Source organism: Nothobranchius furzeri, chromosome 1, assembly GCF_043380555.1.
Source record: "Nothobranchius furzeri strain GRZ-AD chromosome 1, NfurGRZ-RIMD1, whole genome shotgun sequence".
Lineage (NCBI taxonomy): Eukaryota > Metazoa > Chordata > Actinopteri > Cyprinodontiformes > Nothobranchiidae > Nothobranchius > Nothobranchius furzeri.
This window is the reverse complement of record NC_091741.1, coordinates 28,340,339-28,484,517: the sequence shown is the minus strand read 5'-3', so window position 1 is coordinate 28,484,517 and position 144,179 is coordinate 28,340,339. Positions and strand designations below refer to the sequence as shown.

Here is a 144,179-nt window from a genome sequence, read left to right as displayed (position 1 = left end):
TTGTTCAGTGTTATTACCAGACACCTAAATAAAGCTAATTTAGAGTATTTGTTATGCAGATGTTGTTAGGGGACGTAAAAATACATTTAAATTCTGCGACAGCACTGGGCTGCCGAAAGACGCGCCAGACTTTAGATCGGCTTTACTAAGGACAAAAATCGGCCGACACCAATATGTAAAAACAATAAATATTGGACTACCCCTAGTCAGAATTGCAAATAAATAAACAAAAACACAGGCTCTGCTTGGAAAAACAAATTACACACCATCTTTATTTAGCTGAGAATATGTTCCATTCAATTCTTCATCAAGGAATGACTAACCCATCGGAAAAACGACTTCAACTAACAAAAGAAGCATAAAGATGTACTAAATCATACGACGTTTATAAGGAGCAGTATGTAATAATGAAGTAAGAATGGCATTCTGTGGTCAGATTGGATTAGCCCACCCCATTTTTCAAAGGAAGACTGATGATGTCACTGCCGTTCTCTGAGTATTATCGCCATGGTCTGACCATTTATGAATGACCTTAGCTTCCCTACGCCAAAATGGCGGTACCGTTTTCTAAAGGAGGCTTTCTCTGGCAGTTGCCAGTTACACATCAGCACCAGAAGGCTCTAGATGACAAGCAAAGACCAGTCATACACAGTAAGCTAATAAGTAGATAAATACACTGTCACCTCTGATGCTAGAAATCTTTGGTGCTTTACGGTAGGGAGCACTTCCTACACTTAATACGGTAATATGCCTCCAGCACTGAGAGTAAGCTTGGTTGTTTACCATATTGCTGTTACTGTTCTGAATGAATCAATAAAGTAAAATGGCTCATTATTCACTTCACATACATTTCGCTGTAATATCGAGAGTTGTTGGTAGGGAGCCGACTATTTGCTTGATTTGCTAGCTGAACGTTAGCCTCTAGCCTGCTTCGCCAGAAGCTGTGGCGTCTTAGAGGTACAAGAAATAACCTCTGGGTCGCTCCCGTTTACTGCCTTCAACAACTCTGGAGTTTTTTTAGCCGACTGGTGTTGAATTACAAATGCCGGTGCTGCTGCATTAGACTGGCGCAGATTTGGTAACCTCACATATTGTAAACAGCAACTACATCCCTCTTTAGGCTTTTTTAGGAGAAAAACTGACAACCGCCCAGCTGGCTGAGACTGAAATCAGTTGTAGCGTAACCTTCCGTCCGATATGATTATTTATTTGTGGGATTCTTACATATTGCTTGTTTAAATAAACAGAAAGGCCGTAATGAAATGAGGTAGTTATGGTGAAAAATCAGAACCACGAATAACAATCCGCCCATGAACTCTGCTGTGTTCAGCCGTCGTCTTCCATCTTAAACTTGAAACTGTGTATCTGGTCATTATTTTGCAGCTGGTACTGATTGTGTCCTGTTAGAGGCGGTGCTTGTGGGATTGTGTATGTGTGTAGAGGGGGTGGATGTGTTTTGGGCATATGTACAGAGGGTGGAACGGGGTATGTAGGGGGTGGCGGGTATGACATAGATGGCTGTGCATCCATGGCATCCTTCTCCTGTGCTTCATATAAATCATTCATTATTTTTCTCTTTACTCTCGTCTTTATTAAATGGTTTTTGATTAACCTCAGCTCCTCGGCTACCTGTGCTCCAAAGTTGCTGTCACTAAAAGCACCTGATCTGCTTTTACCAGCCCCGAAAGCAGCCGCCATCTGCTGTAAAATTTTCAGTTTCTCCATTTCAATGTCATCAGCAGATTGGCTTTTCTTTTGCCTCTTTGCTGGCCGTGATGGAGAGGCAGGAGGGGAAAAGTCGTCGTCATTATGCAGACTGGACTGCTCCTCCACAGATGTTTCTTCAGACATCTGTGAGACGTCATCATCTGGATCCCCGATGGGGTCCCTCTCTGCGGCCAGGGCGTCTTTAGCGGACTGCGGCAGCTAGATGAGTTAATAAAATTATTATTTTTACATTAAACACCATTGAATAAGCAGTCAGTGATCTACGTACGGTGCTTTCAGTTGCACGTTGCGTGACGACGTGGTTCCGCAGAAACGTCAGTGACCTAAAGATCCATTTTTGCTTGGTGGTCAGAGGCTTTCCCCCAGCCTTCAGGAGCTTCCCGTACTGGCTTCTCAGGGCTGTGACCCGCGTCTTCACTTCTTCCACTGAAATCAACAAAACGCATCTCTATCGTGCTCATGCGCGAGACGTTTCCATGAGTTAGCTAAAACCTTACCAGGCATATCAAGAGCCGTAGCTAACTCTGCCCAGCTCCTCTCCCGGTCGTTCCGGTTATGGTAGGCTTTACAGGAAACGTTGTACAAACACTCGCGCTGCTGCCACATACCGACCAGCCGCTCCTCCATCTCTGAGCTCCACCGGCCTCTCTGCTGCGCCATGACGGCTGTTATGATTTGGATTCCCCTCGCCGCGTGCTGCGTGCTGACGTCACCTAGCTTTCCTTTTTCTTCTTCTTTTCCTTTTTATGGCAGTTTGCAAGCAACGTGGTGGTGCATTACCGCCACCCACTGGAAGGTTTTGTAGCCGGGGTTACAATACACCACAAACAAACAAACAAACAAACAAACAAACAAACAAACAAACACGATTTGTCAATAATGATGCTGAGTTTAACGTAAACAGTGAGGCTCCCCTTATAAACAGCTAATAAATGGTCAAAAGATACGCTAATAATTCATCTGTAACGTTTTATTAATAATCAATGGGCATCTATTAGGTATATTTATCATGCATTAATTTAGAAAATAAAGTTGTACCATATAATTTTGATTAATGTTAAAAGGCTAATAACAGGTTGTGCTGTTTATAGTAAGGACGATGTTTATTGATCATAAATAAATAGTCACGTGTTTCACGCTTTATTATAAAACTCCCTTTTGGCTTTTATAAATATTTACCAGGCATAAGACAGCTCACTGTTTGGAAAGAGACCAGTCAATTTATCTTTTTGCTCACCTTTATTGCATATAAATGCTTATAAAGTGTTACAGATTATATCTCTCTATTAACACAATATGTTACATATTTTATGCATGAATTATTTACTGGATCTGATATTATATACATAATTGTCTATATCTATTAACAAATCGATTTATTAACACATCTTTTATTAGACATTTACCAGACGAGCCTCTTAGGTAGTACCCAGTATCTAAATCAGTTCCATGTGTGGCCAGCAGAGGTCAGCATCAGCACAGTACAGAGATCTGGGATCTTCATCTCTGACGACACTAAATAGTGACTGGGCTAAAAAGGTCACTGAGTGTTTCCATCACTGATGGATCCCACCTCATCATTCTGCTGTTTCTTTGTCTTTCAGTGCCCAGCTCATTCTCTATCTGATGATTAAATCTCCATTAGATCTAAATATTTTCAGCAGCAAGGCACCAAAGGATTTGGCCTGAGAAAACAGAACTTATCACATGATAGAACATGTCTTTGGATAATAGTTTTTTTCTTTTCCACAAGAGAAACTTTCTCTGTGTGAGTGCCATCAGTTCTGAGGTGGCCATTGTTCTTTGTCAGAGAAATAAGAGGGTTGGCACATCACAGGGATCCTGATTCTCCACGCCGAGTCTCTGTGGCGTGTTTTCATCATTCTACTTTGGCCCATGAAAGCAGAGAAGGCTGTTCGCATAGAGAAGGAGGATGTTTTCCACGGTTTGGCACATAATTAATAGGGAAAGAAACGATGACTTGGAGTGAGTGACCTGACAGGGGTTTGAAAATTCCCTGGCATTTTCTCAGAAGGAGCTGATCAGAGCTGATCCTGTTACCCCTCTTTAATCACTGTTTTTTGTTTTGCTAGCGTGCATTCCTGATTTAAAGGTGTAGGGTTGTGGAGATGTCAGGGGTTTGTCATGGCCCACTGAGAGCCTGTGAGTTCCTGCATGTTGGTGCATTTCAAAAATCCAGATGCAGAGACACGACCGGTGTCAACCGCTCTCATCCCACATGTGTACACTTGCAGAGCTGGGAAGCATATACAGTAAACAGCATGCATTACGCAGCACATGTGGTGCTTTCTGTAACCATTTTATCTAAAAACTTGTCAAATCTTTCAGGGGGTTGAAAAATTCAGCTGTGAGACTTCAAGAGGAAAAGTTGGAAGTGTGAGTGTAAAATAATAAGGAGCACAACAAACAACTTTTATTGTTATTCAGCCATTTTCTTTACATTTCTGTCAGATTTGGTTTGTTGCTGTTCTCACAGAGATAAAACCATCTAAACACAAAATCTGGTGTGAAGTGCTAACAAAATTCTCAACATCCTGCAAACAGTTTCTACAGGCTTAAGCAGATTTACCGGCTAAAATATTATTTTTTACATAAAACAGGTCACAAAAAGAGGTGAACTAAATGATCTTCACAGGCTGCAGGAATCTAGGCTTTCTTTGGAGTGTCTGGGTTTAATCTTCTGATCACCCGCAACCATTTCTTTCTTTTTCATGATCCTTTATGGAGGGAATTAGAAAAAACAAACATAACTTGTGCAATCAACCACACAGAAAGAGTGAACCATCATCTTGGCTAAATCTTCCACCAAACATTCAAAGCAACCAAATTAAAGGCAAAATATGTTGTTTCTTTCCACACTGTCCGGGGAGGAATGCGAGAAACGTAAAAATTGTAGTCACGTAAAACTCACCTATAGGGAGCTTAAGTCACGCCCATCTACTTTCGGACCACGGGTCCCCGGAAGAACGAAAAAATGAACGCCAGTAAAGGGGAGTAAATAGTTATTTTCTAATCCTGTTGGCCATGCGCCGCGGATTTCACATATGATGTCCGTGAATTTTAAAGATGCATTTTGATACCAAGAAAGCACTTTTTTTTTAAGCGGGGGCAAAAGTTCTTTTAGGTTATGTGTGCATCAATAAATTAGAAATGGAGGAAAGTAGAGGAAAAATGGCTGTAGGGAACTTCACTTCCTTCCTTCAAGAGGAAAGAACCACCATAAATCTGGTCATGTGGTAAGTAGCAGCTACGCTGGGGGAGAGGAGATTATGTGGTGACGTCACATATGCGACGCACCAATGTCTGGTGTGTAGTCATCAGGGGTTGCATGACTTAATTTTTTTTAAAGTCGACAGTCAAGTAATGAAAATCGAGTCGACTTTGACTAGTCGTTGATGACATCATATACCTGAAGCGGGGGTGGGGGGTTGGGGGGGGTCGGTTGGTTCGCTGGAGTTTTTGACAATTAAAATTGCGCCCACATTTTCAAAGTTAAACACATTTCTTTTAACAACAGTACTTTCTGCTTCAGCCCTCTCCCCCCTCCCCCTGCTTCAGCCCTCTCCCCCCCTCCCCCTGCGCAGCGGCCGCAAACTCACTGATGCACCTGCAGCCTCTCGGAGTTCCTGCTGCTCTAAACATTAAAATAATTATTTCATTTTCTGTTCCTCACTTCTGATTACCTTCAATGGTGTCTGTTTGTTGCAACCACCAGGTACAAAAACTAACTTGTTTTTATTTGACTATTTTTCTGTCCTGCCTGTTTTATTATCTTCCTGCATCTCCTCTCAGTCCTAAAGAAAAACTGCTACCTGGCTTCATATATATTCACCTTATGAGTTACCTTTGAACAGCAGTTCTAAAAGATCTACCGACCGCAAAAACAGCGGAGTGCGCGCTGCTCAGGTGCGTCACCGAGGACAAAACAGGTGATGCGCCCCGATCCACAGCAGCGAAACGCATCAGGCACAAATAAAAAAATAAAAGACAGAAAACATTAAAGGAAATGAGCCGACATGAACGATCGCGTGTTAAATTAGTTGTTGAGGTGGCGACACCTGATTTGATAATGTTACTGTGGCCGTGCTCAGGACGCAGATGTCTGGAGCGCGTCAACAATCAGAGCTTTGCATGCGCAAGCTGGTTAAGGTTAGGATGGGGGTGAGGGGAAGGTTAAATTGCAAGAGGGTAAACGTCACAATTTGGTTAAATGTCTGTTTTACGGCGGGTGTCAGTACCGACGCTCTGGCACAGCACGTTGCCTCCCGACGCGCAGGAGCTTGTCACCTGCTGACAGCAGGCTGCTGTCTTTTCCGTGAACTGCATCTTGCCGGTCATTATCACGTGACAGCGACTAGTCGATGACAGGCATAAAAAGCAGTGAGGTCGACTAGTCAACTAGTTCATACAGCCCCTAGTAGTCATGCTAATTATGAACTTTTACAAGCTGATAAATCTCAAAGTACATGACTGGTCGTGGTCGAAACATCCATCATTAGTTTTCATTTAAATTGCAGCACAACATGTGTATGATCCAGGGCGTAAGGCAAAGCGGATTAGAAAATAGCCTTTTTTGCCCCGTTGACTTGCATTCGTTTTTTTGTTCTTCCGCGGACCCATGAGCCGACCGGAAAGAGAGGAGACTTATTCACCCTATGTTCACCTGTGACCTCCAGGATTTGGGCTCCCTGCAGCCACAGCTCTTTTCCCAGATCATATGTGCTCTGTTTTGTTAGTCAGCTGGATCTTTGGGACCAGTTCCTCTGACCGTTACACATTTATAACTTTGGGTCACAAACAACAAAGTTTATTTAACAAATCTGTCAGCAAAATTTAATTCAAGTTTATTTATATAGCGCCAAATCATGACAAGAGTCGTCTCAAGGCACTTCACATAATAAACATTCCAATTCAGGTCAGTTCATTAAGCCAATCAGAAAAAAAGTTTCCTATATAAGGAACCCAGCAGGTTGCAATCCTCATATTAAGCAAGCATTTAGGGACGGTCGAGAGGAAAACTCCCTTTTAACAGGAAGAAACCTCCAGAGAATCCTGGCTCAGTATAAGCAGCCATCCTCCACGACTCACTGGGGATGGAGAAGACAGAGCAGACACACACACACACACACACACACACACACACACACACACACACACACACACACACACACACACACACACACACACACACTAGTGTTTCTATGGTTACATTGTGACTCCGTTGTATATATTCTATTTGGTGAGAGATAAACTTTATTGTATTTACTGTCGTGCTCGACGGTGAGGTGAGCAGAGGTGAGGATCCATTCGCAGGGGAAAGCAGGTAGGCAGGCACACAGGAACGATTAAAGGTTTTTATGGAGAACACGCTGACATAGAAACAAGGAAGCGACAAGACACACAGAACTGAGAGGGTTTAAATGCATGAGGGCTGGGAGCTTGGGTGATTGGAAAACGAGAGGCAGGTGGGAGCAATTAACAGTGACAACGGACTGCACAGAGTGGGGAGACATGACAGGGTATGACATTTATCCTAGTGGATCTATAATTAAACAGGTAAACTAGTAGTAGCACATCCAACGTCAGGGAAAGCAAAAAGTTATTATCAGGAGAGGGAGAATGTATTAGTGGTTAGCAGCAGTGTGCTAGTCGATGGCCCCCTCCATGAGGCCACCACAGCTCAGCAGAACATCGTTGTAGCTTCTTCTGGGGAGAAAAACACTTAGAGAGAAAATAAAGTTAACAGCTGAAATAGCAGGAAATAATACAGTTAAAGAGCAGATTGTAGAAGAAAGCAGTAGAGTGTGAAAAGTGGTCAGTGTGTCCTCCAGCAGTCTAAGCCTATAGCAGCATAACTACAGAGATAACTCTGGACTTTTAGATGGAGGCATGTTGGAGGCAGGGCAAGGGAGAGCCGTCTTTACCGACTGTACACTCCACCTCCCTCTACTCCCCCACTTGTCCTGATCTCGCGCAGATCTTTCATTACCCTTCTATTCATTTAACCTCTGGGACTTGGGGACTCTGTACATTTTAAAAAGTTTAGAGAAATCAGACCGAAACATCCCGCTGATTCAAAATTCAGTTTTAACTGATTCCTTTTTTGACGAGTTTTCTGAATTAATTAATCTTATTTTAAATAAAACTACTAATAATGAGTATTGAATTTCATTTTGTCTGTGAATTTAAATTCTAGTTGTTTGAAGAAAGACTCACGCAGGAATTACATCACACCATTCTGACAGCGTCTGACCTGGAAATATTCCACTTAGTACCAAAGTCACTTCAACCTAAACGTTTTACAGATTCAAATGTTTTGATGCAAAAGGATTTTTTTTCTTCAGATGAAATTAGAAAACAACTTTTCTTGTTTTATTCTAAAGTCTAACAATAGAAAATGAGCTTGGATACATTTGAGCACATTTTCACTCAGAAATCAGCTTCCAATCCAATCCAATCCAGTTTATTTATAAAGCACTTTACAAGACCCAGCACAGGAACAAAGTGCTGTACAGAAAGTACATTAAAACAATTGACTAGAAAGAAAACAGCAAAGATAAATAAAACACATGATACATAAAATTAAACTAGCCCTATATTAAAAATAAAAACTTGATAAAACTTGATAAAACCGCCCTCCAGAACACCTGAGCTGATCCATGCTGCTGCTAAATATCTCTCTCACACACACACACACACACACACACACACACACACACACACACACACACACACACACACACACACACACACAGACACATGCACGCACAGACACATGCACGCACGCACGCACGCACGCACGCACACACACACACACACAGTCTTCCCATCCATGGACGTAATTTTCACTTTAGAAGTGGGGGGGACACGGGGGAGGGAGGAGGGGGAGGGGTATCTTTACGGTATGCTCTAATGGGAAACAGACTTCAACACAAATGGTTGTTTTCCGCTTGGTCCTAGAGCTCATCCAGTGTTAATTTAATATAGCGTAATATTGTTTTGGATGGTAAAAAGTGCAGGGGTCAAAACTTGACTTTGGAAAATGTGGGGGGGACATGTCCCCCCTGTCCCCCCTCAAAATTACGTCCATGTTCCCATCTGAATACGTTACCAAAGGGAATACAACCCTATTCGGAGGCGTTTTATGGTGGATTGCGGTTCCTTGAACTCCATCAGGTCTGTTTGTGTAGGAGTGACTGAGCATTCTTTTGGAGTTGAGTCAATTTGTTTGACTTCTGGAAGCGAGCCCATGGACTCACTGCTCTTTATCAGTAATATTTAAGGACGGCTGTAGGCTCCGTCAGCATCCCGAGTGGAGGAGGTCTCCTCACCCAGATCACATGTCAATACTCAAGAATGTAGATCTGTCACTACCCACAACTAAATATCATTTTTCCTGCCTTTCATTTCTCCCCCTTCCCTATCTTTGTGAGGCTCTTTGAAGTAAACAGTGAAAGGATCCCAGACTGTAGCAAATTACCTGTGCACTGAAACATTTTTGACATAAGTCCTGAGAGACGAGGGCGAGCCACTTTTCCTGGCGGCCCCTTTGGCGTTTTTAATCTGAGGCTGAGGCAGACAGTGGCGTTGACAGAATGATGGGACAGCTGGACATGCTTCCAGGACAGCAGCACTGAGGCAAAAGAAAACCCAGGAGCAGGGCCACTGCAGACGTTTCAGCACGACGTCGATGACCCAGGACAGACAGCCAGAGCAGGACAAGCCAGGACACGTGTTCAGTCTCCATCCTGGCTTGTGCTGGCATCTGGAATGATCATTGTGTAATTACTGGTCTGTTTAGAGTCAGATGTTTTCTAATGAAAAAGGCTTTTTAAAAATCGTTTGACTTAAGTTTCGCTGTCAGATCTCTTTAAAAGTCCTCACCCAAACCAAAATGAATAAAAACATTTTCGTGTTAACTTCAACATGATCTAAATTCTTCATCCTCACAGTGGAGCTGGTGTCCACCTCCAGCAGTCATCAGGGCACGTCTCCAGTCCATCACAGGGACAGTCACAAACTCCCATCTAGGAAACAACTCTGAGTCTCTAAGTAAAGAAGCATGTTTTTGGTCTGCGGGAGGAAAGTGGCGTTCCTGCACGAGGACAACATGCCAACTCTGCACACAAATGCAGCAGACGGGATTCAAACCTGCAACTTTCATGATGCAATGCAACAGTGCTACTAACTGCACCTCCACGCAGACCGCGTTTTAAAACTTTCACCTCGGCCAACACTCAGAGTTCAAACAAAATAGTATTTTTTTCACAAATCTTCATGATCACTCTCATTTAGAGGCAGCAGTAGCTCAGGAGGCAGAGCGGGTTGTCCAGCAATCAGGAGGTTGCAGGTTCAACCCCAGCTCCAGACAGAGAATTCTGCTGTTGTGTCCTTGGGCAGGACACTTAACCCAATTTGCCTGCTGGTGCTGGTCAGAGGGACCGGCGGTGCCTGTGCTCTGCAGCCTCTCCTCTGTCAGTGCGCCCCAGGGAAGCTGTGGCTAGCTCATCATCATCATCATCTGTGTGTGAATAATGGTGTAAAGCACTTCGGAGTCCTCTGAAAGATGCTATAGGTCATTTGTCATTATAGTTTATATGTAATCCAGTCTTTTGACCGTTCACAAAACTGCTATCATCATCTAAGCGCACTGGTTTAGAGAATCTGTTGTGGATGGTGAAGAAAAGGTCATTTAAAATGGGCTGACATGGTCTGTCTTCAGTCTTTTGCTGTGTCCAGATTCAGGGGCTGCGTCCTCCAAAGGACCGGTCCAACCCGTCCACGTAGGCCGGGTCCTTTGAACGCAAAGACCAGAATTGAGGGGCTGTGAAATTGGATGGTCTAGCCTTTACGTTCATGTCAGTTCAGACATTTGAAGAGCTTTGTTGTTACTTATCTTGTCCTTAAAGGTGTGGTTGACAAAAAAATAAAATTTTAATGATTATTTCCGATTATAATCGGTCACTTTGAGTTTTTCATGCAGGCTTAACATGAAAACAGTCTTCTACTCCTATCTACTGTGTTAGCTTCTGATAGAAAAAAAAGGTGAAATGCTAGGATTTCAAAATCCTCACACTGTGATGTCACACTGTGAATTTGATATCCTGGCCTTGCCCATCTTGGCTCACGGCCGCCCACAGGAAGGCTTGTTAAAAAATATTTTGCAGCAAGAAAAGTGGAGATTGTCTTGGTGATAGTGACTTTGCAACATGGCTGAACATGTTCTGTTAACCAATCAGAAGCGAGGTGTGTGCATAGCATTAATAATAATTAGCAATTCTGCCGTTCAATTCAATTCAATTCAATTCAAAAAAACTTTAATCATCCCCGAGGGGCAATTGCTTCAGTACAGAAGAATTGGTAGTGTGGTCATTCGCAACAAGAGTCGTGCTACCGTTAATTAGATGAAAAGGGGATCACATGAGGATAAATTGGGGGAGGGAAAAAAAAGGCATACCAGAGTTACTCCCGGCAGGGCGTAGCTTTACTATGCAAAAAAAAACAAAACAAAAAAAACCCGCCTCAAACATATAAGCACGAACATCAACAAATCACAACATGAGACACCGAGAGGAAGGGGGGGGGGGGGGGGGCGCTGGGATCCTGTTTCCCCAGCGAGAGCAGCCCTGTATGGCGCTCAGCCACTGTAGCCACAGGTGGGAGGGAGATCTTGGGAGGAGCGCAGAGCACATTGACACCTGCAGGTTGATGACCTCGCCAGGCTGAAGTCCACCAATGGGTGGGGGGGTGGGGGGGGGGGGGGGGGGGTTAGGTCGGGTTTTCACAGCATCTGTCTGCATTCCTTCGTGGGGGGTTGTTGTTGGCATTCACAAGGCTGCCATGGCGTCAGATTCGGATAACAAGACTTTGTTTGGGTCAGGCAGAGATAATTTTCTCTCTGCCTTGAAGTCTGTAACCGATCATTCAAGTCCTCCAGTGAAGCCAATTCAGGTTTTAAACATCTCCACACCGTCCGGTGACCCTCTCCGAGATGACATCCATTTTGTGCACTAATACCGGTATCGCAGCTAGAACATTAACCAGCTTACGATTCACCTCGAGTAACGTCCCAGTCTGTGAGGTCTCCACACGGACGGTGCTCTCCGTGGGTGCGGGTCGCCCTCCAATCGCTCCCGTCTTCCCAAATTTCCAGAAAACCAGATATCCTCCCACTCCAATCAGAAGACATCCAGTGATCATCAGGCTGAATATCCACACGTCTTCGACATCCTCAATGGACAACTGAGAGAGGCATATGATCTTCCACTCCCTCCAGGAATCCGGCACATGTCTCGCTGCATGTGTCCCTTGCGGGCATGTGGGAGCCCCCTCCTCCGTTCTCATCGTAGAAAAAAATCTTGTCAATCGCGTTGAATGACCAATTAATTAAATCCATTCTAAAAAATAGGGTTTTTCAGAAGAAATGTAGAGAAGCGCTCTGTGGGCAGACAGGACAAAGAGCCTTTTTTCAGCCCACCTCTGCACCAGCAAACTTCTGCATCTCAGAACAGGAGCATCATGGCTTTTTTTATTGACTCAAAAGGCACCGATCGACTGCAAGTGTATTGAATAAACGAGTAAACCACACCTTTAAGGAGGCACAGCTGCTTTAAATTACATTCAAAACAACTGATAGATAATAATATACTCACGTTTAAAACTTTAACCCTCTCCTACTTTGCTCAACATTGTTACAAGAGCAAAAATCTCAGATGTGGCCCACAATGAATCTTGGAATGTCAGTAGGACACATCCGACCATCCTTCAAGTCAGGGGTGGGCAATTACTTTTTCCATGGGGCCACATGAGAAACAGAAAATATTGTGGAGGGCCAGGCCAAAAGGCTGAAGTCAATTATGCATAATATTAATGGTATTTGTTTATAAAAAGCAGTAAATACCATTGTTTTTTCAAGGTGGTAAGAGTAGACTATATGTTATAAATGAGCAAAAAGGAAAAAGTGAGGCTGGCTTACAAAAATGTGATTTATTCAAATTTCCCAAGGCAATGGTAAACAAAGCGTGCGTATTTGGTTTTTGTTAAACATTTGTGACTTATATTAGTTAACAGTTTCAGTCACATTCACTCCAAAACACATTTTGAGTTTCAAATATTGGAAAGAGGTTCTTAGCATTCTACAGACACACAGTATTGTCTGTAAAATAAAATCACTGAACTGTGATCTTGAGAAAGAAGTTTAAAAAAAAGTGTCCCAGTTCACTGCTAGTTGCCTACATTTGTGGTCCAAACACCTTATTTTGTGTTTTTAAGTGATTTTTTTCTTATTCAGTGAGAGAAATCTAGTCTCTGCTGGGCTTTAACGAGTGCATCAGAGTCAGGTTGAATGTCTGAGGTGGAGATGCGAAGCACAGCTGACAAATGATCATCAGTGAGAGAGGATCTATACCTGGATTTTGTAAACTTAATAATTGAAAATGCTTGTTCACAAATGTAGGTAGAGCCGAAGAGAACCACCATCTTCTGAGCATGTCTCCTCAGGTTTGGAAAGTTCTCCTCCTTAAGAGAAGAGTAGAAATCCAGCAGAGATCCTGACTTAAAGTGCTCTGCCAGTACTGCATCAGACTGCAGGTCAGTGAGTTCCAGCTGCACATCACTGGGTGCGTTATCCACACTGCAGGTAAAGGGAGAGGAAATCATGTGCATTTCATCCTCAATTGTTCTGAGATCTTCAAAACGCCTTGAAAACTCACCATGTAATGCTCCTAACATGGATGAGTACCTGCTGAGGTGATCAGCTGATGGTGTGACTTCGTTCAGGGTTTGCATGTGAGTGAGAGTGTTGCTCTCCAGTTGACTTGAAAGAAACGGCAGCTTTCTCATGAAGGCCTTCACGAGGCTGTGCATTTCATGAACAAAAAGGCCCTTGCCTTGCAGTCTGGTGTTCAGTTCATTCATCAGTGCAGTCACATCAACAGCAAATGCTAAATCTGCCATCTAATCCTCATCTGAGAGCTCTGGAATGTCTTTGCCTTTCCTCTCGCAAAACTCTCGAATCTCTGCTTTCAAGTCCCAAACCCTCTTCAGCACTTTCCCCAGGCTGAGCCATCTGACAGCTGTGTGGAGTCCTCCACAAGAGCCACAAACTGTCTGTGATTCATCGCCCGCGCCCTGATGAAGTTTATTATTTTAGTAACAACATCAGTAACATGGTTGATTTTTAGCACTGACTTGCACAACACATGTTGGTGTATAATACAATGCAAAAACACCAATGTTTGATCTGTCGCTTTATCTTGCATGCGTTTCAAAAGTCCGACATTTTTCCCTGTAAGATTTGGACAACCGTCTGTTGTGACACCTGACAGTCTCTCCTATTTCAATCCCAGAGTGTCTGTGCACGCATTTACCTCTGTAAAAAGATCACTCCCTGTCGTTGTCCCTTTCATCGACCGCATTGCTGCCAGCTCCTCTGTGAGCTCCGTTATCCCCCGGACATCACAGCTCTCGTCTAAGGCCAATGAGAAAAAGTCAAAACTTGCCACTTCACGTTGCAGCTGAAGCTCCAGGTTCCCCACGGTTCGCCTGGACAGCGGGATTTGCTCAAATGCGCCTTTTTTCAGGGCATATTAGTGCAGCAGAGTCCACCATGCACTCTTTGACAAACTCTCCCTCCGAAAACGGCTTGCTGTTTTTAGCTATTTTGTGGGATTTCACAAAGCTGGTCCTGGTTGCTGCATCCCTGGATGTGTGAAGCTTAGTAAAACAGCCTTGCTGCTTTTGCAACTTTGCTAGCAAAGCTTCGGATGTCCGTGCCCTCTAAGCATCAGGCAAGTTCTTGTATTTTTCCGAGTGTTTCTTGTCGTAATGCCGACTCAAATTGTAGTCCTTAAACACGACAATCTCCTCCCCGCAAACCAAACACACGGCTTTGCCTCCGACTTCAGTAAAAAAAAAAATACTTAGCAGTCCAATTTTTGTTGAAAATCCTGCATTCGGCATCTTTCTTTTTTTTTTTTTTTTGTTGCATGAGCGGACATTTCTGGGGGCTACAATCACCATGTCAACTGCGGGCACTTGTTGCTATACGTGTTGCGTCATTGTGCACGTAAAAAACAACTTCAAAATAAAAGCAATGCAGCCTTAGTCCATGCATGAGGTAAAATGAGAAAATACATTAATTTTGTAATTTCCAATTAACCTTACGCGGGCCGGTCAAAGTCAACCAAAGGGCCGTATGTGGCCCGCGGACCGTAAAATGCCCAGGTTTGCTTCAAGTCTTTGAATTTGGAAAGCCTTCCTTCCAGTGCTGTGATGCAATCGGCCTTCAAATGCAGCCCTGAAAGGATGCAGCCCCTGAATTTGGAAACAGCCTTTATGTTACATTAAAGTAGGTCATGATTAGCTTAGTTTAATGCAGTGACAGTCATTGTATCTGGGCATCCAAATATAACCCAGTAATATAACAGCTCCCCCTAGTGGCAGGCTGCAGTACACATTCTGAAATGATGATTTAACCTTTAGTGAACACAAGTGAGCTTTCAGATATTTGGCTTCCTGCCCAATTCTTCCAATTTTCGGTTGTTTTCTATACCCAGAGTAATAGAGACTTGTTTTTACCTCCTTGGTGACAGGTTTCGGCTACAGCAGTCGCCTTCGCCCAAACTTTAAAAAACAAATATCAACACAAATATCTCTGTATGTATTTATTCACACAGTGCTTTCAGAAAAAAATAAAAAGGAGTGAAAGCTCTACATATTAACTGAGGACCATTAGGACTCTTATCCTAGAATCTAGACCAGTGACCTCAACTGGTAGCCAGCGGGCCACATCCAAACCACACCTTTCCGCCAGGCCCCCCAACCCTTTGGGCCCTAACATCCCTCAATTGGGGACTTTGAAGTTTAGCAGCAAAAATTCATGTTTCAAATATTCATAATTTTTTACGTTCTCCAAATGTAACTAAAACTACAATCAATAAAGTTTAGGTGGAAAACAAGGACATTTTAAATATTATTAAATTTAGATACAATAATACTTAAACTATATTTTAGAAGAGGATCTGGCCCTCACTGTGTCTGCTGGAAAAAACTCCGGCCCTTGAACAAATGAAGTTGAGGACCACTGATCTAAACCATCATTTGCCAAAGCAAAATGATTTGCTTTACATGATGGTCTAGCAAGGCTCCACCCAAACCTCCACAGTTCTGACCAGTATTGTGGCTGGCCAATCATAGCACTCTATCAGTCAGGTGGGAGAGTTTTAGTGCTACTGGGGTAACAAGATGGCGATGGCTCTGCAGCGGTCCAATCACAGCACTCTGTTGGTGGCAGTGGCGGCGCCAGGGGGGTGCTAGGGGGCGCTATAGCTACCCCTGGATTAGTCATAGCACCCCCAAGTAAATATTAGAATTATTATTATTTTTTTTACAATTTAATTTTAATTGAACGTGTGGATGTGATAATATTTAACACACAAAACAAAAATAATCAGTAAATTATCATATAGATAGTAAAAACTTAAACCAAAACAGGAAATTGATATTAACCTTTGACCTCATTTTCCACCTGTGAACGAGTGAAAGGTAGAGCTAGTGGTAAAATGGATCGGTTTTTGTTGCCCACATTTCCACGGGTTCAGTCAGAAACGAATGAATGTTTGGAAGTGATCTCAGACCCACAAAAACCTACGGATCTGGATGAAGAGAGTCAACCCTCAACCGCCGGAGCAGTCCAGGGTTTTGCCGCTGGAAATGCTAACGCTAACGTTAGCTAACCTTGCAACACTACAGATGGTTTTCTGTGTGGCTGTATGTGTTTATGATTTCATGGAAAAGTCAGCGATTGTTCATATGTTTATGATGTTTATTAATGATTGTTTCAGGTGTTGTTGAGGTGTTGTGCACGCATGTGTATCTGCTAGTGTTGAAGGTGTTTTAGAGAACTATAGGTACGCATGACCACTTCCTTCATAGCACCCTCAATAAAAGACTAGCTCCTTCATAGCACCTGCAGAAAAACATTTCTGGAGCCGCCACTGATTGGTGGGTGGGATGTTACTGAAAAATCAAAGATGGCGCTGACTCGTTGGAAACGACTTTGGCATCAACTTTGGTCTATTTAGACCTGGGCCTTTCTTTGAGCCAAGAGCAGATGAAGGTACTTAAGTTTATTTATTAAGCATCTTATATGACGGAGTATGGCAGACTGCCTTGTTGACTGGCATTGGTGAGCACGTCATGTTGTTTGTTTCCCAATAGCATGTGGACTCAGTTTGAAAGACAACCATAGATCCCGCCGATGCACCCTCCCATGGTGGTGTCATGGTGTGGAAGCTGTGTTCTTGGCACAATTTAGGCCCCTTAGTGCCAGTTGGGCATGGTTTAAATGCCACGGGCTAGCTGAGCATTGTTTCTGACCATGCCCACCATTTCCAGCAGGATAATGCACCATGTCATAAAACTCGAATCATTTCAAATTGGTGTCTTGAACATGATGATGAGTTCACGGTACTACAACGGCCCCCACAGTCACCAGATCTCAACCCGATAGAGCATCTTTGGGATGTGGTGGAACGGGAGCTTCGTGCCCTCGATGTGCGTCCCACAGATCTGCATCAACTGCAAGATGCTGTCCTATCAACATGGGCCAACATTTCTAAAGAATGCTTTCAACACCTTGATGAATCAACGCCATGTAGAATCAAGGCAGTTCTGAAGCTGAAAGGGGGTCAAACACCGTATTAGTGTGGTGTTCCTAATAATCCTTTAGGTGCGTGTATACAGGGCTTGCCAGGCCACATTTCTCCTGTTTTCTAAATGACATGTATTATGTTTTTTTCCTCTGTTATTGTCAAGCATTACAGTGGTTTATTAGCATGATAGACCTGCTGATGCTACAATGGAACGTGGCTGGACCGTCGTGCAGAGCAGAATCTTACTGCTATGGTTCGTCTAGATTTGTAGACTAGAGGTTTGTAAAACCTTCACACTTTTGCTATTAACTGTGTACGATTTTGTGCTAATTTCTTTCACAAATAATGACAATTAAGTAAAAATTTAAAAAGCCCAAATGCAGAAAATACAAACATCTCTAATCAAAGCATTTAGCTTCCAGCAGTTCTTCCTGAGAAATCATCTTTCCATTGGCTTAAAACAACCTGTATTATCATACTGACCCTTGATAACAGTGAAGTATATTTGCAGAATGATACAGTCAGTCCATAGAGATGCTTTAAGTGAAACATTAAAAAGTTAAATGAGATGTAATTCACTGCATTTGTCTCTTTGGTGGGTAAAGCCTCGACGTCTCATCACCCCATCGTGGAGCTTCTTTGTCGTGACAAACGTGCTTAAAGCAGACAGGAAGTAACTTGAGCCAAACGGGAGGGAATCAGGGCAATTATATTTGACATAAGGAGCTTTTTACTCATGCAACACTGCTCTCCACTTTCAAGAACTGCTATCACATTGGTCCAGCGGGGTTTTCCTTCTTTTTCTCAATCTGACAAAGTCGCTTAACTAGAGTTGGTGAACAATGGACGTCTCTTCAGACATTCTTCTCTTCCTGAGGGAGCTTGCTGCCGTGCCTCACCTTTTGATTCAAAGCCTGGTCACTATCAGCAGAATCGACCCTGAAACTGGGTACTGTTTGATTTCACATCACTGCAGTTTTATTTAAAAGCACCAAGAGATAAGTCTTCTGGTCAGTTCTGCTTGATGCTAGTCACAGATTCCCCCCTCCCAACCCCTCCTTGGGTGGGTTGTGACCCCACTTGCCTGCAGCCACTGCAGGTTACAAACTCTCACCCTGTAATTCCAGGGGTGTATTAACATTCAGCTTCAACTTAGCAGGTCAGAGGTCAGGCTGCCAAACAGAGAGGTGCAAACAAAAATAGCCACGGATACATTTGGACCATCTAAAAATATCAGCGCCTGTCCATTATGGGAAGACTTTGTGTTGCAGCAGCAGCTCTGGAGGAGTTGACTCAATGGTCCCAGAAACAGGAGGCTGATTTGTTAAACCCCCCCCCCCCCCCCCAAAAAAAAAAGAAAAAAAGAAAAAAAGAAGAAAAAGAAAAAGCACAGGTCAGATGGTCTGGATGTCTTTTCCTCCATATGTAACCTCATACTGCTGAGAAAATGTCAGGCTAAAGAGCGTGGACATCACCGTCTCTGGGACCTTTGGGGGCCCGTTGTACTGACTAATAGCGCAGTGTGTTCTTATCTCCTCAGCGTAAGAATTCAACCTCCTCTGCTGCACGAGACTACACCATCTCAAGCTTCTGAGCAACTAAATTCACATTAAAGAGGGTCTAAATGAAGCTCGTTTGTTTGTTCCTCTGCATGGCTGAGTTTAGGTTGCTGCTCTATATTTAATGGAACAGAGTTACCGCTAAGAGATAAATCTATAAATACAAACTGAACCAATGTTTTTTTAGAGTAGAGCCATCAGAACAGCGTTCAGACTATGGAGTTGCATTGCCAGCAGGGTGAAAATGCTTTTTTTTTTTTGTGTTGATGTCGTTAGAAGTTGTACAAGTTGACACCTGGCAGCACTGCTGCAGGTGAACCGAGTGTGCTCTTCGCTGGGGATCTGGGGATTTCCACTGCAGTCCCCCTCGTAGAAACACGTATAGGAAAGAAAACAAGGAAATTACACGCTTTAAGTGCCATATACCAGCACTTAAGGTGTGTAGTTCCTTCAACTGTACTCTTTAGTAGACCCACACTGATCTTTCTATAATGTGATTGTTCATTTGTTTGATCAAAATGAACATTTGCATCAAACCCAGCCTTTCCAGTGGACGCGTTAGCAAATGCATGAATGTAATAGACGCATTTCACCCAAAAACTCCTTTCCCACTGGGAGCGCTTCAAGTACTAAACAGCAGGAAAAGCGTTCCAAGCAGCTGGTCCGGTGAGGTGATGAAAACACTAGAAAACTGCAAGACCACACTTGATTTTGGCAGTTTACGTGATAACGAAGGAGAACGATGACAACATGCATCCAAAGAGGTTAGTGATGTGTTTTCTGTTCTGTTTACCGAGGCAACACAGGTTTGTTGAAAGTTTCTGGATGTTTCTGGATGTTTTACACTCAGGGTTTGAACTGCACAAAGGGTTCTGGGGTAGACGTGTCGGCTCAAACCTGCAGCAAGTGTGAATCTCCGGGTTTGCAGCTGTATAGTATTGTGGAATTCATGTGGTTGGGGGCGGGGTTTCTTTCAATCCAAGAGTCTTTTTTCTGGGTTGAAGGAATGGCTCACAAAGGTAACTTATATTTGATAAGAAATAACATCTCAATAGTGCCAACGGTAACATTCTTTTTTTTTATTTTTTTTTTTAATTTTATTTTTTTACCGTGTCCTGTCTGGCTGTGAAGCAAGAGAATTGATGTCTGAATGCTGGTAACAAGCCTTACAGATTTATTCTCAGGTGAAGCATCAAAGCGTCTGCTTTTAACGTCACGCCTGATACTTAAAACTTTATTGTTATTGTTGTTGAATGCATTGTAATTCCGACCAGACACGGAGACAGAGGTGAAAGAGAAAGGAAAAGAAAAGGTGGGGAGAGAGAGAGAGAGAGAGAGAGAGGGGGGGGTTCCACAAAAATAAACAATAAACAAGAGTCTGCTTCTAGACCTGCAGAAAAAGACAAAAAAAGGGACACAACAACAATACAACAAGTTAAAGTTAAAGTCCCATTAGTTGTCACACACACTGGTGTGTGTGCGATATTTGTTCTCGGCATTTGACCCATCCCCTGGGGGAGCGGTGAGCTGCAGACCAAGCCGCACTCGGGAACCATTTGGTGGTTTAACCCCCCAATCCAACCCCTTAATGCTGAGTGTCAAGCAGAGAGGCATTGGGTCCCATTTTTTCAAAGTCTTTCGTATGACCCGACCAGGAATCGAACCCTGATCGCCCAGTCTCAGGGCGGACACTCTACCACTAGGCCACTGAGCTATCTAGCTATCACTGCCTCAACGTGATGAAGAAAATATATAATCAACATTGCTTAACTGAAGAATCACGATAATAAATCACAGTGCATTAAGTGCCCACCATAGTCTTAAGACCTGTGTTTAACGTGCCCAAGCCCATACTTATGAGAGCACCATGTGAGCACCTGTGTGTGTACACGCGCTTGTTTATGTAAGGTTTCTCTATAGGAGCGTCCAACAGAGAGTGTGAGGGACCACAGATCCGCCCCCCAAAGATGCGCAGGAGACGGGGGGAGCTCCAAGTCCCAGAGATCCAGGCGCTGCCCCGGAACGCAGGAACCCCAAGGAGACTGCAACCAGGAAGGCCCCCGCCCCCCTCGAGAGGCACAGAGGATCGCCCCGGGGGGCCACAACCAGCAGCCGGCAGAGTCCCAGGAGATATCAGTGGCAAGCCCGCAGGCCCGCCCGCAGCCTCCCACCCCCTAGCCGGCCGAGCCCGGGACCCAGCGACCCGGGACCCAGGGGCGACCACCCCCGCCGGGGACCCAGCAGAGCCCAGGGACCCAGACCCCACCAGGCAGCCACCGGGATCTATCAGGCAGATGGCTGAATCTTAAACCCCCAGACCCAGTTGCCACGAACACTCAGGCAGACCAAGGCACAAGCCCCCACACCAGGTGTGGCAGGGGGAGGGGGGACAAAGATCTATATCATCAAGAGAGGTTCCAGGAGAAGGGAGGAGTCAAAGGCCCCACCTGACATATACAGTCATACACAAACACAGTCACACACTCCCTCCCTCATGATCACACATGCACATACAACCCAAGACTTACAAAAATGCACGCCGGACACCCACTCATGCTCCCCATACACACCCTATTCACTCTGGTCCCGGTACTGCTGCACATTGGGTACAACCATCACATGTAACCAGAGTTTGACCCTTTCTGCTGGGGTGCTGATGAGCAGGCTCCCCCACCCAACGCCGAGCACAGCAACCCACCACCCCAGACCCCAACCAGACGGCCAGATCTCCCTCCTAGCCTCCAGCCCCAGGAAGCCTAGCAACAACAGAGGTGGCTAAGACCCCTAGTCTCCCTCCGCCTGCTTCAATATAGTGTTGTGTGATCATGAGGCTGTGGTGAGTGGGCAATGCGGGCATCACCCAGCATATGCCAGCTGATGCCACCGCACCACCCCACTTACACCCTCAGCCATCAGTGTCTAAGTGCGGTTTAAAATTGGAAGTGGGCACCGGCACCCGGTAGGAGGCTGAAATATCCCCCTGCCAAATGCCGTTGAATGTGCTCACTCCCAAGGCCCTAAGTGTGTGTTTGTGTGGAATGTCGTCAGTGGAAGTGTTTAAGGTGCAAATAAAATTGGGGGGCAGGTTGCCGCAGGAATGCGGAAATGGGATCCATACCCTCACTCCCTGACTTGCCCACCCCCCAAGATCCTGTTTGTGTGATGATGTGAGGGAGCAGGAGGAGAGAAATATGCGGGGATGGGGAGGAATGGCTGGCTGGGCTTAGCCCTCCAGGGAGCCAGCTCCCCTACTGGCCCGAATAGACACCTCTGTTGTCAAACCGCCACCCAGGGCATGGAGACCCCAGCCCATCCTGCCAGGGTCCAAAGCAGCAGCATTACAGAGCCCCACGGAGTCCGAGGGCACCAACCCAGCCCCACCCCAGCAGAATATCTATGCCCACCCCTGCATTTGCACAACTTCCAGAATATATAAGACATGGGACATCCAGGTAAGGTTGGGTCCTCCCCCTCCTGAACCTCCCCCCTCCCCTGTGATGGAACGGCAGAGGAGCCAAGGTCTACCTGAGGCCCCCGAACCCGGGCCAGGCACTGCTGCGTGTTCCTGCCTTCTTCGGTAACATTCTATCATATACTGTATCCACTGTTGCCCTTCAAGGTGTTTGATGCAGGCCCTTTAAATCTCTGTGCCTGGAACCATTTTTGTTTTCAACAACAAAAAGCTAATAAATGTCTCGGAGTCTATTCCTGACTGAATGAAAAAAAAGAGATTCCATGGTTCAATTAAACAGATAAGGATTACACTCCAAACTCACCCACATGTAAAATTACAACATAAATATGTTAAATTAACAATAATTGAACAAATAAAGTGGACTTATTATGCAAACTTACTTTTTGGGTCCTATTGTGCCGACATGTGGGTCTCTACCTCTATAAACATTCTGAACATGAATGGAACCGGTCTAAATATTTTCTGTGCTTGGTTTCAGAAATCAGATGCTTCTAAGGGCCTTTTGAAAAGTCGTTTATTGTGATGTCACAATAAGGAAAATTAGCATGGGACCTACCCTCAGCTGTTGACGCCGGTAGAGCAGCAGCTCAACTCATAGACCCTCCCAGATTTCAGAGCTCCTTATATCACAGAAGCCAATCAGGGCATGGATGGGTGTGTCTAGCGGCAGCTTGTTTGCTAAAGGGAATGAGTGCTGAAGCAACTCATTCTGGAAGGTACTGAAACTGTCAAGAATAAAACAGTTGAGTTGCCTTCATGTGAGAGGGATTTTATGCTAAGAACTTCACGAACATGTTTGGTAAAGACCATAGAAATGTTATTACTTGTATATAAAGAGGAAAAATATGTTCCTTTTAATAACATCAGTTCCACAAATAAATATCTAATTCAAATAGAGACCATTAATCCAGTGGTCACCAACTCTAGTCCTTTAGGGATACCAACCTAACACTTTACCAAATGTCCTGCTCAAGCACACCTGAATCCATTTTTTTGATCACCTCCGTAATCACAGTGAGTTTTACAGGATGTCCCTTTAATTACCCAGGCCATTTGTTAAAATTGGAGCAATAAAACGGCTAAAAGTTGCAGGAGCCAGCACACATAGGTGAGCCCCATATGGAAGATATATGAGCAAGCCGTATGGGTCCCACAAGGGTTTGTCCGCAGCTTTCAAAGTGGCCCCACATGGGTTTGCCCACAAAGACTCTAAACCCTCAGAAAACCCATAGGGCCCATTAAAATCTATATGGGCGAAGATTTATCTGTGCAAAGCCCTGTGGGGCCATGGACAACCCCTGGTGGGAGCCATACTGTTAGCCCATATGTATTCCATATAGGACCCACCACCGAGAGGAGCCAGTTGAGGTGGCTCGGGCATTTGGTCAGGATGCCTCCCTGGTGAGGTTTTCCGGGCACGTCCAACTGGGAGGAGACCTAAAGGTAGACCCAGGACACGTTGAAGGGACTATGTCTCTCACCTGGCCAGGGAATGTCTTGGGATTTCCCTGGAGGAGCTGGCCAAAGTGACTGGGGAGAGGGAAGTCTGGGCCTCTCAACTTACCACTGCCCCCGCGATCCGACTCCGGATAAGCGGATGAAAATGGATGGATGGATGGATGGGGCCCACCTATGTGTGTTGGCTGGAATGAAAGCCCTGGAGGATTGGAGTTGGTTACTAATACGTTCAACCAGGTTATAGTGGGTCATCTCAAAAGCGGTAATCAGAAACTGTTTAATTCTGACTTTATATACAAGCTAAAAGCTAGTCTGAGTGATCAAACATCCGCTAATATCTCACTAACATTAGCATTTCTTTATAAAGTCTAAAAAATACTAAACTACTCGACACTCCTCTAACTGCCTTTCTGATTGTGGTCATAATCACAGCACGCCATACAAGTGAATCAGCACTAAACACTGGAAAGTTAGCATTAGCATGATTCCTGCGGTGTGTATTTTTGACGGTGACGTTCTCCAACTCGAGGCCCTCTATGAATGTTTCCGAGACACTCCTGTTATCGGACTCTGAGAAGTGTTGCGTGAGCCGATGTGTGGAGTTTATCTGAGCTTTTCTTTTTCTCTTTTCATCCAGTTTTCATTTCAAAGGTTTTCATAATAGATGCCTCCTCTTGAAGGAGACAACACTTATCTTTCCGGCTCCCCCAGCTCTTTTCACTGTGGTCTGAGTGTGCGTGGACCACCAACCTCTCCTCTCTGCTGAGGAGTAAAAACAGAGAGATATGATGAAACAGATGAAATTCTGCTCAGAGCTACGGGACCTGATGGTACTTTGTCTAGCTCATCAAGATGACTCTGATAGGACATCGTGATAAGTAACATGAAAGTACTCTGTCATCAGCTTTCTTCTTCTTCTCATTTGTACAGCATAACAGCAAGGTGGACAGGCTAAACTTGTGTGCTTTTTGAAGGTGTATTTTGGTGCATTTAAATCAGCTGTGCAGATGTGTTTTTGCTGAATAATCTGTTGCATGCATGCCAAGTTTAAATGACCTAATTTTCCAAGTAATATCTCAAAGAATGAGACAATAACAATAATATTAACCGCTGATTTCAGGAGGTCATGAGTTCCAGTGCCAGGCTGGCGGTGCTCTCTGATGTGAGAGAGAGAATCGTAGGGCCAGGCATACTTTCTCTCCTCCTTGTTAACCTAAAAAAACTATTCTTCAAAGCATCCTATCTCACCTTATCTTTTACAGCTATGATGGCTACCTGTCAGGCTGTTTCATGTTATAGTTAACAATCGTTCTGCCTTTCAGGATCTGTTTTCCTTTCAATAAACCAGCTTTTGGACTTAGAAGCCACAAGTCCTCTTGTTTTCTATATGGAAGAAATACGGTCTCACCAGAGTATGACCGTGGACATTGAATTCACAGCATTTAATGTTTATTCTGTTAAATAATATGTTTTTTAACCTAAAATACATCAGCATGTTGGCGAGCATAACGGGCGTTAGCTCGGGTGATGGAAGCTCATGCTATGATCCAGGCGTTCTTGCAGCGCCTCACTAGGGATTGCGCGGCAGGTACAGCAACTTCGGGCTCCTGGTGGGCGAAGACCGGGGGCTGGTAGCCATAGCAGACCTCGAAAGGGGACATATGAGTGGTTGAAGAGGTGTGAAGATTGTGGGACAGCTCTGCCCAGAGGAGGTATTTAGGCCATGGCGAGGGTTGGGCCGAGACAAAGCACCGGAGGCACTGACCGAGCTGTTGGTTAGCCCGCTCCATCTGACCATTGGTCTGCGGGTGATAGCCTGAGGATAGGCTGACCGATGCTCCCATTAGGTGGCAAAAGGCTTTCCAGAATCGGGCCGTAAACTGGGGACCCTGGTCGGAGACCACATCAACAGGGAAGCCGTGGAGATGCACCACGTTCTCCAGGAATAGTTCCGCCGTGCGTCGGGCCGGAGGGAGACCCGGAAGGGCGATGAAGTGGACAGCTTTAGAAAACTGGTCAGTGACCGTGAGGACCGTGTTGAGGTTGTTCGGGGGGAGTCCTGTGACGAAATCCAGACCCACGTGGGACCACGGACAGCTGGGTACCGGAAGAGGTCTGAGGACACCAACAGGGGTCTGGCTGGGTGTCTTGGAGCGGGCGCAGATGTCACAGGTGCTAGTGTATTCCTTAACATCCCTCGCCATGCAAGGCCACCAGAGTGCTCGTTGGAGGAACTTCAGAGTTTGAGAGAACCCCACGTGGCCAGACAGGCGTGACGAGTGGGCCCAAGAGAGCGCCTCGCTGCGACAGGATGTAGGGACATAGAGATGACCCGCGGGGGTCTCTGGAGGTGCGGGGTCATCCCGGAGGGCGTTCTGGATAGCCTCCTCCAACGGCCACCTTAGGTGGGCCAGGAAACGGTGCTCTGGGAGAATTGGTACAGGCTCGGACGTGGGCGTGGAGTGTGTGAACTGGCGGGAGAGGGCATCAGCCTTCTGGTTCTTAGTTCCAGGGCTGTAGGCGAGATGGAACTCATAGGGCTCGAAGAAGCGGGCCTGGCGAGGATTGAGCTGCTTGGCGGATCGGATGTGAGTCAGGTTCTGGTGGTCCGTCCAGATAGTGAAAGGCTGGGTGGTGCCTAGAAGCCACTGTCTCCACTCCTCCAGCGCCCATTTTATAGCCAGCAGTTCACGATCACCCACGCCATACTTCTGCTGGGTGGCGGAAAACTTCCTAGAGAAGTAGGCGCAGGGATGGAGTCTGTCGTCGGGCCCGCCTTGGGACAGGATGGCACCGACGTCCGAGGCATCGACTTCGACCACAAAGGGCTACGTAGTCTCTGGATGGCAGAGGATAGGGGCCGACATGAACCGGGTGACCAGGTGGCGGAAGGCCCGAATGGCGTCTGGAGTTAGACGGAACGGTTGGCCGGGTGGGCTTGGTCGGGTGAGGGAGGTGAGCGGTGCCACAATGGTGCTGAAGTTCTTAATAAAACGGTGGTAGAAGTTGCAGAAGCCCAGAAAACTCTGTAGCTGTTTTAGGCTCATAGGAAAGGGCCAGTCAGTGACCGCCTGGACCTTCTGAGGGTCCATGGTTATGCCCTGATCCGAAATCATGAAGCCCAGGAATGAGAATGTCCGCTGGTGGAAAGAGCATTTCTCGGGCTTGCAGTATAGGTTAGTGTTCAGGAGCCGGGTCAGGACGGCACGAACATGGTGGAGGTGTTCGGCCTTGGACTTGGTGTAAATTAGGATGTCATCCAGGTAGGCAAACACCCACTGGCCCAGCATGTCGTGGAGGACATCGTTAATGAGGCGTTGAAATACGGCGGGGCTATTGCACAACCCGAAAGGCATGACCTGGTACTCCCAATGACCGGTGGGTGTGATGAATGCGGTCTTCCACTCATCTCCAGCTTTGATGCGGACCAGACTGTAGGCGCTCCGGTGGTCCAGTTTTGTGAAGATCCGCGTCTGGGAGATGGAGTCCAGAGCAGTCGTGAGGAGTGGCAGGGGATGGCGGTCCCTGATAGTGATCTTGTAGACTGGAGAGGTCTGCCATCCACCAAAGTCACCGGAACAACTCGTTCTAGGGGAGTCAGGGTGATCCGTAGGCGTTTAGCCAGATCCCCGTCCATGAAGTTGTCGGCGGCCCCCGAGTCCACCAGAGCATGTACCTGATGTGAGGTCTCGTCGTGAAAGACTGTGACAGGAAGAAGGAGTCGGTGGGAAGAGATAGGGGCAGAGGGTGACCCGGGCTGAGCTACCCCAATACTCAGTGGGTTCCTCCGTTTCCCGGCCGTAATGGGCAGTCCAGGCGCCGGTGGTCGGGAGAGCCACAATAGGCACAGAGACCCTCGCGCCACCGTCGCTGTCTCTCCTCCGGGGGAAGGTGGCCTAGCTGCATAGGCTCCTCAGTAGAAGTGGGTCCGGAAGTTGGCGTTGGTGAACGAGGAAGAGGTCCGGGAGCTCTGAGTGGGCAAGTGGAGGACCTGGGTTGAATCAGAACCCGCTGGTCGATGCGCAGCGCCAGGTCGGCAACCTCATCCAGGGTCTGGGGCAGTTCTTTTCCCGCCATCTCTTCTCGGATGTAGGGCGCCAACCCCTCCAAGAAGACAGCTTGAAGGGCAGAGTCATCCCATTGTAGTTTGGCCACAATGGTGTGAAACTCTGATGCATAGGCGCACACCGAGCGTTCCCGTTGGCGGAGCTTTAAGAGACGTGCTTCAGCCCCCACTTCGCTACTGGGTGAAACGAAGGTCTTCCTGAGGGCGGCCACAAAAGCAGCATAGTCATTGCAGGCAGGGGATTTAGAATTATAAAGAGCAGCGGCCCACTCCTGAGCGCGTCCAGAAAGCAGGGAGGTGAGGTGTGCAACCCGAGAGTGGGCAGTGGGGAAGCGTCCTTGTTGGCACTCGAATTGCATATCGAGGGAGGCGAGCAGACCATCTGGGCTCCCAACCTCTCCATTCCACCTCTCCGGTAGGCTGATTTGCGGCTCCTCCTTAGGTGGAGCGAGGGCTTGCTGCTGGAGAGCATTGAGGGATGTGTTCAATTGAAGGGTGAGGTTGGTCAGGGAGTTCACCTTGGTGTTAAGCCGATCGACCAAGGCGTGGACCTGAACAATCTCATTCTTCATTTGCTCAAACTCCGCTGGGTTAACGGACTCAGTCATCCTGTCAGACTGGTCGGCTGAATACGGGAGTTGAGCTTGTAGAGAGCGTGGTCTCACAGATGCGGAAGTGATAGCGTCGGTGAAACGCCGGCTCACAGTTTAATCTAGGAATCCCCGAGCGTTCGAGCGTCAATGAAGTGACACTGAAATGCTGGGTTTTCCAGAAGTAAGAACACTTACTGTGAGCTGAGAGTTCGTACGATGGATCGGTTGCTTGGAAACTCTGATCATAGATCCGAAGAAACGGTGACTGAGTGGTGAGCTGGGGAGGCGACTTCCGTATATAGTGGCAGTTCGTGATGTAGGTGTGACGTGGAGGGAATCCCCGCAAGGGGCATGCTGGGAGTTGTGGTCCATGGTGGAGGTCGGCTAGCTGGGAGAGGCTGGTTTGTGGACTTGGGTTCTGACACACATCCTTGTTTTCTACCTCGGCCTGGTTCAGCCTGGTCCTTCCCTCTTGTTGAATAATAATTCCTCTTTTTCTGAAAACCATTCAGTTTATCTTGTCGCGCTGTTTTGGTAAAATTACCCTGAAGTTCTTACAGTGGAAACACAACAAACCTGTCATGATCTGCCCCGGCCTCCCTGACTGTGTAGCTCCTGCCTTAATTAGTCCCATTGTTCTCACCTGCCCCTCGTTAACATGCCCATGTTTTCCTAATTCTCCCTGTGTATTTATACCTCCCGTCTTGTACCTGTCTTGGTTGGATCATTGAATGTGCATGTCCTCGTTTTGTCCTGTCGCTCCCGGTTACTATTAAATCCATTTTTATTTCATCTGTGCCTGCTCTCCTGCCTCCTGGACCATCCACCACACATGGTCTGCCATCTCCACCCTCACCTCATGACAAAACCTATTCAAAGACACGTGTGTGTGTGTGGGGGGGGGAGGGGAGGGGGAGGTGTTCAGGTAGTTTCCAACATGATTAAACAAAATGAAGCTGGGGCAAAAAAACCCTAAGTTTGAAGACGATTCCAGTCTGGTTAAATCTCAGCAACCCACCGTTGCCTCTGCTTATTCGCTGATGTTGGGACAACCAAAAGAAAACAAAAAATCTTTCCAGTTCACAGAATGACATGTTGGTTTTCAGGCACAGCAGAGGTTAAATGAATGTGTAACGGCTGCTGCTCTAAGGACATTTAAACATCCTCCCCTTCACTGATGTTGTTATACAGGCGGCATCTTTCCAGGTCAGACCAAAAGAATGAGGCAGTCCTTGTGAAAATAAACATTAACTACAAGATGTATTACACCTGATTGTAAAATATCCACCAATGACAACATAAACCCTCACCGATCTTCCTCCGGGGCCTGAGATTGGAGGTGCTATTGTGATTGGTCACCACAGGCGAGGCTTGTTAGAGAAAACAACATGCCTTGCTTCTTACAGAAAACTTCCTTTGTTTGCCTCTGACATGGGGAATGTGTGGCTCAGCAGCAATGTGCCACTCTCAGGGCTTGAGATGAGTCTCCTGTAGTTTCCTAATGTGCAAAGTTAAGCACTTTGATCCTTCCAGGCCGGTGGGTGTCAGCTACCTGGGAGACGAAGCGAAATCTGGCATGGCTCATTTCTCTTTACGCTGAATTCAGTGAACAGAACTGGACATCGGATACTGTTTGTTGTTCTACATGTAAATTCTATTTAACAGGCTCAAGAATAAACTTCACCTTGACAGAATGTTGACCTTTTTTTCTCAAACAAATGTTTTTGGCCTCAGAACAGAGAGGCTAACCTGCCTTGTTGGCAACAAGTTCCTGATCACCTCACGGATAAGCTTGAATTTCATAAAGGTCTGTCAAGGGGAAGAGATAGCGCCAAGCACTATGAGCGAGACTGATCTACTAATGCTAAACCTAAGTTACAATGTACATAGACTCAAGAGAATGAACGGGTTTTTCTTAAACACTGGCTTTGATGTATTCTTTCATTGCCTCAGTTGTTGCAAGGAATATACTCTTGACAGGTGAAGCAGTAGCAGACCTGAATATAATATTTCCTGTGCATACAGCTTCTCTCTTGCAGACCAGATCAGTATGATGATTAGTTACTGGGACGTGAAGAGGTATGCACGCCTTATGAGCAGGAGGAAAGAGAGGAAAGAGGCCAGAGCCTCATCAAAACCCCTCTGTGTCCAACAACTGCTAATCTGTGTGTTCTTGTTAAACCAGTCGCTGAACTGTGACAGGATCTCAGCAACAAATCTGTCCCATATAGGTTTCACCGTGGCACGTCAACGCTTTCACAATGAGTGAAGACTTTGCTGTTACAGCGTTGGATTCACATATTCATGTGTTTATTTACTCTGGTCAACAAAAACATCATGAACATATTTAGTGGGCACAAACATCTCTAACCAGTAAGGAATGAGACACATGGTTGGCTGGCTCTTTCAATCACTGGATCACTGGTTTGATGCCATTCCAATCAGATGCTGAATGTGTTATAAAAATAAGACTAACTACTTCTGTATATTCCCGAGGAAGCAAGGATCCCGACCAGGGGCGCCTCCAGAAAATTTTGATATGGGGGGCCAAAGAAATATTTGGGGTGGCACACCAAATTGGTCTAATTCTGGGAGAGTTTAGCCTGTGGTGATGTTTTGCATTGATCCTTTACTCGTTTTCATTAAAAAACAAACAAACAACAACAACATAAAAAAAAGGCATAAAAAACAAATAACTTACATTTTACAAACACAAACATTTCAGAAATATACATTTCAGTTATTTAAATTGTTATTTCAAATTTTATTTTAAAATGTATTTTTTAGTTTAAGTCACCTGTTGCTGTGTTAAAAAAAACTATGGAGATAAAAACTTTTTTAAAAGGGTGAGCAGCAGAAACATATGTATTTTTTAAAATTCTGATTCTTTCTTTACTAATTAATTGTTTTATTTTTATTTTGTTTTACAATAATGCCTTGAATATACAAGATCAAATTATGGTGAAAGTGGGGGTGAAAGTTTTTTTAACTCCTTCATTAGGTGCAATAAAACAATTTGAATTATTAATAATTAGATTTGATTTACAGGTAGCATAAGCATCAGGGCCACCTCAGAGATGGAGCTAGCGGCTAGCTCCGAGGAAGGCCTCAGGCTAATAGATGTTCGGCCACATCTCTGAACTTTAGTTGTGTCCTCTGTGTGTTTGTCTTTGGATATTAATCATGGAATTACCATGTCGTCTGGCTGCCATGTGAGGCTGTAGTTGTGCTGGTCACCTGTGGAGCCCTCTGAGGGAGTCCACAGACACACCACACCTCTTTGAGTTGATGCTGCTTCACTTTGGAGTCACTCAATAGGGAGCCTAAGTCACTTCTGCACCATGGGTCCCCTGAAGAACAAAAAAATGAACGCAAGTCAACGGGGCTAAAAACGCTATTTTCTAATCCGCTTTGCCTTACGCCCTGGATCTCACATATGTTGTACTGCAATTTAAATGAAAAGTAATGATGGGTGTTTCGACCACGCCAGTCACGTACTTTGAGATTTATCAGCTTGTAAAATTCGTAATTAGCATGACTACACCAGAAATCGGCACGTTGCATAGCTGACGTCACCACATAATCTCCTCTCCCCTAGAGTAGCTGCTACTTACCACATGACCAGATTTATGGTGGTTCTTTCCTCCTCTGGGAAGTTCGCTGAACTTACAGCCATTTTTCCCTCAGTTTTCTCCGTGTCTGGTTCGATGACGTCACTTTCGTGAAGCGCATTTGTAGTCCTGGACTTATTTTCACAAAAAAAACTAAAATAACGTTTCCCCCCATTCAAAAATAAGCGCGTTCTTGGTATCAAAATGTGTCTTTAAAATTCATAGACATCATATGTGAAACCCATGGAACAAAACCAGCGGGATTAGAAAATTGCGTTTTTAGCCCCGCTGACTTGCATTCATCTTTTCGTTCTTCCCGTGATGCGGAAGTGACTTAGGCTCCCTGTGGGGTTTTTTCTTGCTAAAGTGTAAATCTTGCTATCTTGCTACACACCACACACTGTGAGACCAAAACTGTTATGACCATATTTTTTAATCGCCACTTTTGGGGTTTCTCATGTTTTGAAAATCGTCCGACAATTTAAAAAACCTGCCGTGTGAACCAGGCCTAATATCCGAGCTGATTGACCTTTGGGTGGTTCTTATTCACAGGTTGGTATTGAGGATCTTCTCTAGCCCCCTGATATAAATGAAGTGATGGAGACAGTTGTTGATAAATGACAGGAGATAAAACAATTTTGCAAAATCATTCCTACATATTTCACGTTCTCTTTTGGAAAACATTCAGTGGACAGAGGAAACTGGTGGAGTTTCTTCATGATTTGGTTTGTTCCCAGATAAAGACAAGCAGCCAACAATGTCCAAAGCACCCGACCTGCATGAAAAACATAGTAGAAAAAGATATACGTTAGAGTCAAATAAGCATTAAGAAACAGCACTGAGCAGAACAACGGAATAAAAAGTAAAAAGAAAAAATGTAGTAAAAAAATAAATCATGTTAGAAACAGTAGTGATGCGTGGGCTAACACATGTAGCAGCACAACTACAAGCATAAAAGGTAAAATACAGTTTTTCAAACAGGCAGCAATGAGCCTAGACTATAATCACAGTTTATGCATTTGTAGAAACTTGACATTTTCTCAAAGGCCCTTTGCAGATTAAAAAACTTGGTGCAAAACCGGATAGATATTTTTAAATTATTCGGATTAGATGTAATTCCTGGGGATTGTTTTATTTAATTACAACACAAAAGTGCCTATAACTTTAATTTGGACATTTCAGACGTTCATATTGGTTTCAAGTAAACACATAATCATGACTCAGCAAAAACACTAACAACAACAACAACAGCAATAATAATAATAATAATAATAATAATAATAATGAGGCCAAAGCACCACACAGCTTGATATTTGATTAGGGTCAGAGTGTTACCTTGAAAACACTTTAAGTTACTACTGATTTTGTACATTTTGTGTTCATGCAGGTGGTTGGTCATGGTTCAGTGGAGTTTAGTTTAACCACCATTCTTGTTGCCTCTGTGGAGTGATGTGTCTCTCGTAGCCAGGGGATTTCCTTCTTCCAGAAGCACTAAATGTTATTACTGTGGAGGAGGATCTTAGCTCTGCTGTAATGTCCGTTTGAAGTTCTCCTCGACACGTTGCCCAGCTAACACTCCCAGAGATCACAGAGAGAGCAAAAGGGAGCTCGCACAACAAAAGGAAAGAAAATCTAAACGTTAACCTGACCTGAAGATACAACCATCCCAACAACATCTATTACATCCAAAGGGATGTAAAAAGGAACGACTAGGGAACCTAGTTTCATAATTTATATTAAATCATTTGATATCTAAGCCTCTATTTCTATAAAAGCAACTTTCCTGACATGCCAGGACTTGTTCAAGTGTAACCCTGAGGTTTATATAATGTAAACAGCTTTCTGTTTCATTCGTATCATTCTCTAGTGGAACAGAAAAGATCATTAATCTGGCCAATTAAATTTGAGGAGAATTTGAGGTGAGATTTGCTAAAACTTTACTTTAGGCAGGTTTACTTCTGCAATGTTTTTGTCATTTTACAAAAAGAAAAATGATTTCACTTGATTTGTGATTTTAATAAACCGTTATCTGATGAGGTAGGGGCCATCATTTACACTACAAGGTAATGTTAGCAGAAGTATCAGGAATTCCCTTCCCGGTTAGATCCTTGGATGAAATAGGTGTTTCTGGGAACATTTATGCATGTAAATAACCAGATAATCCAGCGAAAACATTTTTATAATGTAAAATTATTGGTGATGTTGTAAGAGTAGTAAATTGTATGGCTTTAAAAGCTTAATATATTACCTTTACTTATGACCAATGAGCAGTGATATTCTATATAAATATAGAATATCAGCCTGCTTGGTCTTTGGATGTTTAATCAGAAGATTCTAGGATTCTTTGTTTATTCAGGAATTGCAGGACACTTCGTCTTGATTCAAGAAAAGAGTCAGGTTTATAAAAAGTAAGAATTTATTTTCCAAACAATTAAAAACATGACAAGTTACCTAATATTACTGTGAGTGGATGGAATGTCATGTATGGTGCCTATGTGTGAATATGATGTTATCAGAACTTTCGTATCTAGGAGAACTGAGTTCTGGGTGAAAAAGGGAAGAATTTGGTTTGCATTAATCTATGGAGTTGATTATTATCAAAAAGGCATCAGACGCCATCTGTGTGTCTACCTCACCCTTTGGAAGACCCTCTTCGTGGATCCGAAAGTCAGAGAGGTCGGATGACCTCTGGCACCGAGGTTGTAGAATAACCGCAGCACCGACTCTCCAGTCCAGAGATGTTTCCGGGTCACAACAGATGGATGGAACCGTTTCGTCTAGAAGGACTCTTAGGGAGTCGGAACAGCGTCAGCTTTGTTTTGCAGGAACCATTTGCTGTGTCAGCAGTAGGCAGCTTTTGGCAGGGTTTTGGCAGCTTGCCAAAATTGCTCAGGGTTATAGAGTTTTCCCTCCGGACGGCCGTTCCGTAGCATTCTCTAGAACTGAATGCTGAATGATGGGAAGCTGGAATACGACTACTGAATTACCAGAATGATTCTGTTTTAATATTCTCATGTTATGAATTCTTGGCCAATTGGAACGTGCCATGTTAAGGGATTTTACCAAGAAAACCTCAGACATCAAGCCTTCTCGAGATACCGGATGCTCTGAACTGGGGTAAAGAAATGTCTATGTGTCATGAGTTTAACTCAACTATAATTTGTCCTTGTGTCTGAGTGTGAGTGACGATTGCCTTGTCATATCAAACATTACTGATTACCATATATGTGTAAATATATATATATATATATATATATATATATATATGCCTTGTCATATCAAACATTACTGATTACCACATAGATACATATATATATATATATGTATATATATATATATGTATATATATATATATATATATATATATATATATATATATATATATATATATATATATGTATCTATGTGGTAATCAGTAATGTTTGATATGACAAGGCATATATATATATATATATATATATATATATATATATATATATATGCCTTGTCATATCAAACATTACTGATTACCATATATGTGTAAATATATATATATATATATATGCCTTGTCATATCAAACATTACTGATTACCACATAGATACATATATATATGTATATGTATATATATATATATATATATATATATATATATATATATATATATATATATATATATATATATATATATATATATATATATACATATATATAAACTCATTCAATGTAATAATTCATTTCATACTTTCAGTAATTCAAGCGCAGATTAATCAACACATTATTATTATCCAGATAGCATTTGTTAATTTCATTTTATGAAAACGTTCACTTTATTCACAGAGTGGGCACTCCTGCGGTGTCATCAGAGAAGGCCTTGGTTGGGAACACAGGCTGACAACGTGTTCCTCCTGAAATGTCAACAAGGTTGCAGTATCCTTCTGGGCTTTAGGAAGATAGAGTGTAAAATCCACCTTGGAGAATAGAATCAGGTCTGCAGATTACCAGTGGCATATAGGTCAATCTGTAGGTGAAAATGGTCCATTTCTGGACATTACAATGTAAAGGTTTATAAAGTTGAGCATTATAGCTGTTTAATACAGCACAGTGTCACAACGTGCCGGTGGGTGAAGAGGATGCAAGGATCCACATGCAGGTGCAAAGGCAGGCAGGCAGACAAGCAGGAACGGTTTACAAAAAGGTTTTAACAAAAGAACACGCTGGAGTACTGAAACAATGAACCGACAAGAGACACAGAACTGAAGGGGTTTAAATGCATGAGGGCTGGGAGCTTGGGTGATTGGAAAACGAGAGGCAGGTGGGAGCAATTAACAGAGACACATGACTGAACAGAATGGGGAGACAAGACAGGGTGTGACAGTACCCCCCCCCCCCCCCCCAAAAAGGGGCGGATCCCAGACGCCCACAGGAACTCAGAGCAGGGCGGCAGGAGGGGGGCCAGAAAGGAGGGCCAAGAGGAACCGAGGGACCAGTGGAGAGGAGTCAGGGACCAGTAGAGTCCGGGCACCTGCGTCTGGGGCAGAGGAGGAGAAGACGACAGGTTCTTGGGGGCCTGCGTCTGGGGCAGAGGAGGAGAAGACGACAGGTTCTTGGGGGCCTGCGTCTGGGGCAGAGGAGGAGACGACGACGGGCTCTGGGAGGCTCGCGCCTGGCGAGGGCAGGACCGGCGGTGACCGGAGGCAGAGACGCTGGAGGAGGCATCGTCGACCTCTGGACTGGAGGCGGCGTCATCGACCTCTGGACTGGAGACAGCGTCGTCGACCTCTGGACTGGAGGCGGCGTTGTCGACCTCTGGGCTGGAGACAGCGTCGTCGACCTCTGGACTGGAGACGGCGTCGACCACGTCTGGACTGGAGACGGCGTCGACCACCTCTGAACTGGAGACGACGTCGACCACTGGACTGGAGACTGCGTCGACCACTGGACTGGGGACGGCATCGACCACTGGATGGGAGGAGGAGACGTCGACCACTGGACTGGAGGAGGAGACGTCGACCACTGGACTGGAGGAAGAGACATCGACCACTGGACTGGAGGAAGAGACATCGACCACTGGACTGGAGGAAGAGACATCGACCACTGGACTGGAGGAAGAGACATCGACCACTGGACTGGAGGGGGAGATGTTGGACTGAAGGGGATGTCGACTTCTGGACTGAAGGGGACGTTGACCTCTGGACTGGAGGGGACGTCGACCTCTGGAATGGAGGGGACGTCGACCTCTGGACAGGAGGAGGGGTCAACTTCAGGGCCAGAGGGATCGACTTCAGGGCCGGAGGGGTCGACTTCAGGGCCGGAGGGGTCGACTTCAGTGCCGGAGGGGTCGACTTCAGTGCCGGAGGGGTCGACTTCAGTGCCGGAGGGGTCGACCTCAGGGCCGGAGGCGTCGACTTTAGGGCCGGAGGCGTCGACTTCTGGGCCGGAGGCATCGACTACAGGACTGGAAGAGGCGTCGACTTCTGGGCCGGAGGTGTCAACTACAGGACTGGAGGGGACGTCGACCTCTGGACAGGAGAGGACGTCGACCTTTGGACAGGAGGAGGGGTCAACTTCAGGGCCAGAGGGATCGACTTCAGGGCCGGAGGGGTCGACTTCAGGGCCGGAGGGGTCGACTTCAGGGCCGGAGGGGTCGACTTCAGTGCCGGAGGGGTCGACTTCAGTGCCGGAGGGGTCGACTTCAGGGCCGGAGGCGTCGACTTTAGGGCCGGAGGCGTCGACTTCTGGGCCGGAGGCGTCAACTACAGGACTGGAAGAGGCGTCGACTTCTGGGCCGGAGGCGTCGACTACAGGACTGGAAGAGGCGTCGACTTCTGGGCCGGAGGCGTCGACTACAGGACTGGAAGAGGCGTCGACTTCTGGGCCGGAGGCGTCAACTACAGGACTGGAAGAGGCGTCGACTTCTGGGCCGGAGGCGTCGACTACAGGACTGGAAGAGGCGTCGACTTCTGGGCCGGAGGCGTCAACTACAGGACTGGAAGAGGCGTCGAGTTCAGAACTGGAAGAGGCATCAATTTCAGGACTGGAAGAGGCGTCGACCTCCGTCGACTTCTGGTCCGGAGGCGTCGACTTCTGGTCCGTAGGCGTCGACTTCTGGTCTGTCGACTTCTGGTCCGTCGACTTCTGGTCCGTCGACTTCTGGACCGCCAACTTCTGGACTGCCGACTTCTGGAGTGGAGGAGTTGCTGCTGCAGACGGGACCGCTTCCTTGGCTGGAGCCGCCGGACTGGGCTCTGACATCTGGACAGGCCGGCCCGGGGGACGAGCCTCTTGGGTCACCTCTGGAACTGGAGCTGACTGAACTGGTGGCGCCGGTAACTGGGAGAGCAGGGAGGATAGATTGTCCAGCTGGAGCTCCTGGAGACTGAGGCTCTGATGGAGTCGGACCAGCTCAGCTCAGAGACCGGCGAGCTCGGTTGGATGGACTGCGGGCTCGGTCCTTTGGCCTGGAGATGAGGAAGCTGCTGACTGGACCGAAACCTTCTCCTGGTGATTTGGGGAGGATAGGGTGTCCAGCTGGAACTCCTGGAGGCTGACGAGTTGACGGATTCGGCCCAGCTCCTCTTGGAGGCCGGCGAGCTCCATCTGATGGGCAGTAGGCATGGTCCCTCCACCTGCAGATGACGGAGATGCTGATTGGACCCGAGATGGGACCGCTGATCTGACTGGAGGCGGGTCCAAGCTGGCGCGCTGAGCCGGGGCAGCGGCGAGCTCGCGGCTCCGTCCTGGGACAAGGGGTGACGTGGAGCCCGGCATCCTTCGTTAGAAAGGTTTTTTGAGATTTTCTGTGATAGACCAATCCAAAAAGCTAAGTGGAATCAAACTGATACATGCTTTTCAAAGTTTTAGCAAATAAAACAGTGCATTCGTATAGCCTCCTGCACTCTGACAGCTCAAAAAACATTTTATTTAAAATAATCCCTCGAGACATCCCAAAGGCAGTAATCTTTTGTTCAATGTATGGAAAAAGAACCCATGCTGCATTAGCTGTAAAATAGATTAGTGGAGCTAACTTGTTTCTAATGGTTTGTGTAAAAAACATCAAAGCTTTTAGTTCTGAATTTGGTTTTACGTAACTTATGGAGTTTTAAGAGATAATAGTGCTCGTGTTTCATTATAAAACAGATTTTAGCTAAAGCTAAGGCTAGTGCAGTGCTCATTTATAGGTTGCTTCCACATGCTAGTTGTGACATTCATGCAAAATATTTTTTAGTGCTCAAAAATGTTTAGGGTTAGAAAAAGTTAATTGCCTAGAAATTATATTAAATTTCAAAACTATGAAGAAAAAAACTTTTCAATAAACTTGTTCTAAAAATATTTGAGGGCTTTGGAGAAAAAGATCAAATGACTGATTACTTCAGGTACAAAATATGACAAAATAACAGTAAGTGACTCGGATTCATTAGCAGACCCTCTGGACTAAGGAATGGGAACCAAACCATCACATCTCCATCATAAACATCTCATCATAAAATGCCAGTGTGAACAAATAATGACATCTTTCCATTAGTACCTTCTCAGCGCTGCTCGGCTCACATTGGCATGATTTCAAGCTATTTCCTTCCGTAATGAGTACTGGCTTGCTGGCCCCCTTTCAATACCTGCTGTGATTTGGTCCTGTCAGAGACACTAATTATGTGGATTTCGACTGTGACAAGTCATGTGACATTTATTTGCTTGTAAAAAGTTCGTAATTAACCCATTAACAGCAGCCGTTTCCTGATCAGAGAAGCCCGTCGCTGCCAACATTTTTTTGAGTAATTTTATTGTTATTTGAAGAGTCACAGAACGTTGCAGGCTAGGATGATGCCAACGCCAAAACAACCAAAACAAAGAGGAGACTCACCTCTTACATCAGGAAGAATCCGCATGTTTCAAGCGTTATCCGTTCTTTCATAATCCGTTGTTGAATTGTGATCGGCAGAAGCTTTTCCGGTTCGCGCCTCACTTTTTTTTTTTACAGCAGCGGCCCAAAACAATCTAACACATGGATGTTCTGCTTACTGATCACGTGACGTATGACGTACGCGAATGAAGATCGGCTTTACCCCCAAATTCCACTACCTCCGCTCCGCTCCGACACGAACGCCGGAGCAAAATCGGTCCCGTTGTAGTCAATCAGAGCAATTCCACTACTGCGGCCGTGCTCCGGCAGTGCGGTGCCGTGCGCCGCCCTCTGTTCCGGCGTCCGGCAAAAATAGAATGGATCCTATTTTCGCCGGACGCCGGAGCACCTCCGCAGTAAATGGACAGAAATCACCACCGCCCAACAGGAAAAGGAGCAAGCACAACTTCCGTTTTTCACAATAAATCGATAAACAAAAGGCGTTTTTGTTTCATATGTACAGGTTTAACAACTTTTAACAACTATCAATGGCGGCTGAAGTTTAAATGCACAAAAGTAAGCCATAAATACAGTTTCTACTATCAAAGTAGTCACACTTTGTTGATCCAAACACTGCTGATCTCTCAACACAAGTGATGGGCAGATTAAACCGTTCATGTCGATGCTTCTCCCACACAACGGGTGTTTGGATCTAACTTCCGCGTTTATTGCTCGGACTGTATCGCAAGATCTTGAAAATCCCGCGCATGCTTGTTTGCCCCCCTCAGGTCTCCGCACCGGAGCGGAGCCGTTGTAGAGCGCGTACCAGTAAAAATTGAGTTCGGAAGTGAGCGGCTGCGGAAGGCGGGGGCGGGGGCGGACCGCAGCGGAGCGGAGCGGAGGTAGTGGAATTTGGGGGTTAGAGCTGGGATGTTTTTTCTCACGTTTCGACTCCCACACAGTAAAAAATGCAAATGACGACTTTACTTGTTAATGGCAGTGAAAAGACAACAAATCAGAAGCCGCATATCTGACGTCACAGCAGAGTCTCTAGTTCCCCCACTGACCAGAAGCAGATGGGTGTGACTTAGGCTCCCTATTAAACAACAAGGAGGAGGTGGAGCTTAAACCATATACTGCAGCCAGCCACTAGGGGGCATTTGAGGGAGGTTTGACATCAATTTCTGCGTCACATTCCTTCATCGGCCATTATATGAGTCAACAATGAGAAATGACAGGAAATCTTGCTCTGTTGGAAACCCCCAATATTTGTCAGGCGTCTGCCAAAGCCAGACCATCAGATTTTAGTTGCTTCATGAACTTAAGAGTCACATTGTGAAAGCAGTCAGTCAACCTGTGGTAAAGTTTTAAGTGTGTTAATCTCAAATCAAGGAGTTGCTGTTTTCTGTGACAGGAAAACATCCTTTTAAGCCTGTAAGAATGTTCAGAGGTCACACGCAGAAAAAATTAGTGGTTTTCTCCAGATCTGGATGGCATCCAAAAACTGGCATTTCATCTGCCACTGTGAACTAAACGTATACAGGGTTCAAATGGGCTGAAATGGCCAATAGAAGTGCAGGGTTTCACAGCGAATTCTTCCCACGTATCATTTTTCTCTGCCCTGTCTTTAAGTTGCTCCCTCTAAGCCCTCTTTTCTCTGCTCCTTCTTCTTGTTTTGTTTTTCTACCTGAAGGTGCAGGTGTGAAAGGGTGAGGCCGCGGAAAAACATTTGATTCCGAAAGCTTGTCATGAAGGAATCCATTCAGTGACCTCTGCAACTTGGCACACAATGACAAATGGGTTTGCAATTTTCCGCCTGACTGAGGGGCAACAAAGCACATTTCCACTTTCGCTCGTAGGCAGCGTGAGGGTACAGTCTCTCTTCTCAAACCAGACAGGCAGTGTTGCAGAAAGCTGGACTTTTTACTTTGCTGCATTTTTGGTTAAATAGATATAAAATACATTCAGTGTGGTGTATCAAGTCAAACATGGTTAAGTAAAAATCCTGACATCATTCAGTGAGATCATCTGTTGATGAAGAGGAGAAAACTCGGTTTTCTTGCAACAGAATTTTAGGACTGCTCATATATTTGAACTTCAGTACCACTTATTGTCATAAATTTCTGCTTTTTGTTTCATTAATAAATGCCTACATTCATGAAAAATATGACCCACCTCCATGCAGCTTCCAGCTTGGCTTCAGATGTTGGTTTTCCTCTGGGTTTTAAATAAAATGATCTAATCTTAATTAGTTTGTGTGTTCTGTTTCTGAGTCCGAGTGTGGACTACTAAAAGAAAAGTCTTAGAGGCATATTTTAGCAATTTTGAAGTGTGTTTCTGTGGAATATTTTATAATTAATTACAATCTTGAATGGCCTTTATTAGGATAAACATGAACAGAAGGAATGGAAGAAACATCCTGATAAATTTGCATGGATGCACAGGAAGATTTACATTTCGCTGCTCCTGGTGAAATCTATACTATTAAATAACCATATCACACAACATGATAGCGGGTAAAATAATAGTACAAAAACTGCAGATCGAGATCACAGTTGGTTTTCTTCATGGGAGTCTTTCTGGGGCTGAACAACTACAGTGTGGTGTGCCACAGGGTAGTACCCTGGGACACCTGTTGTTTTCTTTATTTATTAATGATATGCCGTACATAAGGAAAAGATGCAGCATTACACCCTATGCGGATGATGTGACAGTGCATTGTGCAGTAAGTACTATGTCACAAATAAGGAACACACTTGCTACAGATCTGCAGCTGCTTTGGGAATTGCATATTTGAAAACAAATCGCGACAAAAACAAAGAACACACTGGCCAAACCTGGACACTTGTGTCCGAATGATTTACTTAATGTGGTTTTAGATGGCTTGAAAACTAAACAGGTGCATTATTTCAAGTTAAAGCTGCTTTCCGGAGTTTTCCCCCTTCAGAAATGATGTATGACTTTTCTGAAATCCGTAAAAGTGATTATCTCATCATGTACTGTGATAAAATGTCAGCAATACGTCTTTTTTTTGCTAACCGCAGAGCTCCATGCAATAGGAAACTGAGCGCCGACCAGAACTAACCAATAGCGTTAGACTACTGCTTACTTGCTTGAAATTTGAGGAATACCTTGGCTGATGCAGAGTTGATGAACTTTTCACGGACAAGTAAGTCTCTAAAATATAAATATACGAGAACACAGCATGACATGAGAATAATACTCGTAAAACAACGTGTTTTAACTCTGTTTGTCGGCTACAGAAGCACATTTATAAACCGAAACGTGAAGTCGCCATCTTAAACAAACAGAGGAGTAGACTTTTTGTGTGATTTGCTTGTCAGCCACTAGATGGTGCCATCGGATAAGAGAAATACTCTGGAAAGAAGCTTTAATTGGTGTCCTAGTTGATGATAAGTTGTCTTGGGGGATTTATAAATACATTGTGAAGAAAATAGATGGAAGTATTGCATGTATAAGGAGATTTAGTTTGCTTTTAACGTCATCCTCCAGAGTCCTTGTAGTTAAATCTTTGGTGCTGTCGCACTTGGATTACTGTTCAGTGGTGTGGTCTGGTGCTGTAAAAAACCATCTGAAAGCTGCCAGACCAGCCTAGGGTCTTCCTGGTAACTCGAGGGAGGGCACGTTGGGTCTACATGAGAATCTTTCACGGCTCAGATGGAAGGACAGGCTGAAGTATAATTTAATGATTTTCTTTAGGAACATTTTAACATACGTATATCTAGATTCATATAACTTCATGATGTCATTGTGCTGCTAGTAGTAGACAGTGTTATGGGACTTATAGGATTTTTTATGGTTTGTGGTCATAACCATATTGTGTTTTTGTTTTTTTAATGAATTGATTTTTAATAGGACCCCAGGAAAATTAGTTGTCAAGTTTTTGATGACTAATGAGAATCCAAGTAATGATCAAATAAACAATCGGCCATGAAATGTTTGAAACATGCAAAGTTAAATTTTAATAACTCTTACATACAAACTCCATTCAGAACAGTTTCTAAAAAGTCAGATAAAATAAATAATTAATTTCCTACAGGTTATATTTCTATTAAACAAACACCCAAGTTACTCCTGGAGACCTGTCAGAGCTGATTACAGTGTCTGTTGAGAATGGCCGCTAGCTAGGCCGGTGTTTTCACCGCTGATTGAATTGCTTCCAAATTCTCCAAAAGAATGTTAAAAGTGGAAGCCATGGAAATGAACCAATTGACCTTTTATCTGACCCTTGAGGACTCCACCCCCTGTGGGAACTGGAACCGTCAGGCAGCACCAAAGTCAGAAAATCAAAGGAATCCACGTTGTTATTTAGTGCAGCGGCGTCCTCCTCAGACACTCCTCTGTGCCTGGATTTCACACACTCACTCCATCACATCTTTTCTAAAAGATGATTTCATTTTGGGCAAAATAGCAGCATCAGACGAGATGTTTCTGTAAAAATCCACAAGTGATAGATCTGGATTTTGATGGAATACTCTTTCTGCTAATATAGACAATACAAAGTAAGTAAATGGGGAAATAAAAATGTAAATATCTAAATAAACGTGAAAAGAACTATTTGCACTTATTTATAAAATATGTATTTATTTAGTTATTTTAAATTAGATTAATTATACATTGTTTTCAGATTATTTTCTCATATATTTATTAACTTTTTTCCCCTCATTCATTTATTTCCTTATTATCTATTTTGGCAAGAAGAGACCTCCATATGTTTGTGTGCAGGACTGTCCAGCAGAGACATTATTGTGTCCTGTAGGACCTGTCACTAGGAAGCTAATTGATGCCTGATGCTTTTCAGGGGTCAATTATCACATCCACATGTCAGGGCCTAATTTGTGACTCTGTCATGTGTATACCTGGGCCAGAGGGAAGGGTGACACGGTGGCTCCGCTGGGTCTCTAACACCAGTTTGGTCAGCAGATGTGAGCGACGAGTGGGAAAGGGTTAAAAGAAAAAAAAATCTCATCACAGATGCATTCTTACTGCCCTTCTTTTCTTTTAGACTCTATATAGCACTTCTGTTTTTCTTGTAAACATGTAAAAAAGCTATAATTTGGAAAACTTAATTAAGGCAAATCACGCTGCAGAATATCTCCTCTGAACATGGTAGTTATGACACATTCTGATATGGTAAAATTACTGTGTAGCCTCTGCCTTCAGTCACATTCTTGGCTAAAGTTCTACCTGCTCAGCACCAAACTGACACAGCTGGAGATAAAAACACCCGGAGAACACGGTTTAATGATTACTCTGCTGGATGTGGAGCATAAGCAGCAGTTTGGTGTCCCAGAAGGAGGCGGAGCTTAAATCTCAAACAAATCGTGATATCACAACAGCAAATTGTTTGCTTTAGAAGCATCTTTAAATCTAAGTGTTTACCTTATGTGTGCCTAACTTTCATGGGTAAATATCACACTTATTATTTCCTCTTTAGAAAGGTTGGAAATAATATTAGAATTTGTCTGCAATGGATAGTAATGAATGAAACTCGCAGTAAGACTTCATTAGATTTATGTCTACGAGTGTGTCCAAATCCAGGGACTGCATCATTCCAAGTCTGCAGTTTAAGGCTGATTACTTCACTGCCAAACTCAAAGGATCCTCACACGTGTACTTGGGTTTGCGCCCTCTTACCAGCAACCAGAGGTGTGGACTCGAGTCACACGGCTTTGACTCGAGTCTGACTCGAGTCATTATTTTAATGACTTCTGACTTGACTTGATAAAATCTTACGACTTGACTCGGACTTGAACGCCAATGACTTGTGACTTGAACCGACTTGCATCTGTTGACTTGATGATGGCTCGAGCATATTGGATATTTTAGCACAAAAGTGGCACGACTTGGACAAAAATCATAAATTGTTCTTGGTTCTGGGTTTGGTTTACTGCTAACTGCGGCAGCTCTTTGTTTATAATCAGTTTCAGTTTCTGCTGTTTGAGCAAATAAATGAATTTTTAAGAAGCTTTAATTCTGGAATTTATTTATTATCATTGTCATTAAATTTAAGTTGGACAGATGACTTGATTATGACTTGAAAATTCAAAGTTAAGGACTTGGACTTGATTGTCTTTGACTTGGACTTGACTCGAGACTTGACTGGAAAGACTTGTGACTTGCAAAGCAGTGACTTGGTCACACCTCTGGTAGCAACAGCTCAGGATTCATTGTGAGCTAAATGAGAAACTTTTGTCCTTGGCCTGCCTACACTGAAAAAAGAGAATGTTTAATCAACCTAACTGAATTGCTTCAATTGGTAACAAGCAATTTAATTAAGTTTATCCAACCTGAATTATTAAAATTGTACTAATAATTTAAGTTGGATAAACTTAATTAAAGTGCTTGTTACCAACTGAAGCAATTTTTTAAGTTGGATCAACTTTTTCTTTTTACAGTGTAGCCGCAGTTGTGCTGTTAGGCATTAAATGTTTGTTGTTAATTTGTCAAAGACAACAAACACGTTTTGTACGTTTTTCTTCATGCTTTGCTGCAACGTTTCGTTTTCACTTCTGTTTAGCACCATCATGGTTGCTTGGCGACAGGACATACGCCAGATTCTCAGTGGCACTTCTGGTCTTAGCGGTCGAGGAAAGACCCGACATACCTGGCCTGGACAGGACGAGTCCTTACGAGAGGGCTACCCTTGAATTTGGACGTGGTCTACCACTGACTACCTTCCAGAGTCAATCCAATTAAAGATGGCTGCCATGGCTCACCAACATTAGTAAACACAGAAATAGCTGTAATTCAGTAAGTTCCAGCAGTATTAGCTAACATTTCACAACGTGGAGAGTCATTAAAGACCAAGTTCACTCATTATTTTAAAATGATACTAAGCAGTTTTGCTTGCTTTTAGCGCCCCCTAGTGTCCGTTTGTAGAAGCAAAACTTTCTCCTCGCTGTGCGTTCATCTTTTGGACACCTTAATCTAACAGCTGAAACATCTCCCAGTGTTCCCTAAGTGTCTAGAGGAGCGATTCATAACTCAATTAAACAAATCTGCTGTGTTCATGATCTAAAACATGCAGGAAATGTGCTGGAACCAGACAGCAGCGTCAGGTAGGTCAGCTCAATTCCCTGCAGACCGGATTGGCAACCGTGATGTTACAAATGCGGCCACAGAGGGCGATAGAGGCTGGGTGGCCTTTCAATAACCCTGTTGGGTCATTTTAGCACATCCTGGCTCAAGAAAATGATTTAAAAAATATGAAAATGTTGCTAATTGTCCCTTTAATACATTTGCAGTGGTCTCTAGTATAAATGAATAGACTGAGCCGACCTCTCTGAGAGAAAATGCTCTTCCGCTCCTGTTTCAGGAAGTTTGTCGAGGAGAGGGGAACGGAAAGCCGCAGGATTTGGAGTTTTACTCATTATTATTAGATTGAGAAGTTTGGACATCTCGCCTCTGATTGGCTAACAGAAACACAGCTGTACCACTCACTCTGACTGCTCCAAAACACTGATTTTTTGTCTCCACAAATACCAGACCTGAAGGAGTTCTGCCGTGTGGCGGAGTTGCTAATTCTAACAGTTAGCTTCTAACACCTGCTTTGCTCTCTCCTGGATGCTAAGTCAACAACAGCCTTTCCTTGTCACGAGCCAACACGGGTGAGTCCATATATGCTAACTTAGAGCGTAGATCTGTGCGAATTTTTCTAACCTGAGCGTTTCCCGTCTATTCAGCTGCTAATGCAGATTAGATTATTTTCGTGTTCGTCCTGCACGTTAAAGTACAAATAACAAGTACAAAAGGGTTTCTCAGTGAACGTGCTCTATGAAATGTCAAAGTGTTACCATCGTTTCCCAACTTTAAATGACCCGAGTTGGTGCATTAGAAAGTGTTTAACGTTAAATCAGCAATGCTTCTCATAAGAACACGCTGTTGATGCTCTTCCTCTGGGTGTTCAGATCTCTCTTAGTTAAACAAAAGAGCCAGTCATTGCCCTGTCTTCTAGTTGTAGCTGTAACAACGAGGTCTGTCACTGTGCACACCTACATCACCGCTTCTGCCAAAGTCTCGATGGAGATGAAACAAAAGAGATGTTCCGCAGCAGCTGATGGCGTATGATGTGTAAAACAGGTGTGCTGGTCCAATTTCAAATAAACCCCCAAAATACAACTTTTAGCTTCCAAAGTGTGACAGATATTTTCCTACGCAATGGTGGTAAACATAAGAAACGATCGGGATGATTTTTGGGAACGTTATCACAAGATTTTTCCAGATCGCTTCTCTCTGGATTCAGATTAAAGCCCAAAAGTATCAAGTGGATGATGCTATACTTACACTTCTGCTGTAATCCCCATAAACACATGTGCAGCTAATAATTTGTGCGCACAGCAATTTACTAAGGAATAAGCAAACAACAAAGAGCCTGAAATCAATAGTTGCAGGATTGCGGTGACACAAAGCTGCAGACACCATCTCTGTGCAAACACACTCTTAGAAGTGGCCACGGCTTTAAAGCAACAGGTGAGCTTCTCGGCACCTCCCCTGCCTCCCCCAGCACAGTCTTCTAAATATAGAAATTATGCTCCCTGATAATTGGGGACAGACAACAAAGCCAGCAATATTTCCACCCTCCTCCTCCCTGTGCAGCTAAGTCACATCTCCATCTGGCAAACAGCAGGTCTGAGATCAGAGCGCGAGAGCTGAGGGAACACCTGCGCTGGCTGGCTGCACTGTGGAGATAGACGAGGAAGATCACTGACTTCCACACCTGCCGTGTCTTAAACGAATAAATCTACACACACACACACACACACACACACACACACACACTTGAATCGGTTTCCTTGAGAGGCTTGTAAGGAGGCGCTGAAAGTCAGGGAGTGTCTGATAACAGTTTGAGATGGCCCACAGGAGCCGGGTGGGAATGAGGGTTTAAATGTTTTCATTGAGAAGCTACAGATCACCTGCAGGGGGAGGAGGAGGAGAGAAGGTGGGCGAGGTCCAAAAGCATCAGTTGAACAGGTGTCAGAGCAGCGCTTCGTGGCATCAGATCAGGTCCAGTTTGTTCAGAGGGATGACCCAAACGAAGTCTTGATTTACTGTCTGATTGTAATACGGAGGCAATCTCACCATTCACACTCGTTTTTTGGAGATCGTATAACTTCTGCTGAAGCACAAAAAGAAACAAAACCCCTTTTTGGTTTCTCTTTTAAGCAGGGATACAGAAATGTTTTAAAAGGGGTGGCCAGATGGAGGCATCAGGTAAATTATGGGGTGAACACCAAACTACAAGAGAAAACTGAATTTCAGGGGTTTCCTGACCCTGCTGTAACTCATAAGTTATGTGAGAGTCAGATATTCACCTTCTGATTTACAACTTCTTTGTTTTTCTAAAATAGAAGTTTTTTTTCCTGCTGTCAGGAACAAAAACATTACATAGATCGAGGCTGCATGATGTTAGAATAAATATTCAATTGTGAAGTAATTGTTGAAAAATGCAATAAAGCTACAAAATCTGCCACCACTGTGGGATTTTATCATTTACACATTTTTCTTCTCACCTTCAAAAACATGCAGCCGCAAATGAACAGGTTCACACACTCATCCGTTCACCACGTGGGAATCTCCACCATGCATTTCTCTAAATCAAGAGCAGAAAAATACTGATATTGTTGCTTATTGCAAAACTCCCTTTTTACACCTCAAACCTCCTAACATAACCCCAAATCTACCTAAAAAATACTGTTAAAGTTCCCGTACACTGAGTGTCACCCCGAGCTGCTTACGCATGCTGAATGTGAACATAGTCCTCGTCCCCCATCCCCTGCATTAGCCTCCGAAAGGAAACAGACGGGAAAACAATCGGATCAGAAAAAGCCAGTCTCTTCTACATCACAGGGAGAGTTAGCATTCATGGCCCCGCCCACCTGCTGTGTTGATTTAGCATCCAGGAGTGAGCAGAGTGCATCTCAGCTAGCAGAAGCTAATCATTAGCATTAGCAACTGCATAATGTGGCAAAAACATTCAGGCTCGTCATATTAGTGGATAGAAAACATCAAAATTGCACAACATGTTTTAAGGTGTTCTTAGTTTTGTCAAAGAAAGCGGAAGAAGAGATGTGTTACATTTAACCAATCAGAGGCAAGATGTTTGCAAATCATGAATATTAATGAGTAAGACTCCCTAACTTGTCATTTACTGCTGATCCATTCACACACACCATATAAGTAGACGCCCCGTGGAATGGTGCTGCCCACTGGAGCTGCCGTAGTGGCCGGCCACCATCTTGGATGGGTCTCCATTTGCCTCCAGTGCATTCAGTTCTACTGAGGAAGGTGTTAGCCCAACTGACAAGCTCATTTTATTATGCTTTTTCACAAAATCAGACACATGGTTTGATAATTAAAATATAAATATAATTAAACAAAATAAATTAAAATATAAAATCCAAACAGGCAGGCTAGAATAGTCAATAATGATTCCACGTCATCGGTTTTCAATAGAACGCCAGTTGTTTCAACCGCTACACCACTACTAGCACAGTTGCTCACTCTGAGTGGACTCCAGTTGGTTTTGGAGAGTGAGAGGCTCATCCTATATGGCGACAACGCTGTTACGCTCTCCAGTGTCCAATGGGGTGTCAACGTATTCATGTCTATGGACCCACTCCTCTGACAAACTTCTACCTCCAACAGGAGCGCCAGAGCTTTTTTCCCCCATAGAAACCAAATCATAATCATTCATACTAGAGACCACAGCAAATGTATGTAAAATCTGCATCCTTTCAATGACCCTCGTATTGACCTTTTGTCTCACTTTTGCAATAATCTTCAGAACACCACGACTCTTCACTTTTCTCTGGAGTGTTTAGAAACTGCACTCAACACACGTAGCTGTTAATGAAGAAAAAGCATGTTGGTACAGCATCTCATCTTAAACCACAGATTCATTTTATTTTGTACAAATATGCAAACCTACTTAAATTCTGGATTCTTTGGAACTTTTCCATGACTGGTCCTAACCTGCAACAAAGCCACCATCTTGTCCAGGCCTTCCTTAGTGAATCAAATAAATAAAAAAAAAGTCACCGCAGCGACAACTGGGTCTTAATAGGCCTGTTTAGTCGCTGGACAGGGGATGTCCAGGTGTGTGCAGGTTATAATACACTCTGGGATGCTGTCATTAATCAACAGCAGCAGCATTGAGGTGTGCAGGTGGGAAAGTCCCAAAGATGGGAGATTTGGCAGCAAGGCTGTCTATCCATATCAACACACACACACAGAACTTTCATGCTTTAACACAGATCTGCTCTCAGCCGTGAAGAAAACCGTGCACAGACATGAGAATGTGGCTTCGATGAAATAAATGACAAATCCAGCCTCCAATCAGGCGCATTTCAAATGACGGGAGATGAAGAGAGAGCTGCTCTGTGACACACTTCAACGTGAAAAGGCAAACACGGCCTAGTTAGCATCACCATCGCTGGCTTAACCCACTGAGTCACCAACTGCCCTCGAACTGTCTGCAGAGGCTACTTGATCCTTATCGCGCTGACCTCCATCTTTTTATTCATCTGCTAAGAGTTGCAGGACCAGAGCTAAAGGTCAGATTTTATTTGGCCCTGCTGAAGTCGGTGCACGGCCCACTCGTTCACGGCGTTCTGCAGGGAGACTTTGAAGTTTTATGCGTGCACCAAGTCTACGATTTTTCTGTTGGCGTAATGGCGTCCATAAAAAAAGACAACACTGGTCTCGTAAGAGGGTTTTATATGTTTGAACTCTGAAAGGCAAAGTCAACCACTAAAGTACGGCGCTGTTTAAAGTCTGGCAAAAGGTGAAGTTGGCTTCTGATTCACCCCAAAACCCATTTTCTGACCAAATAAATGGAATTCGGATCAGGCGAACGTCAGAAGTTGTTGTGTTTACTTCAGATTGGTTTTAGGAGATGTGTAACAGCAGTCTGGCTAAAATGATAATATTAAAAAGATAAACAACGCAGACAAAAGGAATCACAGTTGCAATGTCATAATAAAAAGTGTTTGATCTGGAGATCCATTAAAAATTTGAATATTACGGGTGGTATTACAGGATATCACTGGGTAAGCTTGGTTTTTCATAAACAAAGAGCATAAAAATACAGTCTTGATATAGTTGTTACAGTTCCAAGTGGTTTTTCTATTCTGTTTTCTGATTCTACTTGTAAAAATATATCCTCAAATAAATAAATATATACCATAAATATGTGTATCTAAAAAGGAATAAATACACTTTTGTTTTTTAAAAGGTGTGAACAGGTACAAACTGAACTCCTTCAACAAAATCTCCCGCTCCGTGTGGAAATGTTCCGATTCCCACGAACTCAGCTGACGTCTCTGTTCTGCAGACAACCGAGGAGATGCTCCAAGGACCAGTCAGCTCCGTTTAGTCTCCAGGTATTGGGTCGTCCGGCCCCTGAAACAAACGAGCCCCTCATTGCCGAGGCATTCTAGCCTGTCTTGGTGGCTGCTGAGAGATGGCTTGGTGCATTCCTACAGGAGGCCCTCCCGGTGCCTTGATCCCCGCTGTTAGGGCGGCTGTCCACCAATCTGCGCTGGCCTTGTCTCTCGCCTTCGTCCCTCGTTCTCTGCTCCCTGCACCCCAGGGGCTTTAAGCAGCTACTCCTGATCCGGGCCACCGGGCCGGCTGACTCTCAGCTGTGTCCCAGGATATCCCTGTACAGCTCAGGCACCCGCTCCGGGTCCACAGGCCTGGGCAAGAAGTGCGTAAACTTCTGGTGTCTCCTGGATTTAGTCCCATCCCTTGGTGTTCCATCTTTATTTAATGCCACAAAATAACGTGTCCCTTTGTCTCCATGCTTGTACAGGTTGGATGAGTAGGTGTTGTACCAGTTCTCCTCAAACTGTTCCCTGAAGACGCATTCTGCTGAGAGTGTTTTCTAAAAAGAAAAATGGAGCACGTCAGCGGTTACTTCCAGTCGACGTTGAAGGGAATGTGGATGAACAGATGAGTTACTTACAGAGCCATACAACTCTCCTTTGTCGTTCATCCCCAGGTAGAGCCCGCTGTCCACTCCTTTAATGCTTATCAAACCAACAGCAAGGCTTATGAATTCCAAAATACCTGCAGAAGAATTGAACAGTTGTTCAGATGCGAAGAAGCTCACGCATCTGCACTCCTGACATGTTTAGATGTTACATGAGCATTATTTTAGAGAATTATCAGCCTATCTTACCAAACCGGCTGTGGTCCTTCCTCGTCCCCTGCACAGAACCATCCGGAAGTATTTCCAGATGAAACCCAGTTCTGCAGTACAGCTGTCTCCTCCTGAGAATCCCTTTCAGGTGCGGTAGATCCGCTACCTCATACCTGGGGAAAGGTAAGAGGTGCTCCCCCCGCGGGGTCGGACTGTCCCCGGGGGGTGTCAGGTAGAAGTGGGCCCCGACGTGAACCACCCCGTCGATGCCGTGCAGGACGCCTCCAACTTCCCCCAGAGTGCCAGCGACAGGAGCGGCGGCCATGGCGTCAGAGAGCCCGGCGGGTAAAGTTTAGTCTGGCACGGTCCGGTCCAGTCCCGTCCGCTCCGGTGGGAGCGCTCTTTCCTGTGGTTGGCACCTTGGATGTCTTTTACAGCATGTTTACGTCCCCGTCTCTCCGTTACTTAGCGCATACACGTCTCCCGTGGCGCAAAACACGCACGGAACACTCACCAAGAGGAAATCTCAGCTGCGGGCTGCACCGATTCCTCCTCCTCCTCTTCCTCCCCGCTGAGTCTTCATCAGATGAAGGTGGGCTGCAGTTGGGTGCTGCTCATACCTGTCCTCGGTGATGCCTGGATCGGTGGCGTTAGGAGGCGGATTCAGGTAGAAGAGGGGCTCGGCGAAGGCTGCAGCGCAGGTGAAGCGGCTCCTGGAGGTTTCAGCTCTAAGTGGTGAGGGTGGTGAGGCAGGTGCAAGCCCACAGGACGAGCAATGGGCGGGGCAGCCACAGTTCAGACGTGCCCTGGCAGGGTGCTGGTCCCCCCCCCCCCCCCTTCTCCTGAAGCTCAGAATAAAAGTCATATCCCACAGGAGACAGAGTTTAAAACAAAACTTCGTTTTTTAAAACTTCAAACAAAAACCACAGAAATAGTAGCTGACTTGACTCTAAACAGTTAGGCTAAGTTAAAAAGGGAGAGCTTCAGGTAGTTGTTGTACTTTAACTAATTGGACGTCCTCCCGTATGAACCCACGGCATTTCTCGCGAGCTCGGAGCGGCTCTGCCCAGCTGCGCTGCGTGATTTCACCGGACAGTAAACAGTCATGGCCGCGCTGCGCAGGTTCTTCCTCTCCGGCTCCAGAAGCTTCGCGGCAGGGACACCGACACCATCCTCCCGGGCCACCGGAGCGCTGAGAGCTGTCGCAGCGGGAGTGTGCGTCTCCGCCGCGGCCGGGGCCGCTTACTACTACTACCGCAGCGGCGGAGGCTCGTTCGTGGCTCGGCGGTCCGGACTGAAGAGCCACGTCGAGGCTCGGCTCGTGCACCTGGTTCTGCCGTCGGTCTCCGCCACCGATAAGGTATGATGACGTGTTGACGACGGCGTCCAGAACAGACAAAGAGTAAAACCCTTTAAACACGCTAAATGCTTCTGATGAACGACCACCGTCATTGTTAGCTACAGCTATAATTAGCCTTTATTGTAGTTTGTTGGGAGCTATCCGAGACCTTTGGTGCTGAAGTGGCAAAAAATGGCCACAGGCATATTGGGTCACGTGACAAAAGTGGTGTTCTGCTTGATTTGGTTACAGTTCAGAACCTCACGTGTAAATTCCTGTTTTCACTCAGTGTAAAAACAAAAAGAGTGAATAAGGAGACAAACACTCACTGGCCACTTTATTAGGTACACCTTACTGGTACCAGGGCAGGGCGTCATGGACCAAAACTTTTTGATATATTTTAGCTTAGTGATGCACCAATATGAAAATTTTTGGGCCGATAACGATATTTGATATTAAGATCACCGTAATGGCCAATAACCGATATTTGCCGATACCGATATACTGACATTAATGTTTCTAAAATTAGCAGATTGTGTATAAAATGAAAATGATTAAAGCTGACTTTATGTTATTATGCACACACACCACACTCATTTACGGTTCTGAGATGATTTCATTCACTGTTCACATGACTAAACCAATACACATCACCTCCCTCACCCTCTGAAACAGGCAAACATATAGAGACGAGATGGAAAAATATTGGTTGTTAATATCGGCCCGGTCGGGTTTTCACAGCATCTGTCTGCATTCCTTTGTGGGGGGTTTAGTTGCTTGCAGCTCAAGGCTACCAGGGCGTCAGATTCAGGTAACAAGAATTTATTTGGGTCAGGCTGAGATAACTTTCCTCTCTGCCTTCAGTCTTTAAACTGATCATTCCAGTCCTTCAGTGAAGCCAATATATATATATTTTTAACTTGTCCACACCGTCCGGTGACTCTCCAAGATGAAATCCATTTTGCGCACTAATGCCGGTATCGCAGCTAGAACAGTGTCCAGCTTACGATTCACCTCGAGTAACGTCCCGGTCTGTGAAGTCTCCACACGGAAGGTGCTTTCCGTGGGTGCGGGTCGCCCTCCAATCGCTCCCGTCTTCCCAAATTTCCAGAAAACCAGATATCCTCCCACTCCAATCAGGAGAAATCCAGTGATCATCAGGCCGAATATCCACACGTCTTCGATATCCTCAATGGACAGCTGGGAGAGGCATATGATCTTCCATTCCCTCCAGGAATCCAGCATATATCCCACCGGGTGTGTCCCCTGTGGACATGTGGGAGCCCCCTGCTCCGTTCTCATTGTTGAAAAAAATCGTATCAATCGTGTTGATTGACCAATTTATCAAATCCATGGTTAAAAATAGAGTTTTTCAGAAGAAATGCAGAGAAGCGCTCTGTGGGCAGACAGGACAAAGAGCCTTGGGAAAAAAAAGATAAGGGAGCGAAGAGAGAAGCGTCTGTACTCCGCGAGCTATTTTAGCTGCATTCCGATATACGATATATATCTTGATACATTTCCTGTAAAATACTTACAAGTTAACTCGCTTCAAGCTGTCTTGATAAATTGTATACATAAATGAATCAGCAGTTCTCTGTAGCTGTTTCCTGTTTACACAGGGGAGGGCTTTGGCCTGTCTCTCCACACAAGCAGGATAAACAAATCATCTCAGCAGCCATGGTGAAAAGTTTAGCAAAAACAGGAATGAACGTCCCCAAATATTTAAAAGCCACTAAGCCAAATGTAAAGATTAGGGCACAACATTGACCCAGAGGTTTCCTAATCAAGCACACACATGAGAATACATGTAATGACAGCTAGCAGATAGTGGTACTCTAAAAATACACTGGTTGTATTTTTATATCAATAAAAATGATACTGAGTCATCTCTTTCTTACTTGAAATTATATTGATATTTTAAAAATATGGATATATTGCCTATCCCTAGTACCAGGCCAGACCCCGTTTATCTTCCTTACATGCATGGATATTCCTCTTGTCACAGATTCAACAAGGTGCTTGAAACATTTCAGATGAATCAGCTGAGCATTCATACGGTAGATGTCCTTTTCTACCACATATAAAAAGCTAAATTGGATTGACTGGTGATTGTTGAAAGGGTTAAAAGATCACTGGAGTCCATTTAACTTTTGTTCATGTTCTAGAAACCAGTTAGAGATGATCTGGGATTTGTGACGTGGTGCATCATCCTGCTGGATGTAGCCATTAGAAGATGGGTCCATGTGGTCATAGAGGGACGGACATGGTCAGCAACAAAACTCAGGTAGACTGGTGTTTAAATCAGACTCAGGTGGGAAGGTGGGGCTAAGGGGTCCAAAGTGGGGCAAGAACATCTCCCCCACACCATTACACCCCTATCAACTTGCAGAAGCATTGGTACAAAGCAGGATGGACCAATGCTTTCATGTTGGTGACACCAGATTCTGACCTGACCATAAGAATGTTGCAGCTGAAATCCATACCAGTAAAGGTTTTGGGAATTGTTGCCTCAGCTTCCTGCTCTTGGCGAACAGGAGAGACACCTGGTGTGGTCTTCTGCTGCTGGAGTCCACCTGCTTCAAGGTTCTACATGTTGTGGTTCAGAGATGCTGTTCTGCTGACCTTGGTAGGAAGCTGTAGTTTTCTGAGCTGCTGCTGTCTTTCTATCATATAAACGGTCTGTAAACTATCGTTATGGCCTACAGAGAATGGCCAAAGTCTGATGAAGATATTCACTTGGTCAGCAAGGAGGAAGGTGATGCTGCTGTTGCGCGCAGTGATGGCGTCTGTGTGCTTCATGAGAGTAAACACACTTCACACACACGATCCAGAGCTTATTTCACTGTGTTCAGGACATGGTGGCTGTAGAAAGGATGGTAAAAACACAGCTAACAGTGACGGATGCAGCAGGAATGTAAAAAAAACAACAACAACAAAAAGCCGTGTAGATGTGAAACTGAAATAAGAAAAAATGCATCACATAATTGATGAGAATATTCCAACGTTTGTAATAAAACATCATTACTGAAAGTGAAAAACTTTACTTCTGAAACCAGTACGGATGTACTGTTGTTATAAAGCAAAGAGCAAGTTGTCACATGAGGGATGAAACGAAACGGGTTCACCTGACGGCCCGTTTCGGCCGTGTTCTTTTGGTGATTTTGGTGTTTTGACTGAAAACCAAAAATGCACTTTTGGTTCACGGTTCCACACCTGCTTAGACTCCATCAAAACCTGGATGGCTGGGAGCTTTCTTCAGCTGAATGAAGATAAGACTGAGATCCTCATCTGTGCTCCAGACAAGCTGGTTCCCAAAGTCAGAGACTCTCTTGGTCAGCTTGCTTCTCACACCAAACCTTCTGTCAGGAATCTTGGCGTGACCTTTGACCCAGCTCTCACCCTGGATTCTCATGTCAGTTCTCTTGTTCGCTCTTCCTTCTTCCATCTCAGGAACGTTGCTAAGCTGAGTCCCATTCTGTCCCGCTCTGAACTTGAGACAGTTCTCCACACCTTCATCTCCTCACGCTTAGACTACTGTAACTCTCTTTTCACGTGTCTGAGCAGAACCTCCCTGAACCGTCTACAGGTGGTTCAGAACGCCTGTGCTCGGCTTCTGACCAAGTCCTCCAAACACACCCACATCACCCCGCTTCTCCTCCAGCTTCACTGGCTGCCAGTCACCTTCAGGGTTCATTTCTAGATCCTGGTTCTGGTCTATAGGGCCTTACATGGACAAGCACCATCTTACATTGGTGATCTTCTTAGTCCCTACACCCCCAGCAGGTCCCTGAGGTCCAGTGATCAAAGCCTACTGGTTGTGCAGCACCAGGCTAAAGGTCAAAGGTGACAGATCATCTGCTGCTGTGGCCCCCAGACTCTGGACCTCTCTCCCCCTGAGCCTGAGATCAGTGGACTCAGTGGTCTCCTTTAAAAAGCAGCTGAAGACTCACCTGTTCAAGCTGGCCCTTTATTCTGCTCTCCCCACCTATTCCACCTTCCTCAGGATCCACTGATGTCCCTCTTTCCTGTTCACTCTCTCTCTTTCTTAACATTTTTTTAATCACAATTGTCTATTTTTTGCTCATTTTAAATATATTTTAATCATTTTCTAAATTCTTTATTATATTTTTACATGCTTTGTTTTTGTGAAGCGCCTCGTGATTTTTATCTTGAGAGGTGCTATAGAAATTATATTTTCTTCTGTATTTTCGACCGAAAACTTTCGGCGGCCGAATTTTTGGTGCATCCCTAGTTGTTTTCCTATCTCACCACACGTCTATCGATAGATGTACAATATATCCTTATTGAATGATTGTCCAGCCCCAGGTTAGATTATGTGGTATTTCAAATGGTTGCTTCATACATGATTCTGAGTGAGGTGCTATTTTAATCAGCCATGTTGCCCTGATATACAACATCAGCACTTTAGCTCAGACATGTGTTGATAATGCTTAGTGGATATAGACTTAACAAGTAAAGCATGTCTGCTGTTCACACGTAATTCCCTGTAGAAACCTGTTGGTAGGAGGGAGGGAACCTTGACACGTGTCCTCACACTAAATCTGTCCTGGGACACAAGAAATGAGATACTTTGGCTTTGCAGAGAGGCTGATATTTGAAGAGGGATGGGTGATTAGGGGAGGGGGTTCATGGTTAAGCAGAGGTGGAGGAGGGGGGCACATTCCCTGGGTGTTTGCTGTGTGCCCAGTGGACCTGGCAGTGTGCCACCTGATGGAAAGATCCACTCTGTCTTCACCAACCTGGTCTTCTGATCTGGCTGGTTGTAGGACATTATCTGCTCCACAGGGATGAAAAATAGAGCCGGCATTACATGCAACCCATTACAGACTTAAAGCAGGAGCCCTCTTTGTTGTGCCATGTGAACGAGAATTTTCGTGACAAGTTTCCACCAAAAGCATATTTAAAGAGCAAGTCACCCCCAGATCAACAGTTTTTTGCTGATAAACTATAAAAACGAGAGTCTAATCGTGCTGTAGACATGTGTAGACCATAACTTGGCACTTTAGTGCAACTTGAAATATTCTGCCTAAAACCGTCAGTGTTGTGTCCTCCACAGGTCAAAACTGCACTGCATTTGAATTTAAATCTGCCACAGCTATTGGCTATTAGGTACACAATGACGTTAGCTGGTATATTATGATGTCACAATGCTATTGTGAGACTGTTTGTGTCTATTTGTTAGCGACTCCGCCCTCTCGGTCTGCCAGGCAACAGCACTTGTAGCATTTTTCAAACATGAAGTGGGAGGAGAGTAAGGCCTAGTCCACACGTAGCCGGGTTTTTTAAAAAACGAATATCCGCCCTAGGGATGGGTACCGTATTCGGTACTTTTTAAGGTACCGACCGAATTCCACAGTACCGACCGAGCACCGATTCACGTCATTTCAAACGGTGCCTCGTTTCGGTACCCGTCCATCATAACGAGAACTTGCCAAGACAGCTGCGCATGCGCAAGAGCGTTATGTCGTCGCTTGCTGTGAACCAGTTGTAAACAGAGCAGCATGGTAGAGAGAACGCACGCTAAAGCTTGGGTCCACTTCACTAAATGTGATGGGTAACTGGGTGATGATGAAACCAGCGACAACGATCTAAGTGAGACATCCTCATCTTAATCTGCTCCGGTAGGTAAATATAATTAGCTTGATATGTTAGCTTCCGTTTCGCTAATGGTGCGTTCGCTTTCTCCTCGGAACTCCGAATTTCCGACTAGAACAACATGAACGCGCTCTAAAGTTTGGCTTCACTTTACTAAATGTGACGGGTGAAGACGAAACCAGTGACGATCTAAGTGTGAGGCATTGTTTTAATCTGCTCCAGCAGCTAAATAAACTGTTTAAGATATCGTTAGCTTGGTATGTTAGCTTCCATTGCTACCATTGTTATCAGCTAATGGTGCGTTCGCTTTCTCCTCGGAAATTCTAACTTCCCAGTAGGAAAAATCAAATGAAAAAAGATGGCAAAAGGAATGAAGATACACAGTAAATTTAGTTCACAGTAAAGATGTTTGCTTCAGTTTAATTATCAGCTTATAAAACTACAAGGACGATGTTAAAATACAAACAGTTGAATGTTATTTATCGTGATATTTATCAAATATTGTTATATATTGAGAAAAATATATATTTAATTATAAAAGAGAATTAAAATAATAAACACTCAAAAGTATCGAAAAGTGGTACCGTTAAGTACCGGTATCGATTCGTAGGTACCGGGAATTAGTACCGGATCGATTCAAATGTCAAAGGTACCCATCCCTAATCCGCCCCTCCAAAAACTTGCATCCACACCACCGCGTTTTAAAAACAAACTGTCCACATGTACCCGGATAAATACGTTGGTAAGGACATGCCAGACCTGTAGGCGGCAGTACTTCCCCCGTTCTTAACCTCGTCCTTCGTCTGTGGTCTTCCGCAAGGAGCACTAATTCCGCTTGCAAAAACAAACAAGCAGAAAGCGCTTGGACAATTGATCAATTGATGGATCGGGTAGTGACAGAGCGCAGCTCCGAGGGCATCCATGATGCCGGCTAGTGTAAACACAGGTCGCACACGCGATGTCAGCATTTTTTTGTCGCGGACCTTAAAACTCCAGTTTTGTCCGTCCACACGCAGACACCCAAAACGGAGAAAACGCAGATCTTCACTTTGGCCGGAGTTTTTAAAAAGATCCGTTTTCGTGTGAAAAAACTCCGTTTTCGTGTGGATGACAGGCCAAAACGTAGAAAAATATCTACGTTTTGGCAGATCCCCGGCTACGTGTGGACAGGGCCTTAACTTTCTTGAAGGGGGTGACTTGCTCTTTAAAGACCGTGTGACACTTGTTTGTTGTAAAATACAATCGGCAACTCTTGAGTTTCACATGCATGCTGAACGTGAGATTTCACTTCGACCCCGTGAGAAAGAGCCAGTCTTCTAAATCACAGAGAAAATTAGCATTCATGGTTCCACCCACTTCGGCCTGTTACCCTGGAAAAGGAGAGCAGAGCGTGTCTCGACCAGTAGAAGCTAACCGTTAGCAACCCCATGTTCAGGCTTGTGTTATTAGTGGAGATAAAACATCAGTGTTGCATTATGTACCCAGGAAAGAAGAGTGAACGGAGGCAGTAGAAGAGTCATGCAGCTGTTAGCCAGTCAGAGGCCAGATGTTTGTACATTATTAATGAGTAAATGATCTGAAGAAGCGGGAAGAAGAAAAGAGAATAAATTGCGAAACATTTAAAACTAATAAACAGGTTTTATATCCAGTAGCATGCATTCACATAAACCAGTAATATCGATTAGGGATGTGAATCTTAGAGCAACTCACGATTTGATTCGATTCCGATTCTTGGGGTGCCGATTCGATTCAGAATCGATTCTCAATTTAAATCGATTCACAATCAGTATTAACAAAGCGTGTCGGCTCCAGGATGAACTACTTTGTTGTACAAGTTAGTTAAAGCTATGGGACATTTTTATTAGACTTTAAACTGGTCGTGCTCCAAAAATGCAGATTTACAATGTAAACTAAAGTGATTCTAAAACTGTAAACAGAAACAATATTTTGACCAAAAGGCAACATTTATTTTTGCTTACCTTGTAAAATATAACACATCTGTAGTTACCTAACAGTAGCTTTGAAAGTAATACGGTCAAATACTTTTCAAGTATGTGTAGAAAAAGTTACATGAGTAATCCTGAGTACTCATTTATCAACCTAGAAAATAAATATGAGAATATCTAAAATTTCTGAGTATGGAAAAAAATGACATTCAAGTGCCCTCTTATCAGCAGCTTCAAACATAAATCATCTCAATTTATGGGAGCACAAAAGTAATGGGAGTACTGACTCTCCTAACAAAGATCAAAAACGTGCATCTCAAACCTGTAACGCGCCAAATATTTGAGTTCTTGGAATCGATTCTGAACCTTTGTGAATCGATTCTGAACCTTTGTGAATCGATTCTGAACCTTTATAAATAAGAATCCCGATTCAGACTTGAATCGATTTTTTTCAACACCTCTAATATTTATCATTGAGCACAAAGACTAACCGGCACTATAATTAGTCTGAAGATGTGTCAGTTATGCACGGTGCAGTTGGCATGCAACAACGCTCAATCAAACCGGATAACACCATTTAAACATTATCAAACACAATGGAACTTACTTCCTGAATCACAGAAAACATACACACAGGATATTAAGAAACGTAAGTCTGTTGTAATTCAGCAGATTGCAGCGTAGGAGCGCAGCTGGTGGCCAGCTCCAGTGACGATGCGTTCAGGGATGCTTGGAAATACAGCTGTTAAAGGGTTTCGGACATAAATCGATGCATCTTTATAAAGGAGAATCTCGATCCGGACGCGATTGTTTATTTCCGGCACCTCTGTGATTTTGTGTCTCAGCTTGTTTCTGTTTGCTTGCAGGTGAGGACCTACGATCTAGATGACCGAGATGTTTACATGTCATCCTATGAAAACAGGTTCCGTCTCTTCAGTTCAGTGGAGTACGAAGGCCAGCTCTATATGACACCGCTGAACTTCATCGAGTCTGTCACTCTGAACGAACCAAGAAGTGAGTGACGTTCATTTCATCCCATTTCCTACCACACTTTAGCTCTGAGGCGTCCCATCCTGGTCCTCGAGGGTCACCATCTTGCAGGATTTAGTTGTTTCCTGCTTCAGCATTCCTGAATCAATGATTGAATTACCTGTTCACCAAGTTTTGCAGCCAATCAGCGGAACTTATTCCCTTTGGGGCACTTGCTGACAGTGCCCCTGCTACAGGGAATTGTCTGGTTAGCATCTTTGGTACGTTCGTTCTGTGTTGTTAATCAAATTCCATTATTTGTTGTTTTCTGCACAGTGCAATAACGATTTGCACACGCACGCACGCACGCACACACACACACACACACACTATAAAGTGTTTACATTACATTTTGAACTCTAGAAGTTATCTATTGCTGCTTTTCAGAGATTCTGCATAAAAAATCGTTTGTAAAATCCAATTCATCCCTGTAATTTTTAATTTACAGTTTAAAACTTCTAAAATATCCTTAATTAGATTTGCCCAACAATCTCTTTTGAGTTTCAGTAAAAAGACAAAAAGGTTTAACTGTTGACAAATGGTCGGGGCTTCGTTTAACACATTTATTCAATTGAGATTCTACAGTTATTTTCATGAATATCCCTAAATATAGTCTTTACTTGTTCATATCTTTATTTTCAATAATGTACATGGAACAAGGGTAAATTATATTAATTGTGTTTAAATTAGGAATTGCAAAGAGGTGTTATTGATTAAATGTTAAAATGATTTGCCATACAGGCTTATTATGGACAAACACAACATTACTAAATGAACCCTTGTTTACCGGGTTGTTCTAATATTACTGTTAAATCACTTCATTCGCTCAGAAACCTGCCAGACGGACAGACGTGGGACATTTTTGACCCATGTAGGACAATGTCCTTGCAAGCTTCAGATTACATACATGCATATTTTTATTGTGACAATAAACTGTTGAAATAATTTGAAAAACGAACCATCAATGTGATTTTCTGCTAAATACAAAACGTTTTATACCGTGAGGTTTAGACACACACTGCTGAGAAAAACAAACCAGCAGGATTTATTAGAAAAGTATTACAGATCAAGTTGTTAGGAAATATTCTGAAAATCTGGAAACATCAGAAAGCATAAAAGATATTTATTGTAGTGCTCCAGAAGAGGTTATTGTCACAATTCCTATAAGAGACACGCATGTTGAAGTGAAAGTGAAACGTGGCCATGCAGGTTCATGAATATCAGCTGCTTTGTGACGACTAGGGTTGCAACAATTATACATTTTAGTACAAGATCATAGTGTGAGAAATAACCACAGTTTCACGTTTATTTGCGATTACTTTACATTAATTAATTTCATGTCTGTATTAACATTTATAAATCACGCAAACACACTCTGTAAAGGTTTGGAACTCCAGAAGATATCTGTTGCTGCTTTTCAGAGATTCTGCTTAGAAAAAATAGTTTGTAAAATCAAAGTAATGCCTGTAATTTCTAAATTACAGTGTACAACTTTAAAAAGTACTAGGGATGCTCCGGTCCGATCACGTGATTGGGAATCGGGCCCAATCACGTGTTTTTGAAAGGATCGAAATTGGGAGAAATAAATCGGATTTAACCTTTTAAAACAACAAACATGACTTTTTAAATTCATCCTGAGACAGAGATTTTCAAATGGATTAAACATGGCTAAGTTTTATCTTCAGTAAGTCCCTCTACATCATCAATATTTGTTTCTTGTATGAAAACAACACAGTAACGTCACACAATTTACGGCAGGCAAGGACTCGGACACCAAGTGCCGCTGTTAGCAAGCCTGCTAACACATAGCTAACGTGTCTCCCCAGGAGAGCTAAAATATCTGCAGCTTGGTGTTTTAAACCGGAGAGCAAAGGCAGAGCTACAGACACTTGTAATGTGTGCAAACTGGGTGTTCAACATACCGGACACAGCTCCATGATTTGCTGCCTTCAGACAAGCTACTTTTGCTGTCGGCTTTTCCCTTCGGGCATCAACAAAGCAAATCACCGGTCTCCATTCATCCCCAGTTTATGTCTAACAGCCACAGTTCACAGTGAAGTCAGACAAAAACGCAAAGCCAGCCGACAGAGAAAGTTACGCTAATAAACACAAAGAAATTACCAACAGTCTGCAAAACATCGGGGTTTCTAGTTCTGAAGCACGGTGCTGCACGCTAGAGCTACCGGTGTTCGGCAGAGAAAAGTTAACTTGCCTGCCGACGGCTCCGCCTCCTTGCTCCGTCAAGTGAACACCAAGCCCCCACAATGCGGCTCAAAAATTGAGGCCAACCCGGAAGTACCAAAAATTGCAGTTCCACCCTCATCCACTAGGGGCTGGTGTCAGAAGCGAGCAAATCCTCATTGACTCCCATGTTAAAAATACCAACTTCACAGCAGAAATAAACATGTTTACAGCCTGGTACCAGAACATGTTTTAGGTTTAAATGATCTAGTTTACACTCATGACAACTCTGAGGGGGGAGAATTTTTTTCTCACTCTTCTGTTTAAGTGTATTAAAAGCCTAAAATTCTGTATAATTAATGAGCATCAGACCCACGTGACCACAGAGTTAGCTCCGTGGAAAGGCCTCAGTAGAGCCTCGGTCTGGCCTGGAAACTGTTCCAGGATTTTGAGTCTCTGTGTGTGTGTATTCTTGTTTGGATATTATTTGTGCAACTGTTGGACAAAATGACTTGCTGTGGCATTAATTGCACTAATAGAGCATCCAAGGAGTCTCCACTTCATTTTTTTCGGTAAGTAAAATTATATTTATGTATTTTAGGTCACTGCCGAGCTGAGCTTAGATTTTAACATGTACTGTTTAACCATGAAATTTAAATGTAATAGGGTAAAACCCAGTGCATTTAACATAATGCTGCACTTTAGAAAATGGGTTGAAATATAACATGTTGGTGGAGCTGGGTTCCCACTATCGGCTTGTGGAGCTCTCGGGAGACCGATGTTTTCCACCCGGTTCTCCCCAGCGGTCAGCCCGGCGTATCTCTGACTCAGAAGCTCTGGTGTTGTGCACAGTTAACTCCGGTTGTAGCTAGGTTGCTACCTCCGTTAGCTTAGCTCCCACCTCCGCATTAGCTTTGGGTTAGCTTCAGGTTAGCTTGTAGCTAGTTGGACTGGGTGTCGTCATTTGATCCCAGCCTTACAGCCCCACCCTCAGCTCCTCCTCTCTTACCTTTTGTGGAATTGTCTGGGCGTGACGGAACCTGTGACACGGCTAAAATGGCGGTGGTGGCCACCTCCCATTTGTCCTCAAAAACGTGTTATTGGAGCCTATGGAAATTAGTTGTCCAGTATGTATGTCGATGGTGAACACGCATTGTTCACAGCTGCATATTGAGGGAGTAAACAACTTGAAATAAGAGCAAAGCTGCTACTTTTAAGTAAATTCTCAATATGAACAAGTTTTTAATCGGTGTGCTTCCTAAAAAAATTTAAAGTGAAACTTAAATGATTTGGATGTTTTCTTCTTATTGTAATGTTTTCCTGACCCCCCCCCCCCCCCCCCATTTTATTTTATTTTAATGCTTTGCTAAAAATTATTTCTTTTTTCTTCTTGTTTTAATGCTTTTCTGAAAAGTATCGGAGCGGGACTCGGTATCAGCAGATACTCAAAATGACTCGGAATCGGTTTGAGCAAAAAAACATAATCGGAACATCCCTAAAAATAGATTTGATTAGCCTTGTAGCCTAATTTATGTTTCTGTAACGAGACAAATAAAGGTTTAACTGTTTATAACTGTTCAGTTATGACGTTTACACATGACTTTTATTCAAGTCAACACTGAAGGATGAAGGCACCTTCATGGAATGAGATGCTAAGTTGCTACTAGTCCAATTTGTTACAATGAATGTGCTTAAAGGTAATTTCTACTTGTTCATCTTTATTTTAAATATTGAGGAGTAAGAATACTATTTAGACAAGGGTAATTATATCTAAAATATTCAAGCCCTTAGGTGGAAACAGTCCGGTGGCTGCTGGTTCAGCTTCATCCACGTGTATCCGTTCCATTTTTGCTTGTGTTTTTGGCTGTGAGGGTCGCGCTATTGTCTTTTTTTTTTGTTTTTCGGCAGTGTTGTAGAAGTCATAGCGGTGGATTAACTTCAGCATTTCACACCGCGGTTCAAAGTCAAACTGATTAAGCCCTGGTACCTTAGTTTTGCGTTCAGGAGAGAGCAGAGTGCATCTTGGTTGGTAGAAGCCCACCGTTGGCATCATCCACACACACACACACACACACACACACACACACACACACACACACACACACACACACACACACACACACACACACACACACACACACACACACACACACACACACACACAGAGTCGCGGGGGCAGCAGCCTAAGTCGAGAGGCCCAGACGTCCCTCTACCCAGCTTGGGTCAGCTCCTTGTGGGAAAATCCCAAGGCGTTCCCGACCAACCAAGAAACATAGTCCCTCCAGCTTGTCCTGGATCTTCCCTTGGGTCTCCTCCCGGTTGGATGTGCCCTAAAACCTCACCAGGGAGGCATCCAGGAGATATCCTAATCTGATACCAGAGCCACCTCAAATGGCTCCTCTAAATGTGGAGGAGCAGCAGTCCTACTCCGAGCCCCTCCCGGATGACCGAGCTTCTCTAAGGGAGAGCCCTGCCATGCTGGAGAAAACTAATTTCGGCCGCTTGTATCCTTGATCGCGTTCTTTCGATTACCACCCAAAGCTTGCGACCATAGGTGAGGGTAGGAATGTAGATCGACCAGTAAATCAAGAGCTTCGCCATCTGGCTCAGCTCTCTTTTTAGCACAACAGGTCGGTACAACGCCCGTATCACTGCAGACGCAGCACCAATCCGCCTATCGATCTCACGCTCCATCTTTCCGTCACTCGTGAGCAAGACCTCGAGATACTTAAACTCCTCCACTAGAGGCAGGACCTCGTCCCTGACCCGGAGAAGGCATTCTACCCTCTCCCGACTGAAGACCATTCGCATTAGCAACTCCAACACATGACAGAACCCCTTCAGACTTGTGTTTTTTTCTGGAGATAAAACATCAACTTTCCAGAATCAGTGGTAGAGTCTTTGCTCTTCTTTGCACAAAGTACCTACTTTTTTCTATTCTTCCTCATTAAATGCCTGTCAAGTCTTTATTTTCAAAGTATTAGTGATTGAGTGGTTTAATAACAGTGTAAAAATGTTGCGGTGCTGCTTCCTGGAAGGCTCTGAAGTGTCATCGGACAATAAGTCACAGCTTTAAGTGCTTCAGTCATAACACCTGCATAAAGATAAAGATACACATCTTTACCAGCAACCCTACCTTTATGGCTCATTTATGTGGCAACAAACTTGCAGGGACCCACAGAAACCGAGCTCCTCAGAGAGCATGCCATAAATGTCACGATAAGAGAAGGGTGCCTGTGAAGGCTGGTGTGTGGCGTGTTGGATGGCGCTTCGCTTCGCGGACAAATAAACAACACACCAACTCCTGTTATCCTCACACTGCTAATTGGTGATTTGCAGGAAATGGTAAACTGGTGTTTAACGGTTTTATTGTCGTTGTAAAGAGATGGTGTTTCTGCACGTATTTACTTTAATATCAGGGATATCTTCAGAAAGGGAATCATAACGTAGTAATTAAAATCCCAGACAGTCTTTAAATGTGTCACTGGAGGGTGATCTCCCTCCCACTTTTTAATGACATTTCCTTCTTATCTTCAGCTTTATAGAGCACTGGAATGTGTTGGTGGTGACGCACTGCTTATGTTTCTGTCCACATAAACAGGTTTTCACTTTTGCTTCAACTTTTCTTTTTCGTTTCATTTAGGTAAGAGAGGATGGAAGTCCTTCACCAAAAAGGTGAGTTGTCATCAGAGCACTAGCTGCTGTTTTTTTTGCTGACTCTCCTCTTCGTCTGCCTTAAACCGCTGCAATTACTGTAATTCCAGCAAACAGCCTCGTTTTGAGATCACTCGGGACTTTGAAACGAACGGATTTTCTTCTGTTTTTGCAGGAATTAGAGAAGATGCTGCGCGATACCCCTCCTGTTTGGAAAGGATCATCTAATTTGTTCAGAAATCTCCGAGAACGAGGTACCCATAAATCCATTCTGCTCGAGCTGTTGCAGCAGAAGGTGTGCCCTGTAGCTGTCAGCACGTCATAAGCCTGATGACATGTTATTTATGTGCAGGGAACTCATGCAGGAAATGATCCTTTGTTGGTAACATACAGACTTCATTTGGCTACCAGGCTGCACAGAAAAAACTTAAAAGCTTGTTTTGTAAAAATAAAAGGGTCAACAGGAGAGTTCATTAAAAAAACTTTTTATTATTTGCATAATAATTGCAATATTGCAACAAAAGGATTTCTAAACATTTCTTAGTTAAAATTTAGGATTCCTTTTTTTTTACATTGATCTAGAATATATTTAATTTGTTAAATGTTGTGTGTTCGACCTGAGAAATGAAATAAAATCATTTTGCAGGAATCATTATTCAACCTGTTAAAGCCATACTTTGCAACTTTTTAATATATTTAAATCATTTTCTTGAATCAGTATGTGCTAAAATGACCTTTAAGGCCACCCAGCCCCATCGCCCACTGTGGCCAGAATATCCCACTTGCAACTTCAGACTGGCGGGCCGCTCTGATGGGACTTAAAAAAAATGGAGCTGACGCACCCGGCGCTGCAGTCTGGTTCCAGCATGTTTTCTGAGTCTTTTACCCCAAAATTCCACTATCTGCGCTCCGCTCCGACACGAACTCCGCAGCAAAATCGGTCCCGTTGTAGTCAATCAGAGCTGTTCCACTACTGCGGCCGTGCGGCGCTGTGCGCCGCCCGCCGTTCCGCCATCCGGCAAAAATAGGATCGATTCTATTTTTGCCGGACGCCGGAGCACCTCCGCAGTCAACGGACAGAAATCACAACCGCCCAACAGGAAAGGGAGCAAGCACAGCTTCCGTTATTTCACAATAAATCGATAAACAAAAAGCGTTTTTTGTTTCATTTGCACAGGTTTAACAACTTTTAACAACTATCAATGGCGGCTGAAGTTTAAATGCACAAAAATAAGCCATAAATACAGTTTCTACTATCAAAGCAGTCACACTTTGTTGATCCAAACACTGCTGATCTCTCAACACAAATGATGGGCAGATTAAACAGTTCATGCCGATGCTTCTCCCACACAACGGGTGTTTGGATATAACTTCCGCGTTTATTGCTCGGACTGTATCGCAAGATCTCGAAAATCCCGCACATGCTTGTTTGCCCACCTCAGGTCTCCGCACTGGAGCGGAGCCGTTGTAAAGCGGGTACCAGTAAAAATTGAGTTCGGAAGCGAGCGGCTGCGGAAGGCGGGGGCGGACCGGAGCGGAGGTAGTGGAATTTGGGGGTTAGACCTTTAACACATTTGTTTAATTGAGTGATCAATCACTCCTGTAGACACTAATGAAGGCTGGGAGACGTTTCAGCTTTTAGATTGAGGTGTTAAAAAAGAGAACGCACAGCAAGGAGATAAGTTTTGCTTTCGGATCTACAAACGGACACCAGGGGGTGCTAAAAGTAGGGATGGGTACATCTACCATACCATATTTATTTATTAAGCACCATTTCACAATAGCATGTGGCTATTGTGGCACTAACCAAACTAACTAACTAACTAACTAATGGCAGCTAACCAAAGTGCTGTACATAAAAGAAGCCAAATGCGTGACCAAGAAACACAATAAGAACAGGCAAAATACATAAGAACAAAGCATAAATAGTCAGATTTAAAAATTCCTACTAAAAACAATAAAATAGGAGAACAGTTAACAGCACTATAAAAATAAAATAATGCGATGAATAATAAAAACATTTGAAATGACATTTGAATCGATATGGTACCAATTCCCGATCGATACCGATACCCAACTGTACCAATTTTCGAAACTTTTGAGTGTTTAATTATTATTTCAATCTTTTTTATAATTAAATATATATATTTTTCTCTCTATATAACCATATTTGATAAATATCACAATAAATAACATACAACTGTTTGTATTTTATCATTGTGGTGTTGTACAACATTCTTCACTATGAAAACCTTTAACTACAACTTGATGCAAAAATGGAAACCCGGCTCCATGTACTCCTGATCCTCTTTTTTTCCCTCTGGACAAACTGTGTGATGGTGAGTCCATGTAGTTATATAAACTGCTAATTACACTGAAGCAAACATCTCTGCTGTGAACCAAATTTACTGAGTATCTTCATTCCCTTTGCAGTTCTTTTCTTCCTACTCGGAAGTTGGAATTTCTGAGGAGAAAGCGAATGCACCATTAGCTGATAGCAATGTTAACACAAGCTAACATATCAAGCTAACGTAATCTTAAACATTTTACCGGAGCAGATTAAGATGATGATGCCTCACTTAGATCGTTGTTGCTGGTTTCATCATCACCCAGTTACCCATCCCATTCAGTCAAGTGGAAGTAAACTTCAGAATGCTTCCTCTCTGCCATGCTGCTCTGTTTACAGCTCGCCTGATGACATGACGCTTTTGTGCACACGCCGCTGTCTATCTTGGCAAATCGCTGTCTCGCTAGTTCTCGTTATGAAGGACGGGTATCGAAACGAGGCACCGTTTCATATGACGTGAAACGGTACTCAGTCGGTATTATGGAATTCTGTTGGTACCTTAAAAAGTACTGAATTTGGTACCCATCCCTAGTTAAAAGCAAGCTGACCCTGTCTACTTCCCCTTTAAATGGTAGGTTAAATGTATAAATATTACTGCTTTTATTTATTTATTTATAAATAGCTCACTGATGAAAACCTACGCACTGATATTGAAACAGATTGACTCCTGGCTTTTGCTTTGCTTGAACTGAAACAGATATATATTTTTTCCTCAACGTTCCCGAGTTTATCCTCGGTTATGGTGACTCCTCTGTTGCTTTAGCTAAGTGCCAACGCTGGGATTGGAGGCTTTTAATCCTGCTGTTAAACACTACAGCTTTGTCAGGCAAAGAAAGAAAACTCTGGATTGATCTGTGAACAAAGCGTTGCTTTCGAGAATAAGGGAGCTGTTTGAACCCTGCTATGTTAAGACATGTCCCCTTGCCCCCCCTCCTGATCGCCATGGACATTATGAAGCCAGAGAACAGCATTGGATTACATCCCCGGGAATGCCACTCTGTATGGAGTGTTTCTGTGGAATTTTTTGTATTGTCTAACAACAACTACTTGAGCTATGAGGAGGAGCGAGCTCTTTCCACCAGTGAAGGTGTGTGGTATTGGTGAGATGACAGGAATCTTAAAGGTTTTTCTCTTCAACCCATTTAAGCTTCAAGGCCTTTGAAGGTGAAGATCTGTTGTCATTCTGAGGCGTTTTTTTTTTAGATGGGCCATCCTCAAAGGAACATTTGTCCATTTCGAAGCATGTTACAAAATAATTTACATCATTGTAGAACGTTTCCTGAACAGCCTCGGTTTGGAGAAACAGGGTTTACACCCAAAAGGATTAATGAGCTAACAGCTAGTTTAAGAACCAAAAGTATGACAGACCAGTGGCGGCTCCAGAAATTTTTTTCTGCAGGTGCTATGAAGGAGCTAGTGTTTTTATTGAGGGTGCTATGAAGGAAGTGGTCATGCGTACCTATTGTTCTCTAAGGCCTAGTCCACACGTAGCCGGGGTTTTTTGAAAACGAATATCCGCCCCTCCAAAAACTTGCATCCACACCACCGCGTACCCGGATAAATACGTTGTTAAGGACATGCCAGACCTGTAGGTGGCAGTACTTCCCCCGTTCTTAACCTCGTCCTTCGTCTGTGGTCTTCCGCAAGGAGCAGTAATTCCGCTTGCAAAACCAAACAAGCAGAAAGCGCTTGGACAATTGATGGATCGGGTAGTGACAGAGCGCAGCTCTGAGGGCATCCATGCTGTCAGCTAGTGTAAACACAGGTCGCACACGTGATGTCAGCATTTTTTGTCGCGGAAAGTGACGTTGCGGACCTTAAAACTCCAGTTTTGTCCGTCCACACGCAGACACCCAAAACGGAGAAAACGCAGATCTTCACTTTGGCTGGAGTTTTTAAAAAGATCCGTTTTCGTGTGAAAAAACTCCGTTTTCGTGTGGATGACAGGCCAAAACGTAGAAAAATATCTACGTTTTGGCAGATCCCCGGCTACGTGTGGACAGGGTCTAAAACACCTTCAACACTAGCAGATACACATGCATGCACAACACCTCAACAACACCTGAAACAATCATTAATACACATCATAAACATATGAACAATCGCTGACTTTTCCATGAAATCATAAACGCATACAGCCACACAGAAAACCATCTATAGTGTTGCAATGTTAGCTAACGTTAGCGTTAGCATTTCCAGCGGCAAAACCCTGGACTGCTGCGGCGGTTGAGGGTTGACCCTCTTCATCCAGATTCGTAGGTTTTTGTGGGTTTGAGATCACTTCCAAACATTCATTCGTTTCTGACTGAACCCGTGGAAATGTGGGCAACAAAAACCGATCCATCTTACCGCTAGCTCTACCTTTCACTCGTTCGCAGGTGGAAAATGAGGTCAAAGGTTAACATCAATCTCCTGTTTTGGTTTAAGTTTTTACTATCTATATGATAATTTACTGACTATTTTTGTTTCATATGTTAAATATGATCACATCCGCACATTAAATTAAGATTAAACTGTAAAAAAACAAAAACCTAATATTTACTTGGGGGTGCTATGGGGGTGCAGTGACTAATCCAGGGGTAGCTATAGCACCCCCTGGCGCCGTCACTGTGACTGCCATCTCGAAACAGCATTAGAAACATTTACACCATATTTGAGCGGCTCCATTTTAGAAAAAATACACATTGCAGTCTTTTTCTAACCACAGTAACTAAACCCCAAAATAATGTTTTTTGCTTATAAACTGTATAATTGGGTCTTTACAAATGCAATCTTTCTGTTTCCGTGCATTTTTTGACATGTTTATGTAAACTTGATTAAATCTAGAATCTAGGTCTAGAAACATCTTAGTGCTGCCCCCTGTGGGTTGAACTGTGGCTACTGCATTTTAAACTTGTGAGTAACTGGGGCTGGTACGATTACATGTCATAGGTAGTCTCCTCCCACTCCCCCTTCCTCCCGGGATAGAAATTCCCCACACTTGGCCGTGCCACTCTGTGCCTCCTGGCCACGCCCACTTTCATAGCATTTTTTAAATATTGACTAGGGGTGGAGTTACGTGTTGTGATGGTGTGCAGTCCCTCATTAAAAATGACATGGATTTCCAAATGGTGGCTTGAATAACCACATATGAATTATGTGGCTATTATTGAATAACATTATGATGCATTTCTACCAATTCCTGCATTCCTGACAATTACCATGTTGGTATTTTACAGTGGTAAAGTGCATTCTTCTGGGTCAAATCAGCTGGATTATTTGCAGCACCACCAGTAAACGCTTCGTCAAACCGCTCAGAAATGCAAAAGAAGTCACCGTATAATTGACAGAACAGAGCCGCCTTGAGCAAAAATGGCCTTTTTCCATCCACAAGGGTCCATTTATTGTTCGCCAATAAAATAGTTAGACCACAACCAAGAACATAATCGCCGAAAGCCTTCAGAATTGCTTCAGATGCTCTTTTCTTACAAAGTTTTCTTCATACCTTTCGTTAGCATCTTCACGTTAGCTTGAAATCTTTACAGAATCAGGTCTGATGTTTAACTCATTCGCTGCCAGCGTTTCTCACCGTTTTTACTGTTTTTAAGAGTCACAGAACGTTGCTCGCTAGGATGATGTCGACACCAAAACAACCAAAACAAAGCGGAGACTCACCTCTTACATCAGGAAGAATCCGAGCATTTCAAGCTTTATCCGTCCTTTCATAATTTTTTGTTGAATTGTGATCGGCAGAACCTTTTCCGGTTCGCGCTTCACTTTTTTTTACAGCAAGGGTGTCAAACTCAAACTCACACGGGGCCGAAATGAAACTCTGGGACCAAGTCGAGGGCCAAACTTAATATTTTTGAAAAAGTGACGGCAAATTTGCACATTTTCTTTATCAACATTTATGCAATTTTGAACCTTTAAATTTGGAAACAAACTTATTTCTGCATTAACACTGAATGTGGAATAATCAAATTACACACGAGCAAGTCAGTTTTAAATAAAAGGCATCAGTGGTGTTCATTACTTGTGGTATAATCAGCATTTTTTAAATCTATTCAGGATTTATGTTTTCTTGTTTATTCATTTTTCTTATTTTTTATTCTCCTTTTTTCTCCTGTAATACGTGTCATCGCTGCTGTGACGTCTAGCTTTCCCCACTGAGGAACAATAAAGGCATTTTCTATTCTATTCATCTATCTGCAGCCTTTCCACTTCCTGTTTACTGTAGGTTAATTCTTTTCTCACGGGCCAACAACAAAATAAAAATATCATTTTATCTTAAATGAAAATGCAACATCTCACCTGTTAACTTTCATGTTTTGGAGCAGAAAAAGAGAATAAAACCAACATATTTAAAGCTCAGTTTGCTCCACTGGTTTACTGGGATGCTCACCTGTTCCAGCCAGATACCTGCATCATGGGGTTGATCTGAGCTGAGGAGGAGACTCCTGTTGTTTTGTTCATCTTCATCATAATAATGACAACATTAGATGACAACAGGTGCTCACATAGGTTTGTGCTGATGAACATGTCTGAGCAGCTTGACCACGTTGTTGTGTGTCGGGGAGGAAAAATAACAACTACAGCAGCCACAGAGCCGTGCTGGTTTGAGCGTGTCGCTGCTCGCTGGACTTATATCAGCTCTGTCTGGACGTTAGTTGGAAAACTTTCTCTTTCAGTCGTGAACACATTACTGAGCGGCTAGAATCTCCGTTTCTGGGCTTCAACGTCAGAAAACAGCTGAGTGAACTCGGCGCTGAGTGAGAGGAGTGTAGTTTGTCCGAGACCGCGGAGCCACAGAGACCGGTGTTCTGAGAAAACGTCCTACTTTGGCAAAACGTCCTACCCATAGTAGAATTTTACGTTGTTTTACATGACACAAACCCTATGCCTCACCCAAACCCTAACCCTAACCAAAGAGAAGAAGTACTAATACTTACTACTTGTCTATTTTCCTGCAAATATGACAGCTGAGTAGCATTCCCCTTTTGTGTTGTGCCCATGCGTGCACATGCTCAGTAACAACGGCTAGGACGGTTTACCGGGTAGGAGAAATTCTCAGAACACCGGCAGCAGGCGCTGAAAAAACACAAAGGAAGGGGTGCGTCGACTCCCCGTTGACGCCGCAAAGCATCATGGGAGTTTAAGTCTTTGCGGTAAAATCGGCCAGCGGGCCAGTTTTAATATATTTTTTATATTTATCTCGCGGGCCACATAAAAATGCTCCGCGGGCCGCGACTCTGACATATGTGCTTTACAGCAACGGCCCAAAGCGATCTCCTAACACATGGATTTTCTGCTTCCTGATCACATGACGAGAGACGTACGCAGATGAAGATCGGCTTTAGAGCTGAGATGTTTTTCTCACGGTGCGGGGGCTCGTTCCAACGCCCACACAGTAAAAAAATGCAAATGATGACGTTTGGCATCATTGTCCGTGAACAGTTGGATTTAAAATGACGACTTTAGTCGTCAATGGCAGTGAACGAGTTAAGCTTTTGATCAATGAAATTTAGAAAACAGCATCTCACATTTTTATCCCATAACCAGTTAACATTCTGGTTCCGGTTAACATCAGAACCTGCCATGTAACCATTGCACGTATGAACATTGCTATGCCGACGCTCTTACGTAACATGGTGCAGCTTCTCCTGTTATTTTGGCAGAAAGATGAAGAAATTCCACCTGATTTAGCTGAAGCTGGCAATATTTATGCTTGCACACTACTGCTCTAGGAGTCACTTGCTAAAAGTCTTGTTTTTCACAAAAGAAATTGGTCTGAGCTGGAAATGTGGCAATATGAACAAACTGACGGGGCTCTGAATAACGTTCTGTTTTGGTGGCCATCTTGAGCTAGAAAACAAACAGCTGTGGATGCTTCAGACACAAAACTCTAAACTCAGACATGTGTAAAGATTATTGGGTCAGCCGGGACAGTAATGCTGCTAGCAAAGTCTCTTCCCGTTGACTCTCCAGGTAGCCCGGCGGTGGTTTGTTGTATGAATGCAATGTTTGAAGGAAACATTCAACATTTCTTTTAAACTTTTGATCTGAAAGTGTCTAAATTTTCTGCTCAGGCTAATTTTCGTGTCACACGTTTTAAGCTGGAAGCTCATGGTTGAACTCAGACTAGCGGTTAGCTCATCGATCCTGATGATGTAATCTAGTATTAGTCAAATCTTAATTGTTAAATATACTTAATTAGAAGCTCTGTTTTTTTCATCCTGTAAACAATGTGCGTTAAAGGCCTTTGTGTTATCTGATCTGCTTTTTAAGAAAAGTTATTAAAAATGAGCTTTTTGTTTCTTTCCTCCTCTCTTTTCCTTTCTGAAAATATCTCCCTGCAGCAAAGCTTGTGCCTGAGATCTTTTCCCATAACACCCAGAGCAGTCACCCAGAACTATCTGCTCCTGATTCTCTATCATCCCGGGCAAACAAAAAGCTTGGGAATGCTTTCAGAGGCAGGAGGGAGAAGCCTCCAGAGTCGGCTGAGATGTCTCCTGACACTTACTCTTCCACACAACAAAGGGAGCTGAAGGACGCCACACAAAACGCAATTCGGCCATTCTCAATCAGTGACAGATTACTTGGGAATGTATTACACCTTGTTACCCAAGCACGATCAGAAGCCACGGGCCTTAAATTTGTTTGGGTTTGTGTCCAGATAGGTCAGCTCGGTTGTAAAGCTGCTGTTTGTGTGAGTGGAACACCAAGCACGAAGTAAAAAGGCACCTTTTAAGATGTTATCAGCGAGCACCAGAAGATTACTAATGTCTGGAGGCATGCCCCGGTTCTTAGGACGGCTTATTCATCTCGACAGCGTGACTTTGAACATCTGTAAACACCTTGAGCTAGCTGGCTAATTCCATTTGATGCCATTGTGAGAGCAAAAAGGAACATTTTGGTTTTTGTTTCTCACCTCGACTCGTGTTTCTCTTTGTTCCAGGTGTCATCAGTTACACAGAGTACCTCTTCCTGCTCTGCATTTTAACAAGTCAGTGTTTTCTTGATCTAAATCCAGGAAAGTTTCTTCAAAAATCCTTAATAAATAAAAGAGTTACTTCACCTTCTGGTTCGGTTGCAGAGCCTCATGCAGGCTTCCGGATCGCTTTCAACATGTTTGATGCAGACGGGAATGAAATGGTGGACAAACGGGAGTTCTTGGTGGTATGATCCTCGTTGTTGTTATTATCAGACACGAACATCAATAAGTAATGGATGTGTCATCGTCTCCATATTTTTTCTTGTAGCTGGAAGAAATCTTTAGAAAGAAAAAGGACAGAAAAGAAGTTGCAGAGGACGTTGAAAGACTGGACCAACACGTGAGTTTAAAAAGATTTTGTTTCACTTGCCTTTGATTAGCACTACGATCCCTGCATCATTCAGACTAAAAGTACTGTATTTAAATGTAGTTTAAAGTGTAATTTAAAAATGTTATTTCACACTTTTACCACGACAAAATCGTCCTCTGATGAATTTCCTGTTCCTTTTGGGTGCAGCGACCTTTATGCTAATGTTTATTTGGCAGAAGCTTTTATCCAAAGCGATGTACAATTGTTAACCTATAGGGCATGTTGTGATCTGTGGGGAAACCGGAGTACCCGGAGGAAACCCACAAATGCACGGGGAGAACACGCAACTCTACACAGAACGGCCGCAGCTGAGTTTTGAACCTGCAACCTTCTTGCTGCGAGGCAACAGTGCCAACAACTGCTCCACCACGCATCCCACATACCATAGGCTGTATCTGGTGCATACGCACTGGACTGCAGAGGTATTGTGACTGGCTGCAAGAACAGGTGCAGAAAACTGTCAGGGTCAGGGCAGAGTCTCAGCTCAGGTCAGGACAGAACCGGAAATTCTCCACAGTTCACCGTCCTCTGTTGTTGTAGAGCAGTCGAGTACACCTCGTGGAGTTTTGTTATTATGAACAATCGGAAAATGCTGGAATATGGCATCAGAGACGCCTGGGGCACACCGGAGACAGATGCGCCGCGCTGCGGTTTTGAGAAGTCAAGTGGTTACACAGGACGCGCCTCGCCGCTGAGCGCTTCATGGAAAGTCGTGCGATAGTCACAACATCACGCGGGACTTGAAAATAGGAATCGGGAAGTGACTCTATTGTTTATACGTGATCAGACTTCATTAAAAATGGGAAAGTATGTTATTTATTAGAATATTTTAAGATTCATAGTACTTTAAAGGCCCAGTGTGTGATATTTTTACCAGTTTACTATCAATTCCTGTGTTTCCAGTTCACAAACGTGTCCTTTTTCACTAATATTTCTCACCAACATCAATTCTAAATATTCCCCTCAACTTGAAATTATACATTTTTAAATACGTAAACTGTGGTCGACGCTCCACGGTCATCCACCATGTTTAGGGACATACGAGCTCCACGTTACCCGTTTGGACTATGACTGTAACCTGAAAGAACCAGCAGAGGGCAGCAGTGCGCCATGGACACATGGAGTCTGCTAATTCAACTAAGGAATAGAAAAGAATAGCTACACCGTTGTTGTACTTGTTAGTTTGAACAAAAAAAACAATTTAAGTCAAGACACATAAAATTTGTCAGTTTCTCATCATGTCCAACACGAGGAAGCTGCATATTGTTGCATATTTGGGGCAGCAGTAGCTCAGGTGGTAGAGCGGGTTGCCTCATGATCGGAGGGTCGTGGGTTTGATTCCAGCTCCCGCCAGGGGTATCCTGCTGTTGTGTCCTTGGGCAAGACACTTCACCCAACTTGCCTGTGTTAGTGGTGGTCAGAGGGGCCGACGGCGCCGAATGGCAGCCTCGCCTCTGTCAGACCTCCCCAGGGCGGCTGTGGCTACAAGTAGCTTACCATCACTAGCAGTGTGTGAATGTGAGAGTGTGTGAAAGCGTCTTTGGGTGTCTAGAAAAGCGCTATATAAGTTCAATGCATTATTATTAATATTATTATTATATGTTAAGACCCCCGCCCGCTATTAGCTGGACGCCAGCCTCCAATTAGTGTCTCTGACTCCCAAACTCACCTCAAGTTGTTCATCTGTCTTCTCCTAGTGCCAGAACTCCCGATCCGGTCCCAACGTGTCCGCTCCCAAGTCCTTCTACTCAAGTCTCCTCTCTTCCCGCAGACTGCCGTCTCGCCCAACACGCTCGTCCGTTAGCCAGTGGCTAAATCAGCGTTGTTTACTTTATTCCCACAACACGTTACTAATGGCGATGTAGGCAGAATATTTCAGGGGAACACAATTTCTCACAACACCTGACCTCCCGGCTGACGTCACCCCTCCTCCGTGTGTGAATTCAAGAACAGAACTAGCTTGCTTCCTTCAGAACTGGTAGGTTGATAAAACAGTCATAGTCATAAATATTTTTTGAAAGAGGTCGAGTAGCTAGTTTTAAGCTTTGTGTGGGTTTCACTACACAGGTTGGAAATTGATTATACAGTCAAACTCATGAGTGGGCCTCCATAGATGCAATACTTTCTCTGAACTGCACGGTGCTAAAGAGTCACTTTTTTCATCATGATTTCAAACGATTTCACACACGGGGCCTTTAAAGTTATCAGAACTGCAGTTGGGTTTGTGCCGTAACGCCGTTCCGCGTCGCAGTGTCTGCATCTGTAAAGTACTCAACAATGTTGTAAACAGCCACGGCGATGCTTGAAATAGAGCTGGTGCCCTTCCTCAGCGCCTCGGCACGGCGCTTCTGGGACGTGGTGCGGCGCTCAAGGGGGCCCTCAAGGGGTGGCCAGGGGTGGCCATGGCCACCCCTTGAAAATTGCTGGCCCCTCCAGGAAAAGCCAGTGTTAATAAATCATATTAGTGTTCAGTGAAACCATATATTGATCTTGCTTATTCAAGACATAATCATAAAACAAAATCAAATATTACAATGAATGAGTAAAGAAATAATCAGAATAAAAAATACACATGTTTCTGCCATTTTAAAAAAGTTTTATCTCCATAGTTTTTTTTTTGTGAACACAGCAATGGGTGAATTAACCTTAAAAAATACATTTTTAAATTCAAATAGGGATAACATTTTAAATAACTGAAATGTATTTTTCTAAAATGTTTGTGTTTGTAAAATTTAAGTTAAATATTTTGGATACGTACTGTTATTTTAATAAAAACGAATAAAGGTGCAATGCAGCACATCGCCACAGGCTAAATTCAACCAGAGTTACCACAAGGGCCAATTTGGTATGCCACCCCAAAAATTTCTTTGGCCCCATCTGGCCACCCTTATCAAAAAATTTTTGGAGGCACCCCTGGTGGCGCTCCCCGTGAAGTCACTCTAATTTACTGTAATGGCTTCTATTCCAAATGACCAAACATTTCCAAACATCCGTGAAATTGATGATAATTTAGTACAGCTGCAAAGACGAGTAGATGACGTGAAATTTACGTTGCTTCTTACCAAGATGTGGAGATCTTGAAGCTATATTTTGAGGTCTAGGCCAGGCTTCTTTCAGATTTTTTGTTCAGTTGGTTTAGGACTCAGTGTTTGATGCTTTAGTGAAACTCCAGGGACACATTCCATATTAAAGGTAGCTCAGTCCTTCCTGTATCCTCTGTACTCACAGGGTGACCATAAGGATGTCGATGAAGCCCCGATTTTTGAGTTATTTTTTCCATCTAGAAATCCTTTGATCAGTGATAAATGAAGCTCTGCTCCCAGTACAGACTCGCCTCTAGTTCATCTGGAAATTCACCTGTGGTTTTGACTCGGTGGATTGTATCTAATGTTTTTGGGAGTTCAGTAGAAACACACGGGGATAGCAGCAGAAACAAAGTCTAAATATGTGCGGCTCAGTCTTGTGTGTGTTATTAGTAACGGTCGAGGTTCAGTAAAGAAGAATAGAAACTTTTATTAGGTGACACACCAGAAATGAAAATATGGTGCAAAAGTCCATTTATGTCAGTAATCCAGCTCAGACTGAGAGACCATCTAAAGGCCCAGGAACACTCTGCAGGTGTTCTGGATTCATTAGCCGATTAGAGTGCGACACTTTGAGCCTAGAATACTGGGCATATTCACAATATTCTAATTGAGATTTTGAATGTGGGGTTGTCATAAGCTGTAAGTCATCGCAGTTATAACAAATAAAGGCTTGAAACATCTGGATTAGCACAGAATGAGTGTCTCATATATTAGTTTCATCTTTAAGTTGAATAACTGAAATAAATGAACTTCTAATGTTTTAACTTCCAGCAGTACTTGGTTACCTTACTGAACCTTTCCTGCACTTCACTGGAGTAAATATCTTAGACGACTTTTCTACTCCTTACGTTTTAAAAATAGCCTTTTTAAATTGTGCCGTCGTGATAGATTCAGTTTGATTGTGGTTGGATAATAATTTTAAACATTTACTGTTCTCCCTGCTGGTGTGTACCAACCACACTTGGTTTATTTAATGTATTTGTGTTGCATTAATGTTCAACGAGCGTACAGTCAGCTGAAACAGGTAGGTAGTGTATCCCATATTACCTTAGTTACATAACATTACCGTCCTTATGGCCTTTAGTATACATGTTTTAGGGAGGTGTGGGTTTGGGTTGGTACTGTGGTTTGTCTTGAGCTTTCAATTGCTTTTTTTTTTTTACTTAAATTCATTTACTTTTATTCATTAAGTAGTTTTGAAACCAGTACTTTTTTACTTTTACTCGAGTAAAAGCTTTAATTGATGCTTCTACTAATGCAGAAGTCTTTTAAAACCCTGTATGTACCTCTACCCGAGTACTGAATGTAAATGCTTTTGACACTTCTGCAAAGAGATGAAGAAACCATGAACTATTTATACAGGGAGGACAAACGGCCAAGGCCGTATTAGTAGGTACAGGGTTGGATCCTGCAGCAGAAAAGGTGTTAGCATCTTGGAAGACGGCTAATGTGATGGACTCACTAGAGAAGCACTTTGCAGATTTCACTCCTGTTTTCAGCAGAATAGCTGCTGTAAATCTAGTCTACTTCTGGTTTTTACCAAGTTCTCAGCTCCAAAAGCAGAGCGACTCGGCGCCAAGGCCTCATGCTGCACGCAACAGATTCTTATTTGTTCTTATTTTTATGACATTTAATCTGAAAAATGTGATTAACTGAGAGGAAATAATCAAACACAGGTTTGCCCACGTTGCCTTATCTCAGTTAGTAATGTTACAAATGCTATATTAATTTATGAAGGCCACATTGTTTGTTACAGCGTGCAATCCTTGTCGTTAGTCAGAAAATAAACGAGTCAGCGCTAATAAAAAGTCACTTTAGAGAACACTTCTGAGTAATCCTGGCGAGAGAGCAGCGGCTGCACGGAGGTGATTGTGGTCATGCAGGGTAAAACATGCCTGAGGCTTTCATCTCCTTGGGCCTTCTTATGCTGCATGCAGGTGGATGTAAACAGTCGGGATGAACAAAGCGATAAGAGATACTCTTTGAGGTCTTATCGAGCAAAAACCACACGGAGGAGCTTATTCTGCCAAGACGAACGTTAGCATCTCTGGACAGTCTTGAATGGATCCCTACACCCGTATGAATATCAAACAGATCATCAGAAAGGGCACTCTAGATTCGGGAGCACGTCTCTGTTGTGTAACAAGGAGGAACACTCTGGGGTTTTTAGGCCTAAAAATGTCAGGACTAATCTGGGATGACGGCTAAAGTCGTGTCAAATCAACTTGGCGTCTTTGTAAACCCGACAAAGGCTCGTGAAGGTGAAGGTTTTCTCTGCTTTGTGTGTCAGAGCCTGCAGCTTTACGGCCAGCGCAGATCCCAGCCTCACATTGTACGTATTGTGCCTTTTCTCTGAATGCTTGTTGCGTGGCTTTTTGGAATGTGGTCTTCCTAGCATGAGTTAGCAACAGAAAACATGCTTGTGCTGTCTCTCAGGGGCCGACACCGCCTGCATTTGTTTCTGTCAACACCAGATAACCTCAGTCCCATTCGCTGACATTGAAACACATCACCTAGTACTTCAGATCTAGCTGGCGTATGGAGTGTGTGCGTGCATGTAGACGATGTACGTACTCGCCTTGTGACAACATTGAGCAAGAGGTTCCACTTTCAAAAGCTCTTAACGGAAAACTTGACATTCCCCCCCCCCCCCCCCCCCCCGACTCGTGTTTGTATTTTTACAGTTTCTTTGGGAGCAGAATTTGGGCTCGGGTTACCTTTTCAGGTGGGTTTGACCATGAAAATGCCAGTCAGGCAGGAGGAGAGGCACCGCTGAACGAAAAGCCTACAGCTAACAGAAGGGAGAGGCTGATTTGTTTGACGGCGTGTAGCTTTTGCTCCAATTCCTCCTACTTTATTGCAGGCGTCTTCCCAAAGTTCAAAAGTCAGATGCTTTTTATTTTGCTTTTAAGGAACACGTACTGTGACAGGCAGGCCTCCTGTGCTGCGGTTGGGTTTTCCCCAGCGTCTTCTAATTACAAGTGTTTCAGGATCTTTTCAAGGGATGAGGTGGGGAGCAGCACGGGGCGACGGGGACTTGTTCCGTAATTAGCTGTGGGATTCTGCCGTAAATTTCCCTCTCTGGTTAAAGAGACGAGTTTAATCAGATGTCTCGCACTGCGCCTCGGGCTTAAAAAGACTCTGACTATGAGCGTTTCTTAAAACCTTTTGAAGGATGTCTGAAGTTCCAACATCACCTTTTTAATAATCTAAGCGGAGACAAAATATAGTTTTGATGTAAATTAAATGTAAAGAGATGCAAAATCAGCAACAATGTTCATGCTGCTGCCAGTGGCTCATTGAGGTCACCATGGTAGGAGAAGAAAAGATCGTTTCTATAGCGCCTCCAGATGAAAATCACGAGGCGCTTCACAAAAACAAAGCATGTAAAATATAAAAAAGAATTTAGATAAAAATATATTTAAAACGAGCAAAAAAGTGACAATTGTGATTAAAAAATGTTAAGAAAGAGAGAGAGTGAACAGGAAAGAGGGAAATCAGTGGATCCTGAGGAAGGTGGAATTGAGCTCCGGACCCCACGTGACTCTGAGTTAGTGGACGCCATTTTGGCAGGAAAAAAAGCTAAACAAACACGGATGTAACCATGAACGTGAACGGGATCCGCTTGGATTTTACTTCGTCGGAGTTTACTTCACACTTTAAAACAGAAGAAATCGTTTTATATAGTCAGAAATTAAATAGACTAAACATCTCCGACCCTTACCGTGCCCCTGGGATACTTTTTAAAAACGCCAGAAGCTGTCGGAGCGGACTTCTTACCGGACCTGGCCGGGGAACCCCTTGGGAGTTACCCGGAGGAGCTGGCTCCGGCGGCTGGGGAGAGGGAAGTCTGGGCCTCTCGACTTAGGCTACTGCCCCCGCAACCCGACTCCGGATAAGCGGATGAAAATGGATGGATGGACGGACAAATAACAGATTTACATGTAAGTAGTTTAAATAGAGTGCTGTGCTGTTTGAATGTATAAACTGAACACCAAGAGAAATCACTAGTCTGATTTTTTTTCGTGAATAAGATAAATATGTCAGGCAGGAGCGTCTCAGGATCTGTCTGAGATCTGACTCGGTGAGACAGATAATAGCAATCCAAAGTGCTTTTTATGTGTGATCTGACAATTGATCAACCATTGCTTAAAAATTAAATACAGCTTAGCCGGTTGATTGCTGTGATCATAAAACACGGAAACGGCAGCACGCAGAACTCACGAGGCAACGTTTTACGGGATGTTTACTTGTTGCTATGAGTAATAAGACAGAAAAAGCCACGCCAAAATAAGTTTAGGAAGCCCACTAAGAATCGTAATAAAAGCATTTAAAATAAATACCATACACAGTTGAGGAAACGGTTTAAGTACCTGATATGAAGCGGTCGCTGCATAAGCGAAATCCTTTACTCTCGGGATCCCACAGCTTCATTTTAACCCGGTCACTAGCGCGTTTTATTACAATGCTCCAACGTTTGCGGCGCTCCGGATCTTGGGGAATCCTGTAGATGACTCATTCCTTACGTTGTCCGCGTCTGTTCTGCATCCTGGGGCACAACAGGAATCTACCATATTTCCCGTTTGATTGAGTTTTCTGACAATAACAAATAGTCCAGCTGCCGGCTTCTGCCTGCCAAGATGGCGCCGTTTCGATTTGAACTGTTGCCTGCCGGGAGAAGTGACGTCAACTCCCGGAGCTCTATAGGTGGGGAGAGCAGAATAAAGAGAGAGAGGTGAAGAAGGTCATACAAAAGCCAGCTTGAACAAGTGAGTCTTCAGCTGCTTTTTAAAGGAGACCACTGAGTCCACTGATCTCAGGCTCAGGGGGAGAGAGGTCCAGAGTCTGGGGGCCACAGCAGCAGATGATCTGTCACCTTTGACCTTTAGCCTGGTGCTGCACAACCAGTAGGCTTTGATCACTGGACCTCAGGGACCTGCTGGGGGTGTAGGGACTGAGAAGATCACCAATGTAAGATGGTGCTTGTCCATGTAAGGCCCTGTAGACCAGAACCAGGAGTAAACACACACCTGCCTCTCTCGCTCTCTGACAGCAGGAGCTGGGATTTAAAAGGAGGCTTCTGACAAACAACTGCTGTGTGAAAATGAAATGTGATGAAATAAAAGGGTTAGTCTCGTGCTTTAAGCCTCCGCTAACTCAGGAATTCATCTGCAGTCGAACTATCTGATTAACTGACACCAACCGTCGTGTGTGAATGTTACTTTGGAGGAGTCTCGCGACTCATCACTTCCTGTGAGGAGAATATTTTTATGTTACAGAAGTCTGAGGGTGCACTCTCTGCACTCTGGATGTTTACACGTGAAGCCCTGGGGATAACATGCACACCACATGTGAGACACGTGTCCGTACCAATTACCACGTGTGCAAACATGTCGACACATGTTCCGGACCTGCTCTCCCTTGTGAAGAACACGCCGAAGCCGTCGGATGTGGATGGAGGCGGGCTGGCGTTGCTGACAGACCTGTAAGGAGGTCTGATTAATGGCTGATGAATTAAAACGGGCATAAAAAGTGGAGCTCTGCTTGTCTGTGTTGCTTCTGAATGAGGTGACGTCCAGACTTTAGAGGCTGAAGTCTAACCCAACCACAGAGCAGCAGCATGTTTCATGCGATACCAATTACAACGTAGGATAACATCAATTAATTGTTGTTTCTACGCAGCTGTAGTTGCTCCACAGTGGCCGTGAAAGTAGAGGGAGTGAACTGTAATGGCGATAATGACCCGCTAATTTCACATGACTTCACCGGGAATAACAGAGTCTTTTTGCATCCCGGCAGCACACAAGCACAAAGGCTGAAAACAAGCCAGGAAAGGATCTAAATGTAACCTCGTCTCACAACAACGCTGCAGGTTATTTTTGATTTTGTGGGTAAAGTCCGCTAACCTGCACGTTTTGCACGTTTATGCTGCAGCTGCGCGTCAAATGGTGACATTAGCTGGATTAGGTGTCACAGAAGAAGTTCAGGCGTTGCATGCTTTGAGCATGTGTTATGCGCGTGCTGCCAAGAGGCTGCACGCATGGCTGCAGAACTGGGCCCAGCTGGTGTCAGCCCCACACCTTTCTCCTGTCCTCTATGCATGTCCTCATCTGTGTTTCTGCTGTTTGTCTCGTCCTCTCAGATCCTCCTTTCCTCTAACAACAGTAACACGTACACAGTCTCATTTGTCCTCTAACTGCTGTGCTTCAACTGCGATCACAGGTTCGTAAAGACGACAGTCGGCATGCGGCGACGCCGGGCATGTGGGGTGTTCTGAGACGTGGCACGGGTCGAGTTCTGTTTTCTGACCTCGCTGAGGTAGCCATGCTCTCTTTGAGACGCTTCCTCATTGAGCTAACCGACTCTGTAGCAGTTATTAAAGCCGCTGCTCCACAGAGGAGCACATGAATGAATGAACGGCTGTTTTCCAGCTGAACTGAGGTTTCCTCCAACAGAAGCAGCAGCGGGGGAATGTCTACTGATTCAGCCGCATCGCACGTGTTCGGATCAAGCAATGAACCATTAACTCTGAGCCATTATTCAGTAACACAAACTGGATGTTAGCCAACAGTAAATATGTGTACCTTGTTACTGTGAGACTGCTGTGTGAGAGACTTAACTTTCTAAAAGTTTGGCTTAAGCATTGCAGAAACCTTTGCTGTTTTGTTACAAAATATTACAAAAATCTTTCACGAAGCCTGAAGCCATCTGGAGTCGTGACTGTTTATTCTCTCAGCAGGTGGACGAGAAAGCAGAAACAACACTTCTGGTGCATTTCTTTGGGAAAAAGGGGAAAGCCGAGTTAAAGTTTGAGGATTTTTACAAGTAAGTTTCTTTGCGTTTCCAGTTGGATAATCGTCTGATCTTCACAGCACCCCGACCGTCCTACGGCTAAACCCGAAAGATGTTCTGTTGGCGACCGTCTTTGTCTGTCCTCCAGGTTCATGGACAACCTGCAGACTGAGTTACTTGAGATCGAGTTCCTCTCCTACTCAAAAGGCATGCCAACCATCAGTGAGGAAGACTTTGCTCGCATTCTTCTTCGCTACACAAACGTGGACGACGTTGGCGGGTATATGGAGAACGTTCGTCACAGCATACCAGATGAAAAGGTGGTCCGTTTGTTTTTATTCATTTGTCTTTAGATTCTTATTTTTGTTTAGTTCAGGGGTCTGCAAGTCGCGGCTCTGGAGCCAAAATGGCTCTTCGTGACAGTAGCCACATTCACATGCGCCAAATTTCCCCAATCCGATTCAAATCTTGGTTGATGGGAACTCTTGAAGCTCTGTTTACATGCACACTAGCTGAAATGATCCGATCATGCCGTGAGTTTATATGCACAAAGTATTCAATCAGATTAAATGGGTTGTTTTCTTTCCCGGAAAAAAAAAGTGTAAACAAACAACGATGAAACGAAATGAAAAATGTAAAAACGGATAAAACAATTCTTCCTCCATTCCTGATTCATTTAATCAGTTTAATGCTTTTATTTTGCTCACATAACGTTTTCTTCAGTGAACTATCGCAGATTATTACAGTTAACGTGTTTTTACACAGATAGTTGCCCAGAATATTTAAGCGAGGATGTTTTTAACTCAAACCGGGTCTGATTAACCCATGTTACCCGGTCCTCTTTACGAGCGCGTCTCCGTCCACCGGCTGCAGAAACAGCTGCTGTGTTCACAGAAACTGGGATCTGTGCTGCAAACGCAAAATGAAGCTGCGTGTTTCCAGCACACGCTTGAACACGTTTGTCGAATGATTTGTGCAATAATCAGATTTTTGTTTTACTTCCACAAAATGCAACCCCTGGATTAGATATTACAGAAACGGGGACGGCTTGCCATCGTATTTAAAAGCGGATGCTCGTTAATGAGGCCGCCGTTTCTTTAGTCAGGCTCACATGCACCGTGGGCATTATTTTACTCCTATAATCCGAATGGCTGTGTACATGCACGTCAGTCAGAATGATGATGGGAAAAACCGCCTCTGTCAGCAGGATTGAAATTTTCATTTCGATCACGCCGAATCGGATCAGAACATTCCGACTGACGTGTTTACATGCAGAACTTTTGATCTGATTGGGCGTTCAATCCGATTGTAAACGTGACTAGTGACTAGAAGTGATTAAAAAAACTTTAAAATACAGAAATGAGCGCCTTTATCCGTTTTTTAATAGAATAGTTGCATAAAATTTCCACAACAGAAGGGCACCAAATGTTCCAGTCACATTTTTAGATCAGTTAGTTTTTTAAAGGGCCCGATCATTAGGGCTGGGGGTAAACGATTATTTTTAAAACGATTATTCTGGCGATTATTTTATCGAATAGTCGACTATTCTAATGACTATTTAGAAAATTAATCTAATGATTATTTTTCTATTGCACAATTAACAAAAACCAGAAAATCTCAAATAAATTCCTCAAAAAAATTGATAAATTCTTACTGTAAGAGAATAAACACTACAGACCTTCCATTTTGTATAACACTGCGTTTATTGTGTTGGTTGGTTATGTTCTGGTGACGTGTAGAACTTGGGAGTGCAGGCTGCTGCCTGAGAGGTGGTAGAAGATGGAGTGTCTCCATGCTACTTTGTTTTGGTCACTTATGTGCGTGAGGCGAGTGGTCTTACGGGTTAAACCAAACTCAGGTGATATTTTACACTAAACCGAAAACCCACAACACTCTAAATGTAATAAAAGGGAGATCTGCACCACAAAAAAGATGAACTCTAAACCAAAACGTAACAGCTTATCCCAACGCAAGAAGCTGTTAGCGAAGATGCTAACAGTAGCTTTACCAACGTTAAGTTCAAGTTACCAAGTTTAAATAAACCAAAAACACCCAGCAGCAAACAGACCAGCACCGAGGAGAGACTGCTACCACCAAAACAGCTCTCCTCATGTCTGAAAGAAACTCCTTAATGAAGGGAGAAGCGCTCCCGGTGGTTTTCTACATCTGCAATAGACACGGAGCAGCGCATCTGACCCCGGAAGTTGTTGTCCGTTGCCGGGAGACGAAGGGGCAAAACAGGAAAATAATCTAGCAGTGGACGGACGTTGTTCCGGGTCTTCGGTATTTGGCGGAGATGTTAGTGAAGGCGGAGAAGAGGGCGAACTAGAGGAAAAACAGGCAGATTCCTCCTCTATTTACAAACTCCTGGGGATGCAACAAGTGGGCGCGGTGCGTCGACTTCCGGATCTGACGTCGACAAATTTTTAGAATCGAGCCGTCGACTTCGTCGAGGCTTCGCTACAGCCCTACCGATCATGCTGTTTTAAATCTCTGAGTGCTAAAGTAGGTACAGTATTTGATACAATCTTAGCGTTGGCGCTGTGGAGATGCCACTTTACCTTAACTTTTTCACTGCCATTGACGACTAAAGCATAGCATAGCATAGTTTATTTATATAGCATGTTTAAAATGCAGCATGGGAGCTGCCCAAAGTGCTGCACAGGCTAAAACAAAACACACCCATTACAAGGAGCTAAAACAAAGGATAAAAATCTCAATTAAAAGCAGAGAAAACATGAATAATAAGAGCACATTAAAACAATGACACAATAAAAAACTAAAACGAGTCACTGTCTAAAAGCCAAAGTGTAAAAGTGGGTCTTTAAACGAGATTTAAAAACCGCCAGAGATGGAGCCTGCCGAACTCCAATGGGCAGTGAGTTCCATAGCTTTGGGGCAGCATGGACAAATGCTCGTTCACCCCGCGATTTGAGCCTCATCCGCGGCGTGTGCAGCAGCAAAAGGTCAGCCGACCTCAACGAGCGGGTGGGCACATATGGAGTGAGAAGGGCAGGGAGGTAGGAAGGTGCCAGGTCACTGAGTGCTTTAAAAACAAAAGTCAGTAACTTAAACTGCACTCTGAAAATGACAGGGAGCCAGTGAAGATGTGCCAGGACAGGGGTAATGTGGCTACGTCGGTGTGTACCCGTCAAGAACCTGGCAGCAGCGTTCTGAACAACCTGCAGCCGTTATTTGCATTTTTTTACTGTGTGGGCGTCGGACGAGCCCCCGCACCGTGAGAACAAACATCCCAGCTCTAAAGCCGATCTTCATCCACATACGTCACGTGATCAGGAAGCAGAACATCCATGTGTTAGGAGATCCGTTTTGGGCCGCTGCTGTAAAAAAAGTGAGGCGCGAACCGGAAAAGCTTCTGCCGATCACAATTCAACAACGGATTTTGAAAGAACGGATAACGCTCGAAACGTGCGGATTCTTCCTGATGTAAGAGGTGAGTCTCCGCTTTGTTTTGGTTGTTTTGGCAACGGCATCATCCTAGCGCGCAACGTTCTGTGAGTCTTAAAAAAACAGTAAAAACGGTGAGAAACGCTGGCAGCGAACGAGTTAATATGAGTGATGTTTGTCAGCGTGTCTTTGTACCTGGAAATGAAATGGCCCGTTTCAGACAACCCCGCCTCCACCAGCCAGAGCTCCTCCCATTCATTGCGAAACCTACAAAGCGTCATGGGCCACAACGAAGCAACGAATGAGAAGAAAGCATCCTTGGAAACGGCGTGGGCACTCCGCCCACAGCTGTGCTGTATTGGGCTTGGTGGTCTAGCGGTTAAAGTGTCTGCCTTTCATCTTGTTTTGTAATGTCGTGACGCCGATTTGACTACCTGTGTTGCACATTTCATTTTTTAAAATATATTTTAGGAAGTAACACTTTAATCTGTGTTTATTTTGTTCAGTGTTTAAGGCCGTGTTTCCGTGGACAGGTGGGGGTATTTTACCCGGTTTCGCTCATCCCTTTGGTGATGTGAATTAGCTGTTGAGTGAAGCGGCTTTAATCTGTTCCTCCTCTTGGCGCGCTGACCTGCATGAAAAGGTGCCAGCAGCTCCTCAGCCGCCTCCAAGAGCCTGTTGCTAGATCTCCATTGATGATCAAGTGGGTCTCATCATTACGCTGAGCGATATTTTATTGTTCCCACATTGTTAAAACAGCAAAGTGTCACAGATTAGTCATTACTCCATTAAGGCGGCGTGTTTGTTCGCCCCCCCCCCCCCCCCCCCCCAGGCAAGAGGAGCAGCTCGTAGCAGCAGGACGGTTGAGTGGACATCAATGGGCTCAGTGTTTGAGTCATCAGCCGAGCCTGAGATGTTTGGGGATTCATCACTTTTTGTTTTTGTTTATTCAAGTATCAGGTTAATCTGTCTTAGAAAGGTCTGCTACCCCCTCCCCCCCGCTGACAGCTCAGCGTGTCCATACTGCACAGGGAAACTCCAGCAATGTATAGTTTGTGTGTTTGGGTGTGTTACCTGTCCGACGGAGACAAGCTCCCACACACACTCTGAAGGATTCCTCTGTGAGATGAAAGGACCCAGATTAAGTATTGTGTGAATTTTAGCACCGTTTGTAGCTGGAGTGTTGACACACGCAGCTCTTCTGCTGTTTGAGGCTCTAGATCAGCAGAATTCACCAATGAAACGTCTTTTATCTCTTCTTTTTCCCAGGGGATCACCTTTGAGGAGTTCAGATCCTTCTTTCAGTTCCTGAACAACCTGGAGGACTTCGCCATCGCCATGAAAATGTACAACTTTGCCCACCGCTCTGTTGGTCAAGGTAAAGAGCCACAGAACACTTTGATGTGAGACACTAGACAGCTCAGGAAGGGCAACACATTCAGTATTTTTTGTATATGGCTGAATACGCCATATTTGATACATTTTGTTTTTATAAATCAGTTTACTAAACTTCACCTGAACATCAGCAGACATCCCAACATTAAGGTATAACGTTGCCTGAAGGTAACTTAATCCTATTTATATTTATCCAGATAAACGGGCTGCTTAATTAAATCTAATGTGTTCTTTAGTTATTATTTTGTCTCCAAAAGATCACCAAAACCACTCTTAAAATGACTTAAAATGGCTTCCGAACAACATGCAATCTTGTGTTATGCAATGTCTAGAGATATTGATGGATAAGTCTGTCCATACACAGACGTATCCTGCTTGGACATGCAGGCTCTTCTCTGCTTTTTTAGCAGCACCCTCTGTCCATGTTTCCTTCATGCAACTGACAAGGGCCCGTTTAAATGCAAGAAAATTATGTTGATTTTTGATTTGATCTTCCCTTTCCAACAAGTGTAAGGAGGTGCCCCATTACCGTTAATAGCTCTAAGAAAATCTTATCAGATAATCTGTCTGTTTGTGGTGTGTTAAGAGTGCTCGGGTCTGTCTGGAAGCATCTCAGGACCACTGATCACACATCAGAGATTTGGATATTCGTGGTTGGTCACCTCAATAGAATATCTGCCAAGAAATCACGACGTAGTCATAAAAACACTACTTGGTGTGTGTGTGTGTGTGTGTGTGTGAATTTTTAGTTGCGGGCGATTAAAGAGAAAAAAAATAAAAAAGGTCAATCAAATTTTTATGTAATAGCGCCTTTTTGGCCCCCCGGAGCTTCCGTAGCGTTAGTTTCACATAACCGCGACAACAACGTCACAGCACACACACAACACAGCAACAGCAAGCGACTCCATGGCCACCGGTGTTCTGTTGTTTGGAACTGGTGTGGGTTTGCTGCGACGGACGTGGAGCGCGGCACTTTTATTCCAACAGCGTGTTCATTTCTTCATTATTCAGCTCAGAAATGAGGGTTACGTTTGTCTTGCTTGGGATTAAATAAAAAACAAAACAGGCTTTAAGGTGCCTTCCATTCGTATTTATTGCTGCTCTTAATAATTGAGGGGGTGAGAATCGGAAAAAAATCAAATCAAATAAAAAAATAAATAAAATCTGAGATTTTATTTTTAGGCCGTATCGCTCAGCCCTACTGGTGTTTAAATAGGCAGTTCAATCTACTGGACACAGGTTTTTATTTTATTTTTCCATAATAAAAATGTTTTTTATATATTTATTTGTTTATGCAGTCTTAGCCACCATGTTTGAAAGTTTACAAACAAACAAACAAACAAAAGGATTGTCTTTTTTCTAAAGGAGTTGGAAGAAGCCAACGCCTGTTAAATCCCACCCCAATAATGCTGAAAATTAAAATAACAAGATAATTTTGTTTTATTATTACTTTTGCAGCTTTTGTCGTGTTGCAGTTGACCCATCTGGGCCGCCGTAAAAAAACAGTGATTTGGTTTTAAATGTTGTCTCAGGAAATCTCTATGAAGTTTTAACAAAAACACAACAATCATGTCTGTCCTCTAGAGGAGTTCACCCGAGCGGTCCACGTGGCCACGGGCATCACGCTGAGCCGCCACTTGGTCAACACCGTCTTCAAGATCTTTGACGAGGATCACGACGGTAAACTGAGCCACAGAGAGTTTGTCGGAGTCATGAAGGACCGTCTGCACCGTGGAGGCGGGGTGAGATACCTGCCATGTTCCCCCTCCCTCCCATCCTCTGGTGTCTCCTTGCCTCATCAACCAGCTGTTGCCTCTACCGCCATCTAGTGGGACGAAATTAAGCTTTTTCATCTGAAGAAAGAATTTCCTCCTCTCACAATTTCAGGGCGCTCGAGGGGAGGAGAAATTCGTCTCTTTCAAGTCCTGCATGAAGAAGGAGTTGTCAAGCAAATAGGTACAAGTTCTCTCCTCTGTCTGCTTCAGGTTTGTGACACAAGGAACAAGAATCAAATTCAAACGCCTAAAGACGAGGATAAGGAGGTTTCCCCCGAGGGAGCGCTAGTGTGAGGCCCGAGCTCTTCTCCCCTGAAGCATTGAGTTACGCTGTAATATTAACGCCTGAACAGCTGCCACCGGATACCGGCTTAGGTGTGCACACATGAGCAGCGAGCGGCGCGGCTCTAAAGCTGTATAAGTGTTTCAAAGAGAGGGCACCTCCGAGGGGAGGGATTAATAATCTTACTCTTTAGAGAAGCACACTGGCTAAAGGTTTAATCTGTGTGTTTTTAACCAGAAACATTATTTAGGCTTCCAACATTTAAATCTGATTACTTTTAGATGTGAGTTAGTTAATTAATTGAAATGGCGACGCGAGGGCGTTTATTACAGTCCTTTTTTTAACCGTTTATCTTTTAAGTTTTTAACATGCATAAAATATCACTTTTATTTAATGTATGTTTTTTTTTACCTTTTAATGCTTAAAAAACTGTTTCTATTCTTAAATGTTTTTAAGTCATTTAAATAATTAAGTTGATCAGAATTGTTTCATGTGTATTTCATTTAAAGTCTCATTTTTTATTCATTACACACCTTTTAGATTAGATTAGATTAGATTAGATATCCTTTATTGTCATTAAATGATTGCACATTCAACGAAATTTCCTAGAGCTCCACATTAGGCATCCGCTAAAAATACTAAGAAAAATAGCTAAAACAAGTACAATATGCACCATGCAATAAAAAACAAAAACATTACAAAATACAATAAATAATATCAATAGGGTTGATTTTTCTGTCCATTCAGGGTTCTAACAGCCCAGGGAAAGAAACTCTTCCTCAGTCTGTCGGTCCTGCAGCTGAGGGATCTGAACCTTTTCCCAGAGGGCAGCATGGCAAAAAGGTAGTGGTTTGGGTGGTAAATGTCCCTGGAGATGGTCCTTGCTCTAGTGAGACACCTCTGCAGGGCGATAGTGTCCAAGGAGGGAAGGGTGCATCCAATCACCTTTTCCGCCGCTCTAATGACCCTCTGGTATCTGTTTTTATCAGCTACTGTGCACCCCGCGTACCACACAGGGATAGCGTAAGTCATCACGCTCTCAATGACTGCTCGATAAAAAGACACCAAGAGGTTGGTCTGCAGCCTGTTCCACTTCAGGACTCTCAGGAAGTGCAGCTGCTGTTGTGCTTTTTTGACCAAGGCAGTGGTATTGATTGTCCATGACAGATCCTCAGAGATGTAAATCCCGAGAAACTTAAAGGAGGGAACTCTCTCCACCTCAGCTCCTTTAATGCAGAGAGGGCGGGGGGCATCCTTACTCCTTCGGAAGTCAATAACCATCTCCTTGGTCTTGGTTAGACGGCGGGATGCCAAATTTACGGCAGTCCCGTTGATCCTCATGGTTTTCCTGTATAAATCTGTGGTAGTCATGATAAAAACAAACCTTCACGTCCCGCTCTAGGCAGCACATCAAGCCTTAAAGCTGATCGTTTTCACTTGAACTAAATGGTCAAATAAGCCTAAATACAGTAACTGGTGTGAGGAAGTGGATGAGAAGCGTTAAATAAAACTAGTGCATGTTAAAAAACAAGAACAAATCTTCATTTTCATATTTTAAGTTTGATGTTTAGAACTTTTTAGAGAATCATAACCCGTTCAACATTTTTATTCTATTCTATTCATGTTGTTTATTTTTTTCCTTCCTATAATAAAACCCAGTGAAACCTCCACATGTCCTCCGTTACCTTAGAGCTCCAATAGATCTGTGTTTGAACTTGTTTACACGTTTTTCTGATTCACTTGGCAGAAAGGTTCAGAGTCCCCTCTCGTCCCAAACAAGCTGACAGATTTTGAACCTGATTGTTCAGTTTTCATGCTGCAGGTGTGTAACCCGACACCAAATCAGTTTATAGTAAATGTTAATGAAATACGCTTTATTCTATTTTATAGGTCATTTAACAATAAAAAAATGAAAACCCTAATGAGAGATATGTCTCTTTGGTCTGTGATCTTCAGACTTTTAGACGCCTCCTGTTTAGCTCTAGTTTTGTAGTTTTTGCTTGTTGCTGAATGAGGTGCTGCACTCCAGAAAGCTGCTGAGTCTGACCAGGATTTGACTCCTCTAATCGGTCACCAGGTGAAGATGCCGGCGCCGCTGCACGTTCTACTGTCTGGATCAGCTGTGCCTTCACCCTTCTCCATGCCCGATGGGTTCATGCATGCTGCAGCATCTCCGACCACGGGAGGAAACGGGCAGAACGACCAGATGCTGAGATGGAAAACGACTTCAAAGGGTCAAAGAAAACCCGCCTGCTCAGTTTTGCTGAACTCTACTTGCACTAAATAGAGTTGACATGATTATTTGTAGGGGAGGGTGTTTATTTATTTATTTATTTCTGTTCTTGCTCGTGCAGATGTATCCTGGTGAGGAAGATTCATGCATTGTCCTATAGCTGTTTATTCCCTACCCTGCAGGCTTGCATTTGTCCGATTTTCCTGGTTCTGGTTCTGTTCAGGAGAATTCTCTCCTTCTTTGTCCTTTAGTGGGTTCTGCAGCCCCCTGCTCAGATCAACATGCAACAGCACCCCACCCCTCCTCCCGTTCCCTCCGGTTCGCTGCAGCTGAGCTCGTCCAGGACCAGCGGGCCTGAACCCACTCGGTCTGACTGTGGGTGTCTCACTGTTTAACCACAGGCAGCTGACAGCGTTAATCATTTCTGACCTCTTTACAAATAAATGTGCAGAAATACTGAAGCCATAAGCGAAGACTCGGCTCGGAGAATCTCTGGTTGTGAAGAAACGGCTGTAAAGTGATCTCTGACAGGAACTCCGGTTATTCTGGGTTATTTATTCTTTATTGTTCTATTAGATCAGACTGGGACTGTTACACTTGCTTTGAGTTATGAAAATGTGGTTTAATAAAGGTCAAGTATTTGGATTCTTGGTTATGAATTGTTGCTTTACACACATTTGTTTTGTGGTGCAGCTGTAATCAGCTTTGGATGCTAAAAATGGACGTTTATTTCCTTCAGTGTTTACGTACGACCAGTGCTGAGCTGTTTCAGCCTCAACCCGAAGGCTAATCATTAACATTATTAATCCTAAGAAACCTGGAGCTGTGTGGGAGTTTGCAAGCCAGATCGGGGAGTAAAAAAAATCCTTAAATGATTAATTCAGCAGGGTGATGATTTGCCCGCGGTCTAATACTGCACTTAGTGGTGGAACATAAGATGGTGCAGAAGATCCCAGCTTGATTCAGTCCCACAGAAACGTTCTTTATTTTGGTGAAATGAACCTGTCGTTCGTCCGTTTTTATTCAAGTTTTGCTCTGTAGAGGATCACAGGAGCCTTTCACAGCAAGATAACCATGCTTTTATGTGATCCCGCCCTTCCGACAATCTTGGATGCCTGGATTACCGTAATGACTAAAGATAATCTTATCAGATATTTCTGCTATGTGTGGTGTGTCAAGAGTTCTTTGTTCAGCTCCGAAGCAGAATGGCTCTGATCATAAATAGATAACTGATTACTATCACTTTTTATATTAATGAATTAATTAATTAGTTTATGTGTTCTTTTTTTTAACGTGCTATTTTTAAACTGAGTTTTTTTTTTTTTACCAAAGATTTATGATCAACATTATTTTAAAATCTATGTAACTTTTTATATTACAATTCTCATTTTAGCTCTTATGATTTTATATTTTAATCTTAATTTAACTTTTTTCCAGTGTTTCCTCTGTGGGTGCCCTCTGCCCTGGGGGCGGTGGTCGGCTGTGGCGGCCTGGGTGCTTTCCAGGTGTACCTGGGTGCAGGTGGGGATCTCCGCCCTCCCTGCCGTGGGCGCCCTGTGTCAGTGCCTCGGCTGCTTCTGTGGATCTGCTGCTGTCGGGGCGGATGGCTCCCCTGATGGCGTTTCCTTATCTTAGCTGGTCTGGCTCATCTGATGTCAGTCCATCGTGTTTTTAAAATTCTGGGGATGGGGAGAATGTGGGCATGCGGGGCCTTTTAAATTTGTTAAGCACTTTGAGTTGCATGCACTGTATAAATAAAGTTTGACTGAGGTGATATTCCACATATTGGATTGTCTTGGTTCGATATCAAGGAAGAACAAGCGCGCTGACTGAATGTGAAGTGTAGCCAATCAGAACCCGAGTCGACAGGCATCCCCGTTCCCCCCCAACCAGCACTAGCAGGCAAGGATGTCTTGCCCAAGGACACAATGACTGACAGAGATGGAGTCTGGGTTGGAGCCAGCAACCCACCAGTTGGGGTGAACCCTTAAAGGCTAGTTCATGCGTCTGAGTCAGTTCCACGAGGGAGAGACGCACACGCGGATGTTTTGCCTTTGACTTCTCTGTCACCTGGGGAGTGTTGCAAAGCAACAAAAGGTTTTTTGTATTTTAGAGATTTTTTCAACACGAGTGTCTCTCATTCTCCACCTCTTCAAGTGCTCGCCATCTCTAAACCCACATTTCTTGTCATTTCTGTCCACTAATAAGGGGACCAGAACTGGGGCCAGTGAACTTGATGGTTTTATTTGAACAGATTTGACTCCACTCCCCCACCCACAGCTGCAACAGGTTCCACCCGCTCCACCTCCACTCAGCCAGCCAATCTCCCCCCACCTCCAAATTTCACACCATTCAACGTCTCCCCCCCCCCCCCACCACCACCACCACCAACCCTCCTCAGCACCACTCACCCCCTGTTTCAGTTACATCGGACCAGGTGAGGAGAGAACTGATGAGAGTACTGAAGTGCAAGAAAGCTGCAGGACCTGATGGGATCAGCCTCAGACTGTGCTGACCAGCTTTGTGAAGTGGTTATGTTCAACTTGAGCCTTCGGTTGGAGCAGGACCCCATCCAGTGGAAGACCGTGGTTCCAGTTCCCAAAACATCACATCCCAAGGAACCAGACCAGTCGCCTTGACCTCCCATCTGATGAAGACTATGGAGAGACTCATCCTCACCCATCTACGTTCAGTAGTGACCCTGGAAATAGTCCTACTGCAATTTGCATATAAACCAAACATGGAGGTGGAGGACGCACTCATCAACCTGCAGCACCGGGCTCTGACTCGCCTTGAGATGGATAAAAAGCACTGTGCGAATCATGTTCTTTGACTTCTTACGTGCCTTCTGCGCAGGGGCGGTTCTAGGCCAAATTTTCCAGGGGGGCCACAGTGGGGCCAATATTTTTTTCATGGGGACGCAAGAAAAAAAAGGGGAAATATTAGGGCACTATCAAAAATCTTTTTTGTCTTCGCCATATGACTAATTTTGTGTTTGTGCACAATTTTGCCAAAGGAAATTTATTGATGTCAGGAAAATAAACTGTATTGCTTACCACCCCAACACAAAAGTCAATCAGCCTACTTAAGGTCTTATTACTTCATCATGATACGTTTCACTTTTTTTTTAAATACAGAAAATGATTTAGATTGTTTTATTTCACCGTTGAGTCTATTCCACAAACAGACACCTTTCACTGAGATACATCTTTCCATTATCGCTGTTCGGATTCTTGTTTTTTTTAAAATATCAGTTCCTTTTAGATTATAATTACTTTCTCTTTTTACAAATTTCTTTTGAATATTTATTGGTAGAATTCCTTTATGTGCTTTGTACATAAGTTTAAACAAGTTATATTCTACTAGTTTGTCAAATTTCATGAGGTCTAGTTGTGAAAACATCGGATCAGTACGATCCCTGTATCCACTTCCACTAATAACTCTCACGCTCTTTTCTGTAACAGAAAAATTGAATGTATATATTTTTTAGGTACTTCCCCATACTTCCATACAATATGTCAGATATGGAAGAATTATCGAGTAGTACAGAATATGCAAAGCTTTTATGTTCAACCATTCCTTCGTCTTATTTAGTACTGCAATAGCTCGAGATATTTTAATTTTAATACAATTTATGTGAGACCTCCATGATAAAGTGTTCGTCAATAACACCTGAAAACTTAACTTCTTTTACTCTTTCTATCTCAATTCTTTCAACATTTATTGATGCATCTGCACTTTTTTTACAACTAAAAATAAGATAAGAATAACTTTATTTATCCCGAGGGAAGTTGTTGTGTCGTGTACGTGCTCAAAGCAGTAGGAGAGGCAAAGGAACAGGTGAAACAGATATAAGATATACGATATATACAGTAAAAATAGTGTACAGTAGTATACAATAGGATAGTGCAAGAGAAATACTCAGATAGCTCAACAAATAAAATACATGACTGTATCCTGGTGAATAAGTAATGAAGCTATCGGTGCAGGCGATGTTCGAAAATGATCAGAGTATTGTGCAATAGAATTAAGGGTAGTAGCAGCATATGATATGATGGAGGGATGCAAACATATTTCCAATAAGAACTCTTGGGTAATATTGCACGGTCTGGGAGGGAACAGAGTAACCTAGGTAACAGTATCAGGAGAATCACCTACAGGGTGAGGAAGAGTTAAACAATCCTGTTGCCACCGGTACGAAGGATTTCCTGTGGCGGTCAGTTCTGCATTTCGGGGCAATGAGTCTTTTGCTGCGTGTGCTTCGGTGGTCCATCATGTGGGCGTGCATGGGGTGGGAGGGGTTGTCCAAGATAGAGAGAAGCTTTTTTAGCATTCTCCTCTCAGACACCTCCTCCAGGTTCTCAAGTCTGACACCCAGGACAGAACCAGCCTTCCTAATCAGCTTGTTCAGCCGGTTGGCATCAGCTATCTTCACCCCACTGCCCCAGCGCACAGCTGCAAAGAACACGACACTCTCCAACACCGAGTGGTAGAACATGGTCAGCATTTTCCTCCCAACATTGAAGGACCTGAGCCGCCTCAGTAGGAAAAGCCGACCCTGCCCTTTTTTGAAGATAGCATTGGTGTTCTTGGTCCAGTCAAGTTTACAGTCCAAGTGAACCCCCAGGTACCGGCAGTCCTCAACGATCTCAACGTCAGCCCCTCTGATGGTGACAGGAGTAGGAGGTGAGGCCTGCTTCCTAAAGTCCATAATCAGTTCTTTAGTCTTTGTCATGTTAAGTTGTAGGTGGTTTCACTCACACCACTCAACAAAGCTGTCCACCACACTCCTGGACTGCCCCTCCTGACCATCCCTGACAGGGCCGTTGCTAGCTATTTTGGTGCCCTAAGCACAAAGGCATCGTGGTGCCCCCCCCCCCCCCCGGCAGAAAAAACAACACAATAACACAGTATGTGCAAGCGCTTCGCCTTAAATTCTCTTTAATTCTCTTGTATGCACAAACTGCTTATTATTTCCAAAAAGTAGGACTAATATTTACATAATATAACATACACACAGGAACTCCATATTGTTATTATTTAGAACTATGTAACAGATCCACACACCACAAGCACCGGGTGTGGCACACGTGTTTCTCCAATGTAATTTTCAGGTGCCGCCTTCAGGTCAGGTGACAGAGCTCTGTACAGGGCTGCTCGAGCTGACCTGTAAAGGGGGATTAAAAAAGCCAAGTCAGACCACAAAAGGAATATCGAGTCCCACCTGTCCAGCAACAACACACGAGAGGTATGGCAGGGAATGCGAGACATCACCAACCACAGAAGCAGCACTGCAAAAACTGAAAACCTGAGTGTGCAGCTGGCAGAGGAAATAAACAGCTTCTTTGCCCGCTTTGAAACACCACAGCAGCAACACTCATCTGCTTCAGCCCTGCTACCATCCTCATCCTCACCTGGTTCTTACACCGCTCCACTCACTGTAACGGAGCACGATGTCAGACGTGTGCTCCTAGCAGTGAACCCCAGGAAGGCGGCCGGTCCAGACAGAGTACCTGGTAAAGTACTAAGAGCATGCGCACACCAGCTCAGCCTCGTCTTCACCAGACTCTTCAACCTCTCACTGGATCAGGCAGCCATCCCGTCCTGTCTAAAATCAGCCACAATCATCCCAGTACCGAAGAAGTCTCCCATCTCCAGCTTAAATGATTACCGCCCTGTGGCCCTCACACCGGTAATCATGGAATGCTTTGAGAGACTTCTCCTTCAGCACATAAAGGATCACCTCCCCCCAGAATTCGACCCCCACCAGTTTGCATACCGTGCAAACAGATCCACAAAAGACGCCATCCCCACAGCCCTCCACCCTGTGCTGAGTCACCTAGAGCAGCGGCAGAGCTACGTCCGAATGCTCTTTGTGGACTACAGCTCAGCCTTTAATACAATCATCCCGGACATCCTCATCAACAAACTGGTCACTCTTGGCCTCCCTCCTCTCACGTGTGCCTGGATAAAGGATTTCCTCACAAACCGGCCCCAGACTGTGAGACTCGGCCCTCATCTCTCCTCCACTCGCACACTGAGCACCGGCTCCCCACAGGGCTGTGTGCTGAGCCCCCTCCTGTATTCTCTGTACACCCACGACTGCAGTCCGACCCACAATAACACTCTCATCATCAAGTTTGCTGATGACACCACGGTGGTCGGACTCATTTCGAAGGGAGACGAGGCAGAGTACAGAGAGGAAGTCCTGAAGTTGGCAGCTTGGTGTTCAGAAAACAACCTGTCCCTGAACACCAAGAAAACGAAAGAGCTTATTGTCGACTTCAGGAGACACAGCACCGAGTTGCCCCCCCTCTACATAAACGGGGAGTGTGTGGAGAGGGTCCACACCTTCCGGTTCCTTGGTGTCCTCATCTCTGCTGACATCTCCTGGGCGGAAAAGATCTCAGCGGTCATCAAGAAGGCCCAACAGCGGCTGCACTTCCTGAGAGTCCTCAGGAAGTACAAACTGAACACCGACCTGCTGCTGACCTTCTACCGCTCGTCCATTGAGAGCCTGCTAACCTACTGCATCACGGTATGGTACGGCAGCTGCACCAAGGCGGGTAGAGTGAGGCTTCAGAGTGTGGTAAAGACAGCACAGAAGATCATCGGCTGTCCTCTCCCCTCCATGATGGACATTTATTCCTCCCACTGCCTCAGTAGGGCAGCAAACATCATCAAGGACAGCTCCCACCCTGGCTTCAACATGTTCAGACTGCTTCCCTCAGGGAAGCGCTACAGGTGCATTAATACAAAAACCCACAGACTCAAAAAACAGTTTCTTCCCCAAAGCAACAACCACCCTGAACTCACACATGCACCGATAACACAGCCCCCCACTACCCACTTCCTCCACTGACCACCATTATCTGTTGATACCAAATTCCACGTGCAATAATTGTATATACATAACATTACTGTCCATATGTAAATAGCGCTGCAGAAGTGTCCCCCCCCCCCCGTATGTTTGTGTTACACTGAGTAGGAGATGCTCTGTATCTCACTTTACACCTGTACAGTGACAATAAAGGCATTCTATTCTATTCTATTCTATTCTATTATATTCTATTCTATTCTATTCTATTCTAAAGAAAGCCTATTGATATCAAACCATATTTTCATTTTTGTCAATTCATTTTTAACTACATTTAAAACATCTTTTATATTTTCTCCTGAATAAAATAAGGTAGTGTCATCTGCAAATAGTATGCACTTGAATAATTTTGAAACCAAAGCAATATCATAAACGTAAAAAAGAAAGAGTAATGGTCCAAAGACCGATCCTTGTGGTACTCCACAACTAATATTATGTATAGAGGACTTTATATTATTAATTTCCACAAACTGTTGTCAGTTCATCAAATAACTTTGGAGCTCCACAGGGTACAGGTCTCTTGCCCTTTCTCTTCACCTTCTACACCTCGGACTTCACCTACAACACCAGCAGCTGTCACCTCCATAAGTTCTCTGATGACTCGGCCATTGTCGGCTGTGTGTCTGAGGGGAATGACGAGGAGTACAGGTCAGTCATCACGGACTTTGTGGACTGGTGTGAGCATAACCGCCTTCGCTTGAACACCAGTAAAACAAAGGAAATGGTGATTGACTTCCAGAGAAACACTCCTCCTCACTCACCAGTAAACATGCAGGGAGCAGACAGTGAGGTGGTGGATACCTTCAAGTACCTGAGTGTTCACCTCAACCGCAAACTGAACTGGTCCAACAACACAGATGCTCTGCATAATAAGGACCAAAGACGCCTCCACCTCCTGAGGAAGCTGAGGAGTTAACTCCCAGCTGCTAAAATCCTTTCATCACTCTGTGGTTGGATCTGTTATCCACTCTGCTGTAGCTGTTGGGCTGCAGGCAGCTCGGACCGAGACAGGAAGAGACTGATCAAGCTAGTTCACAAAGCTAACTTGGTTCTGAGCTGCCCACTGGATTAAGCTGAGGAGATGTGTCTAAGGAGGATGCTGGGAAAGATGACCTCCATCTTAATCAAACCTCCTCCCACCCGCTGCATTCCACTGTGGAGACCATGGACAGCTCCTTCAGGGCAGACTGAGACATCCCAGATGTAAAACAGAAAGCTGCTGTAGGTCATTCATCCCTTCTGCAGTAAGAGTGTAATAACTCCTCAGTTTAACTGGTACTGGCATTGTCCTGCTACACAATAACGCCAATGCAATATTCAATATGTGTTCAATACTTGTGCAATACCGGATTTACATAGTATGTCCTTGTCTCTTGCAGTATGCTGCATAGTGTTGGAACCAAAGTTTTTTCGTTTTTCGTGGCTTTTGGTGGTCAAAGTTTACAATACTAGGTTACTGCCTGTGTTTATATACATGTCCCTTTGTTGTTTTTACTTCAAATAATTCTCTTAAGTAATATTTCTGCTGTAACAAATGAATTTCCCCACTGTGGGATTAATAAAGTCTATTCTGTAAAACGCTTGCTGGGTTTCTTCACTCCTCCAGTTAAGAATGAATTAAACGTTCATATTTTTAGAGTTTTTCTGTAAAGGTTTCTTCAAGCTAATCCGTGTCTGCAGCGAGATATTGACAGCGCTCTTAGGTTTTTTAAAGGCGCAATGGCGGTGCTGTTGAGGAATTTAAAGGAAGCAGCATCTTGACCAATCACATTCATGGCGTTGGACGGATGTTTAGAAAAGTGGGCTCAGCTCCACCCATCCTCGTGAGCCTGTTGGAGAGAGCTCATTACGATGGATAATGGCATTGCATGTCTCCGTACCAATGCAGAAGCATAAACTAGCACCTGAGCCACCATCACCCTTCTAGTGTCATGATCCTGTTCCTGCCGTGACCTGTTGCCACAGCAACCACAGCCCGCACCTCATTAGCTCCATTCATTCCACCTGTTCTGTCATCAACCAAATTCACCACACCTGCTCCTCCTGCTATATAAGATCCATCCAGCTACCCAGTCATTGCCAGATTATTGAAAGCCCTGCTAGTAAATTCTCCAGCCTGCTACTCACCTTGTCTTCAGATCCCGAACCCTGCTCCGTTCCCGACCTCATCTCCTGGATTACCCTGTCTACTCTGTTGCTTCTCCGATCCTCTGGCTCCGGTCCTGCTCCATCCCCAACTTCACTTTTTGGATTTCCCTTACGGACTATTCTCACTTCAGACCTCCTGGTAACGACCTCCTGCCTCCTGACCTAGCCTCTGCCTCTCTCCTTTTAATAAACATTGTTAAACTGTCATTCTGTGTTGGGTGTTTTTACGGATCCGTCAGTCAGCTCGTGACATCTAGTCCATTTCTCCAAACAGAGGCTGTTCAAGAAGAAGAGAAAAGCTCTTCAAAATGTCCAAAACACCCAAATTAATCCTAACAAATGTATTTTTAAGCTTTTTTTGTAATTCAGATCTTGCAGCTATAGATTATGATTGATCTGAGTTACTTGTTAGAAAAAACAAGATAACAGCTTTTCTCTAAGACTCGTCTGATACAATCAAGATCAACAGAGATGATATGGATCACACTCGATGTCTTTACTGGTTGAAAACACTAGCTTGAAATTCAGATTTACCATTAAATTCGGATTCAATTCGTTTTCTGAATCTGTCCTCGCTCTACGTGTGGATTTGCGTTCCTTCACATTATAATCACAGGATTATAATTAAAAGAAATTATAGGATTAAAGATGCTGGAAGTGAGCTTATGTGTGTGTGCGTGTGTGTGTGTCTGTCTGTGTTGTTCGGGTTTGAACTCATCGAACCCACCTTTGTGCGCGCGCAGAAAGAAAATGTGCCAGGCTTGCAGCATCCCGCGGACGTCATGGCAACGTGTCGGTAGGCTGTAGCGAAGGCGCCGCGGGCTCTCCGTCCTTCCGTGTGCGTGCGCGCGCGCGTGTCTGTCTGCTGTCTGAAGCAGGACGATCAGAGAGGAGGAGAGCGGTGCCGCAGCGCTGAAGAAGCGGCTTACAGGAGGAGGGAGGTTGGAAGGATGTTGCGTCTGAGCTTCCGATGAGGCTGGTCGGTGCTACGATGCAGTGACAGTCTTCTACAGGCGCGCGCGCGCGCTGAGGGAGAGCTGTACGCTGCGCACGGAGAAATTATCCGATTCCTTTAGACTATGGCACCGTCTGGCCCGCGGAGCATCAAGCGGGGCTGCCAGAGAGTTCTTTACTGGATCCCGGTTCTGTTCATCGCCCTGATTGTGGCGTGGTCATATTACGCCTATGTCTTGCAGCTTTGCATAGGTAAGGAGCAGGTGTGTGTGTGTGCGCGTGCGTTTACTATGAGGGTGAAGAGTGTGGGGGCATTCTTTAATTTTTGTCTGATGCGTTCTGGATCAGTGTGTTTAATTCCTCTTTGTGAACCAGACCTCCCTTCTCTTTGATGGGGGTAGGGGTGCAGAAGCTTGTTGTGGACGGTCACGTGTCAGTTTGTTTGTTTCCACTTAAATAAGAAGAAGCTTTAAAGATAACCTCATGAATACTGCATCACAATAAGAGCACACACACACACACACACACACACACACACACTGGCTTAAAGTCTTATGCTTCATGTGCTCACCCGGATTCGTTTATGTCCACTTGCAGCAACACAATCAGCATATGTGCTGCAGAAAGCTGGATTCTAATGGCTCTTCTGCTCAGACCTGCCTGATGCACATGGACGCTGTCACAGACTGAGAGTGAACAGTGAATACAGGCTTGACCTGGATAGTAATGGCTTCTAGGATGTCTCACATGCTCCATTTGGCAGCAGGGCAGATGACTAGGAAAGAAAACTCTCCTCTTTCCGAATATATATATATATATATATATATATATATATATATATATATATATATATATATATATATATTCTTCAAAAAGGGGGTAAGAAACTAGGACTGTCACATGAGATCAAACACAATCTTCTATACATGTGCAGAACAGCTTCAACTGAAATCACCCTCTTGTGCAATGTGTTGCATCACAGCGGCTGCAGCCATGCATCCTGTCTATAGGGTGCCAATTGTCAAATAATACATAATGATGAAAAGACGCATATTTAATATTTTAACTGTTATATTTAGCTCCTTGTGACAATGAACCTTGTTTATTCAGGAAATGACAATTCCAAATCTATATTCAGAATGAGACAGAAATAAAACAATAATCTAAAAAATATATCCTTTTTGAAACCAGCACATGTTTTTTAACATTTAGATTTAATACATTTTTTATTTAACTTTAAATGTTGAGTCTAATCATAAAAACATGCAATGCTACATTATGAAATATGTTTTAGAAAAACATGTGTATCTAAATTTCAACATTCATATTTAACTTTAAATATCTAATTATTTTTAACAAACAAGTTGCTAAATAGTTTGATATTTACTTTGTATATTTATATTAGATTCTAAATATTTATTTTAAACCTGCCACATTTATTTTTAGATTTCAATGATTGGACTTGCCTTCATATGTTTAGATTTGAGCTTATTTAGATTTTATTCTAAATATTAGTTTCACTTTAAATATTATTTTTGATTACGTTTTTGTGTAGAGCATAAAAGGTTGGTTTAGATAAGTATTCAAATATTTAGTCTACTATCACCACATTTTATTTAGATTTAAACTTTTGGATTTACTTATTAGATTTGACTTCATAATATTTGCAAATAACTAAATGTTCGGATATATTCAGAAAACTCTAGCGCATAAAATTTAGATTTTAATCCAAAAATTTGTTAGAAAAGACAATATTTTATCCCAATTTAAACACAGATGTAAGTAAATGTGTTTAGTTTATTAGATTTGTGCATTTAGATGTGATTTTGAAAACTGAAATGTAACTTTAAATAAGAATGATTCTAAGTATAGTTACTTCATTAGGCAAGGCACGGCAGCTCTATTTGTAAAGCACGCTTCAAACATGAAGTTAATCCAACATGTATTCTGGCCCCATGCCATCGAGAGATTTCTAGACTAGTGGAAGCACTTTGAAGTCGATTCTGTAGTTTACTGGTAACCATTGAAATTTAAGAACGGGGTGATGTGCTCTGTTAATCTGGTTCTTGTTAAGACTCTAGCAGCAGCATTCTGAATAAGCTGCAGTTGTTTTACAGCTTTTTTGGGAACACCAGTTAGAAGACCTTTGCAGTAGTCCAGCCTGCTGGAGATGGATGCATGAATGAGTTTCTTTAGGTCTTGTTTTGACATGAGACCTCTGAGAGTCTTGCTAACTGATGGAGACGACAAAACGCTGATCTAGTTATAGCTTTAATGTGACCAGTGAAGCTCAGGTCTAAATCAATGGTAACACCAAGATTTCTAACCTGATTCTTTTTTTTTATTCATTTGGAGCCAAGTTGAGAAATATCTTCCATCCAATTCTTCTTATGTCCAAAGACAATAACTTCAGTCTTGTCTTTGTTTAACTGAAAGAAACTTGAGTGCATCCAGTCATTAACCTGCTCTAGGCACTGACAGAGGGGGTCTAGGGGACCAGATTCAGTAGGTGATGTTATTGTTTATGACCTGGCCCAGTGGGAGTATGAAGAGATGGAAAAGCAGTGGTCCAAGTATCGAGCTTTGGGGGACACCGCATGTCAGGGTGATCTGCTTGGATCTGTGTTCACCAATGGAAACAACAACATAACATCTGCCTGAGAGCTATGACTGGAACAACTATGGACTGTGCCTGAAAGTCCCACCCAGTTCATTAGTGTGTCATAATTGGATATCGTGGTTCACAGAATCAAAAGCTGCACTGAGATCGAGCATCACTAAAACAGATGATTTGCCTGAATCTGTATTAATATGGATGTGATTTAATACTTTATTCAGTGCAGTCTCATTGCTGTGGTGTTGTCTAAAGCCTGACTGAAAACCATCTAGGAGGTTGTTTGTCTCCAAGTTTCTCAACTGGGTCAAAACTGCAATCATTTTTCCAACGAAGGGCAGATTAGAGGCTGGTCTGTAATTATTCGTCACTAAGGGATCTAGTTTACTTTTCTTCCGTAGAGGTTTAACAGCAGCAGTTTTCAGTGAATTAGGAAAAATAGCTGACATTAAGGAGCAGTTAACAATCTTCAGTTTATCAGCTTTCATGTAATTAAAGACATTTAAGTTAGTTGGTAGCATATCAAACAACAGCTAGATGAGTTGAAGCTCTTAACGATGTCCTCTAGTGGTTTTGCACTAGTCACATGGAAAAGTGGCGTTCTAGTTGTTGTGTGGCTGTAGCAGCGGCTGGTTGTGAGTGGCTAATCTGATGTTTAAGATTTTCACAATGAGAAAGGATGCAGACACGTAGATTGGGACATGAAATCAGGAGCCAACTATGTTGGATGATTAGTTATAGTTGTTAATGTTGATGTTGATCACTTTAGAGAAAAAGTCGTGTCTCGCCTTGTTTACTTCAGAGTTGTAAGTACGCAGCTGCTGTCTGGGCTGATAGTGATCAGGAAGGTTACGTTTCCTCCGTTTACGCTCATTCGCTCTTTTCTTTCTGACCATGGATGTAATTTTCACTTTAGAAGTGGGGGGGACACGGGTGTGTGTGTGTGTGTGGGGGGGGGGGGGGGGGGGGATCTTTACAGTATGCTCTAATGGGAAACAGGCTTCAACACAAACGGTTGTTTTCCGCTTGGTCCTAGAGCTCAACCAGTGTCAATTTAATATAGCGTAATATTGTTTTTGGATGGTAAAAAGTGCAGGGGTCAAAACTTGACTTTGGAAAAAGTGGGGGGGACATGTCCCCCCTGACCCCCCCCAAAATTACGTCCATGTTTCTGACTCATTTAGTGAACCTCCATGGAGCTTTTTGTTAGCATTTCTGGAGCTATGGCGCCGATGACCTCCAGGGTTTTGCTGTTGAGGTGATTCAGAAGGGAATCGTTATTTTAAGTAAAACATAGTTGTGTGCTTTTAATGTAATCCTTTAACATGAGTGGCACTTGCAGCTGTTTCCCTGCAGCATCAGAAGTTTTTCATTTTGTTTACAATTGTGCTGCTTCGTCATGAGATGCATTCAGGTCACACGGGGTGAGCAGACGAGAAACAGCAGGACAGCAGCTGCTTGAGCCGCCAGCGCTCGCTCTGCTCTCAAACAACGGACTCGCTTGTGTGAATGAGCCATCAGCTGATGCTCCTCAACTCCGTTAATCCCATTGTCTAGCTTACATAATTCAGCTTGAGCAACCTGTGGTCGACCCACTTCCCCTCAGTTGTTTAAAATCGGGCAGAGATTGGCGTTGGTGAGTTACTGGGAAGTCACACACACACACACACACACACACACACACACACACACACACACACACACACACACACACACACACACACACACACACACACACACACACACACACACACACACACACACACACACACACACACACACACACAGAAGGAGGTTTTATTTTATTTGGGCCACAGGAGTGATTACCTTTAAGAGACCTGTGAGCTTTTAAACCAGAGTCAGCAGTTATTGAACTTTCCTGTTCTGAAATCAGACACAAACGCACCACCAGTGTTTCCTTATCAAGCTGAAGATGCAGAAGCAAAAACACAATCATGTGATTTATCCTCCTATTGAACCTAACCGGGTCTTTTGCATTTGGTCTTTTTTTCAGAATCCATAGAGGACACAGGAGAGAAAGGTAAGAGACTTACAGCCGCCCTCTTCCTGTTTGATGTTGAGAAGAGGTTTTGAGCCGCAGGAGGCCGGCCCGCCTCCACAACCCTGTAATCACCTCTGAAAGTGTGATGTTGGCATTAAAGCAGCTTTATGATGGGTTTTAGAAAGGAGGTGATGGGAAGCCTTTTCTAGCTGCTTCCAGGGATGCTGATTCCCTTCAGACTGAAATATCTGCACAACTACTGGATGGGTTACACATAAATAATGCGGAAGGCAATCCATCTGTGAGAGCAATAAAGGAGCATTTGTGTTGTGCGTGGGTTTCTAGTTATGGATACGTTAGCACATTTAGATAGACACAGATGGATAAAAGCACCACAGACCCACGAGGAAAATGGTTTTGTCTCACTGAAGAACATTTCCAGTCTTCTACCACTCAGATCAGATAACTACCACCATGTGTTTTTGATAAACACTGAATGTTCCCATAATGAGAAGATAACTGAGTTTTTAGGGATGATAAAAAACGGAGACATGATTGATATTAAACGATCCAACGCAAAGTGACTGTTGCTCCTGTTGTTTGCAGTCGTGTACTTGCTGGCGTACCATGTCATCTTCGTCATGTTTGTGTGGGCGTACTGGAAAACCATCTTCACCCCACCCATGAACCCGCTAAAGGAGGTGAGTGTGTCTGAGCGGGATGCATCGTGGGTGATGGAGCGCGACGGGAGGTCGGTGCACGGGTTCCAGCTTCCTGGTGGAAGTGCCTGCAGCAGTAGCGAACACACACACACACACACACACACACACACGCGAAGCTCAGCCATCACGACGGAGTTCCTTTATGAGATGCAGTCGATGCATCACCGGAGGTTTGTGCGGCTGTAATAAACGTCGTGCTGTCTGTAGGAGTTCCAGTTGTTTGTTTCCAGTGTTCAGTCAGAAAGCCGCTCTGCAGCTGAATGTCGTATCGCTGCTCTGTGCTGCTTCCTGCCAGAGCATGAAGACAAACGAAGGGAACCCCTCTCTGCCTGGTAATCCGTAGAAACAGCATTTAGCTTCTCTGGCAGAACAACTGCAATAACTATTTTAAATCTGTTCTTCACGTCACACCCTGATAGATCCTGACTGCTGTTTGCCGTTGCCAGTTTCAGCTGTCACACTCTGACAAGGAGCTGCTGGAGCGTGAAGATCGAGGAGAATCTCAGCAGGAAATCCTGAGGAGAATAGCCACGGACCTGCCCATCTACACCCGCACCAACTCTGGAGGTCAGTGCTGCTGCTGATGTAGAGGAGGAGGCGGGGCACCTCTCCGCGCACCCGTTAAGAGAGGCCTCTGCTGCTACTGCTGATGATGTGTGATTGAATTGGCCCTGTCTCCACAGCCATTCGTTTCTGTGAGCGGTGCCAGCTGCTGAAGCCTGATCGATGTCACCATTGTTCAGTGTGCGATAAGTACGGCCCTCTGCCCCCGCACCTACACACAACAGACCCCACCATACAAAGCATGCTGACAGAGGGAGTAAAATTTAATCACACTGATGTGTGATCATGCTGCGTTGCAGATGCATCCTGAAGATGGATCACCACTGCCCCTGGTACGTGTACGTAGTGATGCTCCGTTAATAAACACACACACAAACACACGCGGGGCCTCCACGTTCCCGCTGGAGGATAGATTACTGGAACAGAGGGAGAGGGAATAAATCTGAGTTCAGTCACTCAATCTTTGTTAAACATCAGTTTGTCTGCTAGCTTTTTTTCATTTACGGTTATGGAGAAAAGAAAGCCCACCCTTCAGGAGATGATTAGTCTGACTGGGTCTTTACCAGATTTCCTCCATAAAAGCAGGAGTTTTGGGATTTCACCGGACATCAGCAGTGGTTTCAGAGAAGAAGTTGCTTCTAAAAACTTGTCTGAGAAGGGTTAAAGGTCATTCCCAAACTATTTGGACTTTATGCTTTTGAGATACGTAAACAGCTGACAGCCTTCAAAGAAGTGAACACAGCAGCAAGTTCGCCCCAGGGTCAGGCCTCGTGAAAGCCCAAGAGCTCAGATCATTAATATTATTCTGTCCTGATACATAAAGCCTGTAAATAACAGAAAGCTGACCACTGTAAACCCAAATGAGTTCCCAGAACTCAAAAATTTTGAGGCAATCAATTGCCTCAATTTTTTTGAGTTTTGATACAGAAAATTTTAAGTTTCGTAAATTAAATTTCTTAATAAATTTTACTCATACATTTGAAGTTTATTAAATTAAAATTTCTCATCCAATCAACTCAAAATATTTTAGTTACCACACTGTAAGCCAAAAAAGTTCCCACAACTCAAAACTTTTGAGGCGATCAATTGCCTCAAAAATTTTGAGCTGCACAACAAAATATTCTACGTCTTTAGAAATTAAATTTATTAATAAATTCTACTCATCAACCTTGAGTCAGATTAAATTAGAATTCGTTATCCATTCAACTCAAAATATTTTTGTCACCACAAACAAAAGAAAATATTTGAATTTGTGATCATTTTGTGGAGACATGGAGGGATGTTACTCAGGTCGGCGTTTGGGGCTTCCGGCCCGAGCACATGACCAACAGTTCTCATCACCAACATGAGTCTGTTTGTTTTTCAGGGTGAACAACTGTGTGGGATTCTCCAATTACAAGTTCTTCATGCTGTTCCTGGCGTACTCCCTGCTCTACTGCCTTTTTATAACAGCAACAGACCTGCAGTACTTCATAAAGTTTTGGACAGTAAGTCTTGTTGTTGTCCTTCTGGAATAACAAACATCCTAACAACCCTAACAATCTTTGGTGGTTTCTGATCTTCTCCCCAAGGCTGGAGGCAGAGCACATTTCCGTCTGAAAGAATACCTGGTATGAAACAAGCAGCCAGTTGGTGTCGCCTAAGTAGAAACTGCTTTATTGTGGCATGTAAAAGTTTGGTTACCCTCAAGTAAAAGTTTTGAAATAACTTCCTGTACTGTCTAAACCAGAGGTGGGGAATTCTGGCCCCTTGAGGGCCACCATCCTCCATGTTTTAGTTGTTTCTTCACACCTGGCATTAATCAGGCTGTGATTAACAGACTTCAGCTTCATCACACCCAGTGCGGAACGGACGCGGACCGGAATCTGTCATTCACTCTGGTCATGAGGATTAGAGGTGTGAATCTTCACTTGTCTCCCGATTCGATTCGATTACGATTATTGGGTCAACGATTCAATTCGATTCAATATCCCGATGCATCACGATGCATCACGATTATTTCATATTGATTAGTTTTCATCGATAAATAGAAGATGTCAGATAATTGCTTTTTTTTAAATCTAAAACGTAATTGACACAACCTGCCATCCCTCAAAAGCTCTCCATCCACAACAGGTTAGGACAAAACATTTTAAACATTTAAGAAGATTTAACAAAGTAAAACATCTGTTTCCTCGTTCAACACCACGCCTCAGGCTGAGAAAAACACGCTTTGCTAAAAGTCACAAAATCTAAAAAAGTACTGAAAACCTACAGGACACATAATGTAATAATAAAATACATAATGGGTTCATATATGAGTGTTTAATGTCTCTGAGCAGCTCTAGAGTCAAATATTTATGCCGCAGTTGAAGGGTGTCAGAAATAACACCAAATGAAATGTTTGACTTAGTTTCATTTGAATCCAGCGGTTCGTTTCTGAAATGTTGGAGAATGAATCAAGTTCTGTTTGATGCAGAAAATAATAAAACACACACAAATTCTACACTTCCAATAATATTTAAGATGTGTTTTATTCTTCCTGATAACACCAGCAGAAGGCTGTGGGCTGGATTAGGATTAAATTACCCAGCTGATGGATCTCCTTCACTAACCAGCTAACCACTAACCTTTCCACTAACCTGTCCTGTGTCTCCTTCACCATGTGACCCTCATGTCCGTGTTGTCTCTGGAGGAGCAGATAGGAGACAAGTCTCCTTTTAACTCAAATTGACCAAAGCTTCCTCCAAGTTTCTCTTTAAGCTGAATTTAACATCAGTTTATCAAAGTCATTTATTGTCATTTCTACCACATGTGCAAGACATACAGAGAAACGAAACAAAAGAATAAAGTGGAACAAGAACTTCTATTTCTCTCTCCTTTTAACTTCTCCGTGTCCCTAAATAAAAGAGACAGACGATTACGCTGCAGCTGCCGTCATTGACCCCGCCCCCTCCCCAAGACCGGATCTCCCGACATTACAACAAGCAGTCTGACTGAGCGCTTCCAGGAGAAATAATAATTAAATTATGAAAATAATAAAGCGTGTTTGGAGCATCGTTTGGGAGAGCGTCCTCCGATCGTCTCTCTTGTGTGAGCAGACCGTCTCTCTCTCTCTCTCTCTCTCTCTCTCTCTCTCTCTCTCTCTCTCTCTCTCTCTCTCTCTCTCTCTCTCTCGGGTGACAACTCCAGCGCTAAGCCCTGCAGTACCACATTAAGGCGGAGGTAAAAGTGGAGGAGGCTCACTCTGACAGATTTGGATGCTGCCCTGGTGCCGCCGTTAAAAAAACAAAACTACATTCCACTATAATCGATTATGGCGTACTCTTCTACGATGCAGAATCGTTTATGTCCGCATCCCGATGCATCGATTATTTGATTATTTTCCTCAGCTCTAATGAGGAAGGTGGAATAGGTGGGGAGAGCAGAATAAAGAGAGAGAGGTGAAGAAGGTCATACAAAAGCTTGAACAAGTGAGTCTTCAGTTGCTTTTTAAAGGAGACCACTGAGTCCACTGATCTCAGGCTCAGGGGGAGAGAGGTCCAGAGTCTGGGGGCCACAGCAGCAAATGATCTGTCACCTTTGGTCTTTAGCCTGGTGCTGCACAACCAGTAGGCTTTGATCACTGGACCTCAGGGACCTGCTGGGGGTGTAGGGACTAAGAAGATCACCAATGTAAGATGGTGCTTGTCCATGTAAGGCCCTATAGACCAGAACCAGGATCTTGAAATGAACCCTGAAGTTGACTGGCAGCCAGTGAAGCTGGAGGAGAAGCGGGGTGATGTGGGTGTGTTTGGAGGACTTGGTCAGAAGCCGAGCACAGGCGTTCTGAACCACCTGTAGACGGTTCAGGGAGGTTCTGCTCAGACACGTGAAAAGAGAGTTACAGTAGTCTAAGCGTGAGGAGATGAAGGTGTGGAGAACTGTCTCAAGTTCAGAGCGGGACAGAATGGGACTCAGCTTAGCAACGTTCCTGAGATGGAAGAAGGAAGAGCGAACAAGAGAACTGACATGAGAATCCAGGGTGAGAGCTGGGTCAAAGGTCACGCCAAGGTTCCTGACAGTGTTTGGTGTGAGAAGCAAGCCGACCAAGACAGTCTCTGACTTTGGGAACCAGCTTGTCTGGAGCACAATATCCGTGCTACGTTAGAACGCTGTAAAGAGGCATTAAAATGTTTTAGGCTAGCTTCAACAATAAAATTGGCACTTATGACCCGTAGTACTCAGAACCTCCACTAGAGGGTCGATATTTTCATTTCATTTTCATTTATTTATGCATAAAGCGCCTTAATGCCACCATCTAAGGCTGCCTAAAGTGCAATACATGATAAAACCAGAGATCATGTACATAAATATCTGTCCAGTAAAGTATTGACAGGGTTAAAATCTCCATATGTGTTGTGATGATTCAGGTCATATTTAACCTGCTAAGCTGAAGGTACCTTAACCTTTTCCATGTCACATCATTAGAAAGCAAGGCGAGTAATTGACCCATTCCCCTCACCCTTCTGTTTCAGCCTATATTCAAATGTTTACATTAAACCCATGTATGTCATAGTTGAGATGGCTTGGGCTTTAGAAGATTTTGTAGAATTTGTATTTATTTATTTTCATTTTAAGGATTTAACAACATTAAACCTTAAGAATTGTTAAAAACATGAATAAACAGCAGATTTGTTATTGGTTTTCTCTTTTCCACTCAGGGTCAAAATTTTACTTGCAGGTTTAAACATCTTCACATTTCAGCTATTTTTAAGAGCATGTTTACCAATAAATCTTTTTTTTTTCTTTAGTTTTTTTTAATGATCAGCCACTCTTAGTTTTACATGTAGGCTAAATGTGAAAATAGTCTCCTACCCCTATTTCCTGCATTAGCTTCTGAAAGAAAAACGCTCAGTTCAGAACGGCCTCACACCTCTACGTCACTCTGTCACTTAACATTCATGGACTCACCCATTAGCAACTCCACAACATGGCAGAACTCCTCCAGGTTTGTATTATTTGTGGAGATAAAGCGGTGGTAGAGTCGTGTTCCTGTTATCCAATCACAGGTGAGATGTCCAAATCTCAGGAAATAAGACTCCAAATCCTGCCATCTTCTGCCGCTTTCTCCTCCGGCAACTTCTACGTCCTCAAACAGGAACACCACCCCTGGAGCCCCCCCCCCCCCCCCCCCCCATCCAGGAAAAACGTTCCTAGGCATTGATTCCTACTAGAGACCAATGCAAATGCATTAAAATATAAGTAAAGTTGCACAATGAACATGCATAGAATTTTTTTTGCACCCAGATTCTAATCACAATCCTTGCCGGGTCTTTCTTTTACCTTATTCACCTGGTTGGTTTTCAGACACGTTCCCGGCTTTAAAACAAATTTCACAAATTTCCAGCTAGGTTCAAATCAAGGATTTTAGATGAAGATAACAATTTTCTTTATTGTTCCATTCTTGCACCAGAACCACATCATGATGCTACCTCCACTGTGCTTGACAGCTGTGACAGTAATTTTAAATTTGGAAGTCTCATTTTGACCACCTAACAAAGTTATTGTCATTGTGGACAAACATATCTAACTTTGTCCTCAAGACTTTTCTCCAGAAGACATTTGTCTTGCCAATGTGGACAGGTGAGGACTTCACTAAAGTTTGAAGGTGCCTCTATTTCTGCAGGAACATCTTTTATTGTAGGTCCCCTCAGTCCGTGATGGTGTGTAACTGGTTTTACTGGTTTCTATACACAGACACTGGTGTTCCATCAGGTTCTAGTTCATAGTAGATCTTGGTGGTTCCTGGGTTGTTCCTAAACATCCTGATTGATTTCCTTTCAGCCAAGGCTGACAGATGAGTCAGTCCAATGAATTCTGCCATGTAGATCCTTTTTTATGCTAGCAAAGAGAAACAACCAGCTAATACAGTAAGGTCATAGTCTTTGGCCTTTTTGAGTTAAAGACATTCCAGAACCTTCAGCACCGATTATTAAATGATATGTGGACATTTGAGCCTGATCTTAGACGCGTGAAGATTGCAAGTGAACTGCAGTGGTCAACGTGCTGTTTTTCTCTCAGAGAGGCCTCCCAGACACCCAGGCAAAGTTCCACATCCTGTTCCTGTTCTTCTCAGCTTCCATGTTTTCCGTCAGCCTGGCATCACTTTTCATCTATCACTGCTGGCTGGTGTGCAAGAACAGATCCACCCTGGGTATGTATTATCTTCCCTGTCTGTCCATTTGAAGACCGGCTTGGTCTGGCGGCCTCCACTCTGCTCACTGTACAATGTCTGCATCAAGGATGGTTGATCTTTCTCCAAATTTGTCTTTTCTCCCACCGTCAGTCGCCATCCTCATCGGTGCAGAGGTTTGATGTACCGCTAGAGAAGGCTGTTATCAGCCCGAGGTTTCTCATTATGAGAGCACAGTGGAGCACTTTGTCTCTGTGCGTTGAGCAGAGTGGATTATCCCGAGGAGTATGTTACAGTGTAATGCAAAGACACAAGCCTCAGAGCAGTAAGCAGCTTAGAAACAGACACTGATATGTGGTTCAGAAAGAGAAGTCACACCTGGTGGAACAGTGTGAGATCTGCACAACAAAGACACGTTCATCCAGAGCTATTCCATTGATGCCACAAGAAGGGATAGATCCATCCTCTCTGTCATTTCAGAGGCTGTACGGGCTCCGGCGTTTCGCCACGGCACGGACAAGAACGGCTTTAGTCTTGGCTTTAGCAAGAACCTTCGTCAGGTCTTTGGTGATGAAGTGAAATATTGGCCCGTTCCTGTTTTCTCCAGGTGAGGCAACCCATCAAAGTCATCAAAAAGACAGAAGTTATTCAAATGAATGCTGTGAGCTTTACTCATTATCTCACAAGTTTTTTTGAGTAGCAGGTTTTTGATGAAGGTAGTAATCCAAGTAGTCCATCTGGCAGCTTTAAAGTGACAATGTGTAGTTTTTACTACTAATCTCTGAAAATATCCGTCAAAACGTGGTGAAAATTAATTAATGAGGCTTTGTAACATAAGGCAATAAAAATCAGGTCTAAACGACATGGGAGGGGGTCTAAGGCCCAATCCCAATACTCGCACTTCCGCACTTCAATTGCGCCATCCCGACCAGAGGTGTGAGTGTGTAGGGTGTCCCGATTCTCAAATGTGGAAGTTGATCATGCCCCTTTTGCACCCTTGATCCACATTTGATCCATCCAAGTCTGCATCGATGCGGGGTTTACCAGCAATCCATTGCTGCCGGAAAAAAGGCTCAAGTGCCTTTTCTGAAAATACATATTTTCAAATGAAAGTAGTTCATTTTGGGACGAATAATTGAAGCTCCAAATGTTTTAGTCAAAGCAGCAATGTATGTAAATTTATTTCAAGTAATTTGGTTGTTTGTTTGAAAGTTGTTAAAGTTGTTAAAGCTGTCCCAGTTCGACAATTATTTGCATACTTGTGAACCACGCACTTGAAGCCTTACTGCGCACTTCCTCTCAGTGCACTTCAGAGAAGACCGTATGGCACAGTGTGAGTATTGGATTCGGGCTTAAGTCACTGGGCGACACCCTATCAGACGCCATGTTTCTTTCTACGTAAACCTGTGAGGACAAAAAGCATTTACTGACTTGTAACAAATGATTACAAAACTTTCGTCATTCATAAACGTTGTTTTACAGATTTAACTCTTCACTCATTGCCGCTGACAAAGCACTCGCTCGCAAATTGCGCTCTCTGGGATTATAGACCCTAAAGGCCATCCATTGGTAAAGCCCTACTCGAACACAACAATACTGCTTCCTCGCAATGATTTAGGTGTGTAGTGCCCCCTCGCCAGGGAAAGTACACATTGTCACTTTAAGGCCAGAAATGGTTTGAGGAGAATGTGCAACAATAGCCCGCAAGAGTTTAAACATCTGTCAATTCAAACGGACATCATGTTTCAACTTTCAGTCCACATGGTAAGATGATTATAACAAATCTTTACCCGCTACTCCCCTTCCAACAATCTTGAGGACACACCCGATTACTGTAATGTAAAAATAATTTTACCAGATATTCCTGCCATCTGTGGTGTGTTGAGAGTGCCGCGGTTTTCTTGGAAGCATGTTGGGACCACTCCAATAATAAATCTGGGACATCAAACACGTTGGATTGAATTAGTCCAATTTTTGAGGACAAACAAGAGTGCTACCTGTTCAGTGTGATGTATATCAGAAAATGAGGTAAAGGACACTCTACCTCCACTGTGTTTCTTCACTCAGAAGTTCCTTTTGATCTCACGAGTTTTTGTAAGATTTCCCAGCCTGACCAGGAAACGTTGTGTCTGAAATTGGTTTGTATGTAGTGTGTAGTTTTTGCCATGTGGTCACAAACTACACACATCTGGACCAAAACTGGTATGTCCATGAGATTTTTTTCACCACATGTGGAATCTTTTGCTGTTTGAGCCTTTCAGCAGTAGATTAGTTGGTTTGTGTTGTCGGGCTAACTCTGTTTTTCTGACACAAAAACCAATTTTTTTTTTTAAGTAGATTAGATCCATTCTCAGTGTCTTCAAACTGCTGCTAGGTTTGTGACAGGGACTAGACGCAGGGACCATATCACTCCTGTGTTGGCATCCCTTCACTGGCTGCAAGTGCAATGCAGGGCAAAATTTAAGGTCTTCGTACTGACATACAGAGCCCATCAAGGATTGGCTCTGGCATAGAGATGTCCCTTCGCGGGCCCTTTGCTCGGCCAACAGGGAGCTGTTGACGGCTCCGCGCTCCAAGTGCGAGTTATGGGGGACAGTGCGTTTTCGGTGTTGGCTTCTACACTTTGGAGCCAGTTGCCTTTGGTAGTGTACCTCCATTGATGGTTTTTAAGGTTTTTGAGCTTTTATGTCAAGGGATTCCAGGATTAGCATTATTAGCTTGGTTTTGTTGCTTCGGCCTCTTATTCCTTTTGCTTTATCTTCTTGTCTATTTTAACTTCTATCTCTTAATCTTTCTATGATGGTTTTGTGATTGTTACATTTTTTAAATGGTTTTATTTTTTGTTTGTATTGTGTTAAGCATCTTAGGCGTCCGCGTCGGTCGCAGAAGGGGCTTTAAAACAAATAAATGAAATGGCAACTAAATAACCACCAACTCCAGTCGCTGAGTGCTAATATTCTGTGAGTTTCAGATGATTCATGTTTCTAACTCACCTGATTGAAATGGTTCATCCATCACCCATCTTGATTTGCAACAGGGAAGTCTGTTGTTGTTTTAGAGTCTCGATAAGTAGAAGCTAACCATTAGCATTAGCAACTTCACCACACAGCAGAACTCCTCCAGGCTTATTTGTGAGATAAAACTTAAATGTTACAAAGCAAACTGAGTCAGTAGTAGAGTCACGTTGCTGTTTTCCAATCTTAGTCAAGATGTCCAAGTATTAGAAGTAGGTCCATGGATTTGAAATTTGTGGCACCCTGTGCTGGAGCCTGTGGAAGGAGGGGGAAGTTGTGACAGGTTGAGAATCCTGTCACCGTATCCCGATTGATCATACTCCATGGCCACATAGCCATGGGGATGTCCCTTCGGCTGACTGGTTAGTGTGCTTGACTCACACTTGGGAGTCTGAGGATCAAACCCCACCCGGGCCCTTGTTTCTCCACCTTGCCTCATTTGTTACTATAATCACATTTTTTTAATTCATACTTTTTACCTGAAGATGATGTAGTTTATTATGATGATAATGCTTAAAATATTTATTTATATTTATATTACAACACTTATTCCTCAGTAGGGCCAGGTGGGGTGTGTGTGTGGGGGGGGGGGAAGCTCGTATTTATTCATTAAAGAAAAGATTAGTTTTAAAAAAATTCTATACACATTTGTTGTAATGTTACAAAATAATTTCATCTTGACACGTCTTTCCTTACTTTGAAACGACGTGGATCAAAAGACAGGAAGTCCCAGAAGCTACAAAATCACTGTGAATGGATGCAGCGCTGTTTACTTTTAAACCCCAAGCTGTTAGAGCGCCAGCCTCCAACTCTAGCATTAAAACATAATGCCTTACAAGCAGCTGGACACTGAAACTGTAACAACCAGGGCTGGAGGACCCGTGAAAGCACCAGACACAGTAATACGCTTTAAAGTTTTTATTTGAGAACACACAGGGGAGTGTTACCAGTCTGTAGGAAGGGCAGAAGCAGAAGGCTTGGTCAGGAGGGGAAATCCAGAGGCAGAGTCCATGTAACAGATCCAAGGTCAGGAGTCCAGAAGATCAGAAACTATGAGATAATCCAGTCAGGGAGCAGGCAGGTGGCAAGGTCGAGGTTCAGAAGCAAGGTCAGGATCTTGAGGTTTAGGCAGGGTTTTAGAATGCTGGAGAATCTACTAACAAAATGCTTTCAAAAATCTGGCACTGGCTTGGTGTTTCTCCTGATGTTATATAGAGGTGGTTGCAGGTGGAGCTGATGAGTTAATGTAGACAGGTGGTTTGAATCAGGTAGATGATGAGCTGGTTGTGGTTGCTGGGGAAACCGGGCCTGGCTGGAGTGGTGGCATGACAGAATCCCCCCACAAGGGCCGGCACCGGACGGCCCACCCGGACGGCCAGGACGGGAGCGGCGGAAGTCCCGGAGGAGAGAGAGGTCGACGAAGTGGCGGGCGGGGACCCAGGACCGCTCCTCAGGACCAAAACCATCCCAGTCCACCAGGTATTGAAGCCCAAGGCCCTGGCGCCGGGAACGGAGAACCCGCCGCACAGCCCAGACCGGACCACCAGGAAGGAGCCGGGCGGGAGGAGGGGGCCCGGAGGAGGGCACGAGAGACAAGGACACCACAGGTTTCACCTTTGACACATGGAAAGAGGGGTGGACCCTAAGGGCCCTGGGAAGGCGGAGGCGAACAGCAGCAGGGTTGATGACCTTGGAAATGGGGAAGGGACCAATGAAAGGGGGAGCCAACTTCCTGCAGTCCACCCTGAGCGGGATATCGGCCGTCGACAGCCAGACCTTCTGACCTGCCCTATACGCGGGAGCCGGAATGCGCTGCCTGTTGGCCGAGCGGGCATATACTGCAGAGGCTTGGAGGAGACGGCGCCTAGCGGACCACCAGGCATGGCGACATCTGAGGGTGGCGGCATAGGCAGAGGGGGCGTGGGCCAGGGTCTCTTGAATGGAAAACACAGGGGGTTGATACCCAAAAACAGTGAAAAAGGGAGACACACCTGTCGCAGTCGTGGGTAGAGAGTTCATAGCGTGTTCCACCCAAGGCAGGTTCTGGGACCAGGTTGTGGCGTCGTCCTGGCACAAGAGGCGTAGCTTGGTTTCCATTTCTTGGTTGTGTCTCTCCGTTTGTCCGTCGGTCTGTGGATGAAACCCAGAGGAGAGGCTCACCTGAATCCCCAACCGGGCACAAAGCTTTCCAGAACCTGGACACGAACTGGGGTCCTCTGTCCGAGACGATGTCTTGTGGAAGACCATGGAGGCGGAAGACCTCACGTGCCAAGATATCGGCCATGTCAGATGCGGTGGGGAGTTTCTTGAGGGGGACCAGATGGACCATCTTGGAAAAACAGTCCACGACTGTGAGGATAACTCTAAAGGAGTTAGATGGAGGTAAGCCTGTGACGAAATCCATGCTCAGATGAGACCAGGGCCGGTGTGGGACGGGCAAAGGTCGTAGAAGACCGGCAGGGGGTCTACGAGAAGCCTTTGCTGTGGCGCAGTCGGGGCAGGCCCTGACAAACTCCCGGGAGTCCTTGGCCAACGCCGGCCACCAGAATCTGCTTCTGACCACATTTATAGTCCTGGTAATGCCTGGGTGACAAAAAAGGCGAGAACTGTGACAGAACAACAATACCTCTGTTCGTAGGTGGTCAGGAACGTAGATCCGACCAGGCGGGCACTGAGGAGGTGCTGGGTAGAGATGTTCTGTCTCCTTGAGTTTGTTCTCCAGAGCTAGGCGGGAGACGACCAGCAGGACCCCCTTGGGAAGGACTGTGGAGTCCGTGGAGGCGTTGGGTTCAGGTACCTGGTGTTCCATGATCCGGGATAGAGCATCGGGCTTGGTATTCTTGGTGCCAGGTCTGTAAGACAAGTGGAAGTTGAAACTGCTAAAAAACAAGGCCCACCTGGCTTGACGGGGGTTGAGACGCTTGGCTGTCTGTAGATACTCCAGGTTTTTATGGTCAGTCCAGACCAGAAAAGGGGTGATAGCCCCCTCAAGCCAATGCCTCCACTCCTCCAGGGCGAGCTTAACCGCCAACAGTTCCCGGTCACCCACGTTGTAGTTTCGTTCAGCTGGAGACAGGGCCTTAGAAAAGAAAGCACATGGGTGAACCTTGTTATCAGAGCTGCGCTGGCTCAAAACGGCGCCTACACCAACAGCTGAGACATCCACCTCTACAATGAACTGGCGTGCAGGATCCGGGGAGTGGAGAACTGGAGCGGTTGTAAACAGTTCTTTGAGTTTGAGAAATGCCTGGTTAGCATAATCAGTCCACACATAACTGACCTTGTTAGAGGTGAGGGCATGGAGAGGTGCAGCTATCCTGCTGTAACCTTTGATGAACCGCCGGTAGAAATTAGCAAACCCCAGGAAGCGTTGGAGCTGCTTTCTGTCTGTCGGAGGGGGCCAGTCAACCACTGCGGTCACCTTGGTGGGGTCCATGGAGATCTGATTGGGGGAGAGTACGAATCCGAGGAAGGACATGTATGCCTTGTGAAACTCACATTTTTCTGCTTTTATAAAGAGGTTGTTTTGCAGCAACCTGAGAATGACTGCTCTGACGTGTCTTCTGTGAGTGTCCAGATCGGGAGAGAACACAAGGACATCATCTAGGTAAACATACACAAATCTCCCCACCATATCACGTAAAACATCATTGACGAGGGCCTGGAAAACAGCAGGGGCGTTGGTGAGGCCAAAGGGCATGACCAGGTATTCATAATGTCCATTTGGGGTGTTAAAAGCGGTCTTCCACTCATCCCCTTCTCGAATGCGCACCAGATGGCAAGCGTTGCGCAAATCAAGCTTGGTAAAAACCTGGGAACCTCGAAGGGAGTCAAAAGCAGAGTTGATAAGAGGGAGAGGATAGCGGTTCTTTACCGTAATGTTGTTAAGTCCTCTGTAGTCGATACAGGGTCGTAAAGAACCATCCTTCTTTCCTATGAAGAAAAATCCAGCACCAGCCGGAGAAGAGGAGGGGCGGATGATTCCTGATTGTAGGGACTCGTGGATGTATTTCCTCATGGCTTCTTGCTCTGTAAGAGAAAGGGAAAACAGACGCCCTCTAGGGGGTGAAGTCCCGGGCAATAAATCAATGGCACAATCATAGAGGCGATGAGGAGGTAACCTGGTAGCACGATGCTTGTTAAAAGCCTCCTTGAGGTTATGGTACTCAATAGGGACTTTTGAGAGGTCCGGGTAGGTTTCTGATGAGTCAGGTGTACATAGGAGAGGCATTAGTCAAACATTGGGACATACACTGGTCAAACCATTCCAAAATCTCCCCCTTCAGCCAATCCAGCTGTGGATTGTGAGTGCGCAACCATGCGATCCCCAAGATGACAGAGATGTTAGGAGAGGGGATGGCCAGGAAACTTAGGGTTTTGACATGGTTCCCCCCGAGCCTCATGGTGATTGGGTCAGTTTCATGGGTGGCTTGGTAAATGATGTGTCCATCAATAGCCTGCACTTCTTGAGTCCGGGCGATGGGGTGCAGGGGCAGGCCAATAGACTCAGCAAAAGAAATGTCCATAAAGTTTGTGTCAGCTCCAGAGTCAATAAACACAGGACAGCTGTGCTCCTGTTTGGCATAAAAAACGTAGCAGAGGCAAAAGGTCGTACGGGAGGGTTTGGAACCAAATGACCCAATAGAGCCCTCCCCTTCTCTATTGAGCATGCCCTTTTAACGTGCAGTTACGTACGCTGTGATCTGAGCCCCCACAATAAAAACATAGGTTGAGTAATCAACGTCTAGATCTCTCTTTTTCTGTGAGCTTGGTCTTCCCGATTTGCATGGGTTCCTCATGGGAGGATTGTGGTGTGTTGTAGTTACTCACAGTTGTGTGTCCAGGTGAAGTTGCCGGACCTATGGGCGCAGAGCGGGGACTGACAGGTGGAATGGGTCTCCTGGACCTGTCTCTCCGCCTCTCCAACAGTCGGAGGTCGATGCGGGTGGCAAGATTCTCTAGGTCCTCCAGGCTTGTAGGAAACTCTCGAGTTGCCAATTCATCCTTGATCCGGTCTGAGAGACCCTGATAGAACATGTCCATGAGGGCTGCCTCATTCCAGTCGCTCCCTGCAGCCACAGCATGGAAGTCGATGATAGTCGTTAACCCTCCGGGTTCCTTGTTCCAAAGTCAATAATCCTCGGGTAGCCTCCCTGCTTGGTAAAACAGGATTAAAAATCCGAATGAGTTCATTTGAGAAAGCACGGTAATTAAAACAGATGGGAGAGTCCTTAGCCCATTCAGCGGTGCCCCAAACCTTGGCTTGGTCCGACAATAACGAGATCACATAAGCCACGCGGGAGCGTTCGGTTGGAAATGATGAAGGCTGTAGTTCAAAGTGAATCTCGCATTGGGTGAGGAAGGGGCGGCATTGTTTGGGCTCACCTTTAAAAACTTCCGGTGGAACAAGTCGAGGTTCGTGGACAGGGGAGACCCGGAACTGGACCGGGGATGCGGAAGCCCTCGGGACGTCGGTCACATGACGAGATGAGTCACCGGTTCGGAGCAGATCCAGGAGTTCGTTTACTTTGTCTTCCAGACCAGAAATGGAGCGTTCCACACCAAGCTGCCATTCCTGTGTCTGTGCTGGGTCCATGGTGGCCAGACTTTTCTGTAACAACCAGGGCTGGAGGACCCGTGAAAGCACCAGACACAGTAAGACGCTTTAAAGTTTTTATTTGAGAACACACAGGGGAGTGTTACCAGTCTGTAGGAAGGGCAGAAGCAGAAGGCTTGGTCAGGAGGGGAAATCCAGAGGCAGAATCCATGTAACAGATCCAAGGTCAGGAGTCCAGAAGATCAGAAACTATGAGATAATCCAGTCAGGGAGCAGGCAGGTGGCAAGGTCGAGGATCAGAAGCAAGGTCAGGAACTTGAGGTTTAGGCAGGCTTTTAGAATGCTGGAGAATCTACTAACAAAATGCTTTCAAAAATCTGGCACTGGCTTGGTGTTTCTCCTGATGTTATATAGAGGTGGTTGCAGGTGGAGCTGATGAGTTAATGTGAGACAGGTGGTTTGAATCAGGTAGATGATGAGCTGGTTGTGGTTGCTGGGGAAACCGGGCCTGGCTGGAGTGGTGGCATGACAGAAACAGCTGAAAGAAACAAAATTCCTCTAAGAATCACTGTGACGCACAACAACTAGACACCAACAAAGTCATACGCCTCATAAAAGGAATAATAAAGTCACACATAAAGCATCTTTCATGTCTGCTTCAGCCTAACAGGAGCTCTTTGTAGATGAACGTTACCTAATAGGTTGTTTCTGGGACTTGAAGGCTCATCTTGAACACTTTGCTGCAACATTTTTGCTCTTACTTTTATCTGATATTTCTCATCAACAGCTGCTGTTTTGACAGAGCCTGTTTTTGTTGGGTGAGCATATTTTATGTAAGTGAAAAAGAAACTGACTAAACCCGGTGTGCAGAAAGATTCTTCCAGCAGTGGCGATAAGATGGGGGGCCAGCAGGGGGCAATGCACATATTATTCTCACATCTCTCCTCCTGCTGAAAGGGTTGTGGGGGTTTGGTTGTTCGGTTCACATGTGTTTAGTTAACCTGGAGAGGGCTCTTGATTTACAACTTTTGCCTATGCTCCAACTCTCACTTATCGACACAGATATTAGATTATCCCTTTGATGCATAACGGTCGCTACAGTGGACAGGTACTCAAAATAGTATTTTTTTGTTGCTACTAAGCACAGCTGTTGATGACTTTATTGCATTTGAGCCCCTCCATTTGGACTTCAGTAAGTCAAGCCGACATATTTCATGTTCGGAATGCACGCTGTCCACCGAGGTGGACATGTAATAAATTATTTGTAAATTATTAAATGTTACAAAAACTATGTAAATATGAAATTTGCTTCATTCACACCTAAAGATGAATGAAAAAATTGTTTAAAAAAATCATGGTTGAATATTTCATAATTCATGCATCAAAGGGTTAAGCCAGAAAGATCTCAGATAAGCATCTAAATTAGCTTCATTTGTAGGGGAGCCATGCTCAGCTGTAAGACCAACTCACACAACAGGATAATTTGGCAGATTTTTAACACAATTTTCCCCTTCCAACAACATTAAGGACATGCCTGGAAACTGTAATGGTTCTAAAAATGATCTCATCAGATACTCCTGCCGTGTGTGGTGTGTCTGGTCTGCTTAATTGCCCCTTAAAATGGGCTTGCCCAGGTGGGGCACTTGTTTATGCAGAGGTGGCACCTATAGTTAGGCGGCTTCTTCTTCTTCTTCTTCTTCTTCTTCTTCTTCTTCTTCTTCTTCTTCTTCTTCTTCTTCTTCTTCTTCTTCTTCTTCTTCTTCAGCCCAATCCCAATACTCTGTGAAGCTTCATGTGGGTACACAGTGTGCAAATAATTGGCAAATTGGGACAGATACCATTGCATCATTGACCACGGCATGCCGGAATGCTGGTCGCTTTTTGTGCTATTAAAAAAATCTTTATTAACAACTTTCAAACAAACAATTGACAAAATTTACATTGATTGCTGTCCACATTAAATCTCAATCTAAAATATTAAGAGCATGAACAAATATTAATCGTCTTAAAATGAACTTCTTTCGTTTGAACTTCTCTCCTTTGCCCAAGTCGATGCAGACTTGGAAAAAGTGCGGATTAAGGGTGCAAAAGGGGCGGGGTCAACTTCAGCACTTGAGAATTGGGACACCCTACGCACTCGCACTCGGACTGGAACGCACAATCGAAGGGCGCGTGGGTGGAAGTGCGAGTAGTGGTATTGGGCTAAAATTAAATGGAGCTCAGTGGGGTGACCAGTCAGATTTCCAGGGTGCCATGTGCTACCCCAGGCTATTCCCTGGACACGCCCCTGGTAAGGACAACTCCAACAATAAATTGGGACTGACTGTTGAATGTGCCATGTAGCCAATCAGAAAGTGGAAGTACACTGCACGCTCCTCCTCCGCCATGACTTCCCACTTGATTGGGGACTGTCTGTGTGTGAAATCAGTTAATATGTAGTCTGTAGCACACGTTTTAGGACTCAAACTGTTATTTTACATATAGCGTGTGGTCTCTACTGTTTAAAAAACTGTCAGACAATTTAAAAACCCTGCAGTCTTCTGCTCTCCATTCCTATGGCTAACGTCTAATTTCTGAAACACGCATGGACGTCATTTTTGCTTTAGAAGTGGGGGGGACACGGGGGGGGGGTATCTTTACAGTATGTTCTAATGGGAAACAGGCTTCAGCACAAACGGTTGTTTTCTGCTTGGTCCTAGAGCTCAACCGGTGTCACTTTAATATAGCGTAATATTGTTTTGGATGATAAAAAGTGCAGGGGTCAGCTTCACTTTGGAAAAAGTGGGGGGGACATGTCCCCCCCCATCCCCCCCCCAAAATTACGTCCATGGAAACACGTGTGCAAGAGCTTTTCCCCCTCAAAGATCAACTCAGAAACCATTCATTTATACTAGAGACCACTCCAAATGTGTTGGGAAATGGGTGAACGTCGTGTTTAAGGATGCTATTTTTATTTCTATCCTCGTCTGTAACAATGCTGTGGTCTTTTGAGTAAAGTTATTGTTAAGTTGCAAATCCTTCAACCACCACAAGGCGGTGGAGCCTTTGGGTTAGGGTTACCAGCAGTTCTCAAGCTGCCGGGCCAATGCGCTGAACAGAAATGAAAAGCACGTGAATTACTGTGTTGTTTCCTTTTTCTGGTGGCTTTACAGTTTAGGTGATGGCTGTTCGTTTCCAACCTGCCTGGTGAATCTGGACCCTGAACAGCCCTCATCACCCAGCAGCTCCAGCTCTGCCAGCAAGAGGTGAGGAGTGCAAAGTTTAAAGCTCAGTGTTGTTTTAGGTAAAAGTATTTATCATCGTTTATCAAAAAGAGTGGAACGTTCTTGTTTCAAAAGCTCGTGGTGCTGTTGGTTTGCGTTTTGTAGTGCAGCAGAGGGCCGCCAGTTTCCATCCAAACCACTCAGAGAGAGCCAGAGTCGGCTGCTATCCAGCGCCCCCTCCTGGTCAGACAGTGAAGGTACAACTAACAAGGACAAGAAGGGTAAACCACTCCATCCCTCCATGTTTGTTTCCCTTTCTGCACGTTTCTGCATCTGCACTCATGTGTTTTACCTGCGTCTGTGTTCAGGTGCCAGTAACCCTGTGATGACCATAGAGAATGAGGCGTAACCATGGTTACAGCTTTTTCTAAGCAGAAAATGTAAGTAAGCCCTTATAACCAAACTGAATGAATTAATGAATCCTTACTCTAAACGACTGGTTTCATCCTCCAGGTCTCGGCGTGCTGGGGACGTCCTTCCCATCATGCATCCTGCTCCTGAGAGCTTTACACAACTTGCATCACCGACAAAAAAAAAAAAAACAGAACTTATAATGATTCCTCTCAAGAATTATGACTGCTGTTGTTATTGCGCTGTTGTCTAAAAGTCAAGTGGGCTGTAACTGAAATTGTGTTCCAATCATGGGCTCTTATTTGTAAGTAGATGAGCACAGAGCTGCAGTGAGGAAGGAGGAGGCAGCCGATTGGTTCCTGCTTGAGTCCATCAGACTGATCTGAACATTTCCCGTTTATTTGACGTTACGTCCAACAGCTTGGCGCTGAACGTTGGTTGCCAAACGTTTGTGAGTAAAAACAATTAGAGGTGTTAACATGCAGTCGCTTACATTCCTTTGATGTTTTTTTATTCCATGCACCATGTTGAGTATTGTGGAAGTTCAAGAGATGCATGCTTCTCTCATCTCAGGATGCAAGTCCACCTTGTTGTGATGAAAAGTAGTAATTAGTAAAACGTTGACTAAAGGGCTCTTTTGACTCTAACAGCATGAGTGAGGATGTGTTGTAAATGAAACACCTGGTGGTGCTCTAAGCTACAACCTCCCCCTCCCCCCTCGCCAAATGAACTGACCGGCTCTGGTCCTCATCAAACTGCTGACCAGAGGCTTCCTGACTGTTTCTCCCCTGGAGGGTTTGCACATCAGCTGTCTGCAAAAGCAAAAACAAAAAAAAAACTGAAGCCTTCCTGACCTGCAGCTGCAGTTCTGTACGCCATCCAAAAGCAGGTGCTGCTGAGTGGGTTTTCTATCTCATGTAGAAGCCGTGCTACACGGCGACATATAATTACTTTCAAGAATGTACACTCGTCTTTACAAAGCTCCACAATGACATATATTTTTCTATCTTTTTGTCTTTATGTGACGATCTGGATGTGTGAGGCAACCTAATGTACAGTGATGCCTTATGAGAATAAAACAAGCTCATCTTCTGTCTCGTTCAGCTTTTTACAACCCTTTCCAGAGGGAATTTGGTGCAAAACTCAATAAGCTATACATATTTATCAGGGACGGCTTTAAACCAAGACTTTTTGTTGCAGACAACCAAACAGTTGGCCAAGGCTCAGGAGCCCCTCCAGAGACGTTTGATGAGGCCACATTCTTGTCTCACATACATACATGTGTGGGAATTTGCCTAACCAGTCTACATGTGTTTTGTGGATTTGGAGAAGGCGTTTGACCACGTCCGTCGGGGGGCCCTGTGGGGGGTACTCCGGGAGTATGGGGTACCAGGCCCTCTGATTCGGGCTGTTAGGTTCCTGTATGACCGGTGTCAGAGCTTGGCCCGCATTGCCAGCAGTAAGTCGGGCTCGTTCCCAGTGAGAGTTGGACTCCGCCAAGGCTGCCCTTTGTCACCGATTCTGTTCATGACCTTTATGGACAGGATTTCTAGGTGCAGCCAAGGTGTGGAGGGCATCCGTTTTGGTGGCCCGAGGATCAGGTCTCTGCTTTTTGCAGATGATGTAGTTCTGTTGGCTTCATCAGAACGTGATCTTCAGCTTTCGCTGGAGCGGTTCGCAGCAGAGTGTGAAGCAGCTGGGATGAGAATCAGATCCTCTAAATCTGAGACCATGGTCGTGATTCTGAAAAGGGTAGAATGCCTTCTCATATCACACACATATATTCTCATATCACACACATATATTCTCGTCTCACACACATATTCTCGTCTCACACACATATATTCTCATCTCACACACATATATTCTCGTCTCACACACATATATTCTCGTCTCACACACATATATTCTCGTCTCACACACATATATTCTCGTCTCACACACATATATTCTCGTCTCACACACATATATTCTCGTCTCACACACATATATTCTCGTCTCACACACATATATTCTCGTCTCACACACATATATTCTCGTATCACACACATATATTCTCGTCTCACACACATATATTCTCGTCTCACACACATATATTGTCGTCTCACACACATATATTCTCGTCTCACACACATGTATTCTCGTCTCACACACATATATTCTCGTCTCACACACATATATTCTCGTCTCACACACATGTATTGTCGTCTCACACAAATATATTCTCGTCTCACACACATATATTCTCGTCTCACACACATATATTCTCGTCTCACACACATATATTCTCATCTCACACACATATATTCTGCTCTCACTCACATATATTCTCGTCTTACACAAATATGTTCTCGTCTCACACACATATATTCACGTCTCACACACATATTCTCGTCTCACACACATATATTCTCGTCTCACACACATATATTCTCGTCTCACACACATATACCTATTCTGCTCTCACATACATATATTCTCGTCTCACATGCATATATTCTCGTCTCACACACATATATTCTCGTCTCGCATAAACATTCTGCTCTCACACACATATATTCTCGTCTCACACACATACATATATTCTGCTCTCACATATATTCTCGTCTTACACAAATATGTTCTCGTCTCGCACACAGGTATTCTCGTCTCACAAATATATTCTCATCTCACACATATATATTCTCATCTCACACACATATATTCACGTCTCACACACATATTCTCGTCTCACACACATATATTCTCGTCTCACACACATATATTCTCGTCTCACACGCATATATTCTCTTCTTACACGCATATATTCTCGTCTCACACATATATTCTCGTCTCACACGCATATATTCTCGTCTCAAACATATATTCTCGTCTCACACACATATATTCTCGTCTCACACATATATTCTCGTCTCACACATATATTCTTGTCTCACACGCATATATTCTCATCTCACACACATATATTCTTGTCTCACACATATATTCTCATCTCACACAAATATATTCTCATCTCACACACATATATCCTTGTCTCACACATATATTCTCGTCTCACACACATATATTCTCGTCTCACACACATATATTCTCATCTCACACATATATTCTGCTCTCACACACATATATTCTCATCTCACACGCGTATATTCTCGTCTCACACACGTATTCTCATCTCACACACATATATTCTCGTCTCACACACATATATTCTCGTCTCACATACATATATTCTCATCTGACACACATATATTCTTGTCTCACACACATATATTCTCGTCTCACATGCATATATTCTCGTCTCACACAGATATATTCTCATCTCACACACATACATTCTTGTCTCACACACATATATTCTCGTCTCACACACATATATTCTTGTCTCACACACATATATTCTGCTCTCACACACATATATTCTCATCTCACACATATATTCTCGTCTCACACACATATATTCTCGTCTCACACACATATATTCTCGTCTCACACATATATTCTCGTCTCACACACATATATTCTCGTCTCACACACATATCTTCTCGTCTCACACACATATATTCTGCTCTCACACACAAATATTCTCGTCTCACACATATATTCTCGTCTCACACACATATATTCTCATCTCACAGACATATATTCTCGTCTCACACATATATTCTTGTCTCACACGCATATATTCTCGTCTCACACATATATTCTCGTCTCACACACATATATTCTCGTCTCACACACATATATTCTCGTCTCACACATATATTCTCGTCTCACACGCATATATTCTCATCTCACACACATATGTTCTTGTCTCACACGCATATATTCTCGTCTCACACAAATATATTCTCGTCTCACACACATATATCCTCGTCTCACACATATATTCTCGTCTCACACACATGTATTGTCGTCTCACACACATATATTCTCATCTCACACATATATTCTGCTCTCACACACATATATTCTCATCTCACACGCATATATTCTCGTCTCACACACGTATTCTCATCTCACACACATATATTCTCGTCTCACACACATATATTCTCGTCTCACACACATATATTCTCGTCTCACATACATATATTCTCATCTGACACACATATATTCTTGTCTCACACACATATATTCTCGTCTCACATGCATATATTCTCGTCTCACACAGATATATTCTCATCTCACACACATATATTCTTGTCTCACACACATATATTCTCGTCTCACACACATATATTCTTGTCTCACACACATATATTCTGCTCTCACACACATATATTCTCGTCTCACACATATATTCTCGTCTCACACACATATATTCTCGTCTCACACACATATATTCTCGTCTCACACATATATTCTCGTCTCACACACATATATTCTCGTCTCACACATATATTCTCGTCTCACACACATATATTCTCGTCTCACACACATATATTCTGCTCTCACACACATATATTCTCATCTCACACGCGTATATTCTCGTCTCACACACGTATTCTCATCTCACACACATATATTCTCGTCTCACACACATATATTCTCGTCTCACATACATATATTCTCATCTGACACACATATATTCTGCTCTCACACACATATATTCTCATCTCACACGCGTATATTCTCGTCTCACACACGTATTCTCATCTCACACACATATATTCTCGTCTCACACACATATATTCTCGTCTCACATACATATATTCTCATCTGACACACATATATTCTTGTCTCACACACATATATTCTCGTCTCACATGCATATATTCTCGTCTCACACAGATATATTCTCATCTCACACACATATATTCTTGTCTCACACACATATATTCTCGTCTCACACACATATATTCTTGTCTCACACACATATATTCTGCTCTCACACACATATATTCTCATCTCACACATATATTCTCGTCTCACACACATATATTCTCGTCTCACACACATATATTCTCGTCTCACACATATATTCTCGTCTCACACACATATATTCTCGTCTCACACACATATCTTCTCGTCTCACACACATATATTCTGCTCTCACACACAAATATTCTCGTCTCACACATATATTCTCGTCTCACACACATATATTCTCATCTCACAGACATATATTCTCGTCTCACACATATATTCTTGTCTCACACGCATATATTCTCGTCTCACACATATATTCTCGTCTCACACACATATATTCTCGTCTCACACACATATATTCTCGTCTCACACATATATTCTCGTCTCACACGCATATATTCTCATCTCACACACATATGTTCTTGTCTCACACGCATATATTCTCGTCTCACACAAATATATTCTCGTCTCACACACATATATCCTCGTCTCACACATATATTCTCGTCTCACACACATGTATTGTCGTCTCACACACATATATTCTCATCTCACACATATATTCTGCTCTCACACACATATATTCTCATCTCACACGCATATATTCTCGTCTCACACACGTATTCTCATCTCACACACATATATTCTCGTCTCACACACATATATTCTCGTCTCACACACATATATTCTCGTCTCACATACATATATTCTCATCTGACACACATATATTCTTGTCTCACACACATATATTCTCGTCTCACATGCATATATTCTCGTCTCACACAGATATATTCTCATCTCACACACATATATTCTTGTCTCACACACATATATTCTCGTCTCACACACATATATTCTTGTCTCACACACATATATTCTGCTCTCACACACATATATTCTCGTCTCACACATATATTCTCGTCTCACACACATATATTCTCGTCTCACACACATATATTCTCGTCTCACACATATATTCTCGTCTCACACACATATATTCTCGTCTCACACATATATTCTCGTCTCACACACATATATTCTCGTCTCACACACATATATTCTGCTCTCACACACATATATTCTCGTCTCACACATATATTCTCGTCTCACACACATATATTCTCATCTCACAGACATATATTCTCGTCTCACACATATATTCTTGTCTCACACGCATATATTCTCGTCTCACACATATATTCTCGTCTCACACACATATATTCTCGTCTCACACACATATATTCTCGTCTCACACATATATTCTCGTCTCACACGCATATATTCTCATCTCACACACATATGTTCTTGTCTCACAAGCATATATTCTCGTCTCACACAAATATATTCTCGTCTCACACACATATATCCTCATCTCACACATATATTCTCGTCTCACACACATATATTCTCGTCTCACACACATATATTCTCATCTCACACATATATTCTCGTCTCATACACATATATTCTGCTCTCACACACATATATTCTCGTCTCCTACACATATATTCTGCTCTCACACACATATATTCTCGTCTCACACAGATATATTCTCATCTCACACACATATATTCTTGTCTCACACACATATATTCTCATCTCACACACATATATTCTTGTCTCACACACATATATTCTGCTCTCACACACATATATTCTCATCTCACACGCATATATTCTCGTCTCACACACATATATTCTCATCTCACACGCATATATTCTCATCTCACACAAATATATTCTCGTCTCACACACATATATTCTCGTCTCACACGCATATATGTCGTCTCACACACATATATTCTCGTCTGACACACATATATTCTACTCTCACATGCATATCTTCTCGTCTCACACACATACATATATTCTACTCTCACACACATATATTCTTGTCTCACACACATATATTCTCATCTCACACACATATGTTCTTGTCTCACACACACATATTCTCATCTCACACACATATATTCTACTCTCACACACATATATTCTTGTCTCACACACATATTCTCGTCTCACACGCATATATTCTACTCTCACATGCATATATTCTCATCTCACACACATATATTCTACTCTCACACATATATTCTCGTCTCACACACATATATTCTACTCTCACATGCATATATTCTCATCTCACACACATATATTCTACTCTCACATGCATATATTCTCGTCTCACACACATATATTCTACTCTCACATGCATATATTCTCGTCTCACACACATATATTCTACTCTCACATGCATATATTCTCGTCTCACACACATATATTCTACTCTCACATGCATATATTCTCGTCTCACACACATATATTCTACTCTCACATGCATATATTCTCGTCTCACACGCATATATTCTACTCTCACATGCATATATTCTCATCTCACACACATATATTCTACTCTCACACATATATTCTCGTCTCACACACATATATTCTACTCTCACATGCATATATTCTCATCTCACACACATATATTCTACTCTCACATGCATATATTCTCGTCTCACACGCATATATTCTACTCTCACATGCATATATTCTCATCTCACACACATATATTCTACTCTCACACATATATTCTCGTCTCACACACATATATTCTACTCTCACATGCATATATTCTCATCTCACACACATATATTCTACTCTCACATGCATATATTCTCGTCTCACACACATATATTCTACTCTCACACATATATTCTCATCTCACACACATATATTCTTGTCTCACACACATATATTCTCATCTCACACACATATTATACTCTCACACGCATATATTCTGCTCTCACACACATATATTCTCGTCTCACACACATATATTCTACTCACACATATATTCTCATCTCACACACATATATTCTACTCTCACACGCATATATTCTCGTCTCACACACATATATTCTACTCTCACACACATATATTCTCGTCTCACACACATATATTCTACTCTCACATGCATATATTCTCGTCTCACACACATATATTCTACTCTCACACATATATTCTCGTCTCACACACATATGTTTTTGTCTCACACGCATATATTCTCGTCACACACACATATATTCTACTCTCACACGCATATATTCTCGTCTCACACACATATATTCTACTCTCACATCCATATATTCTCGTCTCCCACACATATATTCTACTCTCACACATATATTCTCGCCTCACACACATATATTCTTGTCTCACACACATATATTCTCATCTCACACACATATTATACTCTCACACGCATATATTCTGCTCTCACACACATATATTCTTGTCTCACACGCATATATTCTCGTCTCACACACATATATTCTACTCTCACAGATATATTCTCGTCTCACACACATATATTCTTGTCTCACACGCATATATTCTCGTCTCACACACATATATTCTACTCTCACACGCATATATTCTCGTCTCACACGCATATATTCTACTCTCACATGCATATATTCTCATCTCACACACATATATTCTACTCTCACACATATATTCTCGTCTCACACACATATATTCTACTCTCACATGCATATATTCTCATCTCACACACATATATTCTACTCTCACATGCATATATTCTCGTCTCACACACATATATTCTACTCTCACATGCATATATTCTCGTCTCACACACATATATTCTACTCTCACATGCATATATTCTCGTCTCACACACATATATTCTACTCTCACATGCATATATTCTCGTCTCACATGCATATATTCTACTCTCACATGCATATATTCTCATCTCACACACATATATTCTACTCTCACACATATATTCTCGTCTCACACGCATATATTCTACTCTCACATGCATATATTCTCATCTCACACACATATATTCTACTCTCACACATATATTCTCGTCTCACACGCATATATTCTACTCTCACATGCATATATTCTCATCTCACACACATATATTCTACTCTCACACATATATTCTCGTCTCACACACATATATTCTACTCTCACATGCAGATATTCTCATCTCACACACATATATTCTACTCTCACATGCATATATTCTCATCTCACACACATATATTCTACTCTCACATGCATATATTCTCGTCTCACACGCATATATTCTACTCTCACATGCATATATTCTCATCTCACACACATATATTCTACTCTCACACATATATTCTCGTCTCACACACATATATTCTACTCTCACATGCATATATTCTCATCTCACACACATATATTCTACTCTCACATGCATATATTCTCATCTCACACACATATATTCTACTCTCACACATATATTCTCGTCTCACACACATATATTCTTGTCTCACACACATATATTCTCATCTCACACACATATTATACTCTCACACGCATATATTCTGCTCTCACACACATATATTCTCGTCTCACACACATAAATTCTACTCACACATATATTCTCATCTCACACACTTATATTCTACTCTCACACGCATATATTCTCGTCTCACACACATATATTCTACTCTCACACACATATATTCTCGTCTCACACACATATATTCTACTCTCACATGCATATATTCTCGTCTCACACACATATATTCTACTCTCACACATATATTCTCGTCTCACACACATGTTCTTGTCTCACACGCATATATTCTCGTCACACACACATATATTCTACTCTCACACACATATATTCTCTCACACACATATATTCTACTCTCACATGCCTATATTCTCGTCTCCCACACATATATTCTACTCTCACACATATATTCTCGTCTCACACACATATATTCTTGTCTCACACACATATATTCTCATCTCACACACATATTATACTCTCACACGCATATATTCTGCTCTCACACACATATATTCTTGTCTCACACGCATATATTCTCGTCTCACAGACATATATTCTACTCTCACACATATATTCTCGTCTCACACACATATATTCTTGTCTCACACGCATATATTCTCGTCTCACACACATATATTCTACTCTCACACGCATATATTCTCGTTTCACACACATATATTCTACTCTCACACACATATATTCTCGTCTCACACACATATATTCTACTCTCACACCCATATATTCTACTCTCACATGCATATATTCTACTCTCACACACATATATTCTTGTCTCACACGCATATATTCTCGTCTCACACACATATATTCTCGTCTCACACACATATATTCTGCTCTCACATGCATATATTCTCGTCTCACACACATATTTTCTGCTCTCACACACATATATTCTCGTCTCACACGCATAAGTTCTCGTCTCACACACATGTATTCTCGTCTCACACACATATATTCTCGTCTCACACACATATTCTGCTCTCACACACATATATTCTCGTCTCACACTCATATATTCTCGTCTCACACACATGTATTCTCATCTCACTCACATATATTCTCGTCTCACACACATATATTCTACTCTCACACGCATATATTCTCGTCTCACACACATATATTCTACTCTCACACACATATATTCTCGTCTCACACACATATATTCTACTCTCACACCCATATATTCTCGCCTCACACACATATATTCTACTCTCACACATATATTCTCATCTCACACACATATATTCTTGTCTCACACACATATATTCTCATCTCACACACATATATTCTACTCTCACACGCATATATTCTACTCTCACACACATATATTCTCGTCTCACACACAAATATTCTACTCTCACACCCATATATTCTCGCCTCACACACATATATTCTACTCTCACACATATATTCTCATCTCACACACATACATTCTTGTCTCACACACATATATTCTCATCTCACACACATATATTCTACTCTCACACGCATATATTCTACTCTCACACACATATATTCTTGTCTCACACACATATATTCTTATCTCACTCACATATATTCTACTCTCACACACATATATTCTTGTCTCACACACATATATTCTCATCTCACACACATATGTTCTTGTCTCACACACATATATTCTCATCTCACACACATATATTCTACTCTCACACACATATATTCTTGTCTCACACACATTTATTCTCATCTCACACACATATATTCTACTCTCACACCCATATATTCTTGTCTCACACACATATATTCTCATCTCACACACATATATTCTTGTCTCACACACATATATTCTCATCTCACACACATATGTTCTTGTCTCACACGCATATATTCTCGTCTCACACACATTTATTCTTCTCTCACACACATATATTCTGGTCTCACACACACATGTATTCTCATCTCACATACATATATTCTGGTCTCATACACACATATTCTCGTCTCACATATATATATTCTAGTCTCACACACATATATTCTTGTCTCACACACATATATTCTCATCTCACACACATATTTTCTTGTCTCACACGCATATATTCTCGTCTCACACACATATATTCTCGTCTCACACACACATGTATTCTCATCTCACATACATATATTCTGGTCTCACACACATATATTCTTCTCTCATACACATATATTCTACTCTCATACACATATATTCTACTCTCATACACATATATTCTTGTCTCACACACATATATTCTTGTCTCACACACATATATTCTCATCTCACACACATATGTTCTTGTCTCACACACATATATTCTCGTCTCACACACATATATTCTCGTCTCACACACATATTCTGCTCTCACACACATATATTCTCGTCTCACACTCATATATTCTCGTCTCACACACATGTATTCTCATCTCACTCACATATATTCTCGTCTCACACACACATATATTCTACTCTCACACGCATATATTCTCGTCTCACACACATATATTCTACTCTCACACACATATATTCTCGTCTCACACACATATATTATACTCTCACACCCATATATTCTCGCCTCACACACATATATTCTACTCTCACACATATATTCTCATCTCACACACATATATTCTTGTCTCACACACATATATTCTCATCTCACACACATATATTCTACTCTCACACGCATATATTCTACTCTCACACACATATATTCTCGTCTCACACACAAATATTCTACTCTCACACCCATATATTCTCGCCTCACACACATATATTCTACTCTCACACATATATTCTCATCTCACACACATATATTCTTGTCTCACACGCATATATTCTCGTCTCACACACATATATTCTACTCTCACACGCATATATTCTCGTCTCACACACATATATTCTACTCTCACACACATATATTCTCGTCTCACACACATATATTCTACTCTCACACCCATATATTCTCGTCTCACACACATATATTCTACTCTCACACACATATATTCTTGTCTCACACACATATATTCTCATCTCACACACATATATTCTACTCTCACACGCATATATTCTACTCTCACACACATATATTCTTGTCTCACACGCATATATTCTCGTCTCACACACATATATTCTCGTCTCACACACAT

At 43.6% G+C, this 144,179-nt stretch overlaps 4 protein-coding genes across 13 annotated transcripts; 2 read left to right on the top strand and 2 right to left on the bottom strand.

The window, feature by feature from the left end:
• Positions 1–1,151: 1,151 nt before the first annotated feature.
• Positions 1,152–2,457, bottom strand: wu:fb74b10 (uncharacterized). Its single transcript, XM_015947098.3, has 3 exons — positions 2,226–2,457; positions 1,997–2,154; positions 1,152–1,926 (listed from the first exon to the last, which is right to left on the bottom strand). The coding sequence occupies exons 1-3, from the start codon at positions 2,386–2,388 to the stop codon at positions 1,327–1,329; spliced, it is 921 nt and encodes a 306-aa protein (XP_015802584.3). The 5' UTR covers positions 2,389–2,457; the 3' UTR covers positions 1,152–1,326.
• A 49,956-nt stretch (positions 2,458–52,413) lies between these two features.
• fgf20b (fibroblast growth factor 20b) lies at positions 52,414–53,617 on the bottom strand. Its single transcript, XM_015946868.3, has 3 exons — positions 53,187–53,617; positions 52,971–53,074; positions 52,414–52,889 (listed from the first exon to the last, which is right to left on the bottom strand). Exons 1-3 carry the CDS (start codon positions 53,470–53,472, stop codon positions 52,644–52,646), a joined length of 636 nt encoding a protein of 211 aa, XP_015802354.1. The 5' UTR covers positions 53,473–53,617; the 3' UTR covers positions 52,414–52,643.
• Positions 53,618–54,049: 432 nt separating this feature from the next.
• micu3b (mitochondrial calcium uptake family, member 3b) lies at positions 54,050–97,665 on the top strand. 9 transcript variants are annotated; one of them, XR_001571893.3, is made up of 16 exons: positions 54,050–54,507; positions 62,915–63,062; positions 68,902–68,933; positions 69,088–69,166; positions 78,194–78,241; positions 78,332–78,414; positions 78,498–78,569; positions 83,976–84,017; positions 87,908–88,003; positions 88,422–88,510; positions 88,626–88,797; positions 93,155–93,263; positions 94,865–95,022; positions 95,168–95,236; positions 97,086–97,160; positions 97,416–97,550. XR_001571893.3 is itself a non-coding variant. In XM_054738263.2 (15 exons), the coding sequence occupies exons 1-14, from the start codon at positions 54,253–54,255 to the stop codon at positions 95,234–95,236; spliced, it is 1,449 nt and encodes a 482-aa protein (XP_054594238.1). In that variant the 5' UTR covers positions 54,050–54,252; the 3' UTR covers positions 97,416–97,665. The 9 variants fall into 9 exon arrangements, 8 of the variants coding, with proteins under 8 accessions (XP_054594238.1, XP_015801817.1, XP_070405983.1 ...); XM_054738263.2 differs by lacking the exon at positions 97,086–97,160 and having other exon boundaries at positions 88,425–88,510; positions 97,416–97,665; XM_015946331.3 differs by lacking the exon at positions 97,086–97,160 and having other exon boundaries at positions 97,416–97,665.
• Positions 97,666–107,336: 9,671 nt separating this feature from the next.
• On the top strand, positions 107,337–132,883 carry zdhhc2 (zinc finger DHHC-type palmitoyltransferase 2). Of its 2 annotated transcripts, XM_015946153.3 has the most exons (14): positions 107,337–107,802; positions 112,179–112,205; positions 112,773–112,867; positions 113,335–113,455; positions 113,572–113,641; positions 113,752–113,784; positions 114,819–114,939; positions 115,024–115,062; positions 119,495–119,627; positions 120,087–120,213; positions 131,330–131,422; positions 131,546–131,661; positions 131,749–131,820; positions 131,894–132,883. In XM_015946153.3, exons 1-13 carry the CDS (start codon positions 107,676–107,678, stop codon positions 131,787–131,789), a joined length of 1,143 nt encoding a protein of 380 aa, XP_015801639.1. In that variant the 5' UTR covers positions 107,337–107,675; the 3' UTR covers positions 131,790–131,820; positions 131,894–132,883. The 2 variants fall into 2 exon arrangements, with proteins under 2 accessions (XP_015801639.1, XP_015801707.1); XM_015946221.3 differs by lacking the exon at positions 115,024–115,062 and having other exon boundaries at positions 107,340–107,802.
• Positions 132,884–144,179: the final 11,296 nt, after the last annotated feature.

Bases quoted from the DNA above. Each gene is read 5' to 3' on its own strand.
- wu:fb74b10 (XM_015947098.3), bottom strand. From the start codon at position 2,388: ATGGCGCAGCAGAGAGGCCGGTGGAGCTCAGAGATGGAGGAGCGGCTG. The intron at 2,155-2,225 runs GTAAGGTTTTAG...TGTTGATTTCAG, and splicing joins TACGGCTCTTGATATGCCTG to TGGAAGAAGTGAAGACGCGG. The intron at 1,927-1,996 runs GTACGTAGATCA...TAACTCATCTAG, and splicing joins AACGTGCAACTGAAAGCACC to CTGCCGCAGTCCGCTAAAGA.
- fgf20b (XM_015946868.3), bottom strand. From the start codon at position 53,472: ATGGCCGCCGCTCCTGTCGCTGGCACTCTGGGGGAAGTTGGAGGCGTC. The intron at 53,075-53,186 runs GTAAGATAGGCT...ATTCTTCTGCAG, and splicing joins GAAGGACCACAGCCGGTTTG to GTATTTTGGAATTCATAAGC. The intron at 52,890-52,970 runs GTAAGTAACTCA...TTTTCTTTTTAG, and splicing joins AAGGAGAGTTGTATGGCTCT to AAAACACTCTCAGCAGAATG.
- micu3b (XM_015946331.3), top strand. From the start codon at position 54,253: ATGGCCGCGCTGCGCAGGTTCTTCCTCTCCGGCTCCAGAAGCTTCGCG. The intron at 78,415-78,497 runs GTATGATCCTCG...TTTTTCTTGTAG, and splicing joins ACAAACGGGAGTTCTTGGTG to CTGGAAGAAATCTTTAGAAA. The intron at 88,004-88,421 runs GTAGCCATGCTC...TTATTCTCTCAG, and splicing joins TGTTTTCTGACCTCGCTGAG to CAGGTGGACGAGAAAGCAGA.
- zdhhc2 (XM_015946153.3), top strand. From the start codon at position 107,676: ATGGCACCGTCTGGCCCGCGGAGCATCAAGCGGGGCTGCCAGAGAGTT. The intron at 112,868-113,334 runs GTGAGTGTGTCT...TGCCGTTGCCAG, and splicing joins CCATGAACCCGCTAAAGGAG to TTTCAGCTGTCACACTCTGA. The intron at 114,940-115,023 runs GTAAGTCTTGTT...CTTCTCCCCAAG, and splicing joins ACTTCATAAAGTTTTGGACA to GCTGGAGGCAGAGCACATTT.